Genomic DNA, 142,863 nt, shown 5'->3' on the forward strand with positions numbered 1-142,863 from the left:
AGTCTAGCTAGCTTGGGGAGCTTGTTGATGTGGTGTCGTTGTTTGTCATTGTCAAGCTTCATTTTATGCGAAACATATATGGTGGAATGATCATTGAAGAGAAAAAATTGTATTTATAGTTGAGAAGTGTTACTTGAAGATGTGAAGAAGAAAAAAAAACGAAAGAAAAAAAAGAATAAAAAAAAGCTTGTTTATATGCAGTTCATTGAAAAAGCCAAAGAAAAAAAAAGGGCAAAGAAAAAGGAAAAAAAGAAAGAAAAAGATTATCCATGACGATGTATAGTTGATTTCAATCTTGGTTCTTTATTATTTTAGAGAAAGTTGGTGATGTCAATTGGAGAATGAATTTTAGATCATTATTTGTTCGTGTTTATGTTATTGCTCCCCAAGTTGGCTTTTTCGCTCACATTTTCCTGAATATTATCCTACCCCTTCACCTTTGCCCCATTACAAGCTTTAAAAAGTCCTTTTGATCGGCATGTGTGTTTTGTGATTGAGTGAACGTTATTTCTTGCTATTGTCATGTTACCTTTTGTTGCATCAAATATTTATATTCTACAAGGTGTGCGGTGACGACTAGCTTGATTGGGAAATCGTTTGTGACCAAGTTTGGTTTCAATTGTGGATCGCGATGTTGAGTGGTTCTATTTGTATCCGAGCTAAATTTTGGTCTTAATAACTTTGGTTTGATTATTTGCTCGAGAGTCAAGTCGGTCTTATTCTGGTTCCCTGGAAGTCTTATTTGTCATATTTTTCTATCTTGAGTTTAGTGTTGCTTGGGGACAAGCAACGGTTTAGCTTGGGGGAATTTGATGAATCACATTTATATAGAGTTTATAGGCACATTTATGCTAGTTTTATAGTTGATTTTTGAGTCTTTTGTTGCTTTTTAGGTCGCAATTGCATAAGTTGTCCATTTTGTGCTCTATTATGCTCCGTTTGTGTTTTCTTAATGTTCCAGGTAGTTCTCATAGCTATTTGGACGCTCTCGGAAGAATTTAGCATTTGTCGTTGGATGGAGGGATGTTGATTTGAGGCCGATGATTCATTGACCTTGTGCTTATATATGTATGTAGATTCTTTGAAGCAAATCGGAGTTGTTTCGTAGCTCTTGTTGCAAGTATGAGATCGTTTTAGGCCTTTGGTGCATTGACAATTTGAGTTGCTAAGCATTCTTGCATCGAGCTAAGCTCGAGCTATAGCTCGAGTACTAGCTCAGTAAGGCAGCAAGTCAAGGAAGCTCCGAGCTATCGCTCGCAAGCTAGCTCGCCTATTAGCTCATCACTGCCATACGCAAAGTCCTATGCGAGCTATAGCTCGCTAGCTAGCTCGTCAAGGCAGTAGCTACATTCGACGAGGAGCGATAGCTCGCTCGTTAGAGAGCGATAGCTCGGTGCTGCTCCATCTTTTCTTGGTCGTTTGACGTAATCAAGTCGAGTATCGTGCCACGTCATCAATTATAATCCAATAGTAATTCAACTTATGTATTTATTATTTTCTTATTACTTTTCTTTAATTATTTCTTTAGATTAGTTTTAGGATAATATAAATACTCAAGGGATAATTATTTTCCCTTATGCCTTTTATATCTTTTGTTATTTTACGTTCGTTTTAGTTTTCTCTCGAACCCTAATTTCTCATGGCATCTCCATGGATTCTTCCATGGATGATTCTTGGGTTTATTATTTTAATTCATTGAGGTATTTTTATTCCTACTTCTTGCTTTCAATTATGCTCTCTTTATTAGATCTAGTTTTTATTATTTATTTCATGTTTGAATAGTTTATTTCTAGGGTTTGGGAATCCATGTTGATTCTATGAATCTTGATTGATATTATTAATATTTTGATTATTGATTTCTCTAATTGATAGTGTTTTATTGTTAATCTTGCAATCTGATCAATTGTTTGATTAATTATTGTTAATAAGAGTTTGAATCGAAAGATCTTACTTTTAGAGGCTTACCTACAATTAGCAATTCTTATTATGTTAGCGACCGAACTACATATGTTGAATTGAGAGCGTTAAGACCCGACCGTAGGCTTAGCAATTGCTCTAGTTAATTGATTAATTGAATTGTTATTGGTATTTTGATAGGTTTAGAACTATAAGCATGGTGAACCATAACCCTAGGTCCTTTTTATTATTTGTTTTATTCCTATTTTATTTTAGATCTATTCTTAATCCCAATTTCGTGAATTGTTTAGTTTCATCAATTTCTTAGAGGTTAGATTGAATACCCTCTCTATGTGGATTCGACCCTACTTACCCTACTACATTGTTAGTTGGATTCGTTAGGAATTTATTTTTGACAGGTGTACGACAACCTATCAACTGGTTATAAACCGAACCGTTTATGAACCAAACCGCTTCTAAATCGAACCGTTTACAAACTTTTTTATATAATTAAATGGATTTTTTTTTTTTTTACGAAAATATAATTAAATGGATTAAATATTAGAAATCTTAGAATATTTTTTTTAAAATAGCAAGGCAAATAATTCATTAAGGATAATCAGTGTTCACAAACAAGAGCAAAACAAGCAGGCTCAGGCCCTGCCTCAAACTATTAGCAACACTACTGCCTCTAGTCATATATATAAATGATTAAATAAGAAGCATATAATAACCTAATTGTAAACACAATAATACATTAATACACTAACTCTTATAATCTACTTCGTAATATACTAGTAAGATCGGTATGACTAAACTTGAAACAGAACATAATATGTATTTATAAAATCAATGAGAATTTGTTTATAATATGATGCCTAAATAGTAAATATGAAATGATTCGCGACTTTATATAAAACTTGTGAATGCAAAAGGTTAGCAAGTACTATCAAATTTCAAACCAAAACCATTTAACTGCCCGAATCCAAACAACTCGATAAACAATTTATTTTTTGAAATCGAAAACCGACCCGAACCGTAATTTAGTAAACTTGAAATGAAACCGATATGTAACGTTAAAGTGGTTAAACCATCGAAGAACCGAACCAGTTATAAACTGAACCGAAAAAGAACCGAACCAGTTAAAAACTGAACTGAAAAAGAACCGAACCAGTTATAAACTGAACCAAAAAATAACTGAACTGTTTCTAACCCGAAACCGTTTCCAACCCGAAACTGTTTGAACCGGGATAAAAACCGTTTACACCGCACCGTTAACAAACCGCAACCCGTCTGCACCGAACCGTTTACTACCCGGACTGTTTACAACCCGAACCGAATTAAAACCGCTTAAGAATAAACCGAAACCGAATCGAACCGATAACCATTTAAACCGAACCAAAACCGACCCGTGAGACAATTAAACCGATTCCACACCGACACGATTGAATACCGAACCGATTTCAAACCGAACCGAAACCGAACTGTCAAACCGTTTTGACATATGTTATGTTAAATATTAATACAATAATTGGCTGGTTGTATAAGGGGTCATGAAGGTGATGAATTGATGATGATGTAAACAACATTTAAACCCATTTAGTTGAATTGACTCATTAGGTCTATTATTGATTGATACAAATAAAGCCTTTTATTATAGAGTTTTTTTCCCTAGAACTTATTTACTACTTTGTCATCCTATATATAACAAAAATACATGAGGCCTACCTATGCCCTATTATTACTTCTCCCTTATTTTGATAATTTTACAACCAAAACCGGTCATATGTCAATTTAAGATAAAGCTAGAACGAGAAAGTAATATATGGTCATTTTATAATGAATTATACGTCAAAGACTGCACTAGGCTTGTCTATCCGCGCAAGATATATAGGGGTGTTCATTTTCGCGCGCGCTTGAGGTCTTCTTCCTAATGTTCTCCATGTGTTCAGTTTTTTGCCGTATGATGTTTTTATTTCAAGATATGGTTTATAGTCATTGTGGGTTCTAATTTAATTTTAGGAGAACAATTTTTGGGGGTTTTTGTGCTTTAAAAGGAACCATTTGATGGATGTGTGAGAAGTCGCCAACCCAAAATGAAACTCCACTTTTGAGAGACTTTTAATAGAGAGTGGTGTAGCGCTAGCGTATCTCTATCTCTTTCATTCTATCTCTACTTTTATCCTTCATGAAAGCTGATAAGAAAACATTATTCCTTATCATTTGGATTAGGTCATGTTGACCAAGCCACGTATATTCGTTTGTTCATTTCTCTATTTTATTTTTCATGTTTATGCTTTATATGTTGCTACTTGTTCGCACAAACCAAACTATTATCTAAATTAATCGATCCATTTTAATATAATAACTAGTTTTTGGCCCGGGCAATTCCCCGGGTCATTATATGTATATTATAAATGAGGTTTTATAATAAAAATCTGTGATAAAATACAAATTTAGATTAAATTAGTTACATTTGTTATAAATAAAGGAGTAGTCTAGTACAAACAGTATAAAAATATTTAAGTAAGAGCAGAAAGATAAATAATCTCATAAACAATAAAATAATATCGGTGCTTCGTGATGCAAATCACTGACTTGAAAATAAATTTCCAACGCAACCAATTTACTCAATTGTATTCGCCCGCACGAACCCTAAAGTAAACACACCACTTCCACACAGACACTTCTGGGTGGGAGATTTGAGTCAAAGTAACTTATGTGAAGGGGTTATGTCTTCGTCGTGTGCAATTACTAGATATATAATCGGATCAAATTATGGAGATAATTAAGTCCGGGCATTTGGGTCGTCGTTTTGCCATAACTAGAGGTACTTACGATCTTTGGACTAGTAAAATAGGCCAAAGCCCAATTGGACGGATCCTATAAGGTCACACAAAGGGGTTAGATCGAGCATTAGAGGACGAGGCCCATCATGGGCCTCATCACTCTAGGTGGCTGGCCATATGGAGGAATAGAAGTGGTTTTGGGCTTCGTGCCCTAGTCTAATTATAATGAGATTATAAATAGACTAGGTGCCTAGGTTTTCTAGTAAGCAATTTACTGATCTTTTGATCAAACCCGGATTAGCAAACACGAAACCCAACTTCTCTCATACTCACCTCTCTCACAGCTCTCTCCTCCTCCCCGACGCATGGTGGTGTCTCGTGGTGGTGGTGGTTCGTGCGGTGGTCGGTTGTCCAAAAAGGTGGTAATCGCAGTTTTCCTCAATCACTCGACCAATCTAGTATTGGTGGACGGCTCGTTCGAATCTCGTGGACTAAGTAGAGGAGCAACACTTGGGGCCCTATTCTCTCCCTGATTTGTCTGTCGAATAGCTTCGTGGAATTCAAGCATCAAAGGTATGATTATGTGTCTTGTGTGTTATGCATGCGATTCTTGGTTTAGGTGCTTTATTGAATATGATTCATATTATTTCCGCTGCGTAGTACCTATAAACTCCTACATTATGCCCAATAGAGAATGTGTTTAGACTTTTATGCTTGATGTATTTTTCCAAGTGTAAAAATTAGAAAAAAAAATTAATAATAAATAAAAAAAAAAGTGAAAAAAGCTTCTTCTCTTTATAGAGATACATGAAAGAACATGGAAAAAGAATCCCAAGCATTAAGGAGGTAAATAATCACCTTAACGTTCTCTTAAATGTGGGGTTATGAGAGTTATATCAAGAGAATAATAGTGGTGATTAATCACCTTAAACATCCTCTTAAATTGGGGTATAAGAATTACTCAAGGAATGACATGGCTAGTCATGATAACACATGGCAGGCTCTGTCTTCCCATTGAGTTTTATATATATATATATATATATATATATATATATATATATATATATATATATATATATATATATATATATATAATGATTAGAATTGCTATTTGCAAAATTGGAATACTAATTGTAAGGAGACCATATGATTAGTTTCATCATCTTCCTTTTTGTTCATTTTTTATTAATTGCTACACTTTTTTGTATTGTAAGGTTTTAATATTATATCTATGTCCACCAATCTTGACCATTTGCACTATTTCATACTTTTTTTTCTAATCATTTTTCTCTTCTACTAATAAATAAATATACCCTAAAAACCCCAATAGTTAGACTAGTTATTATAAAATTCTTATTTAAGTCTATAACTAGGTTAATCCCGTGCCATGCACGGTAACTTTTAGTAATTGTTTCGTATTAACAGTACGTTTAATTATACAATATAATTTGTCTATAACATTATGATTTATGAAAGAGTACGTTAGCCAATATTTTTTTTTATTTTTGCTCATTTTCAACTCTTAAATGAGAAGAAAAAAATATATTAAATAAGCAAAAAAAAACTACCTTGGGTACACCCGTACACCTACCTCTATGTGAACTCGGGTATATATAAATTATAAAAGGTGAACAATGATTGGGGCATTGAAAACTACACATTTGTTAATGTGCATATTTTTTTTTATATACTCGATTTCACGAACAAATTGTATCGTTATCATTTGGATAAAAAAACGTTGGACATTACACCATGTATGTCTCAAATTATGTGAAAAATGTCACTTTTTTTTAATGCTTAAATTTATAGTAGTTATATTTTTAATTTTTTGTGGAAGGATAAATCAAATATTTTATTTTAAATAATTTTTAATATTTGATATTTGAACTACTGAGCTTCTAATATGTAATTAAATAAAATTAATAAAAAATAGAATTCTTGTAATATATGACACAAATTCTATATAAAAAAAAATCTTACTGTATCTACTTATGTTTATATAGTTGACAATAGATTATAGAAATATACATCAAATCTTTTATAATCTGTTATATATGTATAAATTTTCTACTTCGTATTTTTTTTTTTAATGTAATGTATAAGATTTATTTCCATAAAAAATTTTCAAAAAAAAAAAAAAAAAACTAAAGACACACCAGAACATGACACGTGTCATTACTGGTGTGTCTTTTAGTATATAGTTATTGATTTTTCGTAATAATTTGCATACCTTACTATTGCAATTTGCAAATTCAATAAATAATAAAAAAATAAAAAAAAACGGAGGAAATCTCCGTTACATATTAGTTATAATTTTGGAATATTTTCAATTAATACCCTAAAGTTGCAACTAATATGTAACGGAGGTAGTATTTTGTATTTGTATGATTATACGCTACAAGGGGCCAAATGGGCTGATTATAGGTAGTTTTCTGATTCAAAGTACATATGACTATTGGGCTTTTTGCCATTGTAGTGTATCGCAATATAAAGAACAGAAAAAAAAATTAAAATGAAAATGGGGTTTCTTAGTTTCCTTACTTTCCTATTGGACTACATCATGCACTACTTTCTAAATCTATGCATTGGGCCAAAACTTGATATACCTGATACTCCATTACTCCTTGTTAGATTATTTAATATTTATAGACTGAAAAAAAAAAAAAAAAGATTCCTAATTATAGATTAGCTAAGGATATACTTCTTCCATTACTAAATAATTGCACTATTTTCTGTTACATGGTCTCAATACAGTGATACACTAGTTTGATCATGGATATCTTTAATTTGCATTGTTAAAATTTATAGAGCTACAGATAATAATTTGAAAATACATTACAATTCTAACAAGATCTCACTTGAATATATCTTTTTTATGAATCATATTTGAAGTTTGGCCTTTAAAGAGAAATGGTTCAGTATATTTTTTAGTAATAGAGGAAGTATCTATTTCATACTTTATCCATTCTTCAATAACCACGACGCTTTTCTTTCTAAGAAGTTGATAAATATCTACAACATCACTTAATTTTATTAATGTTCTCTATCTTTCCTCTTATACCATGAGTTCATTTATATTCTCACTTTTTATCTCTTCTTCTACCCTTAGAAACTACAAATCCTCCATGTTGTGAGAATATTAAAATAAAAGGATAAGTTTCTTAATGGAAATAATGATAGGCATACCGCATACACCTAAATATTTGACATGTGGGTGCCTTTGCTTTAATTTCCACCATAGGATCCAGATTCCAGATCGCTTTTATAAAAAGATTCATTAGAAAGCCAAAATCGACTCCACTATATGCACAATTGTTTTGAGATTCATAATTTGCTATCAATTTCAAGAATGATATCTTTTTTCTCTCTACAAATGATATTTACAAACCTTAATTTTGCATTTTTCCTCTAAAGTAAATACAAGTTAGATAGAATTGAAAAAACCTTTCTAAGATTTGAATTGGAACAAATTTTTTTTGTTTTTTTCCTAGTAAGTACAAGGCATAACGTGCACCCTGATATACAATTCAAATTGTAGTTTCCTCTTACGGTCTTACCCCATCTTTATGAGCAAATTTTAATTTCCAAAATCATATATTTATGAGTGCACCACTTAAAGGGTTAACATGTAATAATTTGAGGGTAGGCTTGACTTGTAATAATTTGAGGACAACACCATATTTGATTACACCATTGACATGGTGAATTTTGCTTTCAAGGTAGCGTTTACAACACACCACGACATCAAATCATGCACATCGATCAAGTAATTTGCCCCATGTAGTTCTTGACACTTTTCTATCTGTACATGATAAGAAATCAACTAACAAGAACATAGATTTTACACGATTGACTAACAATGAGGTAGCTACATCCATAGAATCACATAGACAAGTGAGAGATTAGTATTTATTGGTCTTTAAGAAAGTTTAAAATACAACATATATAGTCGTGATTGCTAGGTTAGACTCTAAGGGTTTGGAGTTTATACAATACTCTCAAAGCGGACTCTATCAATCTATCATAGTTCGTTTTTTTCGAAAACGGCTAACCAATTCAAGGCATATTCTAGCATATAAGTATAATGACCTTTTATTCTTTTACTTAACACACGACATGTTACTTAGTTCCAATGCTATAAATGCGTATAGGTTGTACATACATGTGTTGTTTTCTACATTAATATATACTAAATCTTTGGTTTATAAATTATAATTAGGCTTTTTTCCCGGCCCCTCTATTATTTCTTTCTTTCTTTTTTTTTTTTTTTTTTTTTTTTTTGAAAGACCCCTCTATTATTTCATTATAGTACACGTAATATTTGTTGTAAATGTTCCCTAGATTGTATACTTTTATAACTTTAGTAACGTAGTTAAGAAAGTGAACAAAATTTAATTAGTTTAGAAATTAGTGGTTGGATCTAAGAAAGATTTTTTAGTATCTTTGTAAGACTACTTTGTCTATGGATTTTCTCATTTCGAGTGATGACAAAATTGAAAATTCAGTTATATAACACTTGTTTTTATAGTATCTACACTTTTATTTATAACAATAATTGGCATTTATACAAATGAAGTTAAGGCTGTATGCATTAAGTGAAATGATGAATTGTTACCATTTTGATCAAAATTTAACTATATAATCATTTACGTACATAACTTTTGATAACTTGTGCTAATTTAGATTTAGAACACTTTTCTTTCAAAAAAAAAAAAAAAAAAAAAAATAGAACACTTTTATTTAAATCATTTCATTTCATTGAAGTATTGCAATATCCTTCCTATAATGATGATCTGCCCTCTAGTTTTCTTTAAAATTTGTGACACGATACGTATTTACAATGATAGTCTTAACGTACTTACCAAAATAGTGTGACATAATCTTTTACAACAACGATTTAAGATAATGACTGTACGTAGTTATGTGTATGCACATATATTGATAACACGAAGTATATGTATTAACGCATGATCTAGAATTTATCTATCAAAACTCTGGCAAAATTATTTTGATAATGATCGACAAAAATGTACAAATAGTTGGATGTTTAAAGGACCAAATTGGATTTAAGACCGTTCATTCCTTTGTCACATACACTAATTTAACAATACGCTTGCATATGCTTTGCTCCTTAAGCAAGGACATCAACACTTCATTTAAATTTTCGAACTTTGCGGTATAGCTTCCTCCCATCTGTTACATAAACATATATACATATTAGAGCTTGTACACAAAATAAATCTATCTATGTAAAATATATGTAATTATAGCAGTTACGTAGAAATATAATCGAGATTAGAGAATTATCAACTTCTTGAAAAGGACGTCTGTTTTATATTATTACAATAACTGATATCTTACACGCTTGTATCAGGTGTTCTAGTTTTAAGATGAGACACGAAACCGATGAAATAAAGTTGATTCTTTTACTTGATAAATCAATAGTTTGTTATACGAAGTTTAAATTTAACCAATTAATCATTTTGACATATACACGATGACAAAATCTTATGCGGTAAAGTCTAATATTTTACAATCAAATTATTATGAAGTACCAAAAAAGAGTGACAATGTAGCATGAAGAAAAGTACGTCAAACTAATATAGAATCATTGAAAACGATCGATGTAACACTTACCCATAAATGAATATTGTAAAAAGTCCTTCCTCCAAAAGAATGAAAAGAAGAAATATCAATAACAAGATAACCCTTCTTCTCAAGCAAATCAAGAACCTCCGATAATGATATTCTCTCAAATGCTGAAATTTGGATAACCATTTCTTTATCACCCAATTTATTCGAAGAAATCGAACACGAAATTGAATCCTTGATCATACAATTTTTCATGGGTTTTTCCTCTTGAATATTATTTTCCAATGCATTTCCTTGAATTGCTGATATTTTTGATAAAAGTTCTTCCTTTTTACATATTAATTTCTCCACTTCTTTTTGTAATTCGGGTATGTACTCAACCACACGTACAACTGTCCCCGGAATACTTAGTTTTTTCTATAATAAACAAAATATAGATAAGTAATTAGCAATTAAACGACGAATTATTAATACAAAAATAACGATTTAGGACTAAAAAATAAGATTATAAGAGACTAATAATAATTATTACGTACCTTATGATCAGAAGAAGGAAGTAAAGCACGTAGAGATGAATATAAGTTGCTAATCTTCTTTCTTCGAACTCGTTCGCTTGCATTATGATTAAGTTTCTTAGATAACACAGGGTTAAGATCAAATTGATGATCGGTTGAGCATGTATCTTGTGGCGATTCGCTACGCTTAACATGATCAAACACTTGAAATTGGTAATCTTGAGATTGAGATGATGAAAAATTAAGAAGAAATACAGCATCTAAGTCAACATTATTAAAACCTTGGTTTGTACCTAATTCTATGGGATATTCCCATCCTAAATAAGTAGGGCATAAAGAAGACATTATTTCGATTCTAATGATTTTGTAGAGTAATTTGGTGTAATTTCTTCAAAATGTTCTAACTTTATTTGGATTTGATTCCTAGGCAGGAGACAAATTATTTTGAGCTCTTCACTTGGATATGCATTAAGATCGAGTATACAACATATATATATATATATATATATATATATATATATATATAGGTGTATTACATAAGTGTATGAATAATGTATGTCCTTATTTTTATTATTTTTGAAAATTGACATCTTTGAAATTTGCATAAATAAATAAGTAAGGTTTCCAATATACTACATACTTCATTATTTTTTAATCGTAATGTTGGGGATTTCAGAGTTACCAATGTACATTCTAAACTTAAATATTCTAAGTTGTATTGCAGTAGAGATTATAAAAAGTTGATATTATAAAAAGTGTATTTCGTGACAATTAACAAGATCCCACACGAGAAATTTTTTCCAACAAATAAGTGTGTGTGAACAATGTAAAATTTCAAATGTTGCGCTATAAAAAAAATGAATGAAGGTACAAGCCAAACCACTAAGGTAGGTCCTATTTTAAAACCTAATTAACTTAAACTCGATTGATAATAACAATAATAATAAAATTAATCATATAAATGAACTGAAGTAAATGGAACTTAATTAACAGAATTAGCTAAACTTGACTTTATAAATCAAAATAATGGGGCCTTAGGGTCTGTTCTATTATGTTGAAATTCAGTTCAGTTCGACGCAGTTGAGTTCAGTTCAGCTGAGCTCAGTTTAGTTCAGTTCAGCTCCTAATTTCCTTCTCTTATAAAATATTCATTTCAGTTCAGCTCAGTTCAATTCAGTTCAGTTCAATTAAGTTTAGTTTAGTTCAGTTCAGCTGAGTTCAGTCAACATGAAAACAGGCCCTTAGTCCTTCAGAGACCATCTCACAATTAACCAACGGAGTACTAAACAAACAATATACATAATCCTACCAATCATAAGGAATTAAAGAATAGTATGCTCTTCTCGTTTTGGTCTTTGATCAATTGATTGTTGACCTCAGGTAGTTTAACCACCAACTAACCATAGGAAATTACTGAAAACAAAGATAGTGGAGAGATGGTCAATTAATTTTTTCATTTATCACTACAGTATTACATCCGACATAGTATAGTGTAAATCCATTCAACGCTATTGCACATAATAAGGCGTACAAGATATTTCAAAACAGGGTCGGAGAGGATCTTTATTAAGACTCATAGGGGCTCGACCCCTGTGATTTATTTATAAAGCTATGTTAGACATAATGAATACTTCGTATATTCCATAAAAAAATGATATAAAATGTCATGTTTCAATGATTAGACATCAATAGCTTTAACTGATTCAAATTTTAGCCTCCAAAATTGTTTGATTCAAAATCTGTCATTGTTTTTAAATGAATAATCGATGTGTGTAAGTGTATCCTACACGTCGTATATGTATGTATATATAATGAACATTTTAGAGTAGTTGCTCCATCAATTCTATTTTTCTTTATTAACTTCCATTTCATATGGGATTTTGAACTACTCCGTTGTTAATTGTTACGAGGTGCTATCTAATTTATTTGAAATTCACTTTTTATAAACATAATTCTTTATTGATAATTATAACTAGTAAGCAAACTAATAACATTGAATATATCAAGTGACTGATAAAAATTGTAAGAACTTGATATGGGTCGTCAGATATTTTGAATTAAGGGAGCTAATCATTTTGCTTGTAATTATCAAGAAATTAATAACAAAAATTAAAAAGTTCTTAGTCTGTTATTAACAGAATATGCTGGTATCCCACTATCCCTGATAATTAAAAAAACATATATAGTTAAAATTACATTTTATATATGAATAATGCGTGTGTTATGCTCGAGCAATGTCTTTAGGAGCTCGTGGATCTATTAAATAAAAAATAAACAATGCACTAATTATCTGACGTGTGTGCCATTTCACTAGCTTAGTGTGTGTGTGGGTTTTTTTTTTTGGAAAACAAGCTTAGTGTAGTTTAGAATCACCTAACTTTTCAAAAGGAAAATTGATCATTTAGGATTTCTATTTTTTTTTTTTTAATAAAAAGTTATGCAATTATTGCATAAATTCATTTTCCATAAGAACGTAAGTCTAAGCATAATCGATTTTGATTTGATATGTACAAAATCGTTTGTTTTTTATATATACATACAACCAATACATATAGATGCAGATAGGTACACCTTGCATTCAAATGTACATTAAAATGAGATAGTGATAAATTGAAACCTTAATACGTAATTTGGTTGCGTGGCACCACATTTTGCCATATATAACATTTTGGCAGGATTAGACCCACATCCCTTGGAAAACACTATATATGTAAGGGATTTAGGGTATATATATATATATATATATATATATATATATATATATATATATATATATATATATATATTGAGAGGCTAATTTCTTTTTTGAAACAATTGAGATGCTAATTGGGTTGCTAACTACAATGCGTTATGCTATGTTTGGTTCATTTCTATTATTCATTTTATTTTACATCAAAAAATTTCGAAATTTTTTTATTTGAATTTTCTAGAAATATTTGATTTGAACTTAATTTAATTTATTTTATTTGAATTAATTATCTTTCATTTATTTTTATATTATTTGTAATTATCTAATTATTTATTTTAAAGTCACACGTAATCACAGTTCACAAGTACCCATTTTATTACATTACATAATTCTCTCCTACATTAGAGAATAACTTGCCTTCCCTAAAGTAACGTATTATATCTTTATCACATATTCAAGTTTCTTCTAGCCCGTCAAAAATGTACTTGCATGCATATATTTTTAAAAAATACTCCAACTATATAATGAAATTAAAATATTAGTTCATAAATGTAATGTAATCAACTAATAAATGTTATGATATAGAAAAATAAGGTTAAGAAAAGACGTCGTTATGGAATAATACACGAAGGTACGTGTATGTCAGCATCAATGGAAAAGGATCTATGGAGGAATTGTTTCAAGAATATGGGATATTCCTCTTGTAGAATATATTATTGCAACCTTAAAAAATTCCAAAAGTTATATGATGAATAGTGAATATAACAATGACTTTTTTTAATTTGTAATTGTAGAAAAGTTAAACGCATTTTTAAGGGGGGAAATGGGGTATATTTGGAAAGTTAAAGTATTTCTTTTTTTTTTTTTTTTTTGGTGCTAAAGAGGGGCAAAGCCCCGGGAAAAAAAACATAAAAGGAAAGACTAAGGGGGAACAAAACGTGACAAAGCCACTCCTACGACATCATCATGTAAAATTCTCCCTAAAGCTAAAGGGGGGACTTGAATCAACACTATATCGTTGTTCTGCGTGACTCCTTGATTGGCAAGCCAATCCGCTGCTCTGTTTGCTTCTCAGTAGATGTGATGCACTTCAAATTGCCAATTATTCTCTTCTAAGATCTTCTTACACCTTGCAATGCTATGAACTGTTTCACCAACATATTGATTCTCGTTCCTCAAGGTCTGCACTAACGCGAGGCTATCTAATTGAATCTGCAGCCTGCTTGGCCTCAAACTAGCTGCCAGGTCAAGACCATACTCTAGCGCTCACACTTCAGCTTTAAAAGCATTACAATGCCCCAACTTGAGAGAAAAAGCATAGGCTAACTTACCCGTACAATCCCTAATCAGACCACCACCCCCTGCTGGCCCTGGGGAACCCTTGGCTGAACCATCCGTGTTAAGCACGAGCCATCCTGCTGGAGGAGCCAACCAACGTACTAAAGCTTCGACCCTACGATTCGGAGCAGCATTTGAGCCATGTTCAAAGTCACCTAGAGCTCTCCATGTTTCTTCGAATCTTGCCAAAAGGAAGTTCTTGATATCTATAGGATTCTCATCCCCCTTCTCAAAACTCACATTGCATCTCCATCTCCATAGCCACCATATTACCAATGCAAAGTAAGTAGGCCAGATTTCAGGAGACATATCACTTCTTTCTTGCACTTTGATGTTGCGCACCACCCAAGTTTTCAGAGTTCCAGAACGGAAATTTGTAGCATTTGCTGGACCACCCACTTGCCTCCACACTTCCCTAGCCACTTTGCAATCCCTCAAGATGTGAAGCATAGTTTCATCATGATCTGGACATGCTTTACATTTGGGGTCATTTGTTAAATCTCTTTTGAAACGATTGACATTATGCATTAATCTATCATGTAAGACAAGCCATAGGAGAACTTTAATTCTTTGTTGAACACGAACTTTCCACACCAAATCCCAACTGCCATCATCCGGAGCTTCAACATTACCACGAATAATTTTAAGAGCCGATTTAATTGTAAATCTACCCTTTGCACTTCCCCCCCAATATAAGAGATCACCAATCGAAGGGTCTTCTCTTACTTGATGCGCTGTGATTTTTTGAATTGAATCTTCTGAGATTAAATCCGCAAAAGCTCCCATTTCCAACCAATGGTGGGATCCCACATCTCTTCTACCGTTGCTCCATCAAGTTCTTGAGGAATTGCAGCAATAGCACAGTCACGGAGAGGGGTCGATGTTGCCCAAGGATGGTCCCAAAAAAGAGTACGAGAACCATTGCCAATAGCCACCCGTGCACCTTTACTCACAATCTTTGCATTTTCAGTGATTCCACGCCACACATTTGACATATTTGCCTTTGATTCGAACATGTCCAAATCACACCTCCCTTTGCAATATTTTGCTCTTAGCACACTTGACCATAAGGAGTGAGGTTCGGTTAATAGCCTCCATCCCAATTTTGTAAGAAAAGCAGCGTTAACATCTCTTGAAGATCTCATCCCCAAACCCCCCTGTGCCTTTGGGAGTTGCAAAGTTTCCCAAGAAATTAAATGGATTTTTCTTTTTTCACCACTACCACCCCAAATAAAACGACGCATTTTTTTATCAAGATCATCACAAATAGTTCTTGGGATTTTGGCCGATTGCATAGCATAAGAGCTAATAGGCGCAATAGAGGATTTTGCTAGAGTGATTCGACCAGCTAAAGATAAGTATTTTGACTTCCAACCCGATAAACGCCTATCCACCTTTTCACATAAATAAGCAAAGGTATCTCTTGTTACCCTACTAGTGATGGTTGGCATCCCCAAATACATACCAAGATCCTCTGTCGAATCCATTTTTAGAGTATTTGAAATAGCAGATTTCGAGCCACTGTCCATATTATGTGAAAAGAAGACTCGAGATTTAGCATGGCTGACCTTAGACCTCGAGGCAGCACAGAAGGTCTTCAAACATTTCTGGATGATCACGGCTTGTTCAATAGTAGCTTCCGCAAATAAAATTATGTCGTCAGCAAAACATAAATTCGACAAAATTAGCCCATTCCTACTAGCTCTAATAGGTTTCCATTCATTCCTAATAATGGAGTCCTCAATCACTTGATTAAGGCGCTCCATACAAAGAACAAACAAATAAGGGGACAATGGATCCCCTTGACGAACCCCTCTTCCCGGATTGAAAGATTGAGTGGGCTCCCCATTCCATAGCACTTTCATTGAGGAAGTCGAGATGCACTCCATGATAACCTCTATAATAACCGGAGGGAATTTAATTTCGAGAAGAGTATCATGAATAAATTCCCAACGAAGTCTGTCATACGCCTTCTCGAAGTCGATTTTAATTGCCATAAATCCCTTTGCTCCTTGTTTATTTTTCATGGTATGAAGAACCTCTTGAACAATAACTATATTGTCCGTAATTTGCCTTCCGGGGACAAAACTTGTTTGAGTGCAAGAAGTTAGATGAGGCATCATCGGCTTGATTCGGTTTACGATGGCCTTTGTAATAATTTTGTAAACTACATTACAAAGGCTAATCGGCCTAAATTGGGAGGGAAGCTCAGGAGCATCAACCTTTGGTATAAGCACAAGGAAAGTGTCGTTGAGGTTTTCAGGAAGTCCCTTGCCAGCCAACACTTTGAGAGCCACTTCATAGACATTATTCGCAACTAAATCCCAATGTTTACGAAAGAACAACACTTGAAAACCGTCAGGGCCAGGAGCCTTTAGAGCTCCCATTTCTTCGACAGCTTTGTCAATTTCACATCTGGTGAATGGCCTTGACAAAGCATTCCAGTCTCTCATTGTAAATTCAGGGAAGATATCAGTTGGGAGGGTACCCTGGCCTGCTCAATATCATCTTCGGCTTTAAATAACTGCTGAAAATAATCAACAATTATACGTTGAATTTGGTCCTTGTCATGAGTCCAATCCGCATCAGAATTTTCTTTGATTGCACTAACTTTGTTTCTCCATCGACGAGTGATAGTACTTAAATGAAAAAAAGTGGTGTTTTTGTCCCCTTCACGAAGCCAATCAACTCTCGATTTTTGATACCATAGCAATTCCTCTTGCTCAAGGATTTCATCTAATTCTTTTCTCAACTTAGCCTCCAACTTGATCAAATCCCTCGATCTTTGTTCAGAGAGGAATTTCTGAACCCCTGCAATGCGAGCAAGAAGTATGCGCTTTTTCCTAAAAATATTATGGAAGACTGATTGATTCCAGTTTTGAAGGTCAGTTGCTATTTTTTGTAGATGCGGTATTAAAGGAGCTTCTTTATCCCACTTTTCTTCAATGAAATCACGGAATTTTTCATGAGTCATCCAAGCTGCTTGGAATCTAAAGGGTTTGTTTACATTCGAGATTGGAGCAAAGCCATTTGGAGAGATCAAAACAGGACAATGATCTGACCTTACTGCTGGCAGATTCTTTGAAGCAGCATTTGCAAATTTTAAACTCCATTTGCCATTACACAAGGCTCTATCCAATCGTGCACTAGTTCTCGAATCGATGGATTTACCCCGAGCCCAAGTATGAGAAGGTCCACTAAACTCCACTTCCAAAAGTTCCATGTCTTGAACCCATTCATTAAAAATAGCAGACCTTCGAGAAGTCTCATTGCAACTCGAACTTCTTTCCCAAGCAAACCGAGTTTCATTAAAGTCCCCTGCTAAGAGCCAAGGTTTACTATTTTGAGCAGCAAAATTTTGTAGTTCTTGCCATAATTCAGCCCGTTTAGTCGGATCCGGACTTGCATAAACCGCAGTGAAATACCAAGGTGTCTCTCCCACCCTCTTGATATCCATAGTTATGTATTGCCTATGTTTAATGATAGGTTCAACTGTGACAAGTTCAGGCCTCCAATAAACCCAAATCCCACCACTAAAACCTTGGGCATCAACTCTAGTGTGCCCTGCATAACCAAGAATAGAAGCTATTTTCTCTGCTTGTTGTCCCCCCATGTGAGTCTCAACCAAGGCAACAACATTAGGCTTGTTAACTTTAATAATTTCCTTTAAGGCATAGATAAATTCTTTACTACCCGCCCCTTGTACATTCCAAACCATACAAGTAATGGGAGGGCTATTAGGAGCTAGATTAGGAATACTATCTTCTATAGACATAGGAATATTATCAAGAGAACTTACATAAGCACCTCGGATGAGGTTAAGAATCCTGTTGATCTCCACTGGAACTTTTAAAGTTACTACAAGTTCCATCGGTTCCGGAATTGGTTCCTCCCAGGAAACAATATTCACCTCCATCACATGAATCAGGGGGTTTTCTATGCCCATATAAGGCATCTCCATTGGCTGTCCAACACATAATGTCTTCTCCGGAGGAATTGACAATTCGATCACTCTCTGCGGTGGGGGAAGCATTAGGGGTGGACTCAGGGCTTGCATCATTAACTACCTCACAAGTGACTTCTTTGTTTGCTTCTGTTGGAGATTGCTTTTGTGGAATATTCTGTGAAGGCTGTTGGTTCTCTTTGCCGAGGCTAATGGTCTTTGGAATAGCTTGGTTAGTTGCTTCCAAATTGGTGATAGGAGTCAAAGGGGAATAATTAACTTCCTTTTGAGTAAAGGCTGCTTGAGTATTCTTTTTTTTCTTAATTTTGGTAACAAAAGGATTTTTATTTTGGTTAGACTTATCTTTTCCAAAATTAAAGGATAAATTTTCTTGGGAATTATTTCCGGGATTTTGAGAGCTATCTCCTAGATTAGTTGTTGTCATATAATTATCTTGCTGAGTTGGAGAGTTTAAATCAGATTGGTTCACAATCGAATTTGAACTCTTTGGGAGATCAACTACTTCCTTATTTTTCTCTCTTGCTATATCATCCAAAGAAGAATCCTCATTCAGCGCATGAAATCTAGATCCTCCAAGATTTTTGCCATTAGTCAAGTTAACAGAATCTTTGGGTTGAATCTGCTCCACTAGAATTCCATTGTTGCCCTTGCTCGTATTTTGCCCTGTTTTTTCCGGTTTAGAGATCCTTTTCCGGCCAGGTTTTTTGACCAACATCCAGTCACCATATTCATCCTGTTCTTCCGGCCTCTTGACTGGAGGAGGAGGGACTGCTTGACACACATTCTCAAGCTGTTTATTGACTCCATCAACCACCATATTATTATTAACCATCATCGAGGCACATTGATCATCAGTATGACCCATTTTCCCACATTTATAACACACCATTTTAATTCCTTCATATTGAATTCTCCAAGTCTTTCCTTTCAGCCAGAATTTTGCTAACAGAGGTTTAGCAAGATCAATCTCAACACTCAACCTAGTGAATTGTCCTCTCTCTGCATAAGCTGTTGACCTATCCACTCGGATTACTTTCCCTATCTTTGAACCAATCTTTTTCAGGAACTCTCTATCAAAGTATTCGACAGAGAGGTTAGGAATCCTAATTTTAGACAGTCAATACAGATAAAGATGCTTCTTCAGGGATGAAATTCGGAGTCCATTTTCTGATAGTTAGATACTTATCATCTATCAGCCAAGGTCCTTGTGTCATGACATAGTTGTAATCCTCAGAGTTTGAGAATCGAGCAATGAAATACTTCGAACCAATATCAGTCAGACTCAAATCACCCTTCAATTGCCATTTCCTTTTGAGTTTTTTCATCAGTCCCATGTACCCGAGGCTTCCATCAAACATTCTGATTATTAAGGTATTCCGCCAAGGTTTGCGCATTGCCTTTTTTTCTTCCCTCGTTAGCAAGATTACAGGGCAGCGCTCACTATCCACGATGCCTTCTGGAGGCTCATCATCATCAGATACATCATCATCGTTTTCCAAATCAATAATCCCATCAGTAGCATTCTGGTTTGCTAATTGGGTATCCCTTAGGAGATCCCTGAAAGATCTTGGAGTCGCAGCAGCTCCATTAGGCAGAGGATTAAAATGTTGAAAGTTTTGAACCCTAGAGGGGGATTCCTTATTCAATCCATCTTTGTCCATATCAAGGTCCATATTTTGATCAGAATTTCCAGAATCATGACCAAAAATGAATTGAGTGATTTTCCGTTTTGGTTTCTTGTTCGATCTGATCAATTGATCGACCATCTGGGGAGGGTTTGGGGGGGCTTGGGGCGCAGACATTAGAGAGAATTTTTAGCAGATATTAATTATATCGATGCTCAAGACTTATTGAGTCGAGTGCTTGTTAAAGTTAAAGTATTTCTCTTGATTTGTTAGTTCCTCATTGATAGGAGTATATAACAAATTTTTAGGTTTCAACCATCAACTTGGGTCTGTCACATTTACTTAATTTCAGTTCAGTTCAGCTCCAATCAGTTCAGTTCAGCTCCAATCAGTTCAGTTCAGTTCAGCTCCAATCAGTTCAGTTCAATTCAGTTCAGCTCCAATCAGTTCAGTTCAGTTCAGTTCAGTTCAGCTCTTAATTTCCCTCTCTCATAAAATATTCATTTCAGCTTAGTTCAGTTCAGTTCAGTGTAGTTCAGCTCCAATCAGTTCAGTTCACTTCAGTTCAATTCAGTAAATCTGAACAGGCCCTTAATATTCTGGTTAAATTAGTATTCTAACATGATATCAGAGTTAACGCGGCATAAGAGTGTGTTTGGATTGAAGGAAATGGAAGGAAAGGAAAGGAAGGAAGGAAGGAGAGATTATCTTTCATTTGGATAGCAAATTAGGGATGAAGGGATTTGGAGGGGGGATGGGGAAATGGAGGGATTAAATTCTAAGAAATTTATCACAATGGAGAGATTTGGAAAGAAATTTCATCATTTTTCCTTCCCCTTCCTTTTCCTTCCCTCCCCTTCACCTCCTTCAATTCCCCTTCCCCTTCTTTTCCTTCCCTTTACGGTAACCAAGCAAACTGAAAAAAGTCACAAGTTTGAATCTCAAACACCCCTCATTTCAAAGTAAAAGTATTAAGCGCTAATTAGTATAAAACATACTCGTACTATAATTGCATGTATAAGAGTTAAACTTATAAAAAGGTAATATTGTGAAAATATTTTATGAGATGAATCTAATAATATCCACATGACTATATTTTTTAACATATAAATCATATAATGTGGTCAAATAAGAGTAATGAATAGTGCAAAAGTCCAATTGTTACAATATTATTAGAACGGAAGAAGTATACGACTATACAAGGACTGTAAGTAATCAAATACTTGTAACAGCTCTATATTTGTTGACATGCACTATATTAATTTGTTTTTAAACAAAAAATTCAGATGTTACTTGTTTTTTATTAATTTTTTTTTAAATACATTAGCTACTAGATCATATATTTGCTTACACTTCTAGCTAGAGTATATGATTAGTTATTGGTGCATTATAACATTAGCTACTGAATCAAATTTTTTTCATTAATTAGTAGATTACAAACAAGGTGACATGCTGACATCTGTAAACAACAAATGAGAAATGACTAATAATGTATCCCCCGTTTTTAATTTTTATCACAAAAAAAACGTATCTATAGATCTAGCCTAAAAAAACACATACGAGCATAATTATCACAAGTTAAGTACGTAAATTTACCAAGATTTTTTTCCCTATCACTTTGTTTTACGTAGTATTTACTAATATCATACTATGTACTCCATGGTTGATTGTTGAGAATTTAGGTGGAAGGACAATCTCCGATTTTTATTATTTGCAAATTTGGAGTATTATTTGTATATAAAATATTCTAAAGTTACAAATAATAAAAATCGAAGGTAGTAAAAGGAAATTAAAATGTTTACCTCTATATATTCATTAATTACATTAATTTACGCGTGACTTTGTCATGCATTACTAAACTAATTTCAATCAGAAAAGATATTAAATGCTTATTTGTAGTTTTAAAGACTACATATAACATTATCCAAATAAAAATTGTGAAATTCCCTCAAAAAAAAAAAAAAAAAATTGTGAAATGGAGAACATTACAAGCAAGATCTTATTAAGTATTATACACACGTACTAATAAATGGATTTATTACCAAAAATCGAAATTTATAAGATTAAAACGTCACCTATTTTAACGTTTAAACATGTAGACATTTTGGAAGGTCGGGTGTATTTAATTAGAGGAGACATTCACCTATTGTCATATTGAGATATTGTCCCTTTATGCTATATAATCAAGACAAAGCTTCGATATTGGCTTACCTAATAAATTAACTACTCTATTATTTGATTAAGAAGAATTTGTGGTTTTAAAAGTTAGATTTGGTCCCTGTGTCTCATTCACTTCTATTAAAGTCAATTTGCGATATAACATTTTCTATAACAAAAAAAAAGAAATTACTCTATATATAGAAAAAAGAAATGGAAGAGTAAGTTAGAAACAACAAACAAGTTATATAAAAATTCTCAATTAAATATAAAAATAATTTTAAAAAAAATTTCTAAAAAAAAAAAAAAAGGTACTTATTATAATAGATTTATGGAGCAGTTAAAAACATAGATTATATTTTTGTGTAGAGTAGACCAATGTAATTTTTCTAAATTATATTTCATTATCAATTGATAAGTTCAATTTTATTTATGCTTTATTTTAAATTAAGACATATTTCAGGATTACAAGTAACTTTTAACTATTTTAACACCCATAAATTTATGATCTTGATCAACATTGCACTAAAATAAAAAATGAGCTCATATTATTCTTCCTGTTGCCTAGGAGGGTACAAAAGTTGTTTGTATGATGTCATACTACAATGTAATAACAATTAATTATTGATATTCCTCTTAAAAATAAAAAATAATATTGAGAAATTATACTTTATTTAACTTATACATACTATTAGTCTATTAAATATTATTAAACTTCGTTCATGCAGTTTATAAAATAGAATTAAGGCAACATGTCCAAGTTGATTAGGAAATGTGCTTCCATTAGGCGTCTGCACCAGTTAAACCTCAATACAATCAAACTTTATTATTGTTACCTGTAATCTATTTTTTTATTATTATTATTATTATTATTATTATTATTATTATTATTATTATACTACGTGGACATTTTATATTTTTTTTTTAAAAAAAAGGTTGGACATAGACCTAAGCCTCTAAGAGTAAAGGCCTGTTCTCATACGTTGAAATTCAGTTCAGTTCAGCTCTTAATTTCCTTCTCTTATAAAATATTAATTTCAGTTCAATTCAATTCAGATCAGTTTAGTTCAGCTGATTTCAGTCAATGAGAACATGCCCTAAAAATGCTAAGGTCTAGTTTGATGGTAGCATTTGAAATGGTGGGGTCACAAACTTTTAATTCAAAGAAAATTAAAAGGGGAATCACCGTGTCTAAGCTTAATTTTGGTGAAATATGTAGAAATTATTTTGGTTGTATTATGAAAAGGGTCCCACTCTTTAACATTTTTGGACTTAAATCATGTTAAAATATTTTTTTTTAAAATTGACATAAAATAAGGCCTGTTTTCATACGATTAATTTCATTTTAGTTCATCTCCTAATTTCCTTCTCTTATAAAATATTCATTTTATTTCAGTTCAGTTCAGTTGAGCTAAGTTCAATCAATAAGATATGCCCTAAAATGATGTGGGGTTTTAAGAATCATCTAATTTTTGAGTCATGTCCAATCCGAAAAGTAGGCGAACAAAATTTGTGCAAACTCAGTACTTTTTTCTCATCAATCCTACAAGAGTGCAAGCCAAGCCAAGCCAAGCATATTTGATCAACTCCAACTAATTTTTGAGTTGAACAAAGTAATAATTGTTCAAGAAAGTATTTAGCAAGATGGTCTCTCAATATGAATGTTTTAACGGTCAGATAAAGCGCGTTCATCTTAAATACCAAATAAAGATGATAATAATAACAAAACAAAATAAATAAAAAAATCTAGTACAATTAGGGCGTGTTCGGTAAAATATAGTTGTGAAGGTAGCTGTAGCTGTGGAGGCAGCTGTTACTCTGTTAGCTGTGTAAGTAGTTGTTAGCTGTCAACAAGCTGTTAGCTGTGAAAATAAATAATTTAGATATTAGCGTTCGGTAAAGTAGCGGTTGACTAGCTGTTATGTATAAAAATCAATATTTTATTTTTAAAACTATAGATTAAATTTTCAAAAGCTACCTCTAATTCCAAAAGCTAATTTTTCTAACTTTTCATAAAAGTTACCTCCACCACTAAAAGCTACCCTAACCACTACTTTGCCAAACACTCACATATTTTGTTAAGTAGTAGTTTGACCAAGTCAAACCACTAAAAGCTACTCAAAAGCTAGCGCCGAACACGCCCTTAGACTATGATAGTTTTTTTTTTCTCTTCACGAGAACACTCTTCAATTCGACAAATGGGAGAAATAAAACATTTCAATGTCATTGTGCCAATGTGCCATAGTTCATACTTCATAGTAATTGTTCATTTCAACTTGCTCCGAGTTCATAAAAATGGAAAGAACTTTAAATAACGAAGGGGAGTTTGACATAATATACCCCGTAACAACTAACACGAGGAAGAACATATAGAACATCATAGCCATAGACGGCGGAAGTATGACATTATGTTACAAGCTTACAACTAAGAGGAAGAGCAACATACCATAGACGGCAGAAGCATAATTTAAAATCATAGCGCAGTCCATTTAAGAAACCCTATAAATTAAACAAGTAATATGAAAGACTTGTACATTCAAACAACTACGTCACTTAAAAAACTTCAATAATGTTGGAAGCACAAAGTCACCTGAAATAATATGCAACATTATGGTCAATTACATATTTCAAACCAATGTCAAAATCAATACTTAATAATTAGATTAATGAATAAGTCAGAGATACCTTCTTAAAATAACAGAGAAACAAATGAAGCAACAACATAGCCAAAAATTAATTCAATCCTGCCTATGCTGTGGATACTGTCGTCGTCAATCGCCACAACTTTTAGACTTGATCAATCATATATGCCATGTACCAAAAACTATACAACACATACAAGTATTAATTAACAAAAGCGGGCGACAATGGCGGAAATATTTACATCACCCTCTTGAAAATGCTAATAATCAAAGCAGCCAACAGCACCCTTTAACACGCTAATACGTTGAAATGTTATCAGTCTCAGCACTATACTGCCATCATCCGTGATGCATATTAATGAAAGTGACAAGACAAACTACCTTCGACAAAGTATTGTGTTAGTTAATCATAATATTAGGATTTAAGGAAACGTTCCGCTTACAGTTTCTATAATATTGTAATAGAGATAATGACAAATTACCACCAGAACTCAGGCTGAGAAAAGCATAAAAAAATCTACCTTAATCCTTAAGTGAACTCTGCTATTATCTCAATGTCGACCACTTGCTCGTCTCCTTTTCTCTCTATGGCTCCTTCATTCATAATTTGACGGCGAAAACCTAGTGACTAGACAGTGGACACCCCTCTTATTAAACCATGATTCTGTATTATCTTTATCTTCCTTAATACTTTGCTACACTTCTAATAACAAAGGCAATCTCTTGTAAGTTGTAACCCTCCCGGTTTAGCCTTCATTAAGCAGACATGATGATATTTGCTCGACCAGCAAAGCTGCCACTCGGTCTCTCTCCTAAAGGAGAAGTGTCCTCCTTGGCAAGTGAGAAGCTGTAAAAGAAACGCCTGAGTTAACTTATCATCCTTACAACCTAAAAAAATTTGACAAATGGGCAGAACTAATAAATGCTTAAATGTTCTGAGCTATTTAGTTCTTAGATTTTGTTACTTTGATGAAAACCTACGTTAAATATTAACTCACGCAGGAACCTGCAATATCGAATCCAGCCTGCCTTTATCCTCAGAATCTGAGGATGAACACCATCACTCGAACTCATCTAATCATTCATGATAGGCTCAAAGTGCTTCTCTGCCAAAGCAGTCTCAGCTTCTAACAACAGAGCCATAGATATCTGGCCATCTGGGACTTTCTCATCTATCTCAAATTCCTTGACAGAAAAATTTGACAAGAGAAAATTATTTTATGTCATGTAATACTGACATACTGTGGAGTAAATGAGTTCAGAACAGAACATCTAGAAGAGTTGAAAGGAAAACAAGCCATACTAGATACTACTACTATTACTCATTCAGCTTATTCATTATTTGCAAAAAAAAAAATAAAAAAAATAAGGCTGTGAAACTAGCAACTTCACTAGCAAGAATACCGTCACCCTAATCTAGGCAAGTAGACAATTAAATACAGTCCAGAATCAATGCCGATATTGCAACCTTCAATTGAATGACAAAACTTACCATCAAAACTCATGACTTCGTGATTCAATGATGCATCTACTCCAGATTCTAATTCGGCTACACAATGTAGGCATCATATGCAAATGGCCTTATCTGCTATTTTCCACTACCCTGATGCCAACAAGGCCAGTGTCTAAGGTATGAATCAGATATTAAGATGTAAGCATTTATGCTTTAGTAAAAAAGTAAACGGCACCAATAAAATCAAGCAGTTAAAGCATGATACATCCTATTACATTTACGGTGACAACACATGCAAAAACACAACACATTTAATAACTTAGCTAAATCCATCTCCTTACTACTTTCCTGCTCTTGCAGAATTGTTGCACGAAAACATTGCCATGATTAGAAGCATAATTCTGGTCAAATGGGCAACTGCAAAATATCTCATTGGACAACAAGCCCCACCTTCCATCCATAAATCAATTGGTAATGATAAGTAATTAAGTAGCCATTGATGAAATATGTATTAATTTCCAGATCACTAAGATTGTTCCAGAAGCACAATAAGGATCTGCATTACATTTCCAAACATGGATAATATTAGTGATCGCAGCAACAGTCAAAATGTCAGAGAAGCTGCATCTCCTTGAAAATCTTTCCTTGTCTAGAAGCATGACTTTAGTAGGTTGTGTAATTGCAAAAAGTATAGGACAACTTGCCCCTTCTCCAATTCATTAAAAACTTGTATTAATGCAACATAGCCTCCATGTAAAAGCTTCAACTTACAAATATCAGAAATTGTTCCAGAAGCACAATAACGGGAATGCATGTAAACTTCCAACTACAACACCAAAGATCTAACCTCAATAGGACAGGGTCGACTAAATGAGCCAAAGATTTTATCTCCAATGGTAGACAACAAAGATCTTCTCCCTCCATTCAATCAAAGCTCTAACCTCAATAAGATAGGGTTGACTAAATGAACCAAAAAAATTGTCTCCGATGTTAGACAACAAAGCTCTTCTCCCTTCATTCAATTGTATTGAGTGTAATATACTTCATTAACCCCAATATATTCATGCCATTCTCAATGCCCTTAGCTTTTTCAAAGATCCTTATGATTACAATTCTTCAGATTTCTTAATGGTGCATCTTTATCTCACATGCGCAAAAATGCAACAAATTCTCTCTTATATCATCTTCAATACAACTCAAACCCTATTTCAAATAATCAGATTAAACCTCTAAAATGCTCATGCACATCCATCTCAAAATACAAAGTTTGCTAGTCAACTACCCCACTTTCTAATATGATCACTCCTATATGATTTCTCCTTTAACCTTAGTTGTAGGTACAATCAATAAAATTTTGATTCTCTCCATTTGAGCCAACAAATATAAGTGACATGAAGGGACTTAAAATACTCACTTTTGGGCACCTCTTAAACCATCTAATGTTACTACATCCTCATTTGACTCCTTAGTGCTAGATTTTCCATGAAATTGGTAATACTCTGACTTTTGACAGATTGACATCAGTGCTCCAGTTAAGCATGCACCAAAGCTCTAGTGTCATCCATCGACCAAAATACTATCCACATAAACCATACACCACGCAACTTGAATACACCATGTTACAAATTCTAATTTTTCTGCAAAGACAAAAAAGATTCAATATAGATCCTTGGTGCAATTCAACCGCAACAGAAAAATCCCACTCCCCAACTCCCTATATTTGATTTCAAAGCAACATGAGCAGTTAACACAGAAATATCAACATAAGATGTAACTAGCTTTGAAAAGCTAATCTTTGAAGTATTTTTATTACCATTAACTAGTTCCATTTGTAGTTTTGTACTAGCCACTAATTGCCCTCAAACAGAAAGCTCAATGTAATCCTTTGGATATATTTGCCAGGACACTAACTTTTTTATTTCAAACTAACATGCTTATTCACTTCTTGAGCATGTCTAGGCAAAAGGGGTAAACATTCAGGTCGTATGATGGTCAGACTTGACACAAACTTTCTCATAAAGAAACAAATGAGAACTGTCACTTATGACTTATGTGCAGCACTTCTCTTTTCTGGAACTTCTAAGATATCTTATAAAGTTATAAGCCTAATGAGATTTGGACTCTTAGAAAGATGGAACTTAATCAAGTAAAACTTTCAATTCTCATCTTAGTAACACTCCACTTCCTTTATATGAGACCATCACTTAAAAGAACATTTGCCAAATACTCAAATGCAATTACTTATCAAAGCGATTACATAGTACAAATATTTAGCGATATTTATACCAACCCTTTCATCAGCATAAAACAAAGAATAGAAAATGACAGCAAGACATTTATCGGCCTCCTAGACATCATTACATAGTTAGTAGGGTATTAGTCACTAATGTTTGCCAGTAAAATCATCACTTGGATGTTTTTTTTCTCTAGCTCACTCCTATCAAGCACCTATGCAATATCTATTTCTATAATCTATAGGCATAAGCAATCGTGTACTACTATCATCCATACCATTACTCATCTCCAATTAAAGGTTGCTAGGATGAATGCACCTTGTTACACCTCTAGGCCACTCGCATAGAGTAAGATCAAATTTCATCTCTACTGTTCTCCCGTTCACTTAACTCTTCCAATTTTTCAAAAATTTTAGTGTTAGACATTGATGTTTCCCCATGGCCATAAGTAGAAAATCACTGCATGTCTGCATAGTTCAGCATCATAGTGAGATGCATTCTACTAAACCTACCCCGAAGCAACAATATAGCTAAGAAACCGAAAAAGCATGATGCATTCTTCTAAATCCTACTCCCAAGCAGCAACATACCCGTCCGTCCCTTATTTTTTTGCACCATTTGACCCAAAAAAACTCTAACAAAAAGTGGGTTCATTGTGCAAAATTAAGACACATAGGGAGTAGCTAACATGCCGAAAATTATGTGCCTAACAATAATATACTGAATCACAAGAATGCAAATCGAAATCTTACTTTCCTCCACAATTTCACTCCTCTCTCATTGTTCTAAATCATAATTTCAATTACAAAGATAAAAGGCAACCTACAAAACATGAATCAAGTATGACTTTGCAATAACCCGTTAATAATTTCTTCCTTCCACTGTTAATTGTTAGCAATGATAATTCACCAAATACCCAAAAAAGATGCCAACAATTATATCTTCATTTGCAAATTCCGCCATTTTTAAATTTCTTTGGCTATAATCCTTTGTGGGCATTTCGCCATTCATAAACCCCAATTGCATAATGTTTAATTGTAAAAAAATATCGAAATTTTTTGATAAAGTTGCAGGCTTTCACCCTATATATTCAAATAAATATGAAATGAATTCCACAAAAATTAGAAAAATGACAAAGAAAAAGAAAAGAAGGACCTTTATTTTTGCGAATGGTGCAGTAAACCAAATCTTCTGAAACTTGAGTGTTGATTAACTGATTAACTTTGGAAGTATTCAGAGGAATTTTTTCAGAGTTTTGCAAAAATATAGAAGAGTAGAAGACATATGATATCAGTAAAAACATGAAAGTTACTCAGGTCATGTTGACTCATAAGTCATAAGGGGTTTCGGGCTGTTAAGATCCTTCATTATACGGTCATACCTTAACAAAAAACACCGTATCCATCTTTTTATGACCCTAGCAGATACATTTCGTATAAATTTGTTGATTTGTCCGTAAGTACACATGTAAAATGGTTAGACAAATAACACAATGGTATTATGTTGATTGCATGTACAAAATTTAGGTTTATAATAATGAAATGAAAACAATGATCCTCCTACATTCCTCTCTGAATCTCTTCCTTTCTCTAATTCTTCTTTTAAGTATGAGCAAATTGGTAATGGTGTATGAGCTTATTTATTAAACATTAGTTATGCAAAATACTAATGCAATCAACTAATTGAATAAGCTTAAACAAAAAGCTTGTAAACAACTAAGAATTGGAAATACTCCCTCCGTCCCTATTAAAAAGTCCCAATTCACCTATGCATGCGTATTTTGGAGAGGTTACACATCAATTGTTTGAGTAATGCTCATTTTTCTCTTACGGAGTAGAATATTGTTTAGTTTTGCGCCTATTTAGGGCCTAATGTGTGTACTAGTCCTCTTAAATCCCTCTCATTTATCGTTGCAGACCTTGCAGTGCAGTTGCTACAGATCCTGACTGTCTGAGCATGTCTGCAGATGGCAAACAGAACTGATATTTTCAAGTGATTCAGAATCCTTACGCCTGATGTCTGCCTCTTAATTTCTCCTAAGCTAGATGAGATTACACTTGACTAATGCTCAAATCAGTTCAGTGCTTCATATCACTTCTTTCTTTTTAATTGCCTTGCGCCCTCCACAGTCATCAGTGACAGTTTTTCATCAGGTTTTCATACTAAATTTAATGTGTATATAGGAGCTGAGGCAGAATAAATGACATAAGAATGCAAGCTGTTTTCAAATACAAACTCACTAGCTTATGATTTCCTAAACAGAAGATAAATCCTAAATGCTTAATTCAAACTACAAATCTCTACAATTAATATTGCCAAACATGTCACAACTCACAAGTGCTCACAAGTTTTTCTGCATTTATTCTTGCAGGCAGTAAAAATAGTCACGCTTTACTGGTTATCAGGGGTTTGCAATTTGGTTTCTTGAGAAAAATCAACTGTTTCAGTTGTATATCATATACTTTGGGGTTGCACTAAACTTCTGGCATTCGTTGATGACTTTGTTAATTGCAACAAGGAAATCTTTCTCTTTCACAAACTTCCTTCGAGCCCGGATTGCAAAAATTCCAGCTTCAGTGCACACACTTCTTATGTCAGCACCTGTAACAACAGCTTGCATCTGATCAATATGCATTTATGTACTGTCCCAAAAAAAAAAAGTGCAAAATCTTGAAGTTTTTCTTGAGTGAAGTAATTAGCCTTAACTTCAAGAAGTGATGAAATTGCATACAGTATAAATTATGTTCTGTTAAATGAACAGGTAAATGAATTAAGATGATGAGAAAGGATAAAACATGCAAAGGGATGGGTTTTTATCTTTATTGTTCATAAAAATATAATTTCATGTGTGATCTATCTTTCCATGTTGTTTTACATCCACTAAAGAAAAGAGGGGAAACTTAGTCACCTGTGCAGTTGGGACACAAGCGAGCAAGAAGTTCAAAACGAATGCCCCTTTCACAACTCATGTTCTTGGCTTGAATTTTGAATATTTGAGTCCTACCCTTTAAATCTGGAAGACCAAACTCAACCTTCCGATCAATTCTTCCAGGGCGCAGGAGGGCAGGGTCAAGAGTATCAGGTCTGGATAACATCGAAAGAGCATGGTGAGATGATCAGATAACAACAATAAAGCCTTAGTCCTAAAACTACTTAGGAGCATATATAACCTGTTTGTGGCCATAAGAACTTTGATATTTCCACGAGAACCAAATCCATCAAGCTGATTTGCTATTTCCATCATAGTATGTTGTACCTCATTGTCACCATGAGCAACATCAAAAGAACGTGCACCTCCTATGGCATCAATTTCATCAAAGAAAAGTATGCAGGCCCTTTTTGACTTAGCCATCTGTAACAATGCATATACGTGTATAATTTAGCAATAAAGCAACTGAACAAGAAGGGAACACACTGGTGTTAAATTTTTGTGATCTTAACATAGTGCATACCTTAAATATATGATGAACCATTGCAGCACCCTTACCCTTTGTCCTGTAGGTAAGCTGAGTTCCATTAACACGAATGAAGCAGGCATCAGTTCTGTTAGCCACAGCTCTGGCTATCAGTGTTTTCCCTGTCCCAGGAGGACCATAAAACAAGACTCCTTTTGGAGGATCGACCCCTAGCGTGACAAATTTTTCTGGGTGAAGCATGGGTAACTCAACAACCTGCAAACAGAAACATAGCTTAAGGAACACTAAAATAGAAAGCGAGTAAATTTTTCTTACTGTACACCATTTTCAATTAGAATATTTAAGTTTAAGAGACTTACTTCTTGGACCATTTGTATCTGTTCTTTGTAGCCACCAATATCATTGTATGTTACATCAGGCCTCTCCTTCACTGTCAGCAAAGATGCATCGGGTTGAATTTTAGGAGGTAAGGGTATCTGTATCTTGTGATTCTTACTAGTAATCCTGTTAAAATAAGCACACCAACTTACTAGTGAGTTTATGTGTCTAAGATGGATTTTTAGCTGATATAGTTTCTGTGATCATGTCAGACACAGAGTAAAGGATGCATTGTAGTAAGGTAAGAGTAGAAGATGAGCTTGTAACTGTTTAATAGACAGTACTATCCATATAAAAGTAGCAACTCTTAATTTATTTCATTATTCAAAAAGCAGTAGAAAGTTGATGGGAAATACAGTTTTAAGACAAAGAGCTTAAACTCATAGTGTAACAACACTTAACCTATAGCCAAACAAGCCTTAGTTTATCCATGTGACAGTGCAGGATTCTGCAATAATGATCAGAAAGCGCGTAATATAGTTCAGACTACAGACGCAAACACCAGCTATGTAGCCAACTTGGAATCGTTAGCTGAGTTCTGGTGTACTAGCTTGCAGTAGCACCAAATCGAAGTAAAAGGTTCACATTAGTGACAGTAAGTAACATCAGGGAAATGAACACACAAAAATATCAAAGAGCATCAACAACATACCCAACACGCGTGCCTTCTTCTATATCAGTTGGAGAAACTCCATCATCAAGCCCAACAATAAAAATCTGTGATAATTTATTAAATGAAAATGTTGTCAGAAAAGTCGTAGGCAAAAGTATTCCCACTTTTCTTCTCTATTTATGCTTTCTAAACATACGATTATGCAAAACAAAATCCATTAGTAAAGTCTTAACCACATAGTGACACAGTCAATCCTACAGTGGCACAAGTAAAACAGTTAAGCCTTGACCTGCTACCTACCGTTACATGTAACATAGAAGCCAAAAGCTCTCATATTACAAAAGAAGTCTGCTAGGGAGCTGAGAAATTAGTAAAAAGAGGAGTTTGTGGGAAACATGAGGAAAAAGGAAGCATCAATTACCCTTAGAGTTCCTGGCATTCTAACCGCATACTTAGCTTGTTCGGTGTTAGGGTTCATTATGCTGGTGCAGTACGCAACCTGAACGTACATCAGTCACCATAAGTCCACAACTATTAAGAAATTTGGAGACTATTATTCAGGAGAGAAGATAATTAAGATAAATTTATTACACGGAGAGATTCTTCTGTCTTCATCATTAGTATATCCGATTTGAGATTCCATTTGCCACGAGCTGATAGTCCTGTGTCAGAATTCTCGATTCCTGACATATAAGAAGAGTATTTAGCTCAATCCTGATAATTAATTCATAATTCAATATCTAGAAATAACATGCAATGTTTCACTAAAAAGCAAAAAAAAAAATGTCTAGAATTTATGCCAAATAAAAGACCAACATCACTTGTAAGATGTCACCCTGACAAATGAAACAGGAACATCAAATACAGAACAAAATCAGAATCTAATAAGTTCTAACAGCTTTTTCCTTATCATACTTGAACTCTTTCCTTTTCCTTATCATACTCGTACCCTTCCCTTCTCCTCAAGACTCATGTATCTGTGTCAAAATCCGCAACACTCCGACATACCACTTAGGCATCTATACCAACCGTGTGTACATGTTCATTGTGTGTTTGTCCCCAAACATAATACATGACCATGTCAATAACAACATATCGAGCCAAAGTTAATTGCTGAAAGGCAAGTTACTTATATTCATAGAACCATTGGAGATGATGCAAATCATGCAAAGAACAACACATAATTTCAAGTACTACGTACTAATTTGTTAACTTATACGAAGTATAAAATTCAAGTTGCATTTTTTCGTACCACATAATTTCTTAACCCTCCTAGCATATTTCTTAATGTCCTTTTCCAATTCATCAATGTCGGTAGAGTAAGGTCCATTTCCCTGCATATATTATCAAACTAAAGTCTCAGAAAAAAAAAATCATCATTAAAACAAGCATAATGTTTTTCATTTCCTCAATCATTTTAATCATTTAATCCTTAATATAGTAAATAAAACCATTTAAATAATCAAGAATGAGAAGATTTAAATTGTCTTACATATTTTTTCAAGAAATCGATGTCGAGTTTGTCTAGTGGCTGAGGATTATTCTCATTGTCTGTTCCCATTTTTCAGAAACAAGTAATCTAAACTTAATCCTGCAACCAAAAAAAATCATGGTAATGATTTCTGCCATCGAATGAAACAAATATCTAGGATTATACAAAACTGGGTATCTCAATTACAGCAATTTTCGACTCATAAACCTGATTAAAACAGAGGAATATAAAATTTATTCAATTTAATACGTGATTATCACAAATTCAGCCTTGTTTTTCTTTAGAGAAGAAATCCCACAAAATGCAAGTTTTTCTCCAAGAAAATTACACTAAAAAAACCAAGTTCATCATCCAAAAATCATAGATTATATACTTATACCAGAAATTATGCATAAAAAGCAGTAAAAGAAACCAAGCATGGAATATAATAATCAAGATATTACCATAATACAATGTTTGTAATAAATAATACAAGAAGTAGAACAATCTTGCATGCAAACAGAATAATTCAATTGAATTATGGGTTTTTTTTTTTTTTTTGACAAATGAATTATGGGTTTAAATTTCATAATATGATTGAATTTGAAGTAAAAATATGAAAAGACTAACCGATGAATGAAAACAGAATCAGCAGAAACTCTGAAGTTAGAAGTCTCTCACTCAATAAACTCAGGCTTCTTGAAAATGAAGAAATCAACAGTGTTAAAACAAACTAAACTGAAATGTGTGATGTTTATATAAGCTGATTCTGTTAGGAAACGGTTGTACTAAAATTGTCTTAACTAACTTTTGTCAAGGGTTTTATCGGTTGTACTTACTTTTTTTTTTTTTTTGAAGGGAATTATTTTACTTAGCTAAACATGCAAATATTGTTTGGTAGCAATGCCGAAGTAAATTACGAGTATTATTTTAATTTTGAGTGCAGAGAGTAATAAAAGAGCAAATGATGTTAACATCGGATTTAATTACAAACTAAAAAGTATTCACATACTGCAGTAACCGATGAAATCTTGGCTTAGTGGCAAAGACTGAGAGCTTGTGTACAGTAAGTCACAAGTTCAAATCCCATACCCCATTTGAAATTAGGTTTCAAACCACACTTATTTCCGATGTTAAAATAAATTGTTTAAAAATTTCGATATAAGTTTATAACAGTGATAACAAGGAGTGGGAAGTGAACACTGAATGAGGGAAGAGAATAATTAATACTACGTATTACAATTTAGGGTGGTACTTAGGGATTAAAGGCAAAGTAAAACCTTTGCTTTAATTAGTTGGATAGCAAATACTTAAAGCTTCACCATCATCGATTATCATACATAAAGTAAGCAACTAGCGATCAACAAACCTTCAATTCGCACATTGGTCTATGAAGTTACTACAATTACAATCTTAGCATGATATTTTCAAGGCTAATTACGCACTACTATGACATATAGCAGTCAGGCCAGTCATGTAACATCTGCATAACTCGACACAACTGCCAGAACACAGCGGCATGGAGTACACAACAATGCTTACACAACCCCTAAATAACATAGCACTATACAGAAATATGTGAACAAGATTGATTTTCAAAACTATTGGTTGAGATTTGAGTGGGTGCACCAGGTGTTGTGGCTTCAAGTACAATGCCAATCGACAAGCTAGGCATTGACATCTTCTCAAAGTGACAAACTTGACCTCGCTCAAAACACGATAAGATGTTAGATATCAAGCTAATCTGTTGTCGAAAGCGCAGACTGCAACACCTCCTCCAGGTACTTCTCTGCGGCAGCAAACTGTCTTCTCTTGTCTTCAATTGCCAGTGAAGCCAATGCTTTGTCCTAGAAAGGTAAAGGGAAAAAAAATGAGAAAAACAAGCTGAGAACGTCAGAATGAAAAATCAACTATGGTGGCAAGTAAAAGAATTCAGAGTAATTACAGGAGGCAAATCTTGGTAACTTCTTAAAGTATCAAGAATAGGTTTAGTTTTCTTCTCCATCTCTTTCTTGTGTTCCGCCATTTCTACCAATACCCCATGGCTGATTTCAGGGGCATAACCCACACGATTCAGAAGTGCCTGCTCATACAAGGGAAGAAAAACACCGTAATCAGTACCCAGTGCAATAAAGGAAAGGCAGCAAAAACTTTGATACTCTTAACAGTTTTTTTTTCATAGAAGAAAGGCGCCGTAATTTTTTAATATACCAAAAAAAAATTCATCAGTCTACTGTATAATTTATAGAATAAAAGGGAAAACAATCTAGCAAGCAAAAAGTGTCAAAATTTTGCTGGTTCAAGAAAAGTACAGTATACTGTAACAAGATGGAGAAATCATTCCATAATGTTCTTCCTCTTTTCTGATCTGAACACTCATCTGATCCATAATTTCAATACTATTATACATGATCAGTTGCTCATCCAGCTCATATAGCCTAATTTAAGACCCGCTGTGAATTGTCAAGTTTTAGCATATCAATCAAAGCCTTAATCCCTTAAGTTTTAGCATATAAACAGCAAAAATCATATGCATCTCAGTATCTTTCCCCAGGAAACGCGGCTCATCTGATCCATAATTTCGATACTATTATACATGATCAGTTGCTCATATAGCCTACTTTAATACCCGCTGTGAATTGTCAAGTTTTAGCATATAAACAACAAAAATCATATGTATCTAAGTATCTTCCCCTAGGAAACACGGAGATTCCAACAACAATTTGTAAAGCCAAAGTGATCAACACAAACAAGTAGTATACAGCTTAAGCCTCATGCTAAGGATTTCACAAAGAAAAAGAAGCAAAAACATCACAAAGATCACAAATGACAAAGTAGCCTCAAAGACTCACACAGCACTGTATATTGAACCAGCAATCCATAGTATTTAAATCAATGTCACATATGGAGATAAATGAAGCATTCCTATTTCTCAATCACGAGCATGCAACTATAAAAGGAAGCCATAAGAAAGGCCGGCAATTCCATTCTATTTCCCTACCAAATGATAGCAAGCAATAGTTTAAAACTTTCAAAGGCAGCAAGTAATGTACACTACCTTGTAGTTGGAATATCTCTGATTGTATTCACGCTCTTTTGAAACCAAGAGTGGCAAATTTGTCTTCCAGTTTTCAATTTGAGCCTCGCAAGGAGCTACTTCATCCTCCAATTGAGCAAGTATTCTAAATATATGCAAGCAGCTACAATCATTAGTTCGAGCCGAAAAAACAAAACTAATCAAGCTTCTGAACAAAAATGTCCTCAAAAAAGTTATCAAGGTAACAACCACGAATTTACCAAAGATAGCATAAACAACTAATCTACAAAGTACAAACATTTCTGATGAATCTCACTGACAGCATACCTTTTCAAGTAAGTTAGCCTTGCAATAGCCTTTCGTGTATAATCAAGGAGCACCTTAGATTCCTTTTGTACCTTTGCCCTCTTCTCCTCTACTCCAGACTTTCTGAGCGAAAGATCTCCCATCGACACAAGGAAACTAGAAGCATATTCATTCTTGTAAGTTCTCTAGAGACTAAGTACAAAAACCAAAACCATATTAAAAAAGATACACATTGTGCCAAGCAACACTCACCTGCTCAACTCAGTGTCTCTTATGTTCAACAAGTTGGCAACACTCGCCAAAACTTGCGCCGAGCCCACTATGCTGGATGGCAAACTCTCTTGAGCCAAACCCACATTCTCCAATAGTTCCCTAATCCTTGCAGCTAAGCATCCAAAACACCCATCAAAATCATCAGAAAAATAAATCAAAACCAACTTAGGCAATTTTCTTAATATAATTTACTTTGGCTAGCCACTGCCTCATTTTTCCAACTACACACTTGAAAGTCGAAACCACAAACTCGAAAATCTAAACTCACACAAACATCACCATCAAACAATTCAACATCCAAGCACCCAAAACCAATCCCATGTATACAAGACAAGCTAACACAAACTATAATCAGTAAGCAATTCAAAATTCCAAACAAAACATACAATCTACAACACAATGCCATTCAAATATATCATAAACAAGTTAAAGGGTCAAGGCCAAAACCTTGAGATCGATACTCGGCCGCCTTTTGTCGAAAATCATTGGCAACAATGCCAGCAGCTTGAGTCTTAGCCTGAGAAACAGATGCAATATTATGCAAATGTGCAATACTTCGAGGGGTGTATTCGAATTCGGGCACATCTTTTCCAACAGCATCAAATTGAGAAACAAGCCATGCTTTCACCTCCTGAATTCGAGCAGCATCAAACCCACTACCCTTTGATTCATTGCTGCCCGATGGATCGGACCCAGAAACCAAATCACTCATTTTTCTTCACAAAATCACCAAATATATAAGAAATATAACTTTTTTACCGGAAATTGGAAGTACCCACGAACGATCACACACTGGAGTACAAATTGATTCCTTCTTTTTTGAAATTTTTCTGGGGTTTAATTGAAATCTGACAAAGTTTCAATTCAACTACCCAATTGATAGAAATGGAGTTTAAAATAAAGTAATAATCGAATTTAAAATTTTGGAGCTTAGGGTTAAGTAATTAATTGAAAATGAAGAATATATACCTGAATCAAACAAGAAAAAGGGTTGAATTATTTCGATAATTATAGTCGAAAATGTGGGTAAATTCGTCGACAAATGCTGGGTGTGTCGGTTTTCCAGAAATAATTTTCCGGTGAGGTTTGCGGGGATGTTAAGTGAGAGACGGAAAAACGGTTGTTGGGTGGGATGAAAGGAAATGGATTGAAATTTGAATTTTGAGTCATAAAAATGCATCGTTTCGTCTCACAAAATATGAATGGACTACTCAATATTAGAGACGGGTCAACACGACATGATTAATTAACACAAATTAACACATTTAAGAATTACTAACCTCTATGAGAGTAAGGGATAACTCAACTAGTTAGAACTTTCCTCCTGATTTCAAGAGATCTTGGGACCGATTCTAACCGGGGCCCTTGTGTTTTAGCTCAACTTGATCTTGATACATTATTTTCTATTACGAGTTGGTTGGTCAAGTCAATAATGCTTTTAATATTTTAAGTATATAATTTGTATTCATTTAATGTGTTTTATTTCTAAATTTGCATAAACACATAGTCAGTTTTGACCTTTATCAAGTTTGAAACATGCTAAGTGAGAGTACTTAATGTACTATTTAAGATTTAGAAATGATATTAATCTAATTTTAATTTGGTTGGAAATAGACTTTCAGAACTTTCCAACGATATACACCGTATTGAGACAGATGGAGTATTATTTATCCTAATCTAAGTTCGGGATCAAAGTTAAGATAAAAATAAAATAACGCAAAAAAATTGGAAAATTCTAGGGGAAACGCCTAGATATGGAATTTTGAAATTCCTATGGCGTTTCTCCACAATTTTGAAAAAGTTAGCCGTTTGGCGTCCTTAAAAAATACTTTAACTTCGGCGATCGATGACCTTGCCTTCTGTTGGAGGTAATCGGTGGTGGTCTGTTGGAAGGAGAGAATGGTTGAGTTAGAGGGAAGAAAAACAAAGAATACATACAAGGGTATATTTGTCTATTTATATTTAAATACGGGCGTTACCTACTAAAATAGGGTGTCGTTTAGCTTGTCACAAAAAGAAGTCCCACCAAAAGGCGTGAATCACAGTTCAAAGCTGCCTGCCTGCCTCTCCTCTACCCGTCGAGCGTCGACGAGCTGACCACCATTTCTGCTAAGACACTGTAAATCTCTTTCCCATTTTTTAAATTAAATTGTTCAATTGAGTTCTTTGAATGAGTTAAGTAATTCAACTATTTAGTTAATTTGTAATACTACTGGGTTGATTTGTCATTGAATTTCAAGTTTTAACTTGCTAATTAAGCTTCAATTAGGGTCTATGTTTTTCTTTTTATTGGTAATTAGTTGATATAACTGGGTGAATTAGCAATTTAATTATGAATCATCAGTTTGATTATGAACTTGATAATTTCCATTGTTAAGCTTAGTATGTGATCAATCAAATTATTTTACTTAATAAGGATGATCTTGCAACCCTTTTCATGGTGATTCAGTAACACTAATGTGTCATTGTTGAATGATCACTATGAAAGTTTTGCATTCTTTATTGCAATTGTGGAATTTTGTTATGATAGTTGTTGTGTCAACTTTCAAGTCATTGGTAATGGTTTGTGTGCTGTTGTTTCAATGTTCGAAATCGTGCTTCATCCTGTTTTTTTTTTTTATTAATCCAATTATAAAATCATACTCAGTTGATTTTTATGAAGAATTATTGTGTTTATTACAGAGTATTTGAGCATATGTTAGTTGTAAAACTTGAGCGGTTTTACATTAGAAATAGCAGTAGCAATCTGATAGAGTGTAAAACATATTCCTGACATCAACCATCAGCTTAAGCTTTTGGTTGAGTTGGTCCCTTAACATGGTATCGGAGCTAACGTGACACAAAGGTCATGGGTTCGAATCTCATTCACCCCTCCTTCAAAGTGGAATTAATTCGCGCCCGGATGGGAGGGTCCGTGCTGCATCCACATTTCAAGCCCAAAGGGTCTTTCATGTGAGGGGGAGTGATGGAGTATAAAACATATTCCTTGGTCTCAACCATTAGCTTAAGCTTTTGGTTGAGTTGGTCCTTTAACAATCTTTTGGGAACATTTGTTTGTAGCGTTGTGAGAGAATTATTGCCTTCATATGTCAATGCTATACCCAACTATTAGTACTTTGGAAAAACCACACCAATGCTGTGGTGACTTTTGAATGCCTTCAAAGATTGAATTCCGTCATAAGGTAAAGTCAAGTGATCACGGGGATGCAGTATGGTTTTAAATTGTTGCAGATTATTAATCTGAAACATAATTCCATGGCTTAACTTTATGTTTTTGGAATTTGGTTATCCCTGTACTTTCTTCCACTTGTATCACAGATTTTGTATTTTCTTTTATTTATTTTTTCTATGGCTCAATTATGTGCAATTGATAATCTGTAATTGGGGTAGAACAGGATGGAAACTTGCCCCTTCGTTATATTACTTGCTAATTTGCTATTCTGAATAATGAGGTCCTTCTTGCAGTAACACGTTCTTGCATTCATTATGGACACTTCTCCTGCTGGGTTTCCTGTACCCCATAAGAAGCTCACTGTTGATATCAAGGTTTCTCTCCTTCCCTTCCTTTCTTAGTCAAAAGTATTATACATGCATCCATTTGTTATGAAGTTAACCGACCCAGTAGGAAACTTGAAACATTGAGACGTGTATTGTAGCTCATACATGGTTCTTAACTTGCTTGCACCTTTACATAGTCTGAACGAAACACATTCAATTTTTATTTTTATCTATCATTGATAAGAAATTGAAGTTTATTCTTGTGTAAGTTACGTGGTGATATGCTTAGTTATTGTGCAATGACAATTTGAGTCAATTTTTTTTTTTTAAAAAAAAAGGTCTTTTGGAGTGGTTTTGAAATCATTTTTGACACTTTTTATTGACTGGATGCTGGCATTTTGGTTGACAGAAAATCAAAACAGATTTGGTCATTTGTCGATATGAAGATCATTTCCTTGTGAGTATTGCACTCATCTTGCTCCATCTAGTGACTTTCTGCTTTACAGCATCTCAGTATTATTTTCTATCTACCAGATAATTGTGATTTAAAAGAGTGTGAAAACAGGTGATTGTGACTCAGCTTGGAAGTATGGGAACATTACTGCAAGCCAGAAAGGAGGAAGGTGTATCAGTTCAACCTACATTCAATGTGTCTGTCATATTTGGTAAACGAGATGAGGTAAACTGGTTTGTTAACTTCTTACTTAAACAAAAAAAGGCTTTCATGGGTAAGTAAACTAATTGAATGAACATGCTGTCTATGCAGCCATTGCTTTCGGCTTGTGCTCGCCAGCTGATTGAAAATATAAGGTAAATTCTTTTCTTTGCTCAATCGTTAGAGAAAAGCCTTTGAACTGATGCTTTGTTTTCATATGTTAGATACTTGGTGTGTCATTTTCTCGGTGTTCAATCTCCCTAAGCAGAAGCTGACCTCATAGATGAATTTCCAATAATCCATAGAAGCATAGGCCTGCTTTATGCCTTACGCCTGAAAACCTCAAGTAATATCTATGGACAAAGCATAACAATAGAGTGATGTCCGATCCTACCTTTCTCCATTTTCCATTGTCATTAATGGTAGTGGAGCAAAGTGATAGGTAATAGATAGAATTTAGCTCCTTGTTTTGCATGAAAAGTTGAATTTGGTTGTGGAGGACATCTTGGAAGAACCAATTTCCACCAACTTAGGCTAAATAAAAGTCCTTTGGTGGTTATGCCGAACCTTGCTGCAGAGGCAAAAAGGTTCCTTATAAACAATCGAAGTTATGCAGACCATAGTCTGGGCATGAAAATCTTCTTGAAGTTGGAATTGTGTATGGGATTAAATTAGGCACGACAATGAAAAAGAAAATATTAAGGAATGTTACATTTGCTTGAGCAGAGGTTAAAGAGTTAAATGCATTATGTAGGACCTGTCTTCTGCCCTAATACCTGCAAGGGGAAAGCTCGATCTGTGATATGGCGTCCCTGGACCTACTACAGTTAGGAGAAGGCCCTTAAATAATCTTGAGGGCTACAGAAAAGTATAAGGCTTCTCCAAGTGAATTCATTTGTTGTGGTCTAGTAGAACATTGTTGCTGCTAAAGAATGAATTGCTTGAGCAGAGGTTATAGAGTTGCTACTCTTACAGTGAATGTGTCTTTTGATTTAAACTTGTGAAGTTATCTAAAAAGGATGGCTATTGCATTTGATAGTTCTCTGTTCTGTTTTTCATTTTTACGGTTACTTTACCCAGCAAGCATTGACAATTTTCTTCGATGATTTCTTCAGTGCTGCTGGCTCGTCTATGTCACTGGTGCTTTCTCTTGGTCTGAAGGACCATTCTGTGGTATGATCCCAAGTCATCCTTTGGCACTTATATCAATTTACCAGGATTTTTTATGATGATTTTTGCTTCATGGCAGGATACAATCAAGGCCATAGTCTCTGCAGTGATAGAAAATCGAATGTGGTGATCTTCTTGCTACATGGAACATCCAACTTACAGCAGTTTCATCATTTTTCTCTGGTACAGCATAGCTGGATGCACTCAAGCAGCAGAGCAGGAATATGCACTGCTTTCTCTATGTCAATTTTCCTAAGATTATAAATTTTCTAATATGCTCAAGATTTTTAGAGATATATATAATCTATTTGCTCGTATTAAACCATTTTACACTTATTATGGCGCATAGTTTTAGGTGATAAGTAGTTGTTTGATTCTCAATTGCTATTTTATTGGAAAAGTAGATGTGATAGGAGATAATGGGATATTATTTTATTGAAAAAGTAGATGTGATAGAAGATAGTGGGATATTTTTATACGGAGTATTTAATGTGAGATGGTAGGCTCTATCATTTTGACAATGGAAAGAGAGATGTACATAATCCGAGATAAATGTCACATTCTCATAATATCATGTTATTATAATTTTGTAATCAATAATCAAGGATTCTCCTTAATCTCACAAGATTGTGCTTTATAATACTAGTCTCCTTCCCGTCTTATAATATTGGTTTGCTTCCTCCTCCTCACAAGTCTATTTAAGTTGAAGCTGTGTTTAGATATCTATTAGTCTCAAAGAGAGGAGATTTATATTATCACAAATGAAGGGCACACAAATGGGAAATGAGCAGAAAAAGAAATGCATACTCATGAATGTTGAGGGTGAATTAAGCACAAATTCTATTCTTAATCCAGAAATACCAAGTGTCTTAGAATGTATCGTTTGATTTGCTTAAAGAGATCATGCAAAGATGACTTCTCAATAGGTGCCCATTTGAGTCATTACATCAGCAAGGTACCTCAGTTCTTGAATACTTTTTAAGTTGGTAACAATAAGTAGGATGCATAACTTTTAAAGCAACTTCACAATAACTGGTTGAGTACAAAATACCAGGGGCAAGAAATAGCATATCATTCATGTTATAATACTCCACAACTCCAAACAATATAGTTCGATAAAATTACAACGGCTAAACTAATTAGCCAGTTAGGCCTAAAAACAGTAAGGCCAGAGAACCAAATATCAATTCCCATTTGTTACAGAACAGGAAGCGGAATATGACACGGAAAGAACTTCATGTCTACAATATTCCACGACAATGAACATTATTTGTTCGATAAAATTACAAGACTAAACTAACTAAAAGCCTAAAAACAGAAGCACTAGAGAAAGTAGATTTGGCTCTGCACCATATGAATTTATGATACACAGCGGTAAGTGACATGAGATTGTGTGATCTCACCACTGTACGTCACTTTGAGTACCTGCCCCTTCTCATATCCATAATGTCTTACAATTGCATCCTTGGCCGAGATTCGAGGAAGCTGAAACATAAAGGAGACAAATTCCATGTTATTAAAAAAAAACGTAGAATCAATTAGAAGAACTTGCAAGGAGTTACTTTGAAATTAAAAATTAAAAAACACACGAAGGCAAGATTACAGGCAATTAATCACTCAAGTGATGCAGGACAAGACTTTTATCATAGGTGAAAAAAAAACACAGATAAATCAAGAGGTCAAGCCAAAATCTTCTAGGAACAACAATTTCCTGGAACATCCTTATGTGGCCTTAGAAGTACTAAAGTATAGTTAAGAATTATTCTGAATTCACCATTAAATTAGGTACATTAACATAACATTCTATTACTCTATACCATGTTCTCTCTCCCTCTTAACAACTTCTACTTCCATTCATTTCTTTTGTACCCCCTTCCCATCCTCCTCTACCTGTCGTTTCACACAAAACTAAACAGAAATATTTTCCGAAAAGAAACTTCTGGGTACTTTTAAGGAATTCAATAAAGATGTTGACAAACATATTGCTGGGCCTTTATCCTATTCCAACTTTTAGGCTCTCATGTCTTCTGATACCACTGGTATTCTATACAAAGTTGCCCCAACATCCTAGGCACAGACATATAGATAAGAGTAATAAAGGATATAGCGATCCTTAGTCCAAAAAACAAATAGTGGCATGGCATGAAGATCCATATTCTTAAATGTTCTGTTGCATATGACAAACTGTAATAATCCATAGTATATCCACCATAGATAAGCTACCTACCTGCTTTTCTTCCAAATTATATTTCTTCAATAGCTTCTCTTTCTCCCTAGGAGTCAGCACTTGATGCTTTGGCTTCAAAACATGCTTTGTGATATTCACGAGCAAATCAGTTATCTGAAAATAAATGTAAAGTTTTAGATTACCATTTCCATTTATGACATGTATACAACGAAACAGGATGTAGAGCTCCCTGAATTATAAAGAAACTCAAAGGGTGAAATCTAGCAGTTACTATTTTAATTTTCAAGAAGCTTACTTGAAATATCTCGACTTTAAACGGGTATTCATCGATGGCTTTCTGAGCTTGGCTTGTTATTTTACTTTGTAATATCAGTATCAAGCCATTCAAACCTTCTTTGTTAACAATCTGAGCTCCAATGCCACGTATTGAGTTCACTTTGACCAACTGAGGCCCACAGAAAATCACCATGATCTGCATTCAAAGTCAAGAAAACAAACTTTGAAATAGATTGTATGGAATTAAAGCAGGTTATTATTTGACAGAAGCAGACAAATGCTGATAGTAGAGACTGAGGGCTTTGCCAATTTGATTCATTACAACAGCAACAAACGCATCAATAATTGATAATACTAAAGGGTATATAACTACATAATACGAAGTATATGTGTTTCCACCTAATAATGGCCAATTCATTTCAGAGCACATCAGCACAGAGAAAGTAAGATATTTTGGCAAAGCATCTTCAAAGATCGGAGCTTAAATATAGTGGTTGGAAAAGTAGAGCTATTTGTTACAGCACAAAATTAGCGATACAATGATAGATGAGGTAACATTTGACATAAATGATTTCACAACAGAGGTTACAAAACCAGATATGACTCAACAGTCCCATAAGTCAAATTTATGTCGTCCAATTTCAATAACACAATAAAAAAAAAAAAAAAAAAAAAGGTCCATGTGAATTGGTGATCATTAGTTGAGTTTTTCCATATAATTCCAGCCACATAGCCAAAGACGATTTCTAAATAAGATTAGTACATAAATTTTGTATAAGGCAACATACGATCATCCATATATTCTACACATATGCATCAGTATTCATACACGTGCTAATTAACATGGGTATTTAATGTAAAAGGTTAAGATATGGTAACAACCTTTAATAAACTTCACCAAATAGTAAGCTGATATTCATTAACCACCAATCTTAGCTAATAAATCACAAAGCTACCTAGTTCAGACTTCAGAGATTACATAAGTAGACAAAAAAAAGAAGAAAAATCTTGGAACCTTGGCATCTAAATCACTGCCCTTTACGTCTTTATGACGCCCTCAAATGTTCCTAAAAATAAATAGATAAACAAAGCAGAAGGTTCACCAAGTTCAACCAAGAACGATAATTGACACATGCAAGCAATGCAACATAATCAATAGACAAGCAGATAGTAAACAACCAAATACAAATATGTAGTTTCATACATAATCAAACACATATTTAGCAAATTAAACTGCAATTTAACAAAGCCCTAACCCCATTAGGTATTAAACCCAGATACTCAAAAATAACACCAAAAAAAGACAAAAATATAAATAAAAATCATAGGTTCTTGGGGTAAGAGGGAATTAATTGATAGATAAAGGAGGAGGTTGTTCACAAGCTTAACCAAATTCGATAAAAGACACATGCAAGCAATGCAACATGAATCAATTGTCATGCCACAAATATCATACATAAGTAAACAAAAAGTTAGCAAATTCAAGAGAAATTAGACAAAACCCAGACCCCATTGACCCCAATTACTCAAAAAAATCACAAGAAAAAGAACACATACTATTATATCATCCATAATCAAACACAAAGTTACAAACTTTAAGAGAAATCAAGCAAAACCCAGAAACCTCAAAACCCAATTACTCAAAAATTCACATAAAAAAGACAAAATTAAATAAATAAACCCAAAGGGTTTTGGGGAAAAGGGAAGTAATTGTTATACCGTCTTAGAGGGGTCGGAGGCGAGAAAGGAGGTGATACGGAGGCGATCAGGGTCAGGAATAGGGCCAAAAATAGTGCGAAATTCATGAAGAGATTGGTCAATTTCGGAACTGGGGATAGCATAACCCCTGTCTTTGAGCATCTCGAGAGTGGTCCTTCGAGCAAGGTAGTAGCGGTGGCTTTCGGTGGTGCCGTCGTCTACGAAGCTGCTTAGGCATCGTCCGACCGCCTCGCCGTTGATTTCGCCGTCGATCTCCATTGTCGACCGGGAATTTTGTGGGAGAGTTGGGGTTTTAGGAGAGGGGAAGAGAGAGAGCACACTGGAAAGTAATGAGCAATTATGTTGTTAATCAAAGGGTTACAACGATACACTGGTAAAATCCGTATAACCGCGATTTTAGTACATCAAGTTGCAGTTTAATAAAATTTGTTAGTCCGTAATTCTGTATATACACCCGGATGTACCGTACACCTACCTAACCTAAGGTTAGTTTTTGCTTTTTATTTTTATTTTTTTTAATGGAGTTTTTGCTCTTTATTTAATGATAAAATGAAAAATAATTATGAAAATGAGAACAAATACTCATAGATGTACGTTATAATGATTACAGTACAATATTATAATAATTATTACTCCGTATTTTTTTTGACACACTGTTAAAAGACACAGTGTCATTATTTGTGTGTCTTTTAGTACTCCTTCCGTTTTTAAATACTTGCTCCAAATCTATTTTTTGCACTATTCATTTATCTTACTTTGACTAACGTTTGTGATTTATATATAAGAATAAATATAGTCTTGTGGGTACTTGTTGAAATCGTCTCAATGAATAGATTATTAATTTTCAATTGTTAGAATTTAATATATAAATAATTAAATATAATCGATCGAAAATTTTCAATTGGTGTTTTAAGAGGAAAGACTTGAGGTTCTCCACTCTCCAATGTGGAAAATTTTTAGTTTCCTCTAGAAGAATATTAGAAATGTTACCTCGTTTAATAGGTCAACTAGTTTTTTGGTTCGGGCGATGCCAAGAGTTATTACATGGGGTTGATTATTAATGTACTTTGTAATTTATAACTAAATTGTTGTTTATATTGTCAATTGCTACATATTAATATTTTGTATTCAAAACATTACATAAAAAATCACATAACTTGATAAACTTGTTAAGGGTTCGTTTGGCATTACTGTGGTTTTCTGTTTTTTGGTTTTTTGTTTTTAAAAAGTATATTTTATATCTCACATAATGAATCAAGAAATATATAGACTTACTAAAATCATGATAATTTTGAAAACTGACAACAGAAAAATGGAAACACCTTTTTCTTGTTTCCTGTTTTTGGTTTTTAGTTTTCAAAAAAACAGGAAACTGAAAACCAAAAATGATGCCAAACAAGTATCGGGAGTTAATTTTTGTAAGAAAACTAGAACTATCATACATCACCCTAGTTTTCTTTTCTATATAATGCGGCAAAAAACAATCCCAATTTGCAATCTACGAAGTACAGCATTGATGATTTTGAATAGCTTTGAAATCATGTGATGATTGTTTTGTGCTTTTCATAATCTTTTCATGGTTTGAAACCCCTCTTCTTCTAGTTGTGAATCGGTTGATTATGCCACTTTTGACCTTGTCCTTGAAATTGCACGTTTGAGGTTTCAAAATCACTGCAAATTGGATGATGGTATTGTGTATTGTCATACTTTAAAATTTTACTGCCCCCACCACCCATCTTTCTATACAATAACCAAGAACTACTACTCAGGTATTCATGCGCATGAAAAAACTAGGGACCATTTTTATTCTTCCCGTGAGCAAAGTTATTAACCTTTTCAAGCTAACCTACAAGCAGCTTCTACAAACACTCACAGCGATTCAGGGACTCGTGTACAGCATTGGTGATGTAATATTACACCCTCTCATATTCTTTGCCCATGAGCACATAGAGTAAAAATACACTCGAGTGTATGATGGAATTATATGAGCTTTGTGGCGGAGTGGCCTTGTTTTTATTTTAAATTAATTGTAGTCGTGTCTTACCAAATATTTTACTTAGTTTCGGGTGCCCTCCTTAGTAGGGTTCATTTGGTCCAGTGAGTTCAGTCCAATATGGCCCTGAGAAAGTTTTAAATGCCAATCTGACAACATTCAGGATACAATAGACCCGACCCATTTGAATCTTGCAGCAAACCAGGATTTTAACAGCTAAACTCACAAGCCTTTGCAGCCTGCTCTGCAAGCGTGCAGTTCAGAGTAGTTACAAACTAACTTTGTGCTTTAACTCTTACACCATATATATACTGATATACATAGCATTGCCACTTTGGCAAGTTCATTTAAACCACAGAAAACCAAGAATGATGAATGTAGGACAAAAGCACTTAAATATGAAGCAAATCTAGTTGAGGAATTGTAAATGACAAAATTTACATTCTTATTTGCATGAACCGATTCTTTACTGTGCAGTGTAAACTATCATGGTTAATACTTAATACAGCATTATAGCCTGAACAACAGTAGAGCATAGAGCAAATCTCTATTTTCCTTGAAAGCTATGGAACTAACAAGGAGCGAAATGTCATAAATTCTCTTAATGAGAAAATTGCAGTTAGACTTTGATCATGCCATTATGAGAACTACCGACATTTCACCTCATGTCAATTGTCCGATTATTCAACGAGGCGGATGAGATATGGGATAATGCATCAGCAAAAGCTATCTATCTTTAGGCAAAAATAGGACCACGCAATTCAAAATGGAGAGGGTTAAGCCTCTAAGCACATTATAAGGCTGAATTCCGATCAAATCAAGAGTAGACAATTAGCCCCTTTTTTCCAGAAAAATACCCTACCACCATTGCTTAAGACATGATAATTATCAGCTACCCTCATGTCAATATTTCAGACTCTTTTGAACTTAATCACAAATCATTGTTATATCCAGGTCTTCAGGTGCGGGTTTTCAAATATAGTTACAAATGCAATAGATATCATATGCAGGCAAAATCGTCCAATCCAAAAGTATTTTCTTCCAAAACTACCTCTATTTAGTTACACAATCCCCAAAAAATTTGTATGCCAGAAAAACAAAAGAGATGCCCAAGATTCAAATCTTTGTAAGCCATCTCTGAGATGGAATCATTTTTAAGAAGCACTAACAGTAGTGCACTTCATGCTAGAAAATACAATGTATAAAGGCTAATTCAACCCGTGTTATCGGGGAAGAGTTGCCAACCTTTCAAATCTGGGCAGTTTGCCCTTGCTATGTGTACATCGTGCAGTTAGGGCCTTCAGGCAGGTGTGATAAGACTTTCAGCTAAAAATCAAGCCTGGCGCTTGTCATATCAAATAAACACACTAGAAAGTAGAAACCGAATAAAAGGGGAATAGCAGTGAGCCAGCCAAGTATGCACAAGTATAGTTGAGGAATACTCCGTAGTAAAGGAAATTAATGACCAATTTACAGGTTCAGCTTGACAAATGCTGTACCACCAAAACTAATGCAAGGGCCACGGGCAACGGTAGTATGCACCACCAAAGTCCACAGTAAGAAATCATGACTAACTAACAGGCAGGCATGAAGTGACCCATCACACATTAATCCCTACTCTCTAGGCAGGATTAGGACCACAAAATTAATAAGAGACGGAACGATTCTATCCCTGCCCAGTTCAGAGAAGAAATTAACCTTTTACCTAATAAACTATTCAACCCCACAAAATTACTCTCTTCATTACCAAATACTTGCTGCTTAAACAATATTTTTTTGGTTCAATACTTAGTACTTACCATTTCACATACTTAATGTGATGTTTCATAATGTCAGCGCAGCAACTAGCATACTCCTTATTTGTGTGCAAAATCTTAAACAACAAGTATTTAAGAAATTAAGAACGAGGTTCAGGGTATCATATAGTCAACACCAAGCACTTAAATATCTGGAATTGTGACCTTTTAAACTTATTGAAACAGACATATCCAGATAAAAGATTAGAGCATCTTAGAGAATTCATCAACCTTCGCTACAACTTTACATTATACCAAATTCGGATACACACAATCAAGTCCAGTATTTAATTGTCCAAGATTCTAACAGAAAAATGAACAATGTAGCGATGCATCCAAAGGCAAAAGATATTGATATATAAGAATAAAGGACAAATTACACTGATCCAGACCTAGGCATAAACATATAGGATGAATTAATTACTACCAAGAAACTGATGAAGTTTCGTAGTAAAATGAATGAATGAAACAAAAGTACATTCATGAGCAACAACCTGGACAACGAACTAACCCATTCTCATTGCAGTCAGGGCACCTACTTGTTCGTCCTTCCTCTTCTAGGAAAACCTTCCGACTTCCATAACAATTCGAGCAAGGAACAAACCTTGCATCACCACAACTCTCACATTCAAACCCGCAATCCTGAATAGGAAATCCATCCAATAGCCTCTCCAACTCTCCATTTTCATGCAATTGCTTGATCTCATCAGCACCTCCTATATGCTTCCCTCCAATAAAAAGTTGGGGCAAACTGAATGCTTTTCCACCAAGTGCACTTTGCAATTCCTTCTTATAGGTTGAATCCATTGAAATATCTTTCTCATCCACCATCACCCTACACCCTCTAAGTATCAATCGAACCGCGCTGCAATCTTCATAAGTCTTCCTAATCCCTCTCACGCTAGTAAAATATAACACAATCTTGTCCTCACAACCAACCACTTTGTCCTTACCAACACTGTCATCACTACATAATTTCGAGACCACGGCACCGGAATCCACACTCTTGGTGATTTTAGGGGCAAATGGACTCGAACCCACTGGATTACTCATTCTCATAGATGTATTACACCCCAAATTTTTAGCTGATAGCGCCTTTTGATAGCTAGAAGCAACATTAGGGTCCATCTTAGATAACAATGACTCCTCAGACAAAAGTTGCCACAAGGGTTTCGAATTTAGGTTAGAATCTAACTCTCCTTCCTCAACTTTTGGTTGAGGCATTTCAACAAACACATAAGAGTCACTCAATTTTTTCACAGAATCAGTAAAATTTAAGCCTAATCTCAAACTGGGTTTTTTCTGGGTATCATCAAAATCACATGAATTCAAAGATTTAAGCTTAAAATCGTTACCAAATCCATGATTAAACTCTTCTTCCGCTTCTTCCTCAAGCCCTTCCATAAGCTCCCATGTGTTGATCACGGAATCCGGCGACGATTGGCCGGAGAAATCGCCGCCGTCAACGGCGTAGGCGTGGTTGTCGACGACAATAAGAGACCCATAAGTAGTAGAGGTGAGAGAAACAAGGTGATGAGTATCCCCTTTTCGAATCGCAGGATGATGAACTAAAGGGGTTGAAAGAGAACGAGGTTTTGGAATTACAGAAGAATTTGCAGAAGTAGAAGAAGAAGACGATGATGAAGAAGAAGAAGTAGCAGCAGTTGCTGAAGAAGAAGAAAACGACGAGTGATGAGAGGAGAGAGAAAATGAAGGATCTTCAATGGCTTTTGCTAGAAGGGTATCTAGTCTTGAAGCTGAACACCCCATTGAAATTGATTGAATTGACTCACAGTTTTTCAGATTTCTGGGTATCTTATAAAAAAAAGGTTGTTATTTTTGATAGATTACAAGTATTTTGGGTGGATTTCGTTTTAAGGATTACTCTATATTACTCGTATTTTGTTAGACTCTGGCTAATCTGAACTTGAGTCAAGGGTGTGACCCGAGAAGAAACTTTAACAGGTTCTTATGTAAGTCGGGATTTTAGAGTTTATTAGACTTCGACTAATTTAACCTCGAGTCAGGGCCGACAGAGGATTTTGGCAGGTGGATTGCTTGTATTAGTCAGGAAGGTAAGAAGGAAGTATCAGAGGATAGAGAAAGAGAGTTTGAAAAGGAAATATACAATGAATGAGATTATTATGGAAGTTTGGAGTAATTAATGAATATAGAAATTTGGAATTTTGCTTCAAATAAACGGAAACTTGTGTCAAATTAAATTGAGTAATAATTGAAGGTATCTAATTAAGTAATTATTCCTTGTTTTCGAAGTTTGGTTATGTTTTCTAACAAGACAAGTTAATTAAACAAAGTACAAATTGCACGAACTGCCGTGCTTCTTTTACATGATTAACGACATTATTGACTTTTTATGGTGATTTAGATAAGTGAGATATGGATTTGAATAGTATTTCCTCATTTTGAAATTGACTGTTTCAAGTTTGAAAAACACATGTAATGTACTCTATTGATTAATTATTATCAATTGTTTTTTTTTTTTTAGATTAGCATATGACGTTTTATGCAATTCAAAATGAGAAGGTTTTGCGTGAGGTCGTTTCACGTGAGTCCGGTTTATAATGCACACACCATTCCTCACCCACTGCTACTACCACTACCTAGCCATTTGTCGACAACTGACGACCACCCTTCCCCTCCCATTTCCAACTCCTTACCCGTAGTACCGTCCACCACTCGCCCAGCCAAAACCCTACTCGCTGCTCCATCCATCGCACACAGCACGCACCAATCAAACAACTCTTAGTCGCTACATATTGGTAATTAAAGATATTATCGATTAAAATAATGCTTTTACAAGTGTAAAAAGAAAAGTGTTAACATTCGTTTCATTAAAATGGTTATAGACTTGTACGGAGTACTTACTTTTTCGCACTCTTCAATTCACACATCTAGGTAATTCAACCATTAATGAATTGTAATTACCAATCAATCAATCAATGAGTAGTAATTACCACGCATTTAAAATTTGATTTTATTGAATACTTGTTGAGATAAATCAAACTAGATCTTACATATACACTACACTATTTATAAGTTCATTTAATAGTCATTGAAGAATAATAAAGGACTTAAGGTGATTTACATTTCTACACAACCTCTTGGGTGACGAGAACCAATATACCGAAGTTTCCTGACATGTAGCTGGACCATCCGAATGATAAGGCAAATGCCATGTTCTGTTGCCTGTTGAACTCCTTTAATGCAGAATACATCAGAAAAAGAAGCTTGATCTTACAAAAACTTAGTTGACTGTCTCTAAACTACATATCGTATTGTAATTTGATCTTTACTTGACACCATTTTGCAGCAAAGGGAGAGTTAATGTTAAATTTACATGTATACTGTATGTATGCAATCATTGCAATGTATCATGTATGTGAAGGAATCTGTATTACCAGCTCCTACGAGTGAGCAATGATTCGAGGAACTTCAAATGAATATTTACTCCCTTGATGCATTGTGGTGTATGGTGAGTTTATGTGGTTTAATATGCATCCTCTCCGTTTCTAATATGAATACATATACAAAAACCTCATTTTCTTTGTATGAAATACAAATGTGGTGGAAAGACTGATGCTTCCTGCAAGAATGTTCTGAAAACATTGCAGGATGCCTCAATCAGATACAGAGTTAGACACATTGATCACACAGAAATTACATGTTCATTAAAAAAAATTCATGAAACACAAGCCACGATATGTTCCATGTTTTCCTAATATATGCAGAATGATCCATAAAACTATATCAGAGAAACATTCTCGTCAAAAGTAAGAGCAGCACCGTGCCTTGAGAACATCAGATAAACTTAGTAGCCCACTATACTGAATTTCTCATAAGAAACCTCGTGTATCAGTTCAAAACTAACCCAAAGTGCATGTCATAGGCCTATATGATCACATGCATCTCTGAAATTGGAAGCACTGTGAATAAGCTGCTTGACCTAAGCTACCGCGACCTCAGGGCTCGCCTGTGACCTGGCCTGGGCATTGGGGGCTTGGGAGTTGGGAATGCTACTTCACCTAGCAATCTGACATAGGGATAGCAGATGCATGTCACTGCCACTGGAATCACCGATCCATGGCCCCAGTACCAAAGTTCCTACTGCTCAAGAAGTACTCAAAACAATTATGGTGCTACGGACCCAAGTGCTAGGAACAGAATATAGAGTAACACACAATCACCTCCAAGCACCCAAGAGTCCAAGACATATTCTGGCAGCTAACTATGCTCTTTCAATCTGTCAAATATGATAACTCATCAGCTGAGATGTAAATATACTTACATTAGTTGCATATAATACTTACATGTATGAAATTAGCAAGTCCAAGGTTCATAATATCAACCATATAGCCAGAATTATAAGCACGAATATACCCCCAACAGAAATAATCATAATCAACCTTTCAGTCTCTCACAAGGTTTGACTGCACATTAATATTTTATCCAACTCAAACAAAGACCATCGACTATACAATGAATAAATGAAATTTTCTAAATAGAATAAGTTACTAAGAAAAAGCAAATTCCAACACCCTATTTCCCTAAGAATAAAGCAACTTACCTGCATAATTGTTAAAAAAAATGAATTCCTAAATGGAAGTTTACATCTTTACTATCATTGCTGAGGGGGGCTCCAGTTGAAAACATCCAAGTTTCCCTTTACCAGGCTAAACAAATTCTACAAAAGCTACAGTTTATACTATAACTTCCACAGCTCCATTCATTGACAAACTAATCCGAATGAAATCCCAAACCCAATAGATAGAAACCGAGAAAGAAGAGATCCCAACATAACAAAACGATCCAGGCCTAAAAATACATAACTTGGCAATTCCTTCACTGCATAGGTAAGGGCATTGCAAAGTGTGACCTAAATTGTAGCTAGCTCTTACACCAAACAAAGAAACTTCGTCTTTAGTCCAATAACTCCAACTCCAACCAACGCAACAACATGCCTCTTCAAGCCCAACTTATCCACACCTTAAATTTAAGCAATGTAAATGATCTCCCAATTATAATAAATCACTAACTATATCTTATACAGCTAGTTTCTGGTCACATGTCTCCAATCTCACCATAATTTGTCCAAAAAAAAAAAAAAAATCCCTAGTCAGTTGTCTATGTGTTACTCCTATAGATATACATATATGTTACCATGCAAACAATAAAACAAATGGCCAATTCAAAAAGTAGCAACGCGTAGATCCTACACTTGGGAGCATGATGCGCATCACGCTCTAAGTTACAAATTCTTTCCATGACTTTCAAATAGAAACCCTAAATGCCCTCTACTTTAACCGGCCGTAGAACAAAACAATTCAATCAAATTGAAAAATATACTACCCTTTGTTTCGGGTAAAAACAATGGGACCTTGCCGAAGGTCCAATGAGGTGGTGAAGACTGGGCTCGGTCCAAGTGACGTTGGGCCGAGGATTTCCTGCACAGCAAGCACACGTAAACTAGCCTCGGGGGTGTTGCCGAGGAAGGCCCCTCCGATGCTAAAGTTAGTACAATGTGTAGAGAGAAGGCTATGCAAGAGAATTAATTGCTTGAGGCTTTTGTGACTTATCCTTTACAAAGGTGATATTGATGGCTTTTATACCTTGGCATATATGGGAGAATTGGGCTTGGGCCCAATTGACTTGCTTTGTTGGCTGACCTTGACTTTAGCACTATTTGGAGAGTTGAACCTTGACCTTGGGCTTCTAATTGGATCATTTAATGACTTGGCCCAATTGGACTAAATTGGACCCAAACAACTTGCCCCCCAAGACCCGATTTGGAGGAATGACAGGTCGGGTTTTGATTAACCAGAAAAAGGAGGGAAGTAAATGATTTAAATAATCCAAAAAGATTTGAATTAAAACCGCCATTAACGAAATAGCAGTTGATGGATGGATAATTAGCGGAAGTTGGACGGATAATGGGCAGTTAATCTCCTAATTAAGGATAAACGTGTTTAACGGTTACTTAATGAGGCATTAAAGAGCGAATTTAAGCGTGAATCTCTTAAAATCCCCATTTCTGGAGATAAAACCAAAAGATACGCACTCTCTCCTCATTTCTTCACCAACACAAGGTCGAACCCCGCAAGAAGAAATCCTGAATCCGCATCAAAACTTCACTGAACCCCCGAGAGATAAGCTTAGAAACCGAAATTCGTCATTCCGAACTTGTAGATCGGTAAATTCCGCTTCAGATAAAGGTAATTTCCTCTGATTTTTGTTTGATTTTCTTCGAATTTGAACTCCTTCCCCCTTTCCTTTCGATTTTTCTTCGAAAAACCAACAATGGTGAGAGGAGTCAGAGGTAGAGCCCGTGCTCCAAGGAGAGCAAGGCAGTTCCCCGATCCCCGGAACAGGGTTGGGACCTGGAACGGACGAGGAGTGGGGTCTGACCCTGCTGAAGGGATTAGGGCAACCCCAATTTCATCGGCGCCTCCTGAAGGAACGGAGGAGCCGAGCGTCTCTGGGCAGGACGAAGTAGTTCCCGCTCAACTTTGGGACGTCCTTCCTGGGTTTCAGGAATGGGAGGACGCTGAGGTAGCCTCAGCCATGATAAAGAACCGTCCCTACCATTGGTGGGTACAGCACGCCGAGGTGTATCGGTTTGCCGAACAAATAGAGCTGCACTACGGTATAATGGAAGCTGATGGGTATTGGTGCAGAATGCCCGTTGCATCTGATAGAATCCATCGTCCACCCCCGGGGTATGTGGGGGTGTACACAAGACAGCTCCAGTATGGGCTGAGGTTTCCTCTGGACACATTTGTCCGAGACTTGCTGATCCACTACAGGGTCTCCCTGTGCGAGCTAACTCCCGTCAGCATCCGAAGGGTGATGACGTACTTGTGGGTCTGCAAGTTTTTCAGATATGTACCGAACCTCCACTGCTTCAAAAAGCTTCATCGGCTAATGCCGAACATTCAAAGTGGGCACGGTAATCATGGTCCTGGGTGGTTCCGAATTGAGTCTCGGCCTCAGTATTTAACCATGTGGCCGAATGATTCCTCAGATAAGGAATGGAGGGGTCAATGGATCTGGGTTAGGGCGCCCACAGATCCTGCCCATCCTTATGTCTTCAGCGCTCCCAGGTATCTATCTGATCCTGACCCTGAAATGGGAAGTCTAGGCCCTCCCGAAGATACAGGCCCAGACCTGCACCTTGACCAGCAAAATATCTTCGGCCGAAGGCTGAATCCTGGGGGCGCTGGGGGCCGAATGAAGTATATCCCGGAGACTTGGCTCCCGGATAACCACTACATTTTCCAAGAGCACATGCTAGCGGCTGTCGGCCTCAGCCGAAAGTTCAGGGATGGTAAGTTTCTTCGGCTGGGGCCGAGGCCTTAGTTACTTACTCTTAGCAAGGACTTTGTTTTGCACTTTCCTGCTGAGCCGATCCAGCATTTTTATTTTGCCGAACTGACCTTTGTTCTTTTCCTGTACTCAGAGCGGAACGAGACGAACGTCGGCATCGACTACAACCGCCTCGGCGTCAGCCAAGAGCGAGTTATTCTCGACCGGGCCCCCGCTATCACCGACTCCAAGCACAGGGAGGTCCATCTAGACCACTCTCATTTACAAATCGAGGCTGTTGCCCTGTATCAGAGGCAGAAGCCTTGGTGGAAGAAGAGAGACCCTTGGCTCCAGTTGCTAGCCGAGGAGCTTGAAGCTGCCCGTACAGCCGAGGAGGTTGCACGGGCTTTTGAAGCTTTTGAAGGAGAAGGGACCTCCAGGGCCGCCGAAGAATCAGCGGCAGCCAGGGCAGCTGAGAAAGAAGACGAGGCTTTGCTGGAGACCTCGGTGAGTTTACTTTTTAGCTTTGAAAAATTTTTTTTTTTTTTTTTTTTTTTTTTTTTGGAGAACTCACACTCTTCCTGCCCCCTCTGTTTTTTGCAGTCTGAAGGGAGCAAAAGGCATAGAGAAGGAAAAGCTCCTGCTCCTCCTGAAGATCAAATCCAAGAAGATTCCGAAGAATCGGATATGGATGAACAGCCCCTTCAGAAAAGGAGGAGACGAATGGCCATCATCGGCCCTCATGACTTCCCAATGGGGCCGAGGCCAGCCGGCATCAGCATAAGGGAGCCCGAGGGAGGCGGCGAATTGCCGAGGGTTCCCCCACCACCACCGCAATCTCCGCCGAAGACCCCTCCCCCACCTCCTGAAATGGAGGTGGACCAGGAGACTCCCGATCCAAAGGGAGGGGTCCCAGCTGAGGGAACAATGGATGGTGCCGAAGGGCACAATGCCGAAAGCGCTGAGAAGCCCGCTGCTGAGGGCTTCTCAGCTGAAATTGCCAGAGAGGTTGAAGCCTTCGTCCTCAAACCTGAAGCAGAGGTCATCACAATCGACTCTGCTGAGAAGGAAGAAGAGACAGCTGAAGGAGGGGGCGCTGAACCTCGAAGGGTTCAGGAGGTTCCTGAGTCTTCCTTCCCCTCATTCCAGACGCTGCATTCTGGAGATATGGGGTTCTCGGCCCCCCGAATTCCAATTCCAGAGCATATCTGGGATACCATTTGGGGCCAGAACCGAGAAGGTGCAGAAGCCTACTTCGGCAATTTTGCTGGGATGTCCGAAGTAGACAGGGCAAGGGCCTGGTCGCTGAAGGCCACTGCTGGGATGGGTGAATCCAGCAGATCTGTTCCAGACCCTGCAAGGACGAATCAGCTGCTGATGATGCAGGTAAATCCTTACACATGCCTCTGATTTTCCTACCTAGCTCTTCAGTTTCAAGTTTTTTTTTTACTGAGTTGTGCCTTTGCTTTCCAGTTTGTGCACAATCAGACTCTTACTGTAGAGCTGATAGATTCCCTACAAGATAGGGTTGACGAGGCTGAGCACGCCCACAAGGTAGCTCTTGAAGAGCTGAAGCTTGCTAAGCTGAAGCAGGCAGCAGCCGAGGAAAGGCAGAAGGAGGGAGAGGAATATGAAAGGAAAGCTGCTGAAGCCCTCCAGACCTTCTGCACTGCGATGGAGGAGGAGGTTTTCCCCCCGCTGATAGAGGGGGAGAACTTCCTCCGGGACCACATGGGAGTGGACGTCACCAAGTTCAAGGCTGCCATTGAAAGCCGAATCAGGGACAGAGCTACTGCACAGGCTGAGGTGCAGCAAAGACTAGAAGCTTCAGAAGCCAGTAGGATGGCTGCTGAAGAACAGCTCCAAGCCCACAACGTCCAACTCTCAGAGGTTGCTGCTGCTGCCGAAGCTGAGAGAGCGAAGCTTAAAGAAGCTGAGGATCAGCTGATTATCAGAGATGAAGAGCTGACTCAACTGAGGGCTGAAGCTTCAGAGGTTCAGCAAGAGCTGAACAAGCAGAAGGGTACCTCTTCCGAGCTCGCTGAAGAGCTAAATCAATCCAAGAAAAGCTTGGAGGAGGTACAAAAGAAGCTGGCAGACGCTGAAGCCCTGCTCAAGACCCGCCTTTATACTCAAGAAGAGTACGAAATGGGTTTTAAGAACGGGTTCAGAGTATGCCGAAGGCTCTGTCTCCATGCTGAGCCAAATCTGGACTGGTCCAAGTGTGCTGAATGGAGCCAGGATCCAGAAGATCCCCATATGAAGTTCCCAACTCAGGCCGAAGCTAAGATTCTTGCAGCTGAGGAAGCTGAGGAAGAGGAAGAGAGAAGGGAGGCTCAGCAGGTTGCACACCCTGCTTCATCTGCTGCTGGAGCTGAAGCCAGCATTGCTGATCAGTCTGATCCCCAGGCCAAAGCATAGGAACTCGGGCAGTCGTCTTCAGAATCTTGCGGTTCATCATGCGCTCAACTTTAGACTTGCCGCTTCTGAAATTTTTTTTTTTTGCCTTGTTTTTTGCTTCAGCTTGCCTTGATGTACAAACTGCTTTATTGCTTTTGCATGTACTTCGACAGCTGCATTTTCCGTTTGTGGACGGCTGCCGATATTGCTTTCTTTGAATATTTGCACTTCGTAGCTCATTTTATTTTATAATGAGCCTTATTAATCTGATGCATTTTCTTCAACTGCCTTGCCTTAGCTTGTATGCTTTACTGTTTCTGAGTTTTGAGAAATCTTCGTAAAGTTTGTTAAGTACTTCGTCTGAAGAATTATGCTGAAGATGAATTTGCATTGGCAGTGCTCCTTGCCCCCCCAGTAATCTGAAGATCTAAGTCTTTGGATTGCTGGGTTGGATTTGAAATCTTCAGCCAAAGCTGAACAAAAATGGATATCTAAGACACAGGGCCAACCGAAGGCAATGTCTCAGACAATGGCCCTCTGGGATACAAGGCTCAGTTAAGGCAGTATCCCAGATTTGTCCATAGAGTCTTTGAGGAACAAGTCTTACTGAAGTTGATCCTCAGCTGAAAGACCAGAGTTCCTTAATAAGACAAATTTATCAGCAGTCTGGAACCCAATTACCCGAAGGTGAAAGTTCCAAGCTGGACTGAAATAAAAAACTTTAATGGTTGATGTTATGCTTGATTTTCTGTCTATCTATAAAAATGGATACCTGAAACACAAGGCCAACTGAAGGCAATGTCTCAGATAATGGCTTTCTGGGATACGGGGCTCAGTTAAGGCAATATCCCAGATTTGTCCATGGACTCAATGTCTTTGGAGAACAAGTCTTACTGAAGTTGAACTTCAGCTGAAAGACCAGGGTTCTTTAAAAAGACGAGCTTGTCAGCAATCCGAAACCCAGTTACCCGAAGGCGAAGGTCTCAGACAAGGCTGAATAAAAGCCCTTAAAGAGTAGATAGCCAAATGAAAACTTGAAAGCATAAAATGTTGAAAGTTATTGTTGAAACGGTGGCTCTGAGGCCTTTCATTAATAATTCAAAATGTACTTACAAAGATTTTTTTTTTTTTTTTTTTTTTTTTTTTTTTTTTTTTTTTTGCCCCGGAGGGTTTACACATGGTATTTCTTAAGTACATCGGCGTTCCAATGATTTTTCAGCTCAGTTACGTCCAACTGCCGAAGTCGGTATGTCCCTGGCTGAAGCTCATCATAAATTTCGTAAGGTCCCTCCCATGCAGCTGAGAGTTTCCCATGAATTCGGCTTTTTTGAACTGCAGCAGCATTCCGAAGAACAAGGTCTCCAATTCTGAGAGGCCTTGCGTGGACCCTTCGGTTGTAAAATTTGCTGATTCTCTGCTTATAAGCAGCCATTCTGTCTCGGGCTGAGTCCCTCACTTCGTCGAGGAAATCAAGGGATTCTTTCATAAGTTACTCGTTCTCAGCCGAGAAATGGTGCACTCTTAAACTTTCAGAGCCGATTTCCACTGGCAGAACGGCTTCGGCACCATGCACCAGCTCAAAAGGTGAACAGCCCGTTGCCTCTTTTTCAGTTGTCCGAAGTGACCAGAGGGTTCCTGGAAGCTCCTCTATCCACTTGGACTTTTGATCTTCAACCCTTTTCTTCAAAGCGTTGAGGATTTGCTTATTTGCAGCTTCGGCTTGGCCATTACTTTGTGGATGACACACTGCCGAATATGCCAATTTGATGCCGAATTGATCTGTGTACCGCCTCAGCGGTAGATTGTCAAATTGCCTTCCATGATCGAAGACAAAAATCCTCGGAATACCAAAACGAGTAATAATATTTTGCCAGATAAATTTCCTGACAGTTTGCTCTGTGATATTCGAGGCTGCCTCAGCCTCAATCCATTTGCTGAAATAGTCGATGCCGACTATTAACCATCTTTTCTGATAGGGTGCATCTGGAAATAGTCCCAAAATATCCAACCCCCATTGGGCAAATGGAAGCGGATTAAGGATCGGCTGAAGGTCTCTAGCTGGCTGATGGATGACTGGTGCAAATTTTTGACACTTCTCGCATTTTCTGACTAGCTCCTTAGCGTCTGAGATCATGGTGGGCCAGTAATATCCGGCCCTTAATGCCTTATGGGCTAAGGCCCTTCCCCCGATGTGGTTCCCACAGATGCCGAGGTGAATTTCCCGAAGGATGTAATCTGCATCTGTTGGTCCCACGCATTTCAGCAACGGGGCTGAGAAGGATTTTTTCAGGAGCTCTCCTCTGAAGACGACGAACCTTGAGCTGGTTCTCTTCAGCTTGGAAGCCAGAATTTTGTCTTCGGGAATTTCTCCCCGAAGCTTGAAAGCTAGGATGGGGTCCATCCAGCTGGGCTCTGGGTCGGCGCAGCACACTTCGGGTGCTTCGTCGACACTTCTTTCTCGGCGCACCTCCACATATACAGATCTGTTCAGCTCGGTGAGAGTTGAACTGGCAAGTTTGGAGAGTGCATCGGCTTGAGCATTCTGACCCCTTGGGATCAGCTGCACTTCAAAAGTTCTCAGCTTTGCAATGACTGATTTGATCTTGGCAAGGTAATTTACCATGGAGGGCTCTTTGGCCTCGTAGCTGCCACTAATCTGGTATGCAACTAGCTGAGAGTCTGTTTTCAGACAAACATGTTCGGCTTCCAGTGAGATGCACAGTTTTAGGCCTGCAATTGCTGCCTCGTACTCAGCCTCGTTGTTCGAAGCCTTGAAAGAAAATTTTAGTGCATACTCAAAGGATTTGCCTTCGGGAGAGGTTATCACTACCCCTGCCCCCGAACCATTTACGGTGGAGGATCCATCCGTAAACACGGTCCAGATTTTCTTTTTATCGTCTAACGTCTCCTGGTACGAGCATTCGGCCAGGAAGTCCGCTAGAGCTTGAGCCTTGATGGCTGCTCTCGGCTGGTAACTGATGCTGAATTCAGTGAGCTCGAAGGCCCACTTGGCCAGCCTACCAGATTTTTCTACTTTGCCGAGAATTTTTTCCAGCGGCTGATCAGTGAAAACCACTATCTGATGACAATCAAAATAGGGCCTCAACTTTCGAGCGGCTACCACTACTGCAAAAGCGATTTTTTCGAGTAGAGGGTAACGGGTCTCGGCATCTGTCAGAGTATGACTGATGAAATAGATCGGTTGCTGAATTTTATTTTCTTCCCTCAGCAGCACTGCACTGATGGTAGCTGGGCTAACAGCCACGTACAGGTATAAAGTTTCTCCCTCCACTGGACTAGCCAGAGTTGGGAGCTGAGCCAGATGCTCCCGAAGCTGCTTGAAGGCCTCTTTTTGCTCTTCTTCCCAAATGAGCTCCTTTGTTTTTGGAAGTTTCAGGGCTTTGAAGAAGGGTAACCCCTTATCCGAAGCTCTTGAAATGAACCTCGAGAGGGCTGCCATTCTTCCGGTGAGCCGCTGAACGTCCCTTTTTGTTTTCGGCTCAGGAAGATCTAGGGCTGCTTTGACTTTGGAGGGGTTGGCATCAATCCCCCTCTTGCTGACCATGAATCCAAGGAACTTCCCTGACTTCACCCCGAAGACACACTTCTTCGGATTCAGCTTCATTTGATGTTTCCTTAAGGTGGCGAAGGTTTCAGCTAGGTCTTTAACATGGTCTTCAGATTTTTTGCTTTTGACGATTGAATCGTCCACATAGACTTCCATGTTTCGGCCTTTCTGATCGGCAAAAACCTGATCCACCAGCCTTTGATACGTTGCCCCCGCATTTTTCAATCCGAAGGGCATCATTTTGTAATTGTACACCCCGGCGTTCGTGACGAATGCCGTCTTTGCTCGGTCGTCGGGGTGCATGAAGATCTGATGATACCCTGAGAATGCGTCCATGAAACTAAGCAAGGCGTGACCGCTCGTCGAGTCGACTAGCTGATCGATTCTCGGCAAGGGATAGAAATCCTTCGGACAAGCCTTATTTAGGTCCGTGAAGTCAACGCACATTCTCCAGGTACCATTGGACTTCTGAACCATCACCACATTGGCCAGCCATTCTGGATACTGACAAGGTTCAATGAAACCTGCGTCCAGCAATTTTTTGACCTCGGCTGCGATGTCTCGGTTCTTATTTGCGGAGTAATTCCGCTTCTTTTGCTTTACTGGCCGACACGTTGGGTCGACGTTAAGCTTATGGGAGATGAGGTCTGGACTTATCCCGGGCATATCAGCTGCCGAGAAAGCAAACACATCTCTGTTGTCCCGGAGGAGCTGAATAAGTTCACAACGGGTGTTCGGATCAAGGTCCATCCCGATTGCTACACATTTGTCAGCGTCTCCTTCGGACAATTCGACCGTTTCGGTCTGCTGGTCTAGCTCCATTGAAGCGGGGCCAGACTCTTCGTTATCTGGCCTGCTGTCTATGTCAGCAGGTGTCCCAGACTTTTTCTTCGGCTGGCTCTCTGAGTCTTTCGGCTCAGATGAAGAGCTTGCCTTTTCTTTTTCTGACCCTTTTTCTTTGGGTACAGAATCTTGTGCCGAAGCGCTTAGGCCTTTCGGCTTCTTCGTGCTCGGCTCTTTTTCTTTTTCTTTCTCCTCCTCATCCTCATCATCGCTTTCTGGGCGACTAGTGGATGGCTTGAGGTAGTTGCACCTTCGGGCTTCCTTTTGGCTGCCCTGGATCCTTTCGGGGAAGCCGGCGTCTGAAACGTAAATCATCAGCTGGTGATAGGTTGAGACAACCCCTTGGATCTCGTGAATTATGGGTCTCCCCAAGATCACGTTGTACACTGAAGGAGCATCGATGACCAGAAATTCGGTCATGACATTCCTAGCTGCTTCGTCGCAGCCGATAGTGACAGGAAGTAGGACCCTCCCATCAGGATAAGTTGAAGCCCCATTGAATCCGGATACCGGGTAGGGTGCCGGCGTGAGGTGCTTGGGCTTCAGCTTGATTTGATTGTAGGCCTTCCGGAACAAAATATTTGCCCCGCTACCACCGTCAACTAAGACTTTGCTGACGTCGTGGTTGGCCACCGTGGCGATTATCACCAACGGGTCCTCGTGAGGGTATGTCACCCCCCGACAGTCAGCGGCTGTGAACGTCATGTTCGGCACCGGAGACTGGGGTGGCTGTATATCAGCATGATTCACCTGATGGGTCAGAGCCCTGAGGTGACGTTTGTGCTCCCTCCGAGAGCATATTCCTCCCGAGATAACATGGATTGGAGGGAATTTTCCTTCCGCAGTTTTGCTGTTCTTTCGGGGGAAGTCAATTTCTTGCCGAGAGTCTTTCTCAAGCTTCTCGGCCTCTTTTTTCTCGCGATGATCCGCGATATATTTTTTCAAGTACCCTTTCCGGACCATATCCTCGATTTGGTCCTTCAGCTGGATACATTCTTCAGTGTTGTGTCCCGGTGATTCATGGAACTCACACCACTGATTTTTATTCTTGCGCTGATACCACTCTGGGAGCGGTCTCGGCTTTCTGTAACTCTGCTCCTCCTTCGTCACGCTGTAAATCTTAGCGCGCGGAAGAGAGAGCGGAGTGTAAGATTCGTATCTGCCCTGGAAAGGAGCAGATTTTTCCTTCTTCGACTCGTTGGCCGAAGATTGTTCCGAGGCTTTCGCCCTTCCCTTTGCCTTTTGGCCTTGGCCTTCAGACGAGGGTCCTTGTTTTTGTTTCCCTCCCCCAGATTGGGGTTGGGTTTTTGCTTTGTTCCACTCCTCAGCTCGGATGAACTTGTCCGAGGCGCTCAATGCCTCCTCCAAGGTCTGAGGTGAATTCATGACCATGAAGTCTGAGAATGGCCCAGTTTTGAGACCGTGCTGAAGGGCGAAGACTGCCAGCCCTTGGTCCAGCTGAGAAATACTGGATGATTCATTGCTGAAGCGGGTCAGGTAATCTCGGAGGCTCTCGGCCTCGCCTTGCTGCAGGCCCATGAGCTCTGCAGTAGTCTTTTCCCGGCGGTTTGCCGTGGAAAACTTGCTCTTGAACTTGGAGGACAGATCGTCCCACCCAGTAATTGAGCCCTCTTTTACTCCCTTGGAGATCCACGCTTGCGCGACCCCCTTGAGAGTGGTTGGGAAATATTTGCACCAAGTTGCTTCGGACCTGGGGCAAAGATGCATATGAGCCTCGTACGAGGCAACATGGTCCTTCGGATCCGAAGTTCCATCGTAGGTAATGTGCGACGGGATTTTGACCGTCGGCACATGGGATTCCAATATCCATTGCTCGAATGGAGAACTGGAAGGCAGCATCACGGCTTTGCCCTTATTCCCAGCCGAAGGGACCGCGCTCCGCCCTCTCAGAGAGGTAGAAGTGGTTTTCGTCCCGGGCTGGGAGGTCTGGGCCTCGGCTGCAGGGTAGGAGAGGCGACTGTGCACACTCCGCTCCCTATCGCCGAGCCGGTCGTGAACGCTTCGGCGAGCAGTTTCCGGCCGAGAGGCAGAACTGCTGCTTTTATGGGTTCGGCTCGTGGTGAGCTGGAGGGAGGAATCCCTGAAGAAATGAGAGTTCCTGTTTTTCTCCCTCTCGGTTCTCCAAGTATCCTCTTCCCATTCGCCGAGCTCCTTAAAAGAGGAGAGCTTCCCCCCCTCCTGGCCGAGGCATCTCCGCTGGTTTCTGGTTTGCGGAGGTGTTCGGCCGCGTGGAGGTGGCACATTTTGGGCCTTCATGGCTTCCATGAGGACCGCTAGGGCTCTCACTACCTCTTCCGAGTTGGGTCCCGTCAAGGGTGTCCTCGGCTGAGAGCGAGAGTTGGTGCGAATGCTCCGAGATTGGCTCCGGGCATGAGATTGAGTCCTTTGACTGGACCAGTCGTCCTCATTTAACCGAGGCGGGCTCGGCGGATGACTGGACTGGATGATTGGAGATTCGGATCTCTCCCTTGGCTCCTCGTGAGAATCGGGTTCCGCGGAGGGGCTCCTATCCCGAGGAGGAGTTAGACTAGGAGTGAGGCGTTCCGAGGGGCCCCCTCCTAGTGACTTTCGGCGCTTTCTCGGAGGAGAAGCCCCGTCGTTTTTGTTCTTGCGATTCTTAGCCATTGGAACTAAGATTGAGGTAGAACGATTGAAATTGGCTTAAAGATTTTTTGAAAGTCTTCCCCACAGACGGCGCCAAATTGTTTCGGGTAAAAACAATGGGACCTTGCCGAAGGTCCAATGAGGTGGTGAAGACTGGGCTCGGTCCAAGTGACGTTGGGCCGAGGATTTCCTGCACAGCAAGCACACGTAAACTAGCCTCGGGGGTGTTGCCGAGGAAGGCCCCTCCGATGCTAAAGTTAGTACAATGTGTAGAGAGAAGGCTATGCAAGAGAATTAATTGCTTGAGGCTTTTGTGACTTATCCTTTACAAAGGTGATATTGATGGCTTTTATACCTTGGCATATATGGGAGAATTGGGCTTGGGCCCAATTGACTTGCTTTGTTGACTGACCTTGACTTTAGCACTATTTGGAGAGTTGAACCTTGACCTTGGGCTTCTAATTGGATCATTTAATGACTTGGCCCAATTGGACTAAATTGGACCCAAACACCCTTTAATTTTTAGCGGGTATTAATTGTAAATTTGTAAGACCTAAACAATCTATTTGTTGCAACTAAATATTAACGGAGGTACTAGAATGAACCAAACGAATCGAAGAAAACCCCAAATGGAAAAATCAATTTTTGCTAATACATAACCACCAAAATCCAAAATCCAAAATTTAAAAAGTCAAAACACATAAAATTGATGAAGAATATAGATAATTGAAAAACTCACCAAAATTTGTTATTTAAAAAAAGGGAAGAAATCAACCAACATGAAAGGCACCAATATCACCAGTACGAATAGAGCTGGCAATTTCATCGGCAACGATTAAGCAAGAAGAAACCCAACCAGCAAGTGCTAACCATACCATCTTTGATATCCACAACGTCATACTCCAAGGCATCGCCATGTTTGAGCAATTGATTGAAATTGAATTTGATTCGGATGGAATTTGATGGAGTAATTGAAGAATGAAGGGTGGTTGATTTGGAAGACAGAATAGTTAGCTTCTGAGTTGGATTGTTGGTGTTGTACTGTTGTTTATGGAGTAGTTGACTTTTCAGGTAGTTGATTAAAGGATACTCTAACCAATAACGTCAATTTCATTCTTATTACCAGTACTAATCGGAATTCGGAATTAAGGATGATGGAAAGGGTTACATTTGTCATTTTAAAGGTTTCCCTAATCTCCAACTACTACCGGCTACCTGCTTGTTCTTTTGAGCTTCTGGACATAGCTGAGTAGATGTCAGCAGAGTATATCATGTGCCAGCAGAGCATAGCAGATTAGGAGAGCATAGCATTTCTAAAGAGCATGGTCTACTGTTTTTAAAAAAAAATAAAAATAAAAAAAGAGCATGGTCTACTTCCATTTTCGAAAAAAGGTTTCCCTAATCCCCTTTAATGGTTACGTTTTAAATTATGTCGAAATTAAAATATTAATACATTCTATATCTAGTTTTCCTCATACATACATATTTTCCATGTTGTTGTCCTCATTTATCAAAATATTTACATATTTCCAATGCAATTATTCTTTTTTTCAAAATACTATATTTACCTACTTTAATGTAAACTTTTTTTTTTCAAAATTAATTTAATGCTTAACATCTATTCATTGCTTCCACTATCTTATTTTTCTTATTAACCGTGTAAAACCACCAATCATACCTTATTTCGAAACGGGGAGAGTAGTAGAGACTAGAGTGAATGTGGGTAGAGACGTAGAGTGATTTCAGTATGCAGTTAGCTCGACATGCCACGAGCTCAAATAAGCTTATTGATGGACCATAAGGCTTATTATTATTATTATTATTATTTATAGTAGATGGGTTAACCGGTTAGATAGTCCTCACTCCTACTTATTCAACTATCAAAGATTAAAAATGTATTAGATTTAAAAATTAAATTTCTTAATTTTCTCAGTGTGTTAACTGTAAAAATTAAGAGAAAGTTAATTAACCTTTCATCAACATGAGGGCCTGCTCTCTTCAGCTTATTTTCAGTTTAGTTCAGTTCTTATCTTAATTTCCTTCTCTCATAATATATTCAATTTTGTTTTGTTCAGTTCAGCTCCAATAAGTTCAGTTCAATTCAATCAATCGGAACAGGCCCTGAATCTTTCCTTCATAAATATGCACTTCACATGAGCTCTATATAAGTACCCCATTCATCTAAAAACAATTTTCTAGTATTTCTTTTTTTGAATGTCCATATAAAATCTTCCTTATGTTATGATTTATATTGAGAGAGAGAGAGAGTAAAGGAGGTTTTTCACTATATGTAATATAATCGCAATACAGATGAATGAGAATGGTGAATTTGCAAATGCATTTCATTGGGAATTTATAGTAAAAGCATACTACTACTTTTAGGTTCTAGCTATACATACGTCATACATAGGTTACTAGACTTTGAAAATATTGCCAAGCATTTATATGGTGATGGCCAAAAGACCAATACTGTGCATTCACACTAGTTACTTCATAACACCTTCTGCTTTACATTAATTTTTTTTACAACAAAGTATATAAAATGTTTTTCTTGTGGACCCTTCCATTGCCTTTCCTTTTTTAACATTCTTACTCTTTATTGTTAAATTCCTTAATATGCGTGTCAAAATCTAACAGAATAATGTGAGTAATTTATAAGTTTTATTACACAAATCAAAAAGTTTTGTCACATTGCAATAGAAATAAATTATGAGGGAAACATCCCTTATCCATAAGCTTTATTACACAAATCAAAAAATTGAGAGGTGGGTGCAGGAATAAGGAATATGGTTCCATCAGCTACTTAAACTTATAATAATTAATACTTCGTAGTATATTGCCACAAATAACTTAGCTTTTGAAGTGCAATGTTGATACCACCATGCTTGTACAAAGACTTGAATATATATATCGGGGACTTTGTACATATCATCAATGAATGCAAAAGAATGATAAGGAGCGATGAGAGGGAGAGTTTTTTTTTTTTTTTTTTCATGTGTATTATGTGCGAAGATAACGATGTGGTAGATTGGCAAGTAAATGTGGGATTTAATCATTCGACTAGAATGTATTCAAACTCCTCATTTGGAATTAAGGAGGATTCAGGATTATTCATGATGATATAATTGGAGTGACATGGCCATGGGTTTTTAGTAGTTGTTTTAGTTTGAGGCCTTGCCCCTCTCTAACACCCAAAAAAGAGAGAAAAAAGTCACGTTAGTAGTTCATTATTTCATTTGGCGAGCAAAGACCATGAATTTTAAAGTTGTATTTCATCTACAAATACTAGGACAACAAAGATGTGACAAACTTTAGTAGTTTATCTTTTTATTTGATTAATTTCATATTCTAAAATCTCGACATTAAATTTACTATCTCATGTTTGTTAATTCATTACTCGTATCGCTAATAATGAATTAAAACTAACTCCATATTCTAGTTATCATGACATGATTGTATATAAATCAATTATTGTGGGGTCTATTTTTAATAAAAAGTTAATTTATTTACAGTTTTGCCCAATTGATAAGACAAACATTTTCTTTGATGCGAATTAAACTAATTTGTTGAGACTTGAGAGTGAGTCAAATGTGTATTTCTTCTTTCATCATTGAAAAAAAATGACAAAGTGCTTAAAGAGTCAAAGATCCAAGAAACGTTAAACTCCCGCCCATTTAAATCCCCAAATAAATTCAAATTCAAATTCAAACCCATCACAAACTGAAAAACCAAACGTCTCAAAAAAAATCAAAATTCAGGAGCCTTTTCTCCATTTTCTCTCTCCTCCTCAACTCAACAATGGCTCCCACCTTCATCTTCCCCCCAAATCTCCACTCCCTCGAACAAGAAAACGACCACAATCATCTCTCCGTTCAAAACCCTACCAACATCACTTCACTCCGTTCTTCCGATCTCGAAGAATTTGTCAAAGGTAATTTCAAAACCCCCAATTTCAAAAACCCTAATTTCACATTTCACTCATGAATTAAATTCCCCTCAATTTTGCTGTTTCAGGTGTTTCGTTTGATCTATCAGATAAGGAGTTGTTCTGTGTTGAAGATCAAGATGTTTTTGATCGAGTTTATTCTTTGGTGAAGGGTTTTTCTGCTCTTACTCCGCCGTGTAAGCTCAATGTTGTTGAAAGTCTTCGGGCGAATTTTGCTGTTCTTCTTCCGAATATCGATTCGTTATCTCGAGTGTCGCATTCTCCTCAGAATGATGATGATGACGAAGATGGTGGTGGTGGTGGGGAGGATGGTTCTGTGGTTCATGAACGAATCGCTTCGCATCGAAATGCTTTCAAAATCTATACATTCTTCCTTGTTCAAATTGTTCTTGCCGAGGAATCGAGTAGTGCTTCTAGTAATACAACCAAAGTAAGCCTTTTTATTCAGAATTTAGCTGTCTTTATTTGCCTCAGTTAGCCTAATGTATGGATTTTGGTTAGTTTAGGGATGCTAAATTTAATTATTTATACAGTGTTTTTCCGTAGATTGACCCTTTTGATTGTTTCATATGGTGTAAATAGTGGTTGCTTGGTACTAAATAGTTTGAAATCAAGTTTATTGAGTATAATTCCCCCTATTTCATATTGTCTGACTATTCAGTTAATTATATTTTTCAATTGCAAAGTATCTACGAAGTATTATTTTACATTTTAAAGAACTAATGCACTATATTCTAATCGCTTGACATGAGCCACAATGATTGAGAGTAGTACTAGGATGAGTGACCTTCTGGGAAGTCCTCATGTTGATTCATGTAGCCGACTTCATTTATGGGATTAAGGCGTTTAAGCAGATATATAATATAAAAAACTTATGCACTATAATTTGGTCACTTTAAATACTAATGCAAAAACTAACTCTTTCATGGAAACTTGTTTATAATCTTAAAGATGGTTATTATAATATGATGGGATTAGATTGTTTGTTCTTGCTGACTTTTCCTGTATATTGAAGGTGGGAAAAAAAGCTTAGAAGAACAAGCTTAATGGAATAGTTCATTAAATGCATAACAAGATAGTAACTATGATATGATATGCAAAATGTTTGGATAGGTTGCCTACCCTTATGTGAGAGATAAAGAGAATAGGAATTAAATGCAACAGAAAAAGGAGAACGATAGGGTAACCCTCAATGGGAGGAACTTCACTTTGAAATGATGGGAGCCTGAGAATAGTCTCCATTGGATTTACTTCATCATAAGTAAATTGAGTTATTAGAGCACTCATAAGTCATAACTATTATGGTGAGTGGTCGACAATGTGTAGGAGATGGGCCAAAAGCAATTTTCCGATCCACAAGAATTAGCTATCCTTTGCGTCTGTGTTTGTTTGATTTCTTATATTAAAGTCAGAAATATATGCTTCTCAACTGTTAAAGATATATATTTTTTGTGTGGTTTTAGACAGCAGCTAGCAACCGGAAGAAATTGCCAATTAATGCATGGAAGTGGGAAGGACAACGAGGGCGGATACTAACTTTAATTGCCAATTCACTTGAGATTAACCTATCGATGCTCTTTGGATCCTCAGATCCTGATGAGAATTACCTTTCGTTCATTGCAAAGTAAGTTGCTGCTGAAACTTTTGTTGAACTTGGTATTATCTTTATCATTTCTAATTAAAAGATGACATTGTTCAAATTTTTAGGAATGCATTTCTCTTGTTTGAGAATCCTCTACTGCTGAAGGATTTTGACGCTAAAGATGCTTTGTGTCGCATTATAGGGAGCTGTGCTACTAAGTACCACTACTTGGCACAAATATCTGCCTCTATTATTCATTTGCTACATAAGTATGATTTTGTTGTCACTGCAATGGCTGATGCTGTGGCAGGGGCTGAAAAGAAGTATGTTGATGGAAGCTTGGCTACCTCTATAATTAGAGAAATTGGTAGGGCAAACCCAAAGAGTTTTGCCAAGGATACTGCTGGTGCAGAAAATATTGGGCGCTATCTTGTTGAGCAATCCGAGAGATTGCCAAAGTTGGTGTCAACAAATATTGGCATTTTAGTCCCTCATTTTGGTGGAGAATCTTATAAAATCAGGAATGCACTTGTAGGAGTGCTTGGAAAGTTGGTTTCTAAAGCTTTTAAAGACGACGAAGGTGAGGTGAGCTCAAAGTCAGTCCGGTTACGAACTAAGCAGGCTATGCTTGAAATTTTGCTAGAGCGATGTCGTGATGTTTCAGCCTATACTAGAAGCAGGGTGCTTCAAGTTTGGTCTGAACTGTGTGAAGAACATTCTGTTTCAATTGGTCTATGGAATGAGGTGGCCACAGTGGCTGCTGGGAGATTGGAAGACAAAAGTGCTATTGTCAGAAAATCTGCTTTAAATTTACTCATTGTAATGCTGCAGCATAATCCATTTGGGCCTCAACTTCGCATATCATCGTTTGAAGCAACACTGAACAAATACAAGAGTAAGTTAAGTGCTCTTCAGCCAGAGGCGAATGAAAAAACTGATACTGACGGAGCGGCATCTGATAAAGATGACAGTAATGGGGATGGTGATATTGATAATGTTAACGCTGAACCCAGATCTGATGAGCTGCCGAGTAGTGTAACAGATAGCTATTTGTCCCAAGTTGAAGAACAGACTGTTCTGAAAGACAATTCTGTTCCTGATGTTGGAAATGTGGAGCAGACCAGGGCTCTGGTTGCTTCTCTTGAGGCTGGCCTGAGTTTTTCGAAGTGTCTATCTGCTACAATGCCAACCCTTGTTCAACTAATGGCTTCATCCTCTGCCACAGATGTGGAGAACACTATACTCTTGCTCATGAGATGTAGACAGTTTCAGATTGATGGATCAGAAGCCTGCCTTCGCAAGATGTTGCCTCTGGTACTGATTTGTCCTCAACTGCTGCACATCCTATACGATTATGATTTACTCTCACGGGGTTATCTGTCTCATAATATACTAAGCATCTTTGCTCCTGCTTTTTTTTCCTATAGGTTTTTTCTCAGGACAAAGCCATATGTGAGGCTGTAGAGAATGCTTTCATCACCATATATATTACAAAGAACTCACTGGAAACTGCTAAGAATCTTCTAAATCTTGCGATAGATTCAAATATTGGAGATCTTGCGGCTCTGGAGTCCATAATTGGTGCTTTAGTGTTTAAAGGGGATATATCTTCTGGAACGGTAAATAATTTTTTTGTCTTCAAACTTTTATTTCTATATACTAATGATTCCTTTTAAGCTTACTGGATGGTCATGTGATTACAATTATTGTTGTAGAGAAAATCTATTGAGGTCTATTTTGAGCACATAATATGATGACTTAAAAGCTTGATGCCTCCTTTAATATATGGCATGTAAATATGACAACATGATGGCAAGGTCCATCCTTGGTTCTGCGAAAAGTTACTTTACCTCTCTCACCCTCTATCTCTGTCTGGTTCAAAATTCATTCTAGCACGCTATAAAATGTTTGCCAATAATGTTTTGATTTAGTATTATTCTCCTGGTTTGCGACTAGATCTGGTGAAATCTCTGATCCTCTGTTTTCTGTTTCCTAAATGGAATTATACTTCAAAAAAAACTGTTTTTTTTTCCCCAGATTTCTGCTTTGTGGGACTTCTTTTGCTTTAATTTACCAAGAACTACTGCAGAGCAGTGTCGTGGTGCCTTAACTGTTCTCTGTATGGCTGCAAAATCATCAAGCGAAATTCTAGGTTCTCACTTACAGGACATTGTTGATATTGGATTTGGCCGATGGGCAAAGGTGGATCCCTTGCTTGCAAGAACTGCTTGTAATACTCTTCAAAGATTATCTGATGAAGACAGGAAAAAGCTTCTGGCAAGTAATGGGGGTCGTATCTTTGGTACATTAGAGAGTCTAGTAACTGGTTCTTGGCTTCCAGAAAATATCTGGTACAGCGCTGCTGATAAAGCAATAGGTGCAATATATACACTTCATCCAGCTCCAGATATTATTGCTGCCAGGCTGGTGAAAAAATCTCAGACTTTTGTGTTCAATTTTGGTGATTCTGGTCTTTTGCAGCATAGTACGGAGAATGAAAATGGAACTGTTAATGGCCCCATCACTGTTCAAGCTGGAAAACTCAGTAGATTTTTGTTTGTTATAAGCCATGTTGCCATGCATCAGTTAATGTTTATAGAATCTTGTGTTAGAAAGATTCAGAAACAGAAGGCAAAGAAGGAGAGGGAGAATGTTGATGGTAGCGGTTTAACATCTGATGCTTCCAAGGTGACTTGGCTAGTTTTGCTTTTATAATAACACTTAAAACTCATTTCTTTATGTCAAGCTGATGACATCTTGAATGTTCTTTGAAATGAATATGTTTGCAAATTATTGAATGTTCTGCTGGCAATTTACAGGAGGGTGGTATAAATGCTGAATTAGGTGTTGCAGCCTCTGATGATGCAATACTTGACTCACTAGCTGACAAGGCAGAGAGAGAAATTGTATCTGGTGGTTCAAATGAAAAGAACTTGCTTGGATACTGTGCACTTTTTCTGTCAAAGCTCTGCAGAAACTTAAGTTTGATGCAGAAGGCAAGTTCTTTATTTTTGTGGTCTATTCTCAGAGCTAAAAATCTTCAAGTAAAAATAAAATAATACTACGTACCTCAAATAGCAAAGAATTCTGAACAAAATTGTTTTGTTTAGACCTAGAAGATGTCGCTCTTCACTTTTTGTTCTTTGGCTCTTCTTGGAATTAATATACTGATGATTTGAAGTAGGAAAATTAAGTTAAGCCTTTTATGATCTTCATAATCATATATGTTTTGGTTTTCTGTTCTTTCTAGAATCCGGAGTTGCAAGCAGCTGCTATGCTTGCTCTGTGTCGTTTTATGATCGTTGATGCAGCTTTTTGGTGAGAATATTCCCTTCTCATTTCTCTTGGTGTAATTTATGACCGTGTTGACAATTGTAAGTGTATTTTAATTTCAATGAAATCCAGTGAAGCAAATCTCAGGTTACTGTTCACAGTTGTGGATAGTACATCATCAGAAACTGTTCGATCAAATTGCACCATAGCTCTTGGAGATCTGGCTGTCCGTTTTCCTAATTTACTTGAACCTTGGACTGAGCACATGTATGCCAGGTTGCGTGATCAGTCAGTTTCTGTCAGGAAAAATGCTGTTTTGGTGCTATCACATCTTATCTTGAACGAGATGATGAAGGTATGGGTGCGCAACTACTTGACTTACTTTTATATATCAAATTGATTCTGATAATGGCCAGTGTGTAATTAGGTCAAGGGCTATATATATGAAATGGCTGTGAGATTGGAGGATGAAGATGAAAGAATTGCAAATCTGGCCAAACTCTTCTTTACTGAGTTAGCAAAGAAAGGTACATACAAGTGATAACATGTGCACTAGGAAAAACTAATGAAATTGCTCAAATGTAGGTAATTTAATATTTTATTTCATGATCTGAACATAGCCTGAAAGAGTTTTTTTTTTCTTTTTTTTTTTTTTCAATCCTCAGGGTCAAATCCAATATATAATCTACTTCCTGATATACTTGGCAAGCTTTCCCAACAGAATCTAAAGACAGAATCATTCTGTAACATTATGCAATTCTTGATTGCTTCCATTAAAAAGGTAAAAGATAGCTCGTATTGAATCTTACACATTAATCGTTTCTCTGAATCATATTTATATTCTTCCTTGAATTCTCTAGGATAAACAAATGGAAGGCTTAATCGAGAAGCTTTGCAACCGCTTTAATGGGGTTACAGGTATGGCGTGAATACTGTTGGCTCATTCTGGTATCTTTATTTTACATATAGTCTTATATCAAATTTGCAGATTGCATCGTTGCACTGTCATTTCGTCAGTTGTTAATAATTAGAGCTTTGAGAGAGAGTTGAAAAGTTCTTCTATAGATGTTTTTGGTGAAGCTTTAATGTTGTAGTTCTGTGCTTCTTACTAAATTGGAAAACTTCCTTGATTATTTACTAAATTTGAATAAGTGCTTTTCAATTAAGCACTTTCCAAGTAATCCTATCAGTGTTTGTTTCCTTTACTAAATTTGCATCGTTTGGGTAAACATTTTTTTTTTTTTTTTTGATAGATGGTAGTCACTTGGAATGCCTTGCGTATTGCCTTTCTCAGTTGAACTTTACTGATAAGGGAATGAAAAAGCTTATAGAGTCCTTTAAGACATATGAACATGCATTATCTGAAGATTCTGTTATGGGCCATTTCAGAAGCATAATTAACAAGGTAATATCATTGCTGAACCTTTATTTTCTGTGTATCTAAGTTTACTAATGTCATGGTAACATTTTATTGTATAAACCAGGGGAAGAAATTTGCAAAACCAGAATTGAAATCATCTATTGACGAGTTTGAAGAAAAGCTCAACAAGTTTCATTTAGAGAAGAAGGAGCAGGAGGTCACAGCACGAAATGCAAAAGCCCACAAAGACAGGATTGACAACATTGAAAGCTTTGCAGTTGCTAGTAAGGCCAAACAAGAAAATGAAGATGCTTCTGAAACCGAAGGTAGATATTTCCGTGTATACTCCATGCTTTTCTGTTTGTGCCTGTTGAAATCTGCTGTAATGCTGCTCATTATGTTCAACATGAGACGTATTTGGCTATGTTTATGTCGATATGAACATAAGCTTCCCTGTAGAATAAAATTGCCGTTGCCAACAACGTAAGAGATGAATGTGATGCAACATTGTGCTTATGTGGTTATAACTAATAAGCAATGGTTTCATGCCGTACTTATGTTCAGAACCATATGGTTCAGCAAATCTGTAACCATCTTAGATTCTTAGGTGTACCTTTCTTTTGTTCCCATCATGTATATTGGAATGCATGCTTTATTCTTTTCTGAGGAGCAAAGATCACAGGGATATTGGACTTGGGTTTGTTGTGTTATAACTGTAACCTCTCTCTCTCTCTCTCTTTTTTTTTTTTTTTTTTTTTTTTTTTTTTGAACAATATGTGGGGGATGATGATAGTGGAAGGAGGGTGATAAATCCATTAATCCATTTTTGGATACCAAAAAAGGATTAGAAGGAATGGGGATGGGTAGGTTCCATTTCGTATCTCCTCCTAGTAAAACAATATCTTTCTAATGTGGTAATGTTCAAAAGTTATGAAAAATTCCTTTCCCCCTCCCCCTCCCATTCCCTTTGCTTTATGTTTTTTAACCATTACAACTAAAGACTGTGTAAAAGGACACTGTATAAATTGATGGCCAATTATCTATCTGTATCAATTATTATGTTTGGTGTCAACTCAATGGTCTTGGATGCCAACAAGGGTGGGTGTTAGGAGGCCAAAGATGGATGCAACCTTACCCTTGATAAGTTGATTTGCTAATTCTCAGTTCATCATTCTGTATTATTTTTTTATTGTTATTATCTTTTTTTTTTTTTTTTTTTTTCCATATATGTGTGTGTGTGTGTATATATATATATATATATATATATATATATATATATATATATATATATATATATAGTATGATGATGAAATGAATTTTTTCTTAATTCTAAGGGCCTGTTTGAGTTAGGCATAATGAGTTAAGGGAATTATTGGAGACTATATAACAAAAATGGAGATGGGTGGAGGGTGACGGTTGATGGATTAGGTAGTGATTTTGTAAGGTGGAGGGATGGATGGAGGAATTACTTTTTTTTTTATTGACGGTAATAGTTCCTCACACCCTCTAAGATAAATTGCCTTTAAAATGAGGGTATAATCTCCCTTCCATCCCTCTTTAAACCATGACTGCCTCAGTCCATGATTTCCATCTACGGATCTGACAGCCCCTGAACCCTATATTAAAATGCCTAGCAATAACATGACACTTTGCTCAAATGCCATCTTACTGGGGACAAATAATAGTGTTTTCAAGGAATTTGAGGAATGTCCTTGACTATAGAATGCTAAAGTAAGTTAGAAACTGCAAAACTTAAGGTTGGTCTTCTTGATGGTGGGAGTTTTTAATTTTTTATAGTCTGTTGACGTTTGTGATTTGTACATGCACAACTTCCCCCCTCTCCTCTGGAAAGTCAAATAAAGGTAATTATCACTAGTAATTTGCCTGACTTTTATCCGCAGTAGAAAATGACTAACTTGTCTGTTGAATTTATCAGCATCTTAACGAGTCACAGGGGAGTGACCTTGATCTATGTTTGTATTACTATCTTGCATGCTTTTACTGCTTTATCCATTTCCCTACTTGGTGTTTCTCTCTAACAATTCTTTTTTACTTGTAGATGGAACAAACAATGAGGTCATTGATCCTTCTACAGGACCCTGTTCTAATGATGTTACAACAAACACTGATGGACTAGAAGAAGCTTGTTCCACTGCTGCCAGTGAAGCAACAGAAACAAAGGCTTCTGCAGGACCACTTTTGAATGATATTGTAACACCAGATGCTAATGGACTAGAAGAAGATTGTTCCACTATTACCAGTGAAGCAACAGAGGCGGAGGATAGTGGTGAAGAAGTACTGTCTCCAATAGTTAATCAAAGAGGTATATCTCTATAGGAATATAGGATTGAATATTATATCCTTTCTGGCAGCAACAGTTTTCTCTAGACTGCCCGTCACAGTGTGTGTTTCATACAAGTATAACAGTTTTGTTATGTTCAGATGTGTCAAATTCTAGAGTTCGTAAATCAAAGTCAAAAGATCAGAAGGTTTTAAGCAGCGAATCAGTTAGGACTAGGAGGAGCACAAGATCTAAGCAAAGGTAACATTTTCATCTTAATGCAGATTTATGTTTCTTTTGCCTTGCTCTTGGACAGTTGGATGCTGTTTTAAGTATAGTGATTGAGAAGAATTTTCTGTTCCTCTTCTAGTATCTGCTATCACTTTATATTTCTTTCTGTTTGTCTTAATATTGCTAATCAAATTTGTAAAATACCATTTATGAGTTTATGACTTGAGAACCTGAAGAAACACATCCAATTGCCTGTTTTTTCTAATCTTAAAATGAACTTTTAAACTATGTTGCTGCAGGTGAGGAAGCAGATGATTTACTGTCTAACTTGCTGACGACTAATTGGAAACCTTGTTTGGCTAATAGAAGGAAGAAGCCCTGCTTAGATATGTCTATCTGCTGCTGTTGGCTTGTTTTTTTTTTTGTTGTAAATAGTTCACTTAGCAAGTAAGTTGTAACAATCTAAGATGATTGAGGTTGGAGATCTCCTCCACTAGTCCATTATTCAATACAAGGGGTGGAATAGGGGACTAAAATGTAACGGGGGAAATAATTTTTTTGTATTATGTATATGTACATTGAAATGTAATCCAATTATCAATACTACTTGGGTAAATTCTCATATTTGGAACATGTTCATATGGGGTGTTTTTGTGTCACATAACCTTTTGTTGAAGATATAAATTAAATTATGATGCACCTGTAATGTTTGAAATTTAATTTTATAACATATTTTTTTTTAAAAAAAAAAAAGAAAAAGTACCCTATCTCATGATAGACCATAATAAAGAAAGGAAAAAGAAAAGAAAAATACATAAAATACACTCTCCCTTTTGTATAGTTTACCATCATACCATGTGTGATGAATACCTAGGGCCAAAATTCATCAAGATATGTCAAGTACTATATATGACATGTAATGTGAGTTAAACAAATTTATATTTAATTGAGTAATTATAAACTTAAATTCACATTTAATACATAACTTAGGGCCTGTTCATATTTACTAAATTGAGCTGAACTGAACTGAAATTAAGTAAATGTGAACAGGCCCTAAAGAGAATGTTCACTACTTGCCTACTATTATAAGTCGATCACTCATACATGGGTATGAAGCAGGTACGTGAATGTGGAGACAAATATTCATTACACATTCTGACATTCATACCCACCTAGACACCTATTATCCATTAGAGTCATATTCATATACGAATATGAAACAGGTGTGGTGTGAAAATTTGTGAAATTATTCCCATTTACCATCTCTAATTTTGAGTTTTCAAGGAAATTTGGTGCAATTAAACAAACACCGTCTTTATTTAAGAAAGATAAGACATTAAACATTGTTTTCTTGAAAACAATATTGAAATTATTAAAATGCCTTTTAAATACTATATTACTTCCATAATATTCGATAATCATAAATTTGTCATTACAAAAACTACATTAATACTAATTACGTGAGATGTAATTATGATGAATGTTGTACTAAAATGTTGACTAGGATAACCAAAAAGTACAATATCAAGTTGTTCTTTGATGTCATTAATCTCATTATTTAGTTTTAGTTGAGTTCACCAAATTAGTTGATAACTAATGAATGACATAGTAGAGAGAAAGATAATGGAGGGTACATTGTGTTGTTTGGCTACAAGTGTCCCATTGAGTTGCTTGCTTCATCTATGATTGCATAAGCATAGGCGGTTGCTTGTTGAGTTGTTATTAATTCAATGGCAATTTTGGCCTTTCATTTCACCCAAATTCTTAAAAAAGGATTATGAAGCATATTAATATTCTCCTTAGCTTTGTTTAAATAGTGGAATGATACCCATTTATTTTTATTATAGCAACTTCCACACCTCCTTAATTTTCTATGGATTCATTTTAAACAATATTAATTGTGTAGACATACGTAAAAGAGAAAGACTACAACTGAACAATCTCAATACTCCTTCCGTCTCAGAAAAATTGAGACGTTAGACTTCTTTTCACTACTCCGTGTTATGTATTAGCTTTGACTATTTTGTTTACTAACATAGTAAAAACATTTTTTTTTGAAGAAAAATAAAAACGTATTTATCATAAAACATATCGTTAGATTAGATTATTATAAAGTTTCATAATACAAGTATTATTTTAAAAAATAATTTTCTTTAATATTTAATTACATAAAAATAAAGTCAAACTAGTGCATTGACATATATGCAAAGTTGACTGTGTCAATTATTATGGGACAGATGAAGTAATAAGGGCCTGTTCTCATTGACTGAACTCAGCTGAACTTAACTGAACTGAACTCAGCTGAACTGAACTGAACTGAAATGAATATTTTATAAGAGAAGGAAATTAGGAGCTGAACTAAACTGAACTGAACTGAACTGAATTAAGCTGAATTGAACTGAACTGAACTTAGCTGAACTGAACTGAACTGAACTGAATTTCAACGTAAGAGAACAAGCCCTAAATAGAGAAACAAAAAAAAGGAAATTACCAAAATACCACTTATCTTTAGACTGATAAAAATTATTCGATAAATACCCCAATTTAACACACAACTACTTTAAATTCAATCATATTTCAATATAATGTTCATTTGTGGTCCTATATAAATTCTCTCATACAAATATCAAAATCAAAGATGTAAAATCAATATAATATCGTAAGAAAATGATAAATTTACGTCGGTCAATTATTTGTTTTTGTGACTTTTGTCGTTTAAGTGGGTATGATTTATGAATATGATATGTCCTATTGGCATTGCCCTTGCCTTACACGAGTTTGCTCATGTGCTTAAAGGGAAGAACCACTCACTAGAGTCACTACAAAATAGGAGGTCTATTTTCGTAATTTCACATTTTGTTTTGTTTTTCCACCTACTACTAAAAATGTGTTTTTATTGGAATTTATTGAAATTTGGATCTCACTATTTTTAGATATTTGGAATTTATTTTCTTCAATTTCTTGATTTTCAGACAACTTTCCATATATACAGTAGCAGCACACTGCTAGTGAGTGAGTCAAATCTTTTTAGTACATCACCCAATTTCAACTAAAAAGAAAAAAAAAAATCTTGATTAAACCCAGATTTAGCAAAATAATTTTGACTTTAGTTTTGGTTTAAACCCAGATTTTGAAAAATTCTTGAATTTTCTTTAAAACTGTAGAATTAAAAGAAAAAAAAAAAACTCAGGAAAAAATGCAGGGCGGTCAAATGATGCTTGAAGAGCCTGTTCGTCTCTCCTCTGTTCTTACTCCCACTAAATCGGTACTACTTTGAATTTCATCTTTTAATACTCTTGAATTAGTATATAATGTAAATTTATAATTAATTAATTAATTAATTATGTGGTTAATTTGCTGCACTTGAGTTGGGTATTTTTGTTGAGATGTGTAATATCTGCAATCTGTATTATTCCCTCTATTTTCTTGATCTACCCACTTATGGTAGATTCTTTGTTTTTATGAAAGCTTGATAAAAGTAGGTGAATATAATAAAATGATGATGAATTTATAAAAAAGTAAGGGAAAATGTGTAAAAATTGTAAGATGAGAAAAGAGAAAAGTTGTTGATAAGAGAAAAGTTGTAAGCTTTTAACAGTTTTAAGTGTTAGCTTCATTTCATTTGCACCTATAAAGAATAAGATAATTTTATTGTGAGCAAATTATCAGAGTTATAACAATTTTATTGTTTAAAAAAAAAAACATCATTGAAATATAAGTACTAGTAATAATTTTAATTTATTTTGTCCCTTAGTTTGAGTGGAGTAATTTTGGCAATTGAATAATAATGTGTTAGTGAAAGTGACTTTTTACAATTTTAGAATATGTGATTATTTGGGTGAATGGCTGAGGCTGTAATCTCTTCAAATCATTTTTGGTGAATTAATGAACCAAACTTAATATTGCTGAACCTAATTTAGACCTGTAATTTGTTAGAAGTCTTACCACTAGCATAATAATTATGATATTACTCTGTAGTTGCACTCTTGTTGTTTTTGGTGTTAAGAAAATATTGATTTGCACTTCACTTTGACTTTAAGGTCCTTCTCCTGTCAATTTTGTATGATTGATGTATTTTGTATGGAAAGTACTTAATTGGATTATTTATGATGTTGGAACAATGGTGCCTGCTCCATTGATAACTACTGCATTTTTGTTTTAAAGAATAGAATTACGAATTTGTAGGAGAGTTCTCGGATGATAGTCTGGATTTACTTGTTTAAGTTAGGAATAGTGTCTGCTCCATTTTTTACACAATATGTCAAAACATAATCAACTGGTGGGTCTCCATGGAAAAGTTATTGAACTGATCGAAGTCAAAAGCTAGCCTGTATGATTGTCCAGCTGATCATCTGTTTCAACTTTTCCTGATCTCCATTCTCCAGACCCTATTCTCACAGCCTCACAGGGAACGAGGGGCCTGAGGGATTTGGGAGGCCTAAAAGTGGTTAATGATGCTGATCAATGTATATGGTATACTTAAGTAAACCTAGGTGGATAAATACAGTCATTATTACTTTTGTTTCTAATGTTTTTCTTCTGTTAAGTTTCCATCATTCTGTGAGATTGTTGATCGCTTAGCAGGAGGGTAAAACATTGGTGAATATGCTTCTAACAAGATTTTATGCAGTAGTTTATGCTCCATCAATCTGTTATTTTTCTTAATTCTTGTATGCTTGATGCTCTCTCAATTATTCTCATCTCAAGCAGTGAATAGGAATGTATTATCTAATGATCTCCAACAAATTTGTGTGCAGGATTTTTCTCCATCGTTGACAAAAATTATGGTAACTTTAGGACCAAAGTCACGTTCTGTCGAGACTATTGAGGCTTGTCTAAACGCAGGAATGTCAGGTAAAGTTTGATGTGGTATTTCTGTATGCTTCAAACATGTTAGCTGAGCATATTTTTAAAGTTAGTTCTGCTTACCATCTTCTTTTCTATACCTGTAGTTGCACGATTTGACTTCTCTTGCTTTGACTCTGATTACCACCAAGAGACCATTGACAATCTGAGGGCTGGTACTAGAAAAGCTAAAAAGCTGTGTGCTGTAAGTTAATCTTTAATTGTAGTTCATGATACTGGATAGATATACTTGGCTAAGTGATTCTCGTACTGGAATGACACTAAAAAAAATGCCTTATAGGTTATGCTAGATACCGTGGGTCCTGAAATCCTAGTTTCTAATAAAACTGGTAATCCTATTGAGCTGAAAGCTGATAATTTTGTGACGATCACTCCGGATACCACTAAAGAGCCATCATCAGAAGTTTTGCCAATCAACTATGTGGGATTTGCAAAGGTATGACATTTTTCATTTCCTCGGCTGTGCATAAGTTTCCATGAGGCAATTCCCTTTGCTGTAATTAACAATTTAATAGCTACCAGATTCTCCTGTATACTATGTAAGCTTTGCACTCTTTCATAATTGCCTATGTTTTCAATATAGATGTTCTCATCTTCTGTTTCTTTTGGAATATCTTTTCAAGAACAATTTTTCCCCTGAAAGGGTGCTTTATTTATTTATTTATTTTACTATCAAAGATTAATTTAAGAAAATGATGGGGTTATTCCAGTGCCTGCATGAATTTTGTCGACTGGATGCCTTTTGTGTACTAAATGGATTTGAACGAATGTATTAAACCTATCAGGCTATCACAATAGCTGATGCTTCTGTTTCTAAACGACCCCTGAACAATTTTCTCTGATTGCAGGAAGTGAAGAAAGGTGATACTGTTTTTCTTGGGCAATATCTCTTCACGGGAAGTGAAACCTCATCCGTATGGCTAGAGGTGAACACTGCATCCAGGCATTCTTTTGATTCTTTCTCTAATGCATTCCCTGTAATTTTCTTCTGTATCTTTATTATTTTATTAGGTATCAGAGACAAAGGGTGCAGACATCATCTGTCAAATCAAAAATAGTGCAACATTGACAGGATTAAACTTCAACTTGCACATTTCGGGTGTTCAGGCCGATTCATCTACTCTAACGGATATTGATAAACAGGTAATCATCTCTTTTCATGAATGCTTACATTGAGCTCAACTTCATCCCAGTTGCGGAGCTAGCAATATTAATAAGTGGGTTCGTTTGTGGATTCATTTCCACCATTGTTGTCTTTGTTGAGGTACAGAAGCATGATTTTTATTGAAGAAGGGATTTACTCCTAGTAACATTGTTGTATTCTGCCTTTATCTCATCCTCAAACTTATTTACAGGACATATCCTCAAGGATCAATATTTAATGTGCATTTTATGTAAAGTTGAGTGAATTTGCATAAACTTACTGAAAAGTTGAAGGATCAAGCTTGATGCCTATTTTTATTTTCGTCAGAAACTAAATTGGCTGGAATGTCACTCTCTGTGTGTTGCTTTCACTTCATGAGTTCTTGTGGACATTTCTTTTAAAACTATGTTATTTCTATTGCTTTAATTTATTGCGATATTATTGTTATAACAGATTATTTCCACTTGGGGCGCTCACAATAAGGTTGATATTATTTCCTTGCACTATACCCGCCATGCGGATGATGTCCGAGAGGTCAGTTTCTTTTTCAGTTCTCTACTGCTGTGTTTTATTGATTACTCTCCCTGTGTCTCATGTTGTCATCTTTCATAGTGATGGTGAAATTTGAGATGCTGAAGAGTATAAAGAAATTTATTTGAGCAAAAAACGTTTAACTGTTAGAGATCACAAATAAAAGGAGTCTTAAAAACTGAAAAATAGTGATATATAGGAGATGCAGTAAATATAGAAGCCGAGATATGCTCATGTACTTTTTATATTTAAGATCCTATTTAGTAAGGAATAAGGATCTAAGTGTTTTTAGTATTCACCCCCCCCCCCCTTTTATTGCTGATGTAATGTAGAAGCACCTTGTCAACAATACAATGGGTCCTTGTCATCCTTATATTCTTCTGCCTGTCTCTGTTAGGTCAGAGCATTCCTTGCAGCTCATAATCTTCAAGAGACCCAAATATATGCTAAAGTTGAAACAGTAGAGGTGAGCTTCTATGAACTGTATGCAATGACCATTCAGAAGGATCGATAATGTTTTGATCCTGTCTGTGATTAAATATATTAATTTAATCCTTCAGTAGTTTAGCCCTATTTATTTTTCTTATGTGCAATATTTTACAGGGATTGAAGCATTTTGATGAGATCCTGAAAGAATCAGATGGTGTTATCCTTGCTCGGGGAAATTTAGGAGTTGACCTTCCTCCAGAGAAGGTCAGCTTATTTGTTCTCTGTGCTATTAAAAAATTTAATAAGTTCTGGTTTACTTGTGTACCTTTTCCCTGAAACTTGCTTAACTGAGCTAATTAGGACTTATCAAAACTTATTATAACATGCTGTTGTGAATTGAACTTGAGTTAACCTTAAACTTATCTGGACTTTTTATGTAAGGGTGAGCAGAACATGACCTAGTGGTCAAATCTTCCATGAGAACTCTAATTTGTTTGCTTAGCTGGGATAGAGAAAAGGGTAAAATGAATAAACGATCTAAGCTAGTATAGAGAACTTTCATTGTTACATGTGATTCAAAAGAATTGTAAGCTGCACAAATGAGTGCATAATAAGCTTGATCATGCATATATATGTATCAGAATGGTAGAAATAAATTTGATCTTTAGCTTCACTCACTCTAACACAGAAGAATTTAAAAAGATAAAAATAATATTAAAAGGAATTGCCAATTAATTTGGGGAGATCGTCAAGATATTGCAACAATCAAGGTGAGCATCACCAAAACAGCCAAGCCAACTTTTGAGAGGTTGACAATGTCTCAAGCTCCGTCAATTACAACTTCTCTAAATAATCCTCTACTGATCAATTCTTCTCCTTTCATGAAAACCTTCTGCCTTGCACAATACTCAAGGGCCTAATGAGCTACAAAAATGCCACTACTTCCCCTGTAATCTTTCCACCCCTATGCTGGGTGATTACATTCTTCCCTTTATCCTTCATTCTTGAAAATTTTAGCATTAAAGCAGGTCTATTCTGCTCAAAAATATCAAATCTCTTGTTTTTTCTATATACTCTCGCCGTCCTTGTCTACTTGCCCAGTAGTGATTTGCACAAGATTTATGTAACTGAAAAGGTAGAGCGAAAAATATGAGTGGATAAGTGTGGGACCCAACTCAAGAGAGAAAGTTTTCTAAAATGATAATGTGGCAAATAAATTGGGAGACCCCATTAAAATAAATGAAACAAGCAAAAAGGGAAGGAGGGAGCCTTGCGATTCTGTTGTATATAAATTTCCATTCTTTGTTTTTCTTTCTCCTTTGCTTGAAAATCAATCACCTCAGGCATTACTTTCTCCTTTGTTTACCTCTCCTTTTCTTGGAAGCCAAATAAGTTGAATTTAAGTATATCCTGACGGTACATCTTAAGTTTCCTAGAATCCTAGTTGTTTGTCACTTTTGTACAACTGCATATTTTTTGGGGTGGATTTCATACGTTATAGAAAGGATTTGTTCCACAGTTTACTTTGATAAATATTAATTAATGCTTGGGTTTTTTTTCTCTAGGTTTTCTTGTTTCAAAAATCTGCTGCATATAGGTGTAACATGGCTGGGAAGCCTCTTATTATCACCAGAGTAGTGGATAGTATGTTCGGAAATCTGAGACCAACTCGAGCAGAAGCAACAGATGTTGCCAATGCTGTGTTAGATGGTTTGTAAACTCTTCTTGTTTAAAGCTATATCCTGATCATAGTTACTTCAGAAGATTCATTTTTTTGTTTTCTGGGTTTTTTCTACAGGTGCTGATGGCATTTTGTTAGGAGGAGAGACTTTTGGTGGCTTGTATCCAATTGAAGCTATAAAAACTGTTAGGAAAATTTGTTCTGAAGTGAGTTTTCTATCAACTAAAACTGTTAGGTTTCATTGTTTCTGTTTCATGGGTTCATGAAAAGCAGGAACTGAGCTACCCCTCTATGAAAAGCAAGCAAATAATGACTACTAAGTACAACATTTTTACTTAGGCCCTATTCTCTTCACTTTATTTAAATAATATTTAGTAAAAAAAAATTCAGTTCAATAAAAAAAAGTTTTAATCAGTAAAAATCAGTAACTTTAAAGAAGAAAAAAATAATACTATTGTTTATAATCAGTAATAAATAATTTAAGCTAAGCAATAAATAATTAGCAGAAATAAGGTGAAGAGAACGGGGCTTTACTATTGTTTCAGTCCACTGTTATAAAAAGCTGAAAAATGGTGATGGCTATTGACTTGGGATGCTGCTTCGTGTAGGCTGAATATGTATACAACCAAGAATTAAATTTCAAGCGTATTGTCAACTACGCTGGAGAACCTCTATCTCATGCTGAATCTGTTGCTTCTTCAGCGGTACTATCTCTGAACACTCTATTTATTACAAGTCACTTGTGCTGTATGTTAGATGCATATGCTATAGCTATGAATATAATATACTTAATAGTTAATAATGAAGTTTCAACCTTCTCTCCTTGATCAGTAATCTATTGGTCACTTAAGTTTTCTGAATATCTCATGGTAAAAATAACATATTGAGGCTACCCATTATATAGGTACGGGTTGCTATCAAAGTACATGCAGCTATGATTGCTGTGTTCACCTCATCTGGGGCAGCAGCAAGGTGTATTTTCATTTACATGATATTGAAAGTTTTGCAGTTGCTTGCTTTTTTTATTACTATTTTTATATTTTGTTATAAATTTCTGTTGACGATACATTTTTAGCTCAATTTGATGTTGTTTTTTTTTCTTCTTTGAATAGGTTGATTTCTAAATATAGACCATCTATTCCTATCTTTGCAATTGTCACTCCTCTTGTGAAGTCAAATACTATAAAATGGAGTGTCACTGGTTCAATGCAGGTAGCATTTCTTCTCATAGATCATATACACTAGACTACTCTGTATCTTTTTTGTCCTTTTTATCAGGGTTATCATTTTTCAGTTTGCCTCCCGTCTTCCGGATTCCTAAATGTTTATTTTTTATTGTTCAGGCACGACAGTTGCTTGGTGTACGTGGAGTTTTTCCTCTCCTAGCAAGCGCTGAAGCTGTAAGATATTTTCAACTTATCTCTTTCCAAGTAATTGTATAAAATCATTTCCCAAAAGTGAAAAATATAGTATATTTCTGAAAAGGATGTCATCAATACTCTATGTTGGACTCAGATAATCTGTGAAAAATAGAGTGGCAACTGAAGTTAGCTAGATAAGATCGAAGTTTAAAGTTTGATCTCATCACATTCTAATCTTCTTCTAGTTTTTATGCATTAAACTTTGCGGCTTGCTGCTTATTGTGCAGAAGCGTATAAAATAGTGAAAAAATAGGACTAGAATCCAAGGATTTTTTTCTGAATATTCTGATAATTTTGGTCTTTAAATTGCTCAAAAACTTAAATAGTTGCTCATATGTTTTATATGTGTTTCTCATAAGCTATTTGTTATGTTATCTCTAAAAATCTTGACAGTATAACAATTTTGTTAGCATCAGTTTTGTTTTGTTTTTTTTTTACGGAGTATTTTGTCCGACCAAAGTTGATTTATAGACAATTAGACATATTAACTAATTTTTTTCCAATTGGTATATGCGTTATTTTCTCCAGGCCAACATAGGGGTTGTCAATGCAGAGTCAGTGATGAAGCTCGTTTTTCATCACGGCAAAACCATGGGACTATTGAGACCCAAGGACAAAGTGGTTGTCTTTCAGAAGATTGGGGATTCGTCTGTTGTTGAGATTGTCCAGTTTGATGACTAGCTACAACAGCTTATGCCGTGCTGTTCTTAGATTTCAGTTTTCATCTTGTGATTGCTTGGGTTGTTCATTAGACACACTACAACCCAAGCATTTGTATTTAAATTTTAAGGTTGATAGCTTGTGCTTTGACATTCAAGTATAAGAATAATCAAGCTTAGGTTGTTAGGAAAAGAACGCGTTTGTTTAAAATGTAAAGCTACAGCAATTTTCAATGTTTAGCTTATACAAACATATTCGTGTTCTTTCACAATCAATAAAAGGAGTAGGTATCTTTGACTCAATGCACTTGAGATGGCTCAATGACTTCTGTTTACACATTTTCATGCTCGTAAAATTAGAGAGAAATGGATCAAATGCTTGTTAGGACTTAAATCAGTATTGCTGATTTTAGCTGCTGTTTCCTATTTGTTTTGTTTTGATGTATTTTTTAGTTGGTCTAAACAATTGATGATAGGTTAAATAACTCTTAAGCTTATAAACTGGTTATTTAATTACATCTCCAATATACGATAATTAACTTATGCATAACAAAAGAGTTTCGATACTTCCCTCACATGTGGGTGTTCTTGGAGTATATACACTGGATACGCAATTATAATCTTCATTAGGAACATCCAATAGAAGCCGTGGTGTCTTGATATAATCGTCGAGTTATGACATACTAGACAAACTTAGGCTAGGATATCAGGTAAGATTACAATACACTTGTTAGAGAATGAAATTTGCATATCTACACTAAGATCCTAGTTTCCTCCGTCTCTTTATTAATGTCCACTTTCTATCATTTATTACTCACATAATAGAGAGAAAGTGGACATTAATAAAGAAACAGAGGGAGTATTAGTTTCATTGTAACTAAGGCTTGTTCTCTTTACTTTATTTTTGCTGAAAAATAAATTATTTTTACTAAGGTAAAAATATAAAAACAATTATACCGTTGTGCTAAAAACTTCACCATGAGTATTTAGATTCGAAATTTTGGCATGAGCTAACAATTATACATGTGCTTGGGAAAGTTGGAATAAGGAAATCATTCTTATAACACATACATTATCAAAGGAAATCATTCTTATAACACATAGGCCTTGTTTGGCAATTGGTTGTTGGCTGTTGGCTGCTGGCTGTTTAACTTGGCTTGTTTGACTGGCTGTTAGTATTGGCTGTTTGTAGTGGCTGTTTGACTATTTATTGTATGTAAACATGTTTGGTAAAATCAGCTGTTAGATATTGGCTGTAACTATGCAAAACAACTTAAAGGGCATTATTATGTATTCTTATACATTTATTATCAGTATTACTAATTATTAATTACTAATACAAAATATTATCTACTAATTTATAATTACTAATTATTAATTATAAACCACTAGCTATTAAGTACTAATTACTAATTATTAAGCACTTATTATTAATTAAATATTACTAATAATTGTTAATTACTAGTTATTAATAATTAAATACTAATAATTACTAATTACGGAGTACTAAATATTAATTTTTAAGTACTTATAACTACTAGTCTACTACTTTTCTGATTATTAAATACAAATTATTATTAATTATTAATTACTAATAATAGATTATTAATTACTAATTATAAATTATTAATTACTTTGTATTACTGATTACTAATTATAAATTATTAATTAATAAGTATTGATTATTAAATACTAATTATAAATTATTAACTATTGATTATTGATTATTAATTACTAATTATAAATTATTAATTACTAATTAATAATTTATAATTACTAATTAATAATTTATAATTATTAATAATTAATTATTAATTACTAATTATTAATCACTAATTACTGATTATTAATTATTAATTATCAATTACTAATTACAAATTATTAATTAATGATTATTAATTAATTATCAATTACTGATTGTTAATTATTAATTATTTATTACTAATTATTAATTACTGATTATTAATTATTAATTATTAATTATTAATTATTAATTAAGGATAAAAGTAATTTGTTTAATGAAAAGCCAAAAGCCAAAACCAAAAAGCTAGTAAGACTAGCTTTTTGTTTTTGGCGAAAAAGCCGCCTTTTTCACCTAGCTCAAAAGCCATTTACCAAACAAGTATTTTGGCTGTTTGACCAAAAGAAAAAGCCAAAAGCCAAAAGCCAACCAAAAAGCCAACTAAAAGCCATTTACCAAACAAGGCCATACATTATCAACTGTAATTCGTTTAATCTTTCAAAGATTGACAAGAAAATTAAGGCCATCTCTTTACCTTATTTTTGCTACACTAAAAATTAACATTATTGAAATAAAATAAATTTCTCCGAGTTTAAATTAATTTATCGATTAAAACTTACTTTTACTAGGGTCTATTCACATTTACTGAACTGAGCTGAAATAAACTGAACTGAACTGAACTGAACTGAATTGATTGGAGTTGAACTGGACTGAATTGAATAGAGTTGAAATGGACATTTTATAAGAGAAAGGAAATTAGAAGCTGAATTGAAGTGAACTGAAATTAAGCTGAAGTCAACACGCTAAATTGATGAGATAAATTGCTTATATTGTCGTAATCTCAGCACTTAGTGTAAAAATAATGGTGTTGATGTTGATACCCACTTTCAGATTCAGGTACCAGATATTGTTCTTGAATCTGACTGCATTTCTCGCCTACATTCTCTCTCCTCAAAAAATCTAGCAGTTGAACTTTAACTGTAATTTAATTTTCTTCAATATTTTTACTTAATTTAGCTCATTAACCCTCTTATAAACCCTACAAATTTTTTCATCACCTTCTAAAATGGCGGCTTCTCTTTCTATACCACCTTCATCATCCTCTATTTCCTCCGATTTTAGCTCTCATGTATGCCATTTTTCTTCCCCAATTTCCTATTAGTTTACCCTAATTAGATTAATTCGTACTCTAATTGTATTAATTTCATTGGATTTCTCATTTTTGATTCGATTTTTTTTCCAGAAATACGCATTTGGGGTTTATCCGGTGAGAATCGGATTCAATTCGCCGATATTCGGCGCCAAAAATCGAACATTTGAGCTCAAGTGTATGAATGATAAATCCATGGATGTCAAAACTGGAGCTTTGGTTGATGGTGTTGCAGAGTGTTTCAATGGTGAATACTTTTTATACTTTATTTCCTCCTTTTTTTTTTTTTTTGAGCTGATTTTGTACTCCCTTCGTCTCTAAATGTTGTTCAACTTTGATAGTCTCCTAAATTATGAGACATTAAGCATTATCCGAGTATTAATTACACCGATTAACGAGTGATTTTTAGTATTTTCGATTCTTCGTTTTGCTTTCTTTGATTAATTAAGTAATTTATTTGTTTTAATAATTGGGGTTTGAATATAAACTGTAGAAATGGAGGTTAAGGAGCCAAGTGTTGCGACAATGTTGATGAATTTCGACAGCAGTTTTGATCCTTACAGTTCGATGAGCACACCATTGTATCAGACAGCCACTTTTAAGCAGGCAAGCTATGAATTACTCACATTGATACATTCTTTTTGATGTTTTAGGATGATGTAGTCAATGTATAAGAAAGTATGTAATGATAATAATCTATAATTTTGATTAGATTTTGGATGAATGGGAGTATATTCTGCAAATGTAGATAATTAATGTGATATTAGATCATCTTCAATGGCGTGATTCATTTCCGGTTTCATTACCTTTTGTAACTTGTAACTACTCGTACTTATTAATCTCCAATGTCGAGCTCTCTAATTTTATTTAATCTTTAAAGACTTGTATGTCCTTTGGTGAGACTCATCAATGAGTCCCGAATATAATTACTTTCTATCCATCAGCGCAATGCAGAGTTTTTATTTATTTATTTATATTTTTAAACTGAAAGTTTTTCAAAAATGAGTTGTTGGAAAAAGTTCTCAATTTTGCTAACCCATCCACTGGGATCCCTCTTTTAAATCTCTTATTTTATCCCCCCCATTGGCCATGGAGATGCTCTTGCTCCAATTACAGTGATTATTGTGTACTTATTACAGAGTATGAATTTGAAAATGCATTTATTAGAATCTAAGCATTAATGGTTGGAGTATGTGATTTTGGGCATGTATACATCTCTATACATTTCTACTGTATTATACGGAGTTTAAATGTATATGTAACTTTTATTTGTTTCAATATACTGTGCCTTGGTACATGAAAACAACTACCTCAGCTATCCTATAAGTTCTGACTTGGATGACTGAATTCTTTTTCCATTGTCATTATCCGTTTCTGCTACATTAATCTGATACTATTGCATGCTTAATCTTCTCATATCTAGCCATCAGCAACTGAGAATGGTCCTTATGATTATACAAGGAGTGGGAATCCTACACGTGATGTCCTGGAAAGGTAATACTTCACTAGTCCAACATTTCATTCAACATTGGCTCGTATCTTTTGTTTTCATGTACAAACCATAATCTTTGTGAAATTTTACACTCATTTCCCCCACTTTTTTTACTATTTATATGTTGCAGACTCCTGGCACAGCTGGATAAGGCTGATCGAGCGTTCTGCTTTACTAGTGGAATGGCTGCTCTTGCTGCTGTCACTCGTCTTATTGGAACCGGTATTGCTATCTTTTGCCTCTTCAGATTCATATTCTTCTTGTCAGCAATGAAATCTTTGTACAGTATGCATTGTTATAACAATTTGTGCTCAGGATTTACTAGCCAAACTGTATTGACCTCTAATTTTCTTTATTTGTACGATATAAATAATGTTATTTTGTGATTACATGTGTTGCTGGTAACTTTTTCATTACTCTGCCCCTGGTGATAGGTTGATTCTACTTGTGCTAATGCATCCGCACTCTTACTTTCTATTTTGATCTAGGCCAGGAAATTGTTGCCGGAGATGATATATATGGTGGATCTGATCGATTACTGTCACAAGTTCTTCCAAAAACAGGAATTGTGGTGAAGTTAGTGATTCTTCCTGTTCTTGTCATGTTTAGTGTATTAATGTTATGTGACGTTCTAATGGTCTAAAGATTTACAGACGAGTGAACACATCTGATTTAGAGGAAGTAGCATCAGCAATTGGACCTTGGACAAAGCTTGTCTGGCTTGAGAGTCCAACCAATCCTCGACAACAAATATGTGATATTCGTGTAAGTTACATGGCTTTTAAAGTTTCACTTACCTTTTGTAAGAAATCATGGAAATGTTTGGAGATAAGATATGCTTGTCTTATAGGTTTATTTGTTACTGTGATAATAAAATTGTGATGAGCATATTTCAGATTTTGTTGAGAAACAGTTGAACGTTTTTCTTCTTTATTCAATTTTAGAAAATTTCAGAGTTAGCTCATGCACATGGTGCTCTTGTACTGGTTGATAACAGCATCATGTCTCCCGTTTTATCCCAGCCGTTGGAACTTGGTGCAGGTACTCTCTAAGTGATGATAATTGACTTTTCCTTTTAATGTCTATAAGGTAGAATTTTTAGAGCTCTTTCTTTTCCACCTTTTTATATATACTTTTGCTTGGTGATGGCAGATATTGTGATGCATTCAGCTACTAAGTTTATAGCTGGGCACAGTGATATAATGGCTGGCGTTCTTGCTGTGAAAGGGGAAAGGTAATGTAATTAGTGAGCCTATACACCATCCCTGTTGTCTGAATCCAATATTTAAGTCTAAAAGATGCTTCTCTTTCTGTTATTGCAATTAATGTGACTTGTGTCCCACTCAGTGTCACTATAAAAGTTATGTAAGATTTTAGTTGGGAGATGATGAAAAATGATTTGGCCATTTTACATATTTGATCTTATTACTTCCTCCGTTTTTTATATTTGCATCTTTTTGACTGGCACATTTGCCAAAACATAACTTTGATCATAAATATCTTTTATTGTCTATTAGTAAACATTGTAAACAAAAATAAACTTATGAAAATAGTCATTGTTAGTAATATAATGAAACATAATAGTAACATTTATTCATTTTTAAAATAGTAAAAAAAATTAAGTCAAAGAGAGCATGTGATTAGTGCTTTTGTCAAAATGATGTAATTTATAAAAAACCGAGGGGTTATTATTGAAGATGCTTGGATTTAGTCATGGAGAAGTAAATTTGTCCTTAACATATTTTCGATGCATCTCTTATCAAGGGAGCACATGCTGGGTTATTAGTAAAAAATGAAGTTGAGTAATGGTGCCTTTTTACAGTTTGCCTATACATTTATGTCTCATATTTTTTTGATTTCTGAGCACATACATTGTAGCTTCATTATGCCTATTTATTTTTGGATATATAGCTGTCTATTTAAGTTATTCAGTAATCAGTATTAAAATGCAAGTTAAATGTCATTTTTTTTCCTGGCGCAGTCTGGCAAAAGAAGTGTATTTCCTACAAAATTCTGAAGGCTCTGGATTGGCTCCATTTGACTGTTGGGTTTGTTTGCGAGGCATCAAGACCATGGCCCTCCGTGTTGAAAAGCAACAGGTGCTTCAATATATTACATTATAGCCTGAAAATTTACATGTGCAATTAACTCTTTAACTTTTTCTTAATTCTTCAAGCTATATCTTTTTTTAAAATGAATATGCAGTTGATAGCATTGTGTACATTGCTATTCTGCTATCATGATAGATGCTCTTAGTTCGAAACTTGAGGTGGATGTGCAGAAATGATGTGGGGTTGATAGCTGGACCATTACATATCTAATTTCTTATTACCTGATTAATAGAGATATAGTATCCCGGTGTTGCTGTGAAGTTGGCTTGATATGAATTTAGTAAAATGTTCTAATTCACTATCATTATGGAGTTTGTTAAAGTAATGTTCATCAATTTTTCACTATGTTGGATAATGGGCAATGTGTCACAGTTGGGTTTTAACACTAAGTCATCTGTCCCGATCCTTGGTGAGTCTGCACATGTAGGTCACGTCAATGCTGTTTGATAGAATGAAAAATACTGCTTAAATTTCTAATGGCTTGGTACTCCATAAAAATTATGTAGTTGGATAAGATCCATGTTCTTATTCTGCTTTCCAATCATCTTTTATGTGGAACCACCGTTACCTAAATCTTTTATATTTGTAGCTGGAGAAGATTTATCAATGTAATCTTCTTGTGATCATCTTTCATTGAAAATAGCATATATCTTTGCTTGCTTGTGGATATCTTACAGTTTGTATGTGTGTGTGGACTGAAAGATGGACAGCCTGCCTATGCAAGTGTTTGCTTGTGACAATCTTTTCATGGATGAAAATTGTTTACTTTAAACTCACGCTCTTGTGGATCAGCATATTCGTTGAATTGTTGCTTTGAAGAAATTATTTTTCCTCGTTACACTGATATGTACTACTTCGTACTTGTGACAGGATAATGCACAGAAGATTGCTGAATTTCTCTCTTCTCATCCAAGAGTTAAGAAGGTTAACTATGCTGGACTTTCTGATCATCCTGGACGGTCTTTGCATTATTCTCAGGTGATTTTTACTTATTACGTCTTAAATTATATTATGTGCATGTCTATTGAATATTTTCTAGCAACAGAATATGCCAGCAATTTATATTTCTGCCTCCAAATAAAAAGATTGCATACTTGTTGCAGGCCAAAGGTGCAGGATCTGTGCTTAGTTTCCTTACTGGTTCTGTTGCTCTCTCCAAACATATTGTGGAGACAACCAAGTATTTCAGCATTACTGTCAGTTTTGGTAAATATTCTTACTCTTACAATCACCAAGTATTCTAAAAGTGCTATAACCTTCTTGAAACCCTCTGTGTATTTAAGCATCTTTGGGTTGAGATGTTTGTAAACGAGGAATATGTATATGCACAATAGATTTCAGCTCATCTGCTTAGCATTTGTTCATTTGCCCACACTATGCTTGCCTTTTTTTTTTTCTCCCTTTGCTCTCTCTCTCTCTCTTTTTTTTTTCTCTTTTTAATCCAATTGCATGTGTAAAGTAGATTTATGTTTTCTTTTAATGGGAGTTATATGCGATGTTTCTTACCTAGTTAGAGAATAAAGAAAGCTTGAGGAGATGGAAATGATTAAGCTAATTTACGTTGGTTCCTTGACTTTGAATGTTTTCTGGTTTTCAGGGAGTGTGAAATCACTTATAAGTTTGCCGTGCTTCATGTCACATGCCTCCATACCAGCTGCAATTCGTGAAGCCAGAGGTTTAACTGAAGATCTTGTCCGAATTTCAGTGGGAATCGAGGATGTGAATGATCTAATTGCTGATCTGGATCATGCCTTTAAAACAGGACCTGTTTAGCAAAACAAATTTTCTTAAAAAAAATATCTTAATTGTGAATATTTAAATTTAATTATAAACTTCTCCATTGATTATGAAGTTAATACTAAGATTTTAATTTCATTCCCAGTTTGTTGGAGGAGTTTATAACTTTAATTTCTGAAGATTGTCTCTGGCCTGGCAGTGAAAATCCTTGGGTCTTTTCTGCTTCCCTAGATTGTTGCTTATACCAGGAAAATAGTGACTTGCTCCTGTGAGCTCAAATGGACAGAGATGGGATGCAGGAGCCGACTGGGTGATCTTTGAACATGGGAGCAAGGTCTTGCAGGGAAGTGAGCCTATCTTTGCTGTATCTCCTCTTCAGGCAGAAGCAACAGCTGAACTTTTGGCTCTCAAAAGCTAAAACCTCAAGGGATAACATGTTACTATCTTTCCTGATTCAACTAATTTAATCCACACCTCCATAAGAGTGGGTGAAGTAGAGTGGGAGATCAAGAAGATTTTTACAGACATCAAACTATTCTTTTATTTTATTTTTTTGATAGTTTACAGACATTAACTTAATAGCTGATAATTATCTTCCATTTTTCCTCGCTAGTTAGAATAACGAATAGAAATGTAATATTTGCCCACAATCTGGCCAACATAAAGATAAATAGCATCAATACGTTATTAATAAAAATATTAATAACAAGGTATAGTGAATGTTGTATGGTCGATATAAAAAGTTACTCCGTAAACCTTTTTGTGATTGTTACATTCTTTTTTCTATCCTAATGACATGGTTTATGCATCATTTGAAAAAGAAAAAAAAAATAATAATGGTACGTAGCTTTATTTATCTTCAAACAACAAAATAGAAATAGAGAATGTGAGTTTCTATCAATTTAAACTGATTCTAAACTCAAAAGGTTTTAAGAACTATAGAAATTAAGGGGTAAAAACCGCATTAATTTACTTTCTTAGGTGAGGAAAAGAAAAATAAAAAAAATCTTTTTTGGGATAGAGAAAATGTAACATGAATATTATGAGTTATAAAAAAATTAGGTGCACTAGATCATTACCAAGAAATTGCAGAAGGAGATACCACGATCTCCGGGCTTTTGAGCACTTTTCATTTTCACATGTCCAGCTCATTTAAGCAATCTCAAAAGAAGTTAAGCCTAAGCTTACAGAGGTAAACTGTTGCAATATTCTGGTAGTTGCAGAACATAAACCACATACAGAGTAACAACCTAATTCTGTATACCGCCTCCTCTTTCCCCCAAATCATAAAACATTATAGCATGAAGGGAACTGCAGCCTAAAATCACGACCTACATCGTGAATAAAGTTCCAGTTTTCAATCAAACACACAAAAAAAGAAAAGGCTATGTTAATCAATTTCATCTTACAAAATCCAGATTAGAAGTCACAATAAGACGTTCATTACTCGCCCATTAAGCTTTTCCTAAAATTTTACTTTGTACGACTAACCAAACACTAAACAAAAGTTGCTACACATCTCCACAACACTTTTGTCTTCTAGACTTGAACTGTCACCCTTCTCATCATGGAAGCATCAACAAATGTTGGAGTACGCACACCAATTTATGTACCTCTGCAAAAAAGTATTTAACTCTGCAAAGACTCGGTCTGTCCCTAAAATCATATGTACATATAAATGTTGCCTTGACTGACAAACTAACCTGCCCACAGAAGAAAAAAGAAGTTAAATACATAGCAGTACATACCCTATTCACAGAAGAATCATTAACACTTAAATCAACTAAACTACTTGGTATGCTTAAATCCTTTCCCCCAGCTCTCCCCCACCCCCAACAACAACAACAACAACCAAAAAAAAAAAAAAAAAACACTTGCACATTGTTTCAATATGTAATATGGTATTCCTCAAGATCAATAAAGCTCTTCTCTCGCTTGCTCGTGGACGTAGCCAACACACTATCGTTAAACCACTTAAATCTGTGTGTTATTTATTTGTTTTGCATTCGTTAATTTGTTCTTTCTCACATCCTCTGAATCTTGCCATCGACTTGAGTGATTTCTCAGCACTCTCCCCAACAGAAAATTTTACAGTGCCAATTGTAAGCATGTCCCCCCACCACTACCAAAAAAAAAAAAAGAGAGAGAGAACTGTACGGAAAACAAAGATAAGCAAATCCTATGAAGATTAACAAAATGGTAATGTTGCGATTGCTGGCAGTCTTTTATTATATAAGATCAGCTTAATCCATTAAGGTTGCAGCATTCCCATGCCATCTGCCAATAGTGAATCACAAGAGCAGTACACAACAAACAAAGCCTACCCTCCACAGAAGGTAAGCTCTTCTTTTGACCTGTATTTCACTTTGCTCTTCTTTTGTAAAATCAGGAAGAATAAAAGGAGCAGCCAAAAAGCTAAGCTCTTCCCAGAAATTGAAAATATCTAACATTATGAACAGACAAATGACAGATAATCACTGATCACCTAAGCCCTTAAAAAATAAGAAGAAAATCTCATGACGACACTAAGCGAAACACTCATTTTTGGCTATCTCATTTGTTCATGCCTTCTTTGTGAACCTCAAGTAAAACGAAAAAGTTCTAAAAGGTCAAACCTTATTACATCATACATAATGTAGTAGCATCACAATGGCGAAGTTCAGTTGGGAAGCCGCTCATCCACTGAGTAGGGTGTGCCCAGAATTTAATCAAAATTGGGAACAAAGACCAGCCAGCAAATATATAGGGCTCTTAAGCCTACCAACATGAATCCTTGGTTTTAGGTTCACTACAATTGAGTTGCAGCATCATGATTTAATAATAATGTAAGCAACCATTCACTGCCATTTTGGGCCCCAATTAATCACAAAGGTGAAAGGTCGTGCCTCCTTAGTTAATTCATGGACATCACCCTATATGTTAGTCCAAGTACAGCCTTAGTAATGTATAAGAAGATTACTATCATTAAAAAAAATAAAATAAGTAAAGTTTAAGAACAGGAAATGCCTTCTCAGTTTTAACTAGCGTCCAAAATAATTTAACTTCAAGCCTAAAAAAGTTCAAATATAATAAATTAGATAAGTGAAATTAGGTGAAGCAAAAACACTAAAAATTCATCTATGCATAGTGCGATAAGTGTGTGGTGGGATTTCCCTGCCATTGTAGTAGATATCATGAAGACATCCACTAACAATCACCCAACACTTCTTTATTTAATAAAAAAAAATACTCAATAACAACCTAACAGGCTACACTCATCATCCAAACATATGATATCATAGATCTAAAATATACATAATGTGCATGAATTTCTTAGTCTTCTCACACTTCTCACATCCAAACAATAAATCCCAGGAACAATGCACAATCAGGATATTGGTGTAAGAACACGACATATTACATATGACATGCAGCAGCAGCAACATTAAGGTTCATAACCATTGAATTACAGTTAATCAAACCTGGATGACAGTATATACAGCTATAGTAAGTTCTGGACAATGATATCTTCCATTAAGTAGATATCTAGACACCAACTTACATGTGCTTAAGAACGTGAAAACCAATTTAATTAACTCTTTTTTCCAATTAGATGTCTTATAAAAAAAAGTGTTTAAGACTACCTGATAATTTTTAAGCATAAGTTGCCACCTGGATTTGGTCACTAAACCACATATGTTGCTACCTGGATTTGGTCACATAACCTGAAATACCCTACCTAATCCATCTCAAGACTGACACGACATCACTTACACTTTCCAATCCACTAAATTCTGTCATACTTCTTCACTCAACTTTATTGCTCATTTTTTCAACATTTTACCTCTTAACTCAATTTCCTCTTCACTAAATTCCTCCATTTCATCCTCTTTTACAGCTTCCTTTATTCACTCCCTACTAAATTCATCGTTCTAGCTTTCCTTTCACACCATGTCCCACTCTTTCTCCGGCTTTATGCCATTAAAATCTAAATTTGTAATAATACCTCAGCCCCAAATAAAGTTTCAATTGCCTTTAACAGACAGTTTTAGGTAGGTGATTTTATAAAAACATAAATAAATAAATAAATAAATATAGGGTATGAATGATTTAAAGTGAATGCGAAAAATAAGATAGTGGGATTTGGTTGATAAATGAGTAAAATTAAACAAAGGTGAATGGGACTTTTATTTACGGACATGTTTTTCAGGTAAAAATGGGATTTTTATTTGGAGACAGAGTATGTAATATATTGGCGAAAATTACAGAAATTGCAAAATGAATTGCCCAATATAATGATAGTCTCTCCATCCCAGAAAATTCAATATAGTCAAACATGACACACATGCCAATGTACTATTTTGACTTTAAATACTTCCTCCGTTTCTTTTTTGTTGCTACACTTTCTTATTTTGAAAATTGTAAATTAGTTGCAAAACTTTCCATTTTTGACATATCTTTCTCTTTATCTCTCTCCTACAAACATGGGTCCCTCTTATTTTTCTCTCTATCTCTTTCCTCTTAAAAAATTGTCTAGAAGACCGTGAAAATAAAAGCGTAGTAAAAAAACAGAGGAAGTATATATAATTAACTATAAGTAAAATAATAAAAAAGTAGATATTATAAAACTTTATATTAATACCTATTTAACAATATATTTCATAATAATTAAACCCACTTCTCTCTATCTTTGAAAAAATATAAGAACAAATGATTGATAACCCCTAATCTTAAATCTGAATTCAATCCATCAAACAACAAACTCCTACTTGTTTTTTGTTCCTTCCCTTCGAGAAAGAAAACACACGCTCACACTCAAAACATATAGACCCTAATTTTAAACAAAATTCACTAAAATTGTCTACTCTCACTAAGAGGTGTTAATAAGCCTAGCCTCTCATAAGTAACAAGCTTGAAATAATTTTTTTCTTATTAAAATTTTTATTATAAGCTAACTTGTTGCCAAAAATACAATTTCTATTAAAAATTAAGCTTTGGGTGTCATTGTTTAATTTGGACATTTCCCAAATTGGCCCTTATTCGTTATTCTGTTATCGATAACATTTACAAAGTTACAACAAACAAAATACAACTACATAAAACTAGCCTTTTTCGTATTTCATATCCCTTCAGAGCCTTTCATTCTCCTACCATGAAAGGAACACCGATCGACGGGCCTGTATCTCCAAGAACTAACCACCGCTCAATGTCTTTATTTTTGGGAAAGATTAAATTACAATTCATGTTAATTAATCAATGTATTGATATGATACAACTTATACAAGGTCTGCAAGGCTGCAAGCAACCTAACATGCAAATTTTGATAAAATTGTTATGATAGTGGGTGTACTAAAAAGTTGTATTACAATACTAAAGGCCAATTAATAACTTGTGCAGGTTGGAAAAAGAGAGGACTTGATTAAAATAAAAATTTGAGACTAGAAACAACATATGAGGAACGAGACACGGGTCAAAGACTCGAAGCTCACAGATGTGGAGCTTGATCGGTATAGGCTCAACTCCTTAAAACCCCTAACACTCACAGAAATTTAAACACCAAATGCATTTATTTAGTTATTGTTTACTTACATTACAATACAATTTCCAATTTCAAGCAAATTCAAGAGTAATCCACCATAATCGTTGCTTGTTGTCCAAGAGCAACTCCAAGGCTCATAGCCATCTCATGCCTAACAGCTTTCAATCTATATTAAGCAGGTGTTTTAGAAAAATGGTGTTGAAATATAGAAAGGATGGGGTTGGTTTCAACAATGGTGGGATGATTTTCAAAAAAAATAAATTAATAGATTAACCATGGTTGATTAATTATTTTACATATTTCTCATTAAAATCATTGATGTAATGCCTAGTTTATAATTGAAATAAAGGGCTATTTGTGAAGTTTTAAGATTTTTCTACCTGACCAAAGACATAAATGATAATTAAGTGTTACCAACTTACCATTAAGAATTTCCCTTAGAAATTTTGATATATATACTCCCTTTATTTTTTTTGTTTATTTTATTAAAAATTAACTCTTTTCACGGAAACCAAGAATTACATTTAATTTAGGAGACAGAAAAAAGTAGAATGTTAATGTGACCCTTAAAAACATTATTTGTGAGAGCAAAAGTGGTGTGTCCCAATTTCAAAGATAAAAAGATACATGTAAAAAAAAAAAAAAAAGAACCATCCAAAAAAGGTTGTCAAAAGTGAGTAAAATATAAGAAAATGGAGGGAGTATAATTTAGGCACTAATTTCTTATTTAATAGTGATATGTTGTGGAAACAAAGGCTTTGCCCACATGTCTTCTTTCAAAATATGTTGGCAAATAATCTATGAAGTTTGCTTTTAACAACCATATCAAGGACCCACCCTTCGATAAAAGATGGATTGATTCAATTCGTGGGGTTTTGTAGGGCAAAGGAAAAGTAGACAAGAAGTTATTGTGGGCAAAGCACTAAACTATTAAGAGAATTGCTACCTCTTGTGATAGATTACTGAAATGAAGTGATATTGTTGACTGCATCTTTAAAAGCCAAGGCTTGGGTTTTCAAAAATAATTCTATAATTCTATTGGGCACATGCAATGGAAATAGGCTAATTCATGAATAAATTTGTAATTCTATGTTTAAATTTGTCCTCCATCAGTACTAAATTTATGTATTCATAAAATTCCTCCCTTATCAAAATAATACTACATAAGCTCTATTTGATCGCATAATCATACAATTGATCTATCGACATAAACCATCAAAAACCAACATAGAAGCCAGGTTGATCTGTGCTTAGCCTTATATACACACTCACTTTCCATTTTGCAAATATACAATAACTGAGTAAAGTATAGGAAAATGCAAACATATCATTCAACAGAAAAATGACTGCTGCAACTTAAGTCAATAATCAAGGAACATCTTACCAATATAATTAAATCACTCACTTCCAAAATCTTCATAATTATGATAGTTCTGTGTCAATGGCACCTTGTTTCCTTCTGTTAACCCACAGCATATATTAGAGACCCACAGAAGTATCAACAAACTAACAAAGTATCATTGGTAAAAGCATCTCACCTGCTAATTCACCCCTGTCTCGGGCAGCAAGGATGTTCTCCGTCTCTGTAGACATAAGAGCTGAATTTGTGTAATTCTCTAATCCATCTGTCCAAGACAACATAGTCAAACTTTAGACGGGAACAATGAAATCCTAGATCATCATTTCAGACAACATAACTTTTTAACTTCATCCTAGTTGTACAATAAAGACAATAAGGTGATCAAATGAAGAACAATTGGCAAATATTATGACCAATTACAGAATATCAAGGAAGTCAAAAGTATCCTGGAGTAATCAATAAGAAGGGGCAAAGTAAAAACATACTAGAATAAACTAAACTGGTAAGACCATAGAATTTGGGTCCCAGCTGCTCAAAAGAGCCATTGATACCCAACAGTGTCTCATTTAACGGTTGTGAGCTTGCTTCCAAACCACCAAAAGCTGCAATAGATGGATCTTCCATGGAGCCATGCGCTTCACCAAGATGTGGATCAGCTTCATAAAAAATTGAGGAATTGGAAGGATAGCTACTTTCTGATTTAACAATCCCTCCATTCAAACCTTGCATCAATCTCAAGGAACTAGAGTTCTGAATATGAAGTGAGTTAGGCTGGTAATCAATTGTTCTGGACGGAAAAGGTGAAGGAATTTGCAAGGATGATACACCATTAGTGAAGGAATTGGGTAAACTTGGAGCAATATGAGGTTGTAAGCTCTCCGGTGTTAAAGATGGTCCGGTCTGATCAATAGTACCATAGCAGCCAGCATTTTGTTGGACTGTTAAGAGATGCACAAACATATTAATATAATACTCAGTGGGGCTACAAATAAAATAGAGGCATAAGAAACACATCAAGTAATTACACATTGAGACAACTTAAGTGATAGAACTCAAACCCTCAAACTTTGCAATCATAGAAGACTTATAACAGAAACTGCAGTGTATTTTGTATAATCAATTTAAGCATAACATTTAACGATTAGGAACTGATATATATATATGAGAAGGATCTTAAAATGAGAAGGATGAGAAGGAATCCAAACCGTTCAAATAATCTAATCCAACGGATCATGCAAAAGCTGGAAACAACTCCAGTATTTTTTTTAAAAAAAATCTGACCAGAATGAAAAACCTGATAACATTTGCTGCTACCTTCATCCATATACAACTCTGTTTATTGCTTCCTTTTTCCACAGGAACACAACTCCATAACTTTTGTATTTCTCACACCTTAATCCCCCACTTCTGTTCAAAGCTAAGATTAAATTTGTATATAACTTTTGGAATTAATCAATAACCCTAATTTTATGTTGCTAAATTTATTACTCATGGTTCTTATTCTAATTTGGTGAAAATTCTCAAACTTATGTCGTCAATGGCACCACAGCGAGGAGATACAGAGTAATAAGCAAGTATTATTCCAATATATACATATTTTTTAGTAGTTGTATTGTCTTCCTAAATAACTTGAAATTGGATGAATTCACAATTAGTATTCTTGTTGCTAAAACAGTTAGCTTAATACCTGCAACAACAGAAGATGAGGGAGCGAATGGTAGAGTCTTAAAGCTGATGATTGAGTAAATGAAGTAAATATTATGCATAATTAGTTTAAAATTTATACACAAGTAATTTAAGGTTCTTTCGATAGAACACATGTATCATTAATGTACACAGAAGATGAGTGAGGGAGAAAAGTAGGCTCTGTTAGGTGAATGAACAAGTGGAGTAAATATTCTGCATATTTAGAAGTGAGATCATGCGCATTTTATTCAAAATTTATGCACATCGATTTTGAGTCAAAAAATATTTGCACATTTAGTTAAAAAAAATACGCACATTCTGTACAAAAATTATGCACATAAAATCCTTCTCATCCTTCTCATTTTAAAAAACTTCTCATTTGACCCCAAATATATACACATATATATATACACACATATGTATATATGTGTGTGTGTGTGTGTGTGTGTGTATGCATATATATATGTGTGTGTGTGTGTGTGTGTGTGTGTGTGTGTGTGTGTGTGTATAGTCTCTGATATGTTCACCTTAAACTCATTCTTGTTTAATTTAGGTAAGACTTTACCAAAAAGATTCATACCAAACCAGATCTTATTTTTTAAAACTGGTAAAACACAAGGCATATTTTTTTCCTGATAAAATATGTCCCTAGTATCAGTCTTACATTGTGCCATGTGCGCTCCATTAGTAGCTGGCATAGGAGCAACTCCAGGAGATTTGCCCATCAGCTCCCCCTGCCGCTTCAACAGTTCATTAAACCGCTTTATTTGTTCCTTCAATGCCAATCGAATATGATAAGCCTCAAAAAATTCTTGATTCTCAGCTTCAAGTCGATTCCATACTACAAAAAGATAAAATAACTAGTAAAGTTAACAAACATAAAAAGAAAACAGCTGATCTTTAGTGGGAAAAGGGAATCCAGATTGCAATTTGGAATCTCTATTATAATGACAAAGAGTTGGTGTTCGTTTATGATTTCACAACATTAACAATTAAAATAATTAAATAAAATAAATGGGCCTCAATTCAATTATTTACGTTATCCAGGTGGCCAGGTAAAAGTGCCAGAGCTTAGAAAATCAGAAAAAACCATAAAAAAGACCATGCCACCCATGGTTTTAAATGTTGGGTACAGTCACAAACTGTGAAATTGTTTCTGGCTATTGAGCCCTAATATTTGGTTGTGGTAATATGAAAAAATAAGAGAGAGAGACATGTGAAGGTATTATCAATTATTCCTTTTATTCTTCAATTTAATTTATTCCTTTTTGAGTTAATGAAGTGTCTAATTCCTTTATTCAATTAACGTAGCTCTGTGATGGTATTATTAAATTACCAGAGTAACTTTCTAAGTTTTGCTACTCTAATAAGTGGGTGTTTTAACGATCTTAATTGTGCAGGAGTACATTAGGTGTAAAGCAAAATGCTGTCAATGGTGTGGACCGGTGGCTTGGGTGCAAAGTGATGATACTCTACAAAAAGAGTGTTGTTATGCCTGGGAGCTCTCATTAATTTCACGTGATTGAAAATTTGATTAGTTTTTTGGGGCTTCCTTTATGTAAGGTTTGCATAAATTATTGTAATAATTAATCATGTTTATGTCAAAGAACCATCCTTTTCCATAAGTAGGCTAGCAATAAAACTAAGAATATTGTTATACTTAATTTTGTTTTATAAGTGTATGTAATATGGATTTATTCCCCTATTTAAATTTAAAGTACTTATATCCAATGAATTTGTTAGCAGTTGCACGGCTTGCACTGTATAGGAGCTCACCTAGTGAATGAATAAATGAGGGAGGTAGAATTCATTATTCCGGATTTTTTATTTCACCTTCTATTTTTATTTTTGGTAGAATTTTTTACAACAATTTCTTTAAGAGCACAACCTTGTTTGTGTTCCCCTAGTTCCAGTTTGATTATCACATATAGCTAGAAACATCACAAGTGTAATAAAGGATAGTTAAACCACAAACAAGATAACAATTCTCAAGTTATTCTCACTTCCTTACCACACACCAAACAAGGGAGTGCAAACTATTAAATGTATTCCCAATCTCTAATTTCTACTCCCCAATTTCCACAATTTCATACCCACTTTTGGAAGTCACTGACAAAAAACTACACTGCCAGTACTTAACTACCATTAACAAGTTTGCTTCAAGCAGCTTAAAGATAGAACTAAGAGACACTATCTTGACCTAGGATAAGAAATAACTATTGATACACCTCAAAATTTACATTTGCAAAGCAAAAAGAGCCCTGGTTCCAAACTTTAAGTCCTACATGAAAGGAAATGTGAAAAAGAAAGCAACATTCAAAGCAGGATCCCCATCCCCTTAAATCACCTATATAGCTGTAACAACAACCTATTTTCGAATGCTCCAACAAATTCCAAGCTTGTGTTTTCCTTTAACCGACTTTAATCCTTAGTAAAAGCCAAAGATTCCTATGCACAAATTATTTCTGCAGAAAAAGGGACAAGACGCTTCCACAAAATTGATGTAATTCAAATGAATTGAAAAGGCTCTTGAGTATTGGCTCTAAAATGACAAAAGATCACACAACTACTGTTCACTAGTGATGTTTATAGTTTACATTTGAGTGTACAGCACCCAGCAACAGGTGAAAAATAGGGGTAGAAAAGAGCCTAATTTCTCCCATTTTCTGGAGTATTACCTTCCAGAAATAGCAACTGGCAAGGTGCACTCATTACATCTCTAGAATATGAGAGAGAGAGAGAAGCATCGTATGTAATTGGATGGCAAGTTAATGAGAGTTTCACCAACATTATTAAAACTTTGCTAAATAAAGTATATTTATATACCCTTTGCATCCCCTTTGAAGTATTATTCAGATTTATGGGGTCTCATATTAAGTAGTGTTTCAAACTTGCGACATATAATTCCAACGTTCTCCTCTAAAAAAGTAATAGCTACTATTATTAAACACACTTATATCTTCCTGCAATGTTGATCCTCCTTTCTCATGCATACATGTTACTTGTACCATATAACAGAAAAGGGCTGAAAGGGGTATGTATTATAAATTACATAAACTTACAAATTTCGATAACAGTAGGCATCACATTTGCTGTACGTGTGATCATGTCCACAGCTTCTTTCTTACTCATGTACAGTAGAATGCATCGCTCTATAAGATTTTTTACCTGCCATTGTGAAAATGGGTCAACCCTAGATATTGCTATCATTATAGTATTCAATAAGGAGATCGTAATCAACATAACATCCTGGGGGGTGTTGGAGAGTGAAAAAGAGAAACTCAATGATTAATTTCAGAGCTACCCAGCCAGGAAGTTTAAAACCCTCTCAAAAAAAAAAAGTAATAAATATGAAGAATTCAAGATGAATGGTAAAAAAAGAGCACAAAAAAAAATACAAACAGATATGTTTCCTAAAACAGGTTAATTCAAAACTATAAGATGATATAGCAATAGAAAAAAGAAAATTCTAATGACTCTTAAAGACATCTAGTCAAAGATCTTGCCTTTATTTGAAAACAATATCCCTCATAGTCCAACATTATAACAACCAAGATCATGAAGCAAAAACCTTAATATAATGCATCCGTTCATACCCATTGTAATTCTTCACCAGAGGGGCCTCTGACGTCCCCACCTGACATGATTAGAGGACTTTAAGAAATCCAGACAGAAGACACTCGCATAACAGTTGTAGCTCCTGTCAACAAGCAGGTACAACAAACTCAAATCTGTAGAACTTCCCTGAATATCATTACAAAAGAAAAACAAAATGCAGTGCAGAAAGCAAATTTCATCTGAGGAAATCGAAAGTAAAATTTCTAGACTTGTGCCAATAAGCTTATGCAAAATAGCTTCACACACCATAGGAGCTCTTCACAAAAGAAAGCACCGGCATGCTTGAGACACAAATCAATGGAACCAGCTTAAAACGAGCAGGTAATTAGTCGTAAAGAGCATATATCACTTTCAGAGAGCAAACAATCATTAGGGATCTTTAGCTCATAAAACTGAATTTCAGCATAATTTAGCACAAAATTTTCCCTAATCCAATTCAATCATATGCTTGTCTTCAAAAAAAAAAACCTCAAAAATATTCTTCATATAAGTATATCATAAATTTAGTTTCGAATACGCTTGAGTATGGATTGAATTGAAGAAGTAAATACGGAAATTCTCTAAATCTTGAAGAATAAATGCATAATCAAACTTTTTCGCGTAAAAAAATTAATAATTACTACTCCGTACAACTTCATTAATTAATTTCTTTCTCGTATAACAAACAAAATTGTCCAAATCATAATCGTAACAAGAAAACGACAACCCGTGGCAATTATACTGACACAAAAACACCATGATCACCATTCAATTATCACTCTTAAACCTCAAAAATCACACAAATTCACAAATCATACTCTACTCTAGGGTTTCATATCCAAATCATCAAAAATCATCATCATCATCATCAATTTCATCAAATCATCAATAAAACACAAAATAAACACAAATTCGTATAAATTCCAGAAACTTCTCAAAAATTCCAGATCAATTACACAAATGCAAAAAACATCAAAAAAAAAAACGGCGAAATTAAATCAATTTAAAAAAAGTTAGAATTCAACAAAAATACAAAAGAAAAAAAGAGGAGAGAGAAAGGGGGGAAAACCTGAGAGAAGGTAGCGTTGAGTGGCGAAGAAAGAGACGAAGATGATAGGAACTTGAGGAGAGAGAAAGTAGAGAGAGAAAGGGAGATTCTGATGATTATGCTAACTAAGATGATGGATGGATGGATGGATGATGATGGGTGAAGAGAGAGAAAGAAGAGAGAGAAAGAAGAATGTGTTTGCCTTTTTGTTGTGTGATGGTTTTGGCTGCGCTAACGTGTGGAAGGCCTTATTTTAATGTGTGTGGTTTTTGTGGGGCCCACATTTGTCTGTGGTGTGGGACCCTAAGCCCTTAATATTTGGGGTTGGGGTAAGAGGGTATAACACTTGGGAGTCTAGTCTTTGCTTTATTTTTTGCTTGGAGTTGAGTTGGGTAGAAGAGAGTCAAATTCAATGGAATGAATGAGTGAATGAATTATGATGATGTGAAAGGGGATTTTTTTTGGTTGGTTTTGGTTTTTTTCTTGGGATCTTCAATGAGTTGCATTCATGTTTTGTGGCTAGGTTTTCTGTGGCTCATATTCACCCATCTGTGTCGGTCTTAAATCATTGGTGTTTTCGTGTAAACTTAAGTCATGGTGATTGTTAATGGTAATTGAACTATTGTGGATTTGACTTGATATGATCTGAATTCAAAGTTACTTGAAATATTTTATCTCTTGCTCGTTTTACTTATAGTGTATGAATTACTTGGTTTTAATGGATATTTGAGTGTACAATTAAGAAAGCAAATACATTGAACTAAACTGGATTTGATTTGAAGATTTTAGTGACAAAGGATAGGATATTGATTATTATATTCTAAGTTGAATATAGACGACATTATATCAATTGTTAATATCTTGAGATTCGGCATTTGATGAAGAAGATTTCTTGCATGTGATGATAATGGAGTTATATAAAGAATTTGATGCATAGATATCCACGGATAATTTCATAATGTATGTGTATGATTTGTAGGATATGGCATAGTTGAATGCAGTTATGTTACATTGATAGGGATCGGATATTGATATCAATATCATACAATATCATTAAATTATATAATTATACACTGTACACATATGAATATATATTAATACAGTTCCAGACGGCTATTAGTATCCATTATAACGCCTTTGGAAAAAACCCTAGGATGCATGCATGTTTGGATCAAATTTGGATAATTGATTCATTCATTTATAATATACTAATTCCAAAAAAAAAAAAAAAAAAAAAAAAAAAACTCATATCAATCAGGATGTTCATGAATCATATATTAATGATTAACAAAAAAAAATACTCCAACCCGACCCTTAATAAAACCCTATAGTTGGATTCCTTCAAGGGCTACCATCCACCATTATTAGGATGGTGAGCCTCGATTTCTTTTACCTTTTTAGTTTTTTTTATCTATCTTTTCCTAGCTCCCTTTCTATGAGATGTTTTCTCCCATCCATGTGTGGATTTGTTCTCTTATTGTGAAAGTTTTTGATACTTCAATTGATTGCTTGCTTGGATTATGGTTACGAAATTATAAAAAAATTTCATTCTATCAAAATTATGAAACGACATAATCACTTATAAAGTTTAATGATACAATGAATCAACAATATAGACGACATTGTATCAACTATAATATGCTTGCATTTGCATGTGATGATAATATATAGAACAACATACAAAATTTGATGCACGGATATTCACGGATAACTTCATAATCTCCCTGTCTAATTTTAGGATGGCATAAATGAATGTAGTTAAGCAAATTGTAGGCATATGGTTACCAATGTGACTAATAATATAATGGAAAAATTAGTTTTAATAATCTAAACTTTGCTCAATTTTCTTTTAGTAATATCAATTTTGAATTATTTTAAAATAATCCGAACTTTAAGAATTGTTTTCTTTCTTCAACTTCAACTTTTAATAGTGGATAGTTGGATACCCCACTACCTCTACTCCCTACAACAAAAACATTAATGTTTGGGCAGGGTCATTTTGAATGTGAGGGCCTCAGGGGTGTGTCCTACAAGTTCACAATGTCAACTATATAGTTTGGGTCTAAGGTAGGTCATTAAGTTGGGTTAGATTTGCCATGTGACCCATCTCTTAATAAGAAACATACATTCTTTAGCCATGTAACCCATGTCTAGGTGAAAAGCATTCTTTAGCATTGTGGCCCAACTAATAGCTCTCAGTAGTGCCCACCAAATAGGTCATAGGCAAATAGCCAAGCAACACCAGTGGTATTACACGGCCCAAAATACAAAGTAAGGTCAAGCCCATAGAAAAGAAAAGCCATTTTTTTTTTTTTTTTTTTTTTGGAAAGAAGAAAAGCCCATTATTTTGCTTACCTCCAAAGTCCAAACCCAATGAGTTGATTGAATCAATAATCATAATTGTTTAGTGTTTAACATCATAGAGTTTGAAAAGGGCAAGAGGAATCCTTTAAAAAAAAAAAACAAAACAAACAAAAATATGAAATTAAAAAAATAAATAAAATCTAATTATTGATTATCTACAATAATTTACAGAGGAAAAGAAAATTCAAAGATTGTAACCATGACTCCATGAGTGACACACAAGTTAGAGTAATTTAGTTATCCAATACATATATTCACTTAAATAGTTAAACAAAAAAATATTTTAAAAAAAAATCTATTGTACTAAATCTAATAAAACGATAATTTTATTACAATCTTTATACTAATAACTGCCTCAATTATTAAATTAAATTAGATAAAATAACTTAGATTAGAATAGATAGATTGTGCAATAGTCAAGGGGCAAGTCCCCAAAATTTAAGGACTTTCCTAAAATACTACTTCTTGTTGCATACGTAACAGTAATAATTCCATAACTCTAGAAATCCTAATCCTATTAGTACACGTACATACATGATTAAGGATATTAGCATTGCTATAAATATTGTTAATTCATGATAAAAAAATTCATTCGATCAAAGTTATTAGTTTCATCCATAATAATCGCAATGGCTTACAATACAAAACCTGTTTTCTTAGTTCTTGCCTTTCTCTTTACTATTGCCTTACCAATAATCCATGCACGCCATGATCAAATCCGTCCCCGAGTTGATGCTATCTATCAATTTGGAGATTCGATCTCTGATACTGGTAATCTAATACGCGATAATCCAATTGGAGCACGTTCAGGCTGCGGCAGACCTCCTTATGGACAAAACTTCTTCCTCGGACGTCCTACTGGACGTTGCTCTAATGGACGTCTTATGGTCGATTTTTTTGGTATGCACTTCGTCTAATGATTATTTTCTTTGTTATTTTGAGGTTAATATTACTAGTATGAAATATCTCATATTACATCACACTTAGCTTATTGATAAATGGAGTACTTCTTACACTTAAAAATTGATATTTTCAAGAAATATTTATTAAGAAATTTTAACAAGATTTGACTATATGTTCCCTTACGATTCAAGAAATTAAAATATAGAGTCCGTAGAGTATATGTATGTGAGCAATAATGTAAACATTAAAGTGTTGGATTTAAAAGTAAAGGGAAAACGTACTACCAAAAAAAAAAAGTATAGGGCGAAAGAAGCATAATCTAGGGTTTAATTACTTTTTTTTGGTGTTCATCTCTGATTTAATTATTTTACAAAAAGATTTTTCTCTAACCTAAAAATTTAATTATAAAAATAATGGTGTTAAAGTTGCATAAAGTACAACATTATCTTATATCTATATACAGAGTACTAAGTCTAGCTATAAATAAATTTAACTACATGCGGAGTACCTAGAATCTTTTAATAGAATTATTTTTATCTATCCATTGAAAAAATTACGTATACACTAACGTGCTCTTTATGTACGTTTTCTTGTTAAATTTCAGCTGAACACTTCAATTTGCCATACCTTGACGCATACCTTGACCGGACTGGAAATTTCAATCATGGAGTGAACTTCGCCGTTGCTGGCTCAACAGCGCTTAGCACATTCGAATTAGCTGCAAGAGGAATCGTGTCACGCACCACCCGTAGTTCTTTATTACCCGTGCAACTATCATGGTTTAGGTCTCATATGCGTTCTATATGTCCTAATCCATCAGGTAAATTATCTAAAACATAACTTCTAGCTATTTAATATATCAAACATTTCTTGTTAAATGTTATTGATTAACTTGTACACTAACTTGTATAATTTATGTTTGTAGATTGCAAGCGTAAATTTGCCAATGCACTCTTTATTGTCGAATCTGGTGGCAATGACTTCAATTATGCTTTCTTCGGTGGGAAAAGTATTAACGAAGTGTCTGGGATGGTGCCCGCTGTTATTGGAACTATTAGAAGAGCCGTGGAGGTGAGTCGTCGTGTTTTTTTTTTATATATATATATATATATATATATATATTTTTTTTTTTTTTTTTTAAGCTAAGGGTTACTGTATTAATTTCATGATGTTAACGGACTAGCTTATTTTTCATATATACAATATGTTACAATTTATGAAGTACGTATATACTAACTAATATGTACCGTTTAATTATGCAGCAATTGATTAGTTTGGGTGCAACACGAATAGTGATTCCTGGAAACTTTCCAATTGGATGTTTGCCAATTTATCTTACAACTTATCAAACAAACGACGCAAGCATGTATGATGAACTCCATTGTCTAAGAGAAATGAACGAGTTTGCCACGTACCAAAACAATTTCCTACAACAAACTATTAGAGAACTTCAAAGGGAAAATCCGACGGTCACAATCATCTATGGAGACTACTTTACAGCCCTTAGAGAGCTCCTTCAAAACGCCGCCTCTCTTGGTTAGTATATTTGATTCATAATTCGTTGTAGTGTTACATGTTTTCAATCAAGAAATTAAATTACTAAATATATCATTATTGTCGATGTTTTTGCAGGATTCGACAGGCATGAAACGCGAAGAGCTTGTTGTGGGATGGGTAATAATGTGTACAACTACGATGCAACTCGAATGTGTGGAACAGGAGTTCCCGTGTGTGAGCAGCCCGATAGGAGCGTAAGTTGGGACGGAATCCATATGACCCAACATGCTTATAATGTTATGGCAAATTGGTTATTGGAGCATAATATCATTCCTAGCATCTCCAAAACAAGGGCTTAATTATTTTATACTAAGTAGATTAAGAAAACAGAGTTGTTTAGTATAAATAATGCTTTCAATTTTTTCTTAAGATCAAATTTAGTTTGTTAAATGTTAAGTATAATTTAATTTGTTAAGTATAATTTAATTACTTATGAATAGTTTTTGGATTTATTGCTATTAAACTACTATTGAATATTTAAGCAAATCCTTCAATATTTAACTATCCATTTAAATTCCATTTGAATTGGTTTAATATAAACATTTTGAATGAAGAAAATTAAATTAGTTTTTAAGGAAAATGTTGGGTGTGGCCAAATTTTCTAAGCCCATTATTTTGATGGAGTACTGGTTCATGTTCTAAAGGCTTCCGGATTCACGTAACATGGTTGTTGGTCCTCAATTATCTAAGCTCGTTACAAATTCTTAAATGGACTCGGTTCACACTAACTTATTGTGGACCAGTGGACCACTAACATTAGAGACATTATGATTGTTTTATTAATAAAAAAAAAATTATTTTATATTAAAATAAGAGTTATTATATTGAAATAAAAGTTATTATGACATTATAAAAGCTACCCCTTCGTGTTTTAATATGTGTTACACTTTAACTGGCAAATAGTTCATGTGAGTGGAAAGAAATAATAAAAAAAAAATAGTAATAAGTTTGGGTGGGACCATGGGAGGAGAGATATATTAAAATGCACTGTATTTTTTTACCAAAAAAGGAAGTGTAACACTTAATAAAACATGACCGCATTTGGTAAATGTAACACTTATATTAAAACACAGAGGGAGTTTAAGAGGGTTAATTTTTTAATGGGAAATTTTAACAACATTAAAGGTGACACAAATTTTAATAAAGGTTACTATTTTAAAAAAATAAGGACAGCATGTTAAAATTACGGTCACTATATTCAATATAACGTCAGTTTCGTGTATATATAAATCTCAGGTCTTATTGAATTGTGGGCCAGGTTCACGCTAAATTTTCTGCATGCAAGCCACTTAAATGTTCTAGAGAATTCTTGATATTGGAAGCAATTAGAATACATGGTTCGTGAACATTCTAAAATATTAAGGTTACAAGAATGATGGAGGAATTTCTGGAATCTTTCGGCCATTTCTTCCAAACTCCATCTACAACTATAAATATGAGTCATGGGCATTCAGCACATACACACAAGAAGTCATACCTTATACATAAGTCTTTCACCTCTTATAATTCCCGACAAATTTACCTTCTCTATGAATCCACTATACCTATTTTTGTATAATTCCTTTTTGAGTTCTTATAGTGAGAGTATTCTTATACTACTCACCCTTTTAAGGGTTCTTATACTCTCTTATTTTCATACAGTGAATTATTTCGATGCTCATTGTTCGTTGTGGATTTTTTTTATAATTTTTCTCACATTAATCATGCGTCCATTTCTTTACTACGTACTTATCTAGCCTTTATCTATCTCCTAATAATTTTTTAATCTCTACATCTTTAATTTGCTTCGGTGTGCAAACCACACTTGTATGGTTTGGTTCTTATAAGAAAAGAGAAACTAAAAAAAGAGAATGTGGAAATATGAGGATGTATGATAGGAAAGTTTTTAAAAATAAAAAATAAAAAAAAGATATTCGAGATAAGGAAATTAGAGGATAATGTGGTTTCCCTTGTTTTGTAAAGGAAAATGTTTCCACCATTGGAAAAATTATTCACCCCGTCATAAACCAAACAAAGGAAATGGGAAATAATTTTCCATAAATAAATATTAAACCAAACAAGATCTTATATATGAAAATAAACCATTAAGTTATTATGGAGTCTTAATTATTTAACTAAAGTTATTCCGAAAAACATATACAACTAATGCGGTCTTACTTAAAAGTTGAAAAGTTGGGACGGAATCCATATGACTCAACATGTTTACAATGTTATGCCAAACTGATTATTGAAGCACAATATTGGTTCCTAGCATCACCAAAGCAAGGACTTAATAATTTTATACCAAGTTTACCAACGAAAGAGAGTTGTGTAGGACAGTGGCGGATCCAGGATTTCCAATCATGAGTAGCTCACTCGTGCGTAGTTGTATAAGAAAATTAAAATTGAAATTAAAACCAGACTTTATTATAGGGATTCATATTGAAAAATTTCCACTTATTAATGGGAGTGGCCAGTGGGGTTCGAACCTATGACCTTGGGTTCACCAAAACCTTAACATTTCTCCTTTTACCACTGAAACAAAAATTGTAATCTATTATAACTTTCAGTTTCAAAACATTTATACCGAAATTCTTGTGACAACGTGGATCCGCCATTGGTGTAGGATGCATAATGTTTTTAATTTTTCTTAAGTAACATTTTTTCAACATTCTTTATCAAATATTATTTATTAAATAGGATTAAATTACTTAAAAATAGTTTTTGGATTTATAGGTATTAAACTACTATTTAAATTTAAAGCAAATCCTTTAACATTTTCCTCTTATATTTGAAATTAAAGCATTAAGGGCCTGTTCACATTTACTGAACTGAGCTGAACTGAACTGATTGGAGCTGAACTGAACTGAACTGATCGGAGCTGAACTGAACTGAATTGAGCTGAAATGAATATTTTATGAGAGGGGGAAATTAGGAGCTGAACTGAACTGAACTGATTGGAGCTGAATTGAACTGAACTGAACTGATTGGAGCTGAACTGAACTGAAAATAAGTAAATATGAACAGACCCTAAGTTATTATGGAATTTTAATTATATCTAACTAATGTTATTTTGCAAAATATGTACAGTTAATGCGGTCTTATTTAAAAATTTGTAGAAATTGATCTCAAAATACAGAGTAACATGAAGAGTTAACATATAATACATTTGCTAAAAATTAAAATAGCTTGTTGCTCTCTGTTTAATTGACCATAAATAACAAATGTTAAAAAAACTGCAATTGGACTAATCTTAATGTCTTGTATCCATAGAAGTAATTACTCAATAAATAGTTGTAACAGCCAATAATATTTCAAACAAGGTGGCACAGATGTTCAAGGTCAAAATGAGAGGGTTAAAGAACTAACAAACTCTGATATTATTCTTAAATTATTCCACACTCAAGCCCAATGACCAATTTACTTCACAAATTGGATTTGATTAGTTATGTTATTGGCCACTAAAGTCTGCAAACCAATCATACTAAGATACCTATTGAACGTCTTAGTCCACATTCCAAGATTTCCTAAACAACAGTTGACACCACGTCAGCGACGCAACCCTCTCACAACCCCTGAAATATAAAATATTTTTAAAGTCAATATTATCCGGTTGGTTACACCATGTAGACTACTATATCCAACCGGTTAAACTGTATAATTAGGGTGTCTCTAACTCAAAATTTGCCCTCTCGAAGTATGAAAAGTTCAAAATTGCAACATTGACTAAATACAGAAGTTCATTAGTTGTAGACCAAAGCATAATCTCTATTAGGTGGAAAAAGGACAAGGCAATCAGCAAGTAACATGAGAATATTCTTATAAAAAAATTAATTTCTGTGATTTTCAGATGTTAAATTTGTGCTTTGCCACAAACATGGCATGATTTTCATATAACCATAACTTTAGGAGCAAAGTTTGCAATATGAAAATATTAAAAGATTTGATTCTGTTTAACATAGTTTTTTTCTTTTTTTTTTTGCTAACGAAACCTGGGGATTAATACGTTTCGTTAAAAAAAAATGTTAAACAAAATCAAAAGTGTTTAACATAGTTTTTGACAACCTAAACATGACTTCTATCCAACTCATAAAAGTGTCAGAAATCTGCACACTAAATTATATAAAAATTATTCATATTATCACTATATAATAACATTAATCCAGGTGGGTTTATGCTAATTGTCTCCTATAGATAACAGCAAATTCTTGGATTAAGTGTTAATTAACTGTTATTACCCTGTTAATCCTGTCAATAACTCTTCTATTAATATGTAAAACAAAATTGGAAAAATTACATTTATGTTCAGTGTAAGATGATGTATACAGGTTTAACCATGAGATTAATTAATTAAAACTCTCTTTCTGTCCCCCCAACCCTTCATAATATACATCTCTCCTTATCATCTCTACAAACCCTCTAAGGGTATATAAGGAAAAAAGAAACGAAAAGGCGATTATAAAAAAATTACGGGGTAAATGAAAAAAATTAACCAAGATCTAATTTGATTAAACTACCCAAGAAAAAAATAAAGGGAAAGTTTTACTAATCAGATCACAGTAGTCAGACCACTGAATCTAGGTCTTGTTCTATCTTGTGACAGTCCATCTTCCATCAGTTCAATGGATTTTCTCTTGCTATTATTGTTCTGTTGTTGATGTACTTGTTGCTGTGATTGTTGTTGTTGTTGTTGTTCTTCAGTTTTTTGTTCCGTTTCTTGTTCTTGTTGCAGTTGTGGTTGTGATTGCGGTTCTTGTACTCGTTGTTCATGGTGTGGCTGATGGCTAGATATGACTTCGGGTATTTGACAGGCTTCAACTTCAAGCATGTCTTGCTGTTGTTGTTGCCCGTATTTGGCTCTTAACATATGGGGTTTAAGCCTATTTACATCCGACAATCGCACTGGTTTAAGGAAGAATTCCTCTGCTCCTTCCTCTAAACATCTGATACATTAGATATAATTCCTATTTGGTCAATGTTTCGATTTCTAACAGAGTAAAGTAGTGACATTGTCGCAACTATTTCCAAACAAACACATTTTCCTTTAAAGGGTAAGGAATGTCAAAATTACGCAATGTTCTTACAACTTTATACCATTTGTTGGTTTTTACCTGGTAATTCTAGAAGGGACATTCTCAGATGACATTATAACTACAGGTATGTTTCTCAGTGAAGAGGATTCCTGCAGAAATGAACACTGAATATCAGATTCTGGACCATATATCAACATATTTAGCTCATTTGAAAAAATTTCATTTAAATCATAGTAATCCAACATATATTTTCACCAACTCGGCGTTTTGCACTACCTTTTGCACTACTCGCTTATCACTAGTAATTCATACAACAATCAGCAGTCCAGCTAATTCCTTTTATTTGCACCTTTACGGTCCATTTGCAAGTGGTCATAAATCACACGAATGATAATGAATTTGATAGTCATAAAAATCTAAAATCTTTTTGTTATTAATCAAGAAAAAACACACTTGTTTGGGGATGGACTTCATTTACCAACCTGTTTTTTATTTACAAAGTTATATTGATACTCCATCCGTCCCTAAATTAAAAGTTATGACCGCTTACCAAAGGGGCCGTTGATGCCAAAATTCACATTGGAAAATAAGGAGCCTGATGATTTATGTTTTATTGAGCATAAAATTAGCGCCAATACAAAGGGTTTTTAAAAAGCTAAACAGCAGATCAGTTGCATAAATTTTAACCCACAGAACAAAAGAAAGAGGTGCCACTAAAGCTTGAACTTTCTAATTTATAATAACTTATTTAAATTAATTGACTAATTACCAAAAATCATCACTTCTTTTACTCCCCAAAATTTTCTTTTCTTCTCAATTTCTTGATCGGATAATATTTTTAATTTGGGTTAATAAGAACTACAAAATCCTAGGAAATTCATTATTAGCAGCAATACAAAAACAGCAGGACAACGTTAGAGAAGTGGACAGAATAATTCTAACAAAAAAAAAAAAAAAAAAACAGATTAAAATATCCAAATTCCAAAATCAAATTTTGTGTGGATGCAAATATAAGAAGATTTATCTCAAATATAACCTAAAAATAAAATAAAATTCATATTTCCCTCTTGTTGATTCTAGAAGAAGAAACAGAACACAAATATATTTAATTAAATTCCTAATTATATCCTTAAAAAGAAGGGAAAAAAAAAAAAAACCCAGAAAATCATATCCCATCTAAAAGGAATTTTTCAGACTTATTTTAGATTATGGCAGTAAAAAGACAGTCAAAAAGGCACTAAATAAAAGATAAAAACAAATTAAGACATACTAATATAAAGAAGAAAAAAAAAAGTTGAAAAAGAGAAAAGAATACCTTGACTTTTTTTAACAAATCATAGCCAGTCATTCCAGGCATACAATAATCTGTAATAATTAGATTCACTTCTACTACTTCCTGAATAAGAAAATTGAAATGATAGAAATTAATCAGATGAAAATGTCAATAGTTTTTATGCAAAAATTAAATCATCCTTTTTTTTAAGGAATAAGAATGAAAATTAACCTGTTGATTATCAGGTGAAATTGAAGGTGGCTCTTGTTCTTGCCATCCCAGAAATTCTAAAGCTTTACTGCCAGAATCCACTGTTGTAACTGTTCCAAAAAAAACAACCAATAAAAATGTTATAAACTCTACTAACACATCGCGTGCATAAAGGACTAGTAAAACATATGCGAACGCATCGCGTGCATATAGGACTAGTACTTGTACCATGATAAGACGAGGTCTTAAGAAGACGCTCAATGAGCTTTCTATCAATTAAGCTATCATCAACAGCTAAAACATGAAACTGAGGTTCAGCTGCCATTCCCATAATTAGACAAACCTATTAGAAGGAATTTAATCTACTTTAAAGTTTTGTTGAAAGAAGCACAAAAAAGTTTGTGATTTGTTGATGTTTTTGTTGGTGGGAAACTGAGAGTGGTGGTGGGATTTGGGTATGCAAAGAAAGGGGGAGAAAAGAGTGGGGGGGAATAGAAGAAAGAGGGATATATTGGGTTTTCTGTTGATATAAGACCCACCCACAAAACCAAAGAAAATAAAAATAAACACCAAAATCCCACAAAGTAAGATCTGACCAGATTTGGGTAACAGGATTTTCCAAGTGGGTTTTTTGAATTACAGGCTAAGCAATTCAATGCTACTATTAAACAAAACCCGTAGATTATAACTCTGTTTAAAGGTCTTGTTCTGTTCACCTGTTATTTATTAAACTTAATTAATTATTATGGAGCGTAATCTTTTCTTTTAAAACAATAATCAATGGATTTAAATTGTTTTTATTGAATATTTTCTTGTAAGGTAGAAAGAATGGTGCCTAAAGTAGATGTAGGTAAATTGTTTAAAAAAAAAAAAAGTAGATGTAGGTAAATAATAATTGTAACGTGGGAAATCTTTTAGGTATATTCGAAAAAAATATTAAAAAATAGTTCTTTAAGGCTTTGTTCTTTTCATGTGAAATAAGGTAATCTGACTAATCTGAATTTTTTAAAATCTGATTAATATGGCTTAATTTGATTTGATTGAAATTTGACCTTAGTTGTATGTCAATGTAAGAAAAAACATAATCAAGTGGAATCTTGTTAGATTCGTCTCAACGTGTGTTTTTCAAATATCTAATTTTCGTAATAATTTTACAAATATGAAACTAAAGATACATGGCAATTTGATTTAAATCAAGCCTTGAAAAATGAATAGATCAAAATAAGTATATTTAGTTTGATTTAATTGACCCTACTTTTTTAATTGAATTTGATCATTGCTAAACTTTGTTTAATTCTGCATTTAATTAATTATTATACAATATGTATAAATGTATAGTTAAGTCAATTTAGAAAATCAGAACAAATAAATTGAACATATCCTTATTTAATCAAGCACTTATAAATAAATAAATTAGTGAAAAAAGGAAGAGGCAAGGAGAAGTGAAACAGAGGAAGAAATAAAAGAAAGAAAAAAAAAAGGAAAAAAAATTGATGGAGTGAGAAAAGAATGGTGGAAGAAGGGGTCCACGAAAATCCTGAAAAGGATACAGGTGATGTAAGCAATGGTGCCTTTTAGCTAAGGTGTGAAATAATGGGAAATTGAAGGGCTGCTTTACCATATCTTGAGCAGGTGCAAACATAGAGAGGCCATTTTCTTTTGATTCTTTTTTAAGATTTGTTTCCCATGCCCATCTCCATAGGTCACTATACCACTCATTTCATGCATATATAATTCCATACATAGTGCATAATATTACCATTCATTTTGTGCATCATCATCACATTCAGATTAATTAAAGATATTAATGGTCAAAATTACACACTGACAAACATATCAAATTAAAATGAAATAACTATAAAAACGAAAAAAGTACTTCGTAATAATTGCTTAATTGTGACATCAACAAAACTTACCCTTTTTTTTTTTGTTAACTCACATCAATGATTCACCTATTGCCAATTGATTTTAGTATGGAATTTTCGAATGAATCTGTTGATGAATTTGAAGTAAGCCGCATTATGTTCAATTACCAATACTTTTAAGGCATGGGTCGCTCACTCGCTTGGAGGTTATGCATCAAACTCATAGTAGTATAACCCATACATGATTCCAATCCAATCTCAATAGTGAGGGAGGGCATATGATGGTGGGATATAGAAAAGTCATATTGATTTCGTGGGGAGAGGGGTAAGTGTAGTTGTGGTGGCTACTGTTAGTATCCTTAGAGATGGTGGTCGTGGTACAATTGATTTTTTTTTTTTCACTTATTTAATAATCTCACTTTAAAAAGAGAAAAAAGGATAACCAACAAATAAGTCGATTGGGCTACACCATGTTACCATTAGTCCATCATTAATTGATTTCAAGTTGAAAATTCATTAAAATTTATATGTATTGAAATTCATTAAGTTTATATGTGATTGAATATAGTCTTAACGTCTCTTACCAAGACTAGTTTGCCTTCAACCTAATTGAAAATTATCAAATACGAAAGTATTCATGTATCAAACCCTTACCTTAAGAAAAACAACGCCTTAATTGTATAAATTTTTGAAAAAAAACATAAAAAAATAAAATTTTAAAAAATGAATAAAAATGAGTAATTTAATTCAACCAACTAGTTATGGTCTGTTTTTTTTTTAAAGAAGTCCCAAAGGACACTAAATTTCATTAATATAAGCCATACGACATCTACAATTGACAATGAACGATAATGAAAACGAATTTAACAAAATCAAACAAGAATTAATCGGGGAAGGGCTAAGAATCCAAATACATAAATATAACAATTCGGCATATTCTCGATTCGTTGTCTCATACAACTTTTTGAGTGGATTCGTCGTCACTTCACAAATTTGTAAGAAAGTTAATTCTTGTGCTGATTCCGTAACCCGAATCCGAGCCCTAATCAATAGTAGCTCCGCACAACCGGAGACCAAATTAAGCACAAATAAAACCTTGTCTTTCGAAGGAGTACGAAAAACCTTGTCTTTCGAAGGAGATCGAAAAAACCTTGTCTTTTGAAGGAGATAAACCCTTTCTTTCGAGGGAGACATTATTGTAACGCAAAACAAAAGGCTTAAAAGAAAATAAAGATTGGGGCTTTCCACCGGTGAAATCCGATGGAAGCCCCTTGAAAATTGACAATGGAGACTAAGTTTAGGAGAGAGAAGAGAGAAAAGGAGGCTAGGGTTTTTTAGTTATGGTCTGTTTTAGAGTAGTAGAGTACCATTAGCCCGACCCACATGACAAATGCTAAAGACTCGCATCTGGTGTGCTATGTGCTAATGCTATTGCAACTTGGTCCGTACAAGAGTATGATTATTATTTATTTATTTAAATATTTATTTTCTACCATTATTTAATTTTTCTTTGTAGTGAGTACAATTTACTAGTCAAACTTTATCTTATGTTGGTTTAGTATTATTAATTATATTCAATTCATTTTTCTACCTAAATATATACTCGAATGCAATTAGATTAGTAGAAAGTTAAAATGGTATTGAGCTATTCCATGATTATTAACACATTTTTGAAGAATTTAACTTATAAATATTGTTACCATTGTTCAACAATTAATTAAAAACTCTAGTTATTTTTTTTTATTTAAAATTTTATAATGTACAAACACTGAACTAAAAATCCCCATCATAAAAAAAAAAAATTAATAATTTGATCTACATATTGTATGTGGGTCCTACATTCAACAATGTTACTAAAAAAATCTACCACGTTACTAAAAAAAATATATTAGGTCATCAATAAGTATAAGTTTATTACTATAAATAATAACACCCTAGTCAACGTCATTATTTAGTGAAGAGATCTGTTTTTTTTTTTAATACAAATTGAATAATATATAATTTGACGATATCTCATAGTATAATAATGTATATTGTATAATAAAAACTTTTCATTGGCAAATTATACATTATTCAATTTGTATATAAAATAACATTTCTCTTCATTAATTAGTGACATTGAATAGGGCATTATTATCTCTAGTAATAAACTTATATTTCTTGATGTCGTAATATATTTTCTTAGTAACGTTATACTCGTAGTTTTTTTTCAGTAACATAATTGTTGTTGTATGTAGGACCCACATACAACAAATGTATGTGTAGCCTTTACCATTTGTTTTTAAATGCAGGGTAAAAAAAACATTAAACCCAATATCGGGAATTTACTATGATACCATATCACATAATTATTAAAAGTTATATTGGAATAAAACACAAAATTAGTTTAATGATCCTCGACAAGTACTACAACACATGACATACGGATTATTTAATTAAATTAACAACACATGATACATACACGCTTGGCTATGTTCAATGCACTAGGTTATCATTATATGCTTAAAGGTTGAAGAAGCCCAAATCCCAACTTATAATAAACTTCTTTTAGGAAAAATATTTCTTATTTGCATATATTTTTAATACCATACTTCTTGTCTTTATATAATTATGTATTACCCCCAACAAATTGTTGGGTAGCTAGCTCCCCCAATTTGGTCGTATAAATTCTTTTTCGGTGCAAATTTGCTGCATAATTAAAGCCAAGATAAGCTTAAAAAAGTATTATAAAAGCTTAAGATAAGGAAATGTAGATAAGTGTTTTTAGTTTCAACAAGCTTAGATAAATCATATTCCCTTCGTTTCTAAAAAAAATGTTCTCGCATGTAAGATATGTCTTGATTAAAGAGAGAATTTTTGATAAATAATCCAGGGTATACGATGATAAGGAATAAAGAAATTATTAATGATATTGATAATTAAAAATATTGTTTATTAAAATATAAATATTTTTGTATAAAAATGAAGTATATTGGAATATTCCGTTACATGCTAACAATTCAATTATATTAAATTCTCACAAATTGATTCTCATCTTTTAAGCTCTTATATATATATGGCATATCCGCTTATATTGTCAACTTCATAATTCATATGGTATAAAAATTGAGTTTTATTCATTCAATTTTTTCAATTCTTTCTTTCTTCTCAACATATATATGAGTGACTTTTTTTAAGTATCATATATATACATACATGATCAAAAGTCAATTACTTAGTACTACTAATGAATAAAAATGTGAACAATTTAATTAATGAATAAAAATGTGAACAATTTAATTTTGTTAGTGACAAAAATTGAGGGGGATCATCATAATTAATGTATATCACATGATTATCATTGACCATAGCAAAATCAATTCATGGGCTTTTGTTTTTTACATTGATGAGCATCCAAATTCCATATGTTCAATCAAAACAAAATCTTTAGAGGATTTGGAAAGAAAAGGCTTAAAATTAACCAATCGTGAAGACTGACTTGGAAGTCCTTTTCATTATTAAAGATAAAATCTTTATGTTATGTTATGGTCCTGCTTAGAGTGCAAGTTCATCAATCTCGTGCTTCACCTGTTCAAGATTGATGAGAATCCGTTGCCTTCAAAGGAAACCCAATTATTACTATTGACTACTATGCTCTATATATGGCAACATTATCCTTTTTTGGTATAATGGATTCCGTAAAGTCACATATCGTAATATTTTCGATGCCACTTATTCTACGATTTTGAGCTGCCTATCAAAATTTTACCAGCTAAACTAATTGTATGTTCTAAGATACTCAATTTTTTTTTGTATGTAAAAGGATTTCTTTATTAAAATTTCATAGTATGTTTATCTTGTAATACTATATTAAAAATAATAATTGTTTCAAAAAAAAAAAAAAAGTAGAAAATAAAGGAAAAGAAAAAAAAATTCATGTATATATACATCTTCTCTTATTCGTTTTGGTGATCTAAATTAAATATCCTAAAGGGTTTTTTTTTTCAATAAAAGACGAATTTCGACTCTCATCAGCTCAACCTCAATCTATTGTCATGATTCAACTTCGATTTACAATGTACAATATTGAGACTTTAAACCCTACCCTTTGTCTAATTCTAATCCCCCTCTTTTCTTTTTTTTTTTTTCCCTAATTGTTATTTCAGTCATGTAAAAACAACTATTTTACAAAAGAGAATTAAAAAAATAAATTACATGTACTATATATCCAAAAAGTTGAATAGGGAAGTCACAATACTTTGTCGATCGAACACTCAAACAAACTTATTGTAGTGAAGGGTTCGATCTAAAGCTTTCATTTTGCTCTAATAACATAACCATGTAAATTAGATCAACTAGTTCAAAATTGGGCATCAATTATGTTAATTATATTAGTTGTGTATATATTTATAGGAATCAAATTTAAATTGCATCATTGAAAAATGAAGCCAATATAAATATGTCATGAAAAGGAAGTAGGTGATTATCTCACTTATTTAAATTAAACCATACTTAATCAAGCCCCATATATTTTTGTTTTTTTTTTTAAAAAAAAGAAAAAAAATCAAGCCCCATATAAAAATATAATGCACGTTAGGCAAAGGTGCAAACAACGCAAGAGCAATAGAAAAAAGAATCTCGCACGGTGTACTGCGACTTTCTTTCTTTCTTTCTTTTGAATTCATAATCGTTGCACCCTACCAATTAACCTTATGGACCAACAAATCTTTGTTAGGATCTTGTCTCCATGAGTAATCATAGATAACTAGCCTTAATTTCATAATTACTTTCTTCGTTTCGGGATCAGATAAAGATAAATAGTTACATTGTATTCTTTTTACCATAACAACAAAAAAAAAAAATAAAAAAATTAAAAAATCAAAAGGTATGAGAAATGAGAAGTAAATGAAAAATAAAGTGGAATATTGTAAGAAAGCAATAGTAAAATCACGGCCTCTATCTATTGTGTAGAAAATACGAAGTAATAAAAGTTGGTTAAAATGAATACTACTCGTATTACTTCGTGACTAATATTTAATTATAATATATAATGGAGTTGAGTAATATATAATAATTTACTTTTTTTTTTTTTTTGAAAAGATATACGGAGTACAAGTAATTAATTTACTTACTTTTGAATTAATATGGATTATTTTCCATCATATGTCTTAAAATGGAAAAGTAAAATGTACTCCCTCCTTCCTACTTCTCTCTATTTATAAATGCTAGAAATAATTAAATTAATTTACTTAATTTAGGTACGGAGGGAGTACCTTTATTTGACCCAACCTAGGATGTCATAACAATAAATCGAAACAAAAGAAGTATACAAATAGAGGGGATTAAGGAACATAGAAGTGGCCCCTCTTTTAACTGCAACATTTTATGAGATTTTACATCATTCACGCAACACACTTCTTAATTGTCTTTTGTGATTTGTAAATTAGAAAAAATAAGAACATATAAGGCAGTCACGTTAAATTCTTCTTGATTTATCCTTTCAAAAAAAAAAAATTTAATTTCTTAATTTTACCAGAAAAAATTTAATTTAAAGATCAGATTTTGTTGTTTAAGAAAATGTGTATGGACAAGCGTGGTGAATGAAAAAACAATAATAAAAAAAAAAAAACAGAGATAGTTTATTTTTATAAAAATCATCATCAAAATAATAAAACTAAGCAAAATACTTATTTTTTTGAAGACTTTATCAACAGTTAGTAGCTTTGACAATAAGCTTTTTAAATTCTTGATTGATTGCAAAATTATCTTACATAAGTTTTTCATTAACTTAATTTCAAAAGTAAAAGAATAAATAGTAAAAGTAAATGAAATTATTTATAAAGTAAATGAAATTGTTCAGAAAGTAAATGCACGACATACATGCAAAATCTTAGTTTTTTAATTTTAATTTATTTCTTCCGTCTATTTATTAATGTCCACTTTCTATCATTTATTACTCACATTATATAGAGAAAGTGGACATTAATAAATTAAGAGACGAATATAAAATTACTCCATGAATCAAGAGTAATCTAACAGGATTTATTGTACTTCCTCCGTCCCCTTTTGATAGTCCCTTATGGGCATTTTTCACGGGAATTAATAAACATAAATAAGAATAGTAAAAATACATTTACATTGAAAAAGTAAATTGACATTTGGTATGCAAAAAAGAAGAGAGAGAAAGTAATAAAAGTATACGGGAAAACAAAATTTACATGGAAATTTAAATTTGTACAAGTATTGTTGCAAATTGGAGGAAAGTTTGATAAAAAAATTAATATTAATGGTTGTTGGAAAAGGCAAATAGGTTGAAGTGTTGAACATTTTTGGACTAAAATTTACCTTATAAGGGTATCAAAAGGGGACGAATGAAGTATTTAACATTTTAACCTTATGTACTACTCTGTATGAAAGTATAAATTACAATGTATGGTAAAATTAAAAATGTTTCAGTTACACTTTTATGTGGAGTATCGAGTATATATGAAAGTTGTGCAATGGAATAAGAAATCGTGAAGGTAATAAATATAAATAATGTTTCCAATTCTTTTATTGACGTATAAAAAAAGTCGCATTACTTGCACGTTTAATACGTAGTATATTATTTGACTAGCATAGAAGAAGGTTGTTTAGTCGGTCAACGGCAATGTGACTACTTGGAAATTAATAAATCGCGACTTGATGTTGTGGGCATCACCAAATCTTTCGAAAGTGACATTTATGGTTTACTTAGTCATCCTAGATGACGATTATTAATAGCTAATGGTATCAATACCTACTTTTTTTTCATTTCTTTATAGTTACAACACACACTGTTTTAAGAAAAGTAGACCTCACATGTTATTATAAACTTAAAATGGGGTTAAAAGGTTGTCAGGAGCATAATTAAGAGGGTCATGTGCTTTAATTAAAGGTAATACTACAATTCTCACCATAAAAACCTTCCTTTTATGGTGTGTTGCAATTATTGTGACATTTTCAATTTAGGGAAGCGTTGCAACTATAAAGAAACGACAAGTACAATTTTGTTCTTTTAAACTACCAAGTGGTTCTTCGTCGTTTTTTTTTTAATTTATTTGGAATTGTAACAAAAATACATAATATCGAACTTTTGACTTGGCATATTTGATAAATCAAAGCATATAACTTCGATTATCTCTAAACATGTCACCAATAAATAAAAAAATAAAAAGAAAATTAAGGATTTTTCATAATCGTTTGTGTTTTTAAAATTCTAAGGTATAAATTATAATAAATAAAGAATCTACATGATACCTTCAACTTATTAAAAACATATCAATTGATTACGTTATTTTCACTTTTTACAAAATTAAATTTGAATTAATCACGTTTAGAAAATAAAGTTCAAATTACCTCAAAAAAAAAAAATAAAAAATAAAAATCAGATAAGATTAATTTAGGAAATACATAGTATACAAGTTTGGTTGTAAAAATCAAGTTAATGATTCTACAATGTTCAAAGTACAAGATTGTGAAGAATCATTGCTATAAAAGAAGTTTAAATAAGTACTCCATATGTTAATTTTAGACTCAATAAATTAATGTATGTAATTAAAATTCAAGTGAATAAAACACAACAGTAGCACGGTGCGACGTTAGTAAACATTCCATATTGACTGCACTTTTATTTATTTATTTATTTTTATTTACTTTTATTTTTTAAAAAGGAAGACTGACAGTTAGCTGTTGGATGTCCACCTCATTTGAAATTTGCAGCATTTAATTAGCAATAATGGAAAAGTCAATCACTTCTTCGCTGAGAAAATAAGTCATTTGACTTTAGGAAATGTCAAACCTCAGTAGCAATTAGTAAGAATATAAAATTGGAGCACTTCCGTCACGACTTAGGTCATATGCAATGTCTTATCATGTATTCATGTTTACTGGGTAAAGGAACTTAGGATTCAAAGAAACAAAAGATTTTGTGATGACCAAATCTTATGGAATTCTCGAAGCAGGAAAAATATGAGTAAACAAAAGTGCACTATATGCAAAGGGAAAATTAAATGAACCACTTCATTCTCTTAAGGAGTACTCCAACATTAATTAAGAATAAACATACTTTGTATACGAGCGTATGCAAAAATAGACTTCATCAGGTTTAGTATTCCCTTTGTGGCTTTAAACCTATTTAAGTATGAGAGTTTGCGAAAGTAGGTTTGGCTTAGTATTTCCTTTGTACATTAATTGTTTAAGTAATACATTAGCTATTGCTCGGAGTTTTGGAGTGAGAGCTTGTTACATATACACCTGGGTGCACCGTACACTCATAAGTGATTTGTTCTCATTTTGATGATTGTTTATTATTTAATCATTAAATGAAGAGTAAAAACTAACTTTGGGTGTATGGTACACCCAGGTATATATAACACAAATTCTAAATTATTTGAGGTGATCATGGACAGGCGGGGCAAGGTTGGACCTAGGCAAAAAAGTTGGCCTATAATGGACCAAGGCTTCGGCCTAGTCCAAGATCGAGCCAGAAAATGCACAAACTGCTATTTTGGACCATTTTCAAGCTGGATAAAACCAAAAAAAAAAAAAACATTTAATTGAATCCGCTTTCTACTCCTAAAATTATTATACCAAACGCCCCTAAATTTTAGTATTATACTAGTTAGGGATCATAGTAAAGGGATTTATATATATTAAGTATAATGTTTTTTTTTTTTAAAAAAAGTGTCACTTAAAAATCAAAATCCAAGGAAAATGTATCACTCAAAAGCAAGAGGATTTTATTGTAGGGTCAAGTTGGATAACCTTATTCTTACCACCCAAACTTTAAGGCCAAGTGTTTACCGTATTGTCACGGGTCCGTTATCTTTTGAATGACATGATAATATGATATCCCCATTCAAGACTTTCACTCGTACTCAAATTAGAAAAGATGTATTGAAAATTTCCAACATAGAACTCTAGTGCATGTTCTTTTTTCCTATTTGAACATTTTTCATACGAAAGGGAAAAAAATACTTATATTTCCTCTGTCCCTAAATTACATTTCTATTTCTAACATTTATTCCTCACATAATAAAGAGAAGTAGGAATGTAATTTAGGGACAGAGGGATTGAGGGAGTACTTCGTATTACATACATTACATAGGCTCAAACAATGTTTACAACCTAAATAAACACACGTAAGAGTCGAAGAGAAAGCAATTCTCATTCATGTCCATTATTGAATAATCAAAAGAATAATAATGTTCTATCATACAAATAAGACACTTGGAGGAATTGATCAAGCTATCAAATTCCATGCTTCTACTAACTGAGCTACTAATTATAATTGATATTTGCCTACCAGTTTTGCATTTATAAAATATAATTTCTCGGGGGCAAGCTTTAGCTAGAAAGCAAAGGGGCTAGGAGTTGGTCCATAGCGGGCCTTCACTTGGCTCTGATCTATCTGTGTAACCATACCTTGAATTTGATCATAAGTTTGAGCTCCCCCTCCACATGCATCATGCTCGAAACTAGACCCTACTTAATTAAGCGGGTCATATATGTAGCACCCACGTCTTTAGACCCAAGAAATCGTTATTTGAAATGTAGTGAGACATAGCTATAACCTACTACAAAATTAGGGCATGTTCTCATTGACTGAACTGAACTGAACTGAACTGAACTAAACTTAAATATTAGAGCTGAAATGAACTGAACTGAACTGAAATGAATATAATAGAATGAGAAGGAAATTAGGAGCTAAACTGAACTGAACTTATTTAAACAGAACTGAACTGAACACAAATTGAACTGAACTGAAAATAATCGTATAAGAATAAGTCCTTAACCTTGCCCAGGCCACATTAGTAAAAATCCTTACAGCCTCACTCCTGGTCCAAGTCTCAACTTGATGTACGTAATGGTGGTTAGGGGGGATGAATATAATGATGATGACGACGATGAAGATGATCTTAAACAAAGCTACACATTGAGCTTAGCTTGTATTGTTAGCTAATTAACCAACTAATTATGTTAATATCAATTTAATCAGGTCCTTATATATGCATTGATAGATATATACCTAATTAACATAAAATTTGAATTGAAGATTGAACAACTCGCTGCTTAGTAGAATAGTAGATATTGTGTGGCTATGTTTAGGCAAGATGATAAGTGTGAGGGAGAAGATATTATAGAAATAATGTAAACTATATGGCTCAAAATTGAACAAATTTCAATAGAGTCTATTGATCCATCATGCATCTTGAACCACATATGTTTTTAAAAAAGGAACCAAAATGTTTCATTGTTATTTGCTTGGGATACCTAACACCTTAATAATGTGTGTTTTTGAAAGAGAAGATCTTCTATCCTTTGAAATTATTGGATACAAATAAACATGTTACATTATTGCAATCAATTTCTTTATATCCATGGGATAGACCACAATCCACATAATGAGTTTAGTGCATTGGTATTTAATTTATACACACGTCGTAGCCCTTGTAGACAGATCATTTTGCTCGGAATTAATATTTTGCCACATCAATTTTTCACTAATGTTTACCAATTTTTAAATATTTGCAATTTTTATAACATTACACATTATCATCAATATATAGTTACATATTTTAACACAAAACAAATAAATAAAATTGCACACTATATCTTCTTAACAAGGAGCTAGTGGTCGATATATCACCCAATTGATTTGGCCATGTTAATCAATACAAGATAATCTGAAATTGATCTTGCTCTATATGTGTTGATTCAGGTTCATCCGATTGATATACAATTATTGATTATGGATTATCACTTTACTCTTATTTTAAAATATCATTTGTGTTATTGTCGTCAGTCTTTAATTTATTTATATTCCTTTTATTTATCGCAAATTCAATTATTTCTACAGGAATGACATCTTTGTTTGGTTTAAAGTTTAAAATCATGTGCTATTTACATCTTTAATAATTTCACCAAAACAATAATATCTCTCTAATTTTCCATATGAATTGAACTAAATAATACAATAACATTTCTTATTTTTTTTCATATGCAACACTTTAATTTTTACATCATTCACATACCCCACATTTACGAGAGCTTGTTATATATGCCCGGGTGTATCTATCATACACCCATGTGTATTTTGTTCTCATTTTGATGGTTGTTTTTTATTTAATCATCAAATGAAGAGCAAACACTAAGCTTGGGTTAGTTGGGTGTATGGTACACCCGGCTGTATATAACAAATTCTACACATTTACTAGCTTTGATGATTTATAATTAAAGAAAAGTAATTTATTCAAGTAGGATCTTGCATTATTGTTAGGTTTGTCTCAATTTATACTTTCATCACTTTTATTTTCATATGTAATTTTGACATACTGTTAAGCAATGTATTAGTGATTGAAATAATGAATTAACAAGCTAAGAGTGAAATAAAAAAAGCAGTATGGTAGGTAAAGAAAAAACAGATGAAGGGCTGAGCTGAAGTGAACTGATCTAAACTGACTAGAGCTGTACTGAACTGAACTAAACTGAATATTTTATGAGAGAGGAAAATTAGGAGCTGAACTGAACTGAACTGATTGGAGCTGAACTGAACTGAACTGATTATAGCTATATTGAACTGAACTGAAATTAAGTAAATGTGAACAGGTTCGAAGTATAAGTGAAATAATTATTATACTTTTTCAAAAATTGCCAAAATGCATGATATGGAATTAGCTACAAAATCAGGAATATAGAAGACTTCAATGCCCAAACCAACTAATACAACTACAACCCCAACTATACAAGTATAATTCTAATCAATTACTATACTAATTGAAACTTTAAAGAAGTCAAAACTAATTAAGCTAAGCAAGTGAACTAATTAAGGCATTAAGAATAATAAGCTAATAATACAGCACATACGGTTTGGTAGTGTACGTGCTAATATGATTTTGTAAATCATAATACAAAATTGTCAAGATACGCATATCTTGTATGAGAATTTAAATAATTGTGGCAGTTCTTGTCGCTTAACTCTTCTAATTATTGGCGTATTTATAAATTAAGGTAGATTATCCTTGATTATTTAAGATTAATTAAATGGTTAATTAAATAATTAATTAGAAGGAAGGTGCAATTGTTGTAGAAGATGAAAGCAAAGTGTAAACCCACTTCACCAAACAAAGAACTGTGGCCTTAGCATACCTTGTCGGGTCACCACGTTTAGTAGGGGTGTCCTTTAGCATATGACCCTTTTTAAGGGTATCAAATCTTTCTTAAATCTCTCTCTCTTCCAATTAATTTGTTTTCACATGTTTTTATTATTTTCTTCCATCTAATTATTATGTTTTGGCCATTTTTTTTTTGAGGTTTTAAGATACTACTTCGTATTTAACATGTAAATTATTTAAATATTTAATAACCACAGACTACGTATTATGAAATGCAACTTATTTTGGGACTAAAACTTTGTTATTGATGATGACAATATCGATTTTAAATTATTTAATAGAGTGTTAAGTAGTCATTCCTAATAATTAGCATGATATCCTGGTTTATGATTATCACGATATATTAAAAAGAGAAGCTCAAGACGGAATAGTAACATGTTATATTATCTCATCATTTGATACAATAATGTTGCTATAGTTTAAATTTTTACATCAGTATACATAAAATTTTGTACTATAACATTATAGTAATACTTCTACAGATTATTAAGCACCCATGCTAGCTAATGTCACTTTTTTTTTTTTTTTTTTTTTGAAGGAGCTAGCTAATGTCACTTTACTAAGGTTAACTAAGATAGAGTAAGGAAGAGTGATCCATGATCATATTAAAGGGAAAATAGACAAAAGGTACAACCCGTACAAGGGATAAGAAAACTTGAAATAATATTATTACTCGTAATGAAGGTAAGATTACTCGTTAAATATATTATTTTCGAGAGCTTATAATACTTTACTGAAAAACTCTAATAATGTTCATATAATTTATAGAAGTTTCAAGATAAGTCAATCAGTCAATCAACACTTTTGCGACTATAAAAGTGTACTATACAATGCACTACATATACAATTATGTACGAGAAAAACTTGAATGACAAAACATTTTCCCAGTCATTGAAGCTAGACTAAGACCATGTCTCTTCAGCTTAATTTCAGTTCAATTTAGTTTAGTTCAGCTCCAATCAGTTCAGTTCAGCTCTTAATTTCTTTCTCTCATAAACAATTCATTTCAGCTCTATTAAGTTCAGTTCAGTTCAACTCCAATCAGTTTAGCTCTTAATTTCTTTCTCTTATAAACAATTTATTTCATCTCTATTCAGTTAAGTTAAGTTAATTTCAGTTCAGTTTAACTCCAATCAGTTCAGTTCAGTAAATCAAAACCAGCCCTAATGGTTTTCAAATTTTAAGAAAGGCATCAAGACTTGAGAAAAATCCTTTCTAAAAATCTACAATTTCTACCATTTATGTTAATGGGCTTTCTATTCCAGAAAAGGCTCAACAGTGATCCAACTGTATCCGTCCTTTCTGATTTGATTGGACTTCCTAGTCCCTCCAACCTTTTTTTATTTTTTTTGTTTCTTTTTATTTAACAAAAATGGCTGAATACATGATATCCAACATTGAAAATTAACTAAGGTGCTTTTGTAAATCCATTAAAAAAAAAGGTGCTTTTGTAAATTATTATAACTATTAAGGTGATAGCTGATAGGGATATACATAATAAATTATCAAACTTTATCAATAAATTAGTGTTGTAGGATTACAAACACTTATAATGGTAATATAAATGCTTGTTAAAATAGTTCTCACAATTCTTTTAAAAAAAAAGTTCTTACAAACCATAAAACAATATATAGGAGGAGTAACCCCTTATCCGTATAAGCGTAAAACTCTCTTTTCTTTCATTTGTGTGGGGCAAACTTGCATGCTTTGTTTGAGAAGTTAACAATTTAGGTCAATGGGTACATGCTTATCAATAATAAAATTAATACGAGTATGGTTTTAGATCTCCTCCAAAACCTTCTACTTCCACTTGGTTTCAAAAATCCACATCGTAAATAGAACATTTTAGTTGGGAAGCTTAATTTTTATTTTATTTATTTTTATTTTTTTATTTTTTGAAACCAGTAGGGAAGCTTAATTAACCGTATTTTGAACATATTATTTAGACAAAAGAAAATATTTAACGTAATTGCATAAATATTTTGAGCAATTGAGCATCAACAAAATGGCTTGTTTTGTCGAGCATGACTGCCCACAAGGCCAATGGACGTGCCCCATTCTACAATTTGAAGATGTTTACAATAAAAAAATTGAAAGAACAGAGCCACTTGGCCCAATATTGCGATCCAATTGATTGGGCCAAATCTTGTTGAATCTTGCACGACATAGCCCAATACTTATATCATTTAAAACTTTGCCATTACATGTTAAATATACTAGCATTACAAAATGGCTCTAAATACCAAATAGTTGTTGGTGTAGTGATGATTGAGAATACACTTGGTATGAAGGACTCGTGTTCGATCCCCCGCAACAACAATTGGTGGACTAGAACCTAACCACCCGAAACTGATCTTCGAATCCGGATTAGCCCAAAGGGTGAAATGGGTGGAATACCAAAAATACAAAATTGCTCTAAATTCCATCACATGATGTTACCAAATTGAAGACAAGGAAGGCATTGTGTGAGTTTGGCTCGAACTCACAGTGAAACAAATACGAAGTATACGTTAATTGGACGTTTTTATAAAGGTTTTGAACATCTCGACTTTAGAAATTTATTAGTTTGTTGACATTTTATATTGATTTTTGAAATTTTCTTACAAGTTATTGGATATACATTTCAGTATTTGAGTGGGTGGACTCACTAGGAAACAAACTCACCCAATACTATTCACAAATGAGCTAGACTATAATTAACCCTAAGTTTAGATCACCCAATGCTCCTTCCGATCTTTGAATTCTTGCAAGTTGCAACATTTGATTCTTCCATTCGTGTTTGAATACGAGACCACTATTATTTTATGGTCTCTCTCACCAACCCCCCACATGAACTATTCTTTATTGCTCATCTAATTATTCAAACCACGTGTGTTCAGCAGTAGTCAATTTATTCCCTCGTCTAAATTGGTTTGTCCTATCATATGTTTTGGGAGCAAATTTAAAAACTTTAACCACAAATCATTATTTATCTATACTAAAAATCACTGATTGAGATCTTGTTAGATTAGTTACAATATTTACTTTAAAGATAACAAATTTATATGAACATGAGTGTTTTAACTTAGTATTACACAATTACACTCTCATAATATAAGTGTTTTTTTAATACACCATTTTTATTTTTGGCAACCTGTTCATTTACATAGTTTATGTATCACTTGGAAAAAATCGGATGCAATATATTTTAAGGTGTATTATAAATACTCCGTACCAAACAAATAGAGATATGTAAAGGGATTACTTGGTACTCCTTCATTTTTTAAATACTTGCTTCACTTTTCAATTCCAGTGTTTTTATATATTTGATCCATTTCTTTATTTGAAAAGCTTTTAAAATATTTTATTCATTTATTTTAACTAGCGAAATCCCATAGAATTATATTTTATTACCTTAAAATTCTTGCTCCTCCAATTTACCTCCCACCAACCCCACTATCTCCCTATTTTATTACTTTGACCAATTCCTCCTAAAACCCCGCGTATGGAGAAATGAAGCAAGTACTACTTCCGTTTCATATTTTTTGCAATTTTTGTCAAAAATGAATACTACACATTATGTGCAACTATTGTTTTCTTTCATTTTTAGGTTGTCACTTATCTCTCTCCTCATTACATGCATTCCTATTTTTCTTATACTCACAAATAAATTTTACCTACGAATATGTGCCCTTTAAAGTTCTAAAAAATGTAGTACATGGTATCCGACTATGAAACTATCCCATCATTATCACAGTATCCCGTGACTTGTATCTTTCAACTAGTACAATCAAAGTTGCCAATTTGGACAATTAATAAGCAAATACATCATTAGTCTTAAAATCCCCCAAGTAATTCCACACACCAACTCTTCAAGTACTCAACAACAACACAAACAAACAACACATTAGAAAATAATTTGCTCCTGAAATTTCACATCCACCAAAAATGGTGAAAGCGTCAGACATGGTACTAACTGCATCAACAATTGCAGCTCTTTCAACCCTTTTAGCTATCTTCCTTCCTCGTTTTCTCTCTCCTCCATCTCTTTCTCTCTCTACCCCTTCTCATGACGTTCTTCATCGGGCCCGGCCCATTCAAGTCCCAGGTGCTTTTGGGCCCGAGAGCCTGGCCTTTGACCCATCTGGTGCGGGCCCTTATACTAGTGTTGCTGATGGTCGGATCCTTAAGTGGAACCCGAGTTCTAGTTCTTGGGTTGATTTTGCTTTCACCTCTTCTTCAAG

At 34.5% G+C, this 142,863-nt stretch overlaps 14 protein-coding genes and 1 long non-coding RNA gene across 19 annotated transcripts in view; 6 read left to right on the forward strand and 9 right to left on the reverse strand.

The window, feature by feature from the left end:
- Positions 1 to 9,761: 9,761 nt before the first annotated feature.
- LOC145609606 (uncharacterized) lies at positions 9,762 to 15,347 on the reverse strand. The gene is made up of 5 exons (XM_081665057.1): positions 14,813 to 15,347; positions 14,611 to 14,719; positions 10,814 to 11,147; positions 10,323 to 10,694; positions 9,762 to 9,878 (listed from the first exon to the last, which is right to left on the reverse strand). The coding sequence occupies exons 1-5, from the start codon at positions 15,345 to 15,347 to the stop codon at positions 9,762 to 9,764; spliced, it is 1,467 nt and encodes a 488-aa protein (XP_081521183.1).
- Positions 15,348 to 17,268: 1,921 nt separating this feature from the next.
- LOC145609607 (uncharacterized) lies at positions 17,269 to 18,594 on the reverse strand. The gene has a single exon (XM_081665058.1). The coding sequence runs from the start codon at positions 18,592 to 18,594 to the stop codon at positions 17,269 to 17,271; it is 1,326 nt and encodes a 441-aa protein (XP_081521184.1).
- Positions 18,595 to 25,471: 6,877 nt separating this feature from the next.
- Positions 25,472 to 29,955, reverse strand: LOC145608964 (uncharacterized). Its single transcript, XR_014105962.1, has 3 exons — positions 26,700 to 29,955; positions 26,189 to 26,392; positions 25,472 to 26,054 (listed from the first exon to the last, which is right to left on the reverse strand). It is a non-coding gene; the product is annotated as an uncharacterized LOC145608964 (long non-coding RNA).
- Positions 29,956 to 31,315: 1,360 nt separating this feature from the next.
- LOC145608238 (26S proteasome regulatory subunit 7A-like) lies at positions 31,316 to 34,641 on the reverse strand. Its single transcript, XM_081663848.1, has 9 exons — positions 34,554 to 34,641; positions 33,893 to 33,984; positions 33,723 to 33,800; positions 33,341 to 33,405; positions 32,670 to 32,814; positions 32,347 to 32,565; positions 32,065 to 32,246; positions 31,803 to 31,978; positions 31,316 to 31,495 (listed from the first exon to the last, which is right to left on the reverse strand). The coding sequence occupies exons 1-9, from the start codon at positions 34,639 to 34,641 to the stop codon at positions 31,338 to 31,340; spliced, it is 1,203 nt and encodes a 400-aa protein (XP_081519974.1). The 3' UTR covers positions 31,316 to 31,337.
- Positions 34,642 to 36,118: 1,477 nt separating this feature from the next.
- On the reverse strand, positions 36,119 to 39,547 carry LOC145608999 (AUGMIN subunit 1-like). Its single transcript, XM_081664576.1, has 7 exons — positions 39,358 to 39,547; positions 38,836 to 39,104; positions 38,368 to 38,500; positions 38,137 to 38,271; positions 37,831 to 37,954; positions 36,718 to 36,855; positions 36,119 to 36,619 (listed from the first exon to the last, which is right to left on the reverse strand). Exons 2-7 carry the CDS (start codon positions 39,098 to 39,100, stop codon positions 36,512 to 36,514), a joined length of 903 nt encoding a protein of 300 aa, XP_081520702.1. The 5' UTR covers positions 39,101 to 39,104; positions 39,358 to 39,547; the 3' UTR covers positions 36,119 to 36,511.
- Positions 39,548 to 40,364: 817 nt separating this feature from the next.
- Positions 40,365 to 44,232, forward strand: LOC145609299 (uncharacterized). Its single transcript, XM_081664815.1, has 7 exons — positions 40,365 to 40,507; positions 41,854 to 41,934; positions 42,296 to 42,343; positions 42,452 to 42,565; positions 42,653 to 42,696; positions 43,657 to 43,714; positions 43,791 to 44,232. The coding sequence occupies exons 2-7, from the start codon at positions 41,875 to 41,877 to the stop codon at positions 43,839 to 43,841; spliced, it is 375 nt and encodes a 124-aa protein (XP_081520941.1). The 5' UTR covers positions 40,365 to 40,507; positions 41,854 to 41,874; the 3' UTR covers positions 43,842 to 44,232.
- Positions 44,233 to 44,766: 534 nt separating this feature from the next.
- Positions 44,767 to 48,253, reverse strand: LOC145609124 (DNA-directed RNA polymerase V subunit 5A-like). The gene is made up of 4 exons (XM_081664678.1): positions 47,895 to 48,253; positions 46,195 to 46,371; positions 45,939 to 46,052; positions 44,767 to 45,196 (listed from the first exon to the last, which is right to left on the reverse strand). Exons 1-4 carry the CDS (start codon positions 48,150 to 48,152, stop codon positions 45,071 to 45,073), a joined length of 675 nt encoding a protein of 224 aa, XP_081520804.1. The 5' UTR covers positions 48,153 to 48,253; the 3' UTR covers positions 44,767 to 45,070.
- Positions 48,254 to 52,007: 3,754 nt separating this feature from the next.
- Positions 52,008 to 53,453, reverse strand: LOC145608385 (uncharacterized protein At5g39865-like). The gene has a single exon (XM_081663997.1). It carries the CDS (start codon positions 53,451 to 53,453, stop codon positions 52,164 to 52,166), a length of 1,290 nt encoding a protein of 429 aa, XP_081520123.1. The 3' UTR covers positions 52,008 to 52,163.
- An 18,735-nt stretch (positions 53,454 to 72,188) lies between these two features.
- Positions 72,189 to 81,146, forward strand: LOC145607982 (condensin-1 complex subunit CAP-D2-like). Its single transcript, XM_081663584.1, has 16 exons — positions 72,189 to 72,370; positions 72,454 to 72,815; positions 73,849 to 74,009; positions 74,093 to 75,281; positions 75,395 to 75,586; positions 76,005 to 76,655; positions 76,787 to 76,963; positions 77,218 to 77,285; positions 77,373 to 77,595; positions 77,668 to 77,767; positions 77,906 to 78,021; positions 78,101 to 78,158; positions 78,494 to 78,645; positions 78,725 to 78,926; positions 80,660 to 80,923; positions 81,043 to 81,146. Exons 1-16 carry the CDS (start codon positions 72,238 to 72,240, stop codon positions 81,144 to 81,146), a joined length of 4,152 nt encoding a protein of 1,383 aa, XP_081519710.1. The 5' UTR covers positions 72,189 to 72,237.
- A 2,857-nt stretch (positions 81,147 to 84,003) lies between these two features.
- LOC145607928 (pyruvate kinase 1, cytosolic-like) lies at positions 84,004 to 92,146 on the forward strand. Its single transcript, XM_081663523.1, has 16 exons — positions 84,004 to 84,377; positions 85,870 to 85,966; positions 86,065 to 86,162; positions 86,259 to 86,414; positions 86,827 to 86,904; positions 86,990 to 87,121; positions 87,576 to 87,656; positions 88,051 to 88,119; positions 88,257 to 88,346; positions 89,648 to 89,792; positions 89,881 to 89,969; positions 90,372 to 90,467; positions 90,668 to 90,735; positions 90,876 to 90,975; positions 91,107 to 91,163; positions 91,713 to 92,146. Exons 1-16 carry the CDS (start codon positions 84,309 to 84,311, stop codon positions 91,863 to 91,865), a joined length of 1,578 nt encoding a protein of 525 aa, XP_081519649.1. The 5' UTR covers positions 84,004 to 84,308; the 3' UTR covers positions 91,866 to 92,146.
- A 2,343-nt stretch (positions 92,147 to 94,489) lies between these two features.
- LOC145607740 (cystathionine beta-lyase, chloroplastic-like) lies at positions 94,490 to 100,193 on the forward strand. Its single transcript, XM_081663331.1, has 13 exons — positions 94,490 to 94,713; positions 94,828 to 94,981; positions 95,228 to 95,340; positions 96,158 to 96,228; positions 96,357 to 96,448; positions 96,715 to 96,802; positions 96,880 to 96,991; positions 97,171 to 97,267; positions 97,379 to 97,460; positions 98,208 to 98,325; positions 99,208 to 99,315; positions 99,441 to 99,543; positions 99,935 to 100,193. Exons 1-13 carry the CDS (start codon positions 94,651 to 94,653, stop codon positions 100,108 to 100,110), a joined length of 1,377 nt encoding a protein of 458 aa, XP_081519457.1. The 5' UTR covers positions 94,490 to 94,650; the 3' UTR covers positions 100,111 to 100,193.
- Positions 100,194 to 101,457: 1,264 nt separating this feature from the next.
- Positions 101,458 to 113,510, reverse strand: LOC145607899 (uncharacterized). Of its 5 annotated transcripts, none has more exons than XM_081663498.1 (8): positions 113,305 to 113,510; positions 112,235 to 112,338; positions 111,701 to 111,806; positions 109,303 to 109,479; positions 107,438 to 107,890; positions 107,131 to 107,217; positions 106,998 to 107,051; positions 101,458 to 101,777 (listed from the first exon to the last, which is right to left on the reverse strand). In XM_081663498.1, exons 2-8 carry the CDS (start codon positions 112,280 to 112,282, stop codon positions 101,773 to 101,775), a joined length of 930 nt encoding a protein of 309 aa, XP_081519624.1. In that variant the 5' UTR covers positions 112,283 to 112,338; positions 113,305 to 113,510; the 3' UTR covers positions 101,458 to 101,772. The 5 variants fall into 5 exon arrangements, with proteins under 5 accessions (XP_081519624.1, XP_081519623.1, XP_081519622.1 ...); XM_081663497.1 differs by having other exon boundaries at positions 101,458 to 101,772; positions 106,977 to 107,051; XM_081663496.1 differs by having other exon boundaries at positions 106,977 to 107,051; positions 112,235 to 112,369.
- Positions 113,511 to 116,276: 2,766 nt separating this feature from the next.
- LOC145609609 (acetylajmalan esterase 2-like) lies at positions 116,277 to 118,406 on the forward strand. Its single transcript, XM_081665060.1, has 5 exons — positions 116,277 to 116,547; positions 117,155 to 117,370; positions 117,476 to 117,621; positions 117,813 to 118,086; positions 118,183 to 118,406. The coding sequence occupies exons 1-5, from the start codon at positions 116,277 to 116,279 to the stop codon at positions 118,404 to 118,406; spliced, it is 1,131 nt and encodes a 376-aa protein (XP_081521186.1).
- Positions 118,407 to 122,332: 3,926 nt separating this feature from the next.
- Positions 122,333 to 125,241, reverse strand: LOC145606738 (two-component response regulator ORR9-like). Its single transcript, XM_081662563.1, has 5 exons — positions 124,831 to 125,241; positions 124,624 to 124,712; positions 124,435 to 124,515; positions 123,198 to 123,268; positions 122,333 to 123,029 (listed from the first exon to the last, which is right to left on the reverse strand). Exons 1-5 carry the CDS (start codon positions 124,931 to 124,933, stop codon positions 122,636 to 122,638), a joined length of 738 nt encoding a protein of 245 aa, XP_081518689.1. The 5' UTR covers positions 124,934 to 125,241; the 3' UTR covers positions 122,333 to 122,635.
- Positions 125,242 to 142,494: 17,253 nt separating this feature from the next.
- The window catches only part of LOC145608829 (protein STRICTOSIDINE SYNTHASE-LIKE 10-like), a 3,965-nt gene continuing 3,596 nt past the window's right edge, over positions 142,495 to 142,863 (forward strand). The window contains exon 1 of the mRNA XM_081664421.1: positions 142,495 to 142,863. Within this exon, the coding sequence (XP_081520547.1) occupies positions 142,568 to 142,863 (296 nt within the window). The 5' untranslated portion in view covers positions 142,495 to 142,567.

This window comes from Chenopodium album, chromosome 23, assembly GCF_948465745.1.
Source record: "Chenopodium album chromosome 23, dcCheAlbu1.1, whole genome shotgun sequence".
Taxonomy (NCBI): domain Eukaryota; kingdom Viridiplantae; phylum Streptophyta; class Magnoliopsida; order Caryophyllales; family Amaranthaceae; genus Chenopodium; species Chenopodium album.

Excerpts from the sequence above, each read along its gene's own strand:
- LOC145609606 (XM_081665057.1), bottom strand. The coding sequence starts at position 15,347 with ATGCATAATGTCAATCGTTTCAAAAGAGATTTAACAAATGACCCCAAA. Across the intron at positions 14,720-14,812 it reads TCTGATTAGGGATTGTACGG|CTAGTTTGAGGCCAAGCAGG; the intron begins GTAAGTTAGCCT and ends TTGACCTGGCAG. Across the intron at positions 11,148-14,610 it reads ACAGTTCATAGCATTGCAAG|AATCGAAATAATGTCTTCTT; the intron begins GTGTAAGAAGAT and ends CAAAATCATTAG.
- LOC145608999 (XM_081664576.1), bottom strand. The coding sequence starts at position 39,100 with ATGAGTGATTTGGTTTCTGGGTCCGATCCATCGGGCAGCAATGAATCA. Across the intron at positions 38,272-38,367 it reads AGAGACACTGAGTTGAGCAG|TTTCCTTGTGTCGATGGGAG; the intron begins GTGAGTGTTGCT and ends ATATGCTTCTAG. Across the intron at positions 37,955-38,136 it reads AGGCTAACTTACTTGAAAAG|AATACTTGCTCAATTGGAGG; the intron begins GTATGCTGTCAG and ends GCATATATTTAG.
- LOC145608385 (XM_081663997.1), bottom strand. The coding sequence starts at position 53,453 with ATGGGGTGTTCAGCTTCAAGACTAGATACCCTTCTAGCAAAAGCCATT.
- LOC145607928 (XM_081663523.1), top strand. The coding sequence starts at position 84,309 with ATGCAGGGCGGTCAAATGATGCTTGAAGAGCCTGTTCGTCTCTCCTCT. Across the intron at positions 87,657-88,050 it reads ATGCGGATGATGTCCGAGAG|GTCAGAGCATTCCTTGCAGC; the intron begins GTCAGTTTCTTT and ends TGTCTCTGTTAG. Across the intron at positions 90,736-90,875 it reads TCATCTGGGGCAGCAGCAAG|GTTGATTTCTAAATATAGAC; the intron begins GTGTATTTTCAT and ends TTCTTTGAATAG.
- LOC145607740 (XM_081663331.1), top strand. The coding sequence starts at position 94,651 with ATGGCGGCTTCTCTTTCTATACCACCTTCATCATCCTCTATTTCCTCC. Across the intron at positions 96,803-96,879 it reads AAAACAGGAATTGTGGTGAA|ACGAGTGAACACATCTGATT; the intron begins GTTAGTGATTCT and ends AAAGATTTACAG. Across the intron at positions 99,544-99,934 it reads CAGCATTACTGTCAGTTTTG|GGAGTGTGAAATCACTTATA; the intron begins GTAAATATTCTT and ends TCTGGTTTTCAG.
- LOC145609124 (XM_081664678.1), bottom strand. The coding sequence starts at position 48,152 with ATGGAGATCGACGGCGAAATCAACGGCGAGGCGGTCGGACGATGCCTA. Across the intron at positions 46,372-47,894 it reads CCTCCGACCCCTCTAAGACG|ATCATGGTGATTTTCTGTGG; the intron begins GTATAACAATTA and ends CTTTGAATGCAG. Across the intron at positions 46,053-46,194 it reads TTAAAGTCGAGATATTTCAA|ATAACTGATTTGCTCGTGAA; the intron begins GTAAGCTTCTTG and ends ATTTATTTTCAG.
- LOC145607982 (XM_081663584.1), top strand. The coding sequence starts at position 72,238 with ATGGCTCCCACCTTCATCTTCCCCCCAAATCTCCACTCCCTCGAACAA. Across the intron at positions 76,656-76,786 it reads TAACATCTGATGCTTCCAAG|GAGGGTGGTATAAATGCTGA; the intron begins GTGACTTGGCTA and ends GGCAATTTACAG. Across the intron at positions 77,768-77,905 it reads TACTGAGTTAGCAAAGAAAG|GGTCAAATCCAATATATAAT; the intron begins GTACATACAAGT and ends TTCAATCCTCAG.
- LOC145609609 (XM_081665060.1), top strand. The coding sequence starts at position 116,277 with ATGGCTTACAATACAAAACCTGTTTTCTTAGTTCTTGCCTTTCTCTTT. Across the intron at positions 117,371-117,475 it reads TATATGTCCTAATCCATCAG|ATTGCAAGCGTAAATTTGCC; the intron begins GTAAATTATCTA and ends TTATGTTTGTAG. Across the intron at positions 117,622-117,812 it reads CTATTAGAAGAGCCGTGGAG|CAATTGATTAGTTTGGGTGC; the intron begins GTGAGTCGTCGT and ends TTAATTATGCAG.
- LOC145606738 (XM_081662563.1), bottom strand. The coding sequence starts at position 124,933 with ATGGGAATGGCAGCTGAACCTCAGTTTCATGTTTTAGCTGTTGATGAT. Across the intron at positions 124,516-124,623 it reads TTTCACCTGATAATCAACAG|GAAGTAGTAGAAGTGAATCT; the intron begins GTTAATTTTCAT and ends TTTCTTATTCAG. Across the intron at positions 123,269-124,434 it reads ATTTGTTAAAAAAAGTCAAG|GAATCCTCTTCACTGAGAAA; the intron begins GTATTCTTTTCT and ends TCATTTCTGCAG.
- LOC145607899 (XM_081663497.1), bottom strand. The coding sequence starts at position 112,282 with ATGTCAGGTGGGGACGTCAGAGGCCCCTCTGGTGAAGAATTACAATGG. Across the intron at positions 107,218-107,437 it reads TACCAGTTTAGTTTATTCTA|ATGGATTAGAGAATTACACA; the intron begins GTATGTTTTTAC and ends TGTCTTGGACAG. Across the intron at positions 107,052-107,130 it reads AGACAGGGGTGAATTAGCAG|AAGGAAACAAGGTGCCATTG; the intron begins GTGAGATGCTTT and ends GTGGGTTAACAG.
- LOC145609607 (XM_081665058.1), bottom strand. The coding sequence starts at position 18,594 with ATGTCTATAGAAGATAGTATTCCTAATCTAGCTCCTAATAGCCCTCCC.
- LOC145609299 (XM_081664815.1), top strand. The coding sequence starts at position 41,875 with ATGGACACTTCTCCTGCTGGGTTTCCTGTACCCCATAAGAAGCTCACT. Across the intron at positions 42,344-42,451 it reads GATATGAAGATCATTTCCTT|GTGATTGTGACTCAGCTTGG; the intron begins GTGAGTATTGCA and ends GTGTGAAAACAG. Across the intron at positions 42,697-43,656 it reads CAGCTGATTGAAAATATAAG|TGCTGCTGGCTCGTCTATGT; the intron begins GTAAATTCTTTT and ends TGATTTCTTCAG.
- LOC145608238 (XM_081663848.1), bottom strand. The coding sequence starts at position 34,641 with ATGCAGGGAAATGGACCTTACTCTACCGACATTGATGAATTGGAAAAG. Across the intron at positions 32,815-33,340 it reads GAAGAAGGCACGCGTGTTGG|GATTACTAGTAAGAATCACA; the intron begins GTATGTTGTTGA and ends TTATTTTAACAG. Across the intron at positions 31,979-32,064 it reads GTTCTTATGGCCACAAACAG|ACCTGATACTCTTGACCCTG; the intron begins GTTATATATGCT and ends GATGTTATCCAG.